We start from the raw sequence: 144179 nt of genomic DNA, 5'->3' as shown, positions 1-144179 counted from the left end.
TATTATATATATCTTTGGAGGTAATGGTGCTCTCTAACGATTTACAGAATAACATTTCTTCAACAAAATTACCTTTATCAATATATCTTACATAAGTTATCAGTACGGCTTCACTGTCTCTCAAAGTTGAGTCATCCATTTGCACTGAGAATTTTCTTGTTTTCAGCTTTCCAACAAGTTGTATTTCAATATCTTCACTCATTTCATCTATTCTTCCGCTAACAGTATTGTTATTGAGTGGCTTAGCTTTCACGTCTTTGTCATCTTTTTCCAGAACTGTTTTAAGAAATGCTGATATTGATGGTTTGATTAAATTCCCTCCTATAGTATGATTTTTCCCAGATTTAGCAATGAGTAAAGAAATTTCATAACTAGCCTCAAGAGTACGATTGACAGTTGCAGTATGAGCAATAAACAGGGACTTTACCAACAATTCTTCTTTTGTACAAGTTAAGTCATAGTAGGCGGTTGTTTTAAACTCTAGACGAGCAATTTTTGAATTGCCCCCCTGAACAATCAAATTTCCCCCATGTGGGGCGTGGGACCCACGTTGGGAAACACCGGTCTAGACTCTGCAATAAACAAACTAAACTTTTCTGAGACGAAAAACTAAAATGATGATCTTTAATAATAAAATGGATTATAACAGACCTCCTAAACTTCATATCAACAATGTCCAAATTCCTTATGTTTCTCAAAATATATATCTTGGTCTCTTAACTGATGATAAATTTTCTTTTATCTCCCACGTAAAGAACTTAGCTGAAAAGATTAAGAAGTTTACTGCCAATGCGATTAGGCTCTCATGAGCTGAATGGGGTATAAAGCACAAAATTTTGGCATTATATTATAAGACTATATTTTTGCCAATTGTGGTATATGCGGCTGCCATATGGTTTCCTAAGGTAACTCATGTCACAGTGAAGGCCAAACTTTTATCATTGCAGAGAAAGATGATATTGGCAACACACAGATGCTGCAGAACAATATCAACCAATGCATTACAAGTGTTTGTTTGTTTATTTCAGGATTTATTGGGCTCATCGGCAACTATGACCATAGTGCGCCATACGTATGATAATTATGCATGCCATTTCTTCTCAAATAGAGAAAATGGAAAAAAGGAACCAGAAAGTAATTTTTTTTTTTTTTTTTTAGCTAACTAAAGGAGGTGATATACTTTAATCATCTTGAGAAAGTTATAAATGCTTGAGACATTTGTTTCATTGTTTAAAAGTGAGGTAAGTGTAGGATCTTTTGTTGTGGCCGAAGTGCAAAGATTCTGGCGTTCTCTTGTATATTTTGTGCATTCAACCAGAATGTGTTTCACTGAGAGCATTGTATTACAGTGAACAAGTGATCTCAGGTTGTACTCCGATTGACCTTTATGTAGCGTACCGATGATTTTCAACTTAAAGAAAGGTTTGGCAACTCAAATCCTCAACATTGTAAGTAATCCGGCCACAGACATTCGGCAAGAGAAAATTAATATTTGGACAAAATTCACTGAGAAGTGGAAATACAGATGGCAATCCAGTGAAACAGGACTCACTACCAGGGAGTTCATTGAAGATGCAACATTTGCTGTAAATAAAAATGTTATGGGATGGTTTTATCCTTCAATAACAACGTCGTATTTAATTACTGGACATGGTTCACTGCGAAATAAATTGTATAAATTTGGACTTGAACCTGACCCTTTGTGTTTTTGTGGTGCAGTAGAAGATTGGAGGCATGTTTTGCTTTATTGCCCGGCTTATGATGACGTCAGACAGAACTATTTAACAGCAGTCAACCCATTAGGACTGACGACCTCAATATTTTAATTCAAGATGCCAAGAACTTTGCGACATTCCAATCTTTTTCTAACAAGGTGTTTAAAAGAAGACGCACCTTGTTTACTAATTCTAGAAGGGGACAGTAGACTGATGTATTCATGAAGTTATATTTCTACCTTACTAGGTCAAACAGCTGTTAACTTAGAAACTAAATATTGTTTCTTATTGTTTCTGTAAATTAACTAAATCTTGTTTTCTTAAATTAGTAATAATATTGAATGTATATAATGGTATTAACTATACATAGAATATATATATATATATATATATATATATATATATATATATATATATTTAGTTTCTTTTATTTATTTATTATTTTTCCCCCTCGGGTTGGGCAGCCCGGGGCTCCTTTCCTTTGGTATTGCACTCCTTTCACGACAAATTGGTGCAGCAGCACTAGATAACAGAACCAGGCACAACTCCTCATTGCTTAGAAATGGGCAATGATTAAGAAAGTTATAAATGCTTGATCGCTGTAGTGTAGACGGAGTTACTTTCTCACCACAGATTTTGACTAAACGTCTAGGCGCCACCCAAAACAAGTACATACGCATACATACATACATAGTATATCTTTTATTACTTGAAAGTGAAGCTGTATAATTAAAATAGTTCCTTACACAAAATGCGATTATTGTAAATAGAAAGTGTTTGTATCTATGTATATTTGTAGATATTTAATAAACATGTATGTAAAAAAAAAAAAAAAAGTGTAGACGCTGTCTCTCTTGGGGATGCTCTTCACTTTTCCAATTGATTTCTTACTCCTATGGCCCCGTTGGTATCGGGTCAATTGGCTATCTCGATTCTTAATTCTTCTATCTTCTTTCCCGTCTTTGTGGGGTCCATTCCTTCGAATTCTGTGAGGGCCTTCTTCCACTCGTCCTCTATTCTGGATATCATGACCTCGTCTGTTGACACTTCAGCTGCTGTGGGTTGTATTTCTTCTTTCTCTTCCTCCTCTGGTTCGGTGGTGGTATGTTCTTCCTCCTCTGGTTCCATATTCTTTATCCTTTGTAGTTGATTGCTCACATTCTTGATTTTTTTCGAGATTGCAAGAGCTATCAGGTTCTTCGTGACGATGGTCCTTCTCTGGTCCGCTATTCGCTATTCGGTGACTTGAATATTTGGGAATCGTTCCAGCCACTTGGCATGTAGTCTCGCCCTGTAAGTTATCATATCGGTCTCAAGCTTCGTTATTTCGTAGTATGCTTGCATGATTGTTCCCATGTAACACCATGGAACACTTCAACACCTTCTCCATTGATCCGATAAAGTTTGAAGTCAACAAAACCTACAGAAGCCAAATTATAGACCAAATCTGGAATAAATCACCAGGATTGCTGTGAAAATTGAGCAGTTTTTATTAGAAATTTGATGATGTGACCAAATAAAATGCAATAATGTAATGAATAAATAAATCTGTTATGTTATATAAAGAAGTCAACCTATGTATTTAACTCTTCACTTATCAAGATTATGATATTTCAAAGTGAATACAATTAAGCAAATGTATATATCTATTTAATAGTTTTTATTATACAATAATTATATTGTAAAGAGCTGAAAATTTGTACAAAAGTGTATAATGTATATTTTATAATTTCCGTATACCCTTCTAGCCCACTTGCTGTACAGGGGGTGAACCTTGTGTTAATAAACTGATAGTAAATAAATAAATAAAAAAAAATGTACGTATTCATTTCGATTCCCCACTTAATGCGTTGGCGTTTTCTCCCTTCCTGGGTTGGGCAGGAAGCACTTCCATTTGGTGGGGCTGGATTGTTTTGCCCTTCTCTTGTGATAGCCATACGGGCGTCAGCGCCACTCACTCCACTGTGACACTGTGATCGCCAGATTCATTTGTGAAAATCCTCGTTCACATTCACTCGATGAAATTGATATCGTACTCAGAGCGTCCATCAAATGCTTCAATTCTTCCTCGGGAGACCGTCTCTGATTTTTCAAACCGACCCCTCTGCCTAAGACCTGAACGCCAGTGACTTTATCCTGCGCCACTCGACGAAGTATGATTAATATTTCTCTGCGACATCATCCATCTATGGAGGTGGACCTGTTTAGCTTCGGCTTATGTCCAGTGGTAGTTCTCGCGAGTGATGCCAGATGGCGCCACAATATGCCTTAGCCGCCACTCCGACCTTGGGATAGGTAGGTCCCTTGGAGCAACTTTCACGATGTTTATTTTATTAACTTTTATTACTATTAATTTATTTATTATTCTAATTTATTCTCCCAGCGTGATGGAGCCGCGTTCGCTTCCGCCAAGGAGGTGCTCGAACCCGGGTCCACCAGGCTGGTAGGCCAGTGTCGTAACCACTGGGCCATCGCGTCCACCATCATCATCATCATCATCATCATCATCATCATCATCATTATTATTATTATAATTATTTTTTTTTTTATTTTTTATTTTTTTTTTAATATGGTGCAAGGAAGCCTAAGGCTTATGCTGCACCTGCCAAAAAAAAAAAAAAATTCCCGAGTTACCCTGAGAGAAAGACAGAGAGAGTTAAAAACGCCGAAAGGAATCACCAAGAAAGAGAAGAGTGATGATTTTCAACTCAGGATTCTGGGTGTGCCAAGCCCATACTTACCAAATGTGAACCCCTGAGCTTTAATTAAGTGCACATATTCTCACACTCCTATTCTCACATTCCTACTTGTGCGCATATTCTCACACTCGTGTTCACTTATTTATTTTATTTACAGATTTCTCACACACGGGACGCACAGACCCTAAATAACGGTGAGAACACTGAGAGTTACAGAATCGATACAAAACAGAGTAAGGAGTATGTATACAACTTATATTTATAAGTTATATGCATAAGATAATTATAGCGGATAGATAACATATATTTTTATTGTTAGATATATAAAATGATTATGGACACATAAGTTACATGTTTATGTCTGGAAAGTATTACAAAAGAAAAATGTTATAAACCATTCTCATACAAGCTCTCAACCGTGTCCGACAAATTGGACGCAATTGAGAGCTACAAACTAGCATAGACTGGATCCATAGCTCTTACGGACGTGACAGAGAGCTCCAAAAAGCATAGACTACCATCATTCACATGATTACTCAAGAATCTGACATAATTCAAGAATGAAACACTCAGGCAAGAGCTTTCCATCACATCAGGAAAGCCTGATGTGATGGAAAGTATACAAAAAGGACAGAGAAAACTGGATGGGGAAGGGATCAGGTGCTTAGTTAAGAAGCTTATTAAATATAAGGCAATACAACAATCAAAATGGGTGGCTAATGCAATGTTGAGTCATTTTGCAATAACATAAACACAGAAAAAATGACAATGAGAGAAGAATTAATTTTATTTCTCTGCATAATTGTTTTTATACTCATCATAGTTATTAGGCTATAAGCCTAATAACTGTGATGAGTATAAAAACAATTATGCAGAGAAATAAAATGAACCAGTAAATCAGAATGTCTTGTAAATGAATTTCAACTTTAGAAGAAAAGGTTAGAATTTATAGACTGGTCACACACACACACACTGCGTTCCTAAGTGTGACTACAGTGACTTCAGACAGTTCTTAAATCCTGTGCAGTTCCTACTGCACAGGATTTAAATATACTTGATAATTTATATGCATCTAGGAGCATATAAATTATGTGATACAGAAGCCTATGGTACATATCAAGTGGCTGGAACGATTCCCAGATATTCAGGTCACCAAACAGCGAATAGCGGAACAGAGAAAGACAATCATCAAGAAGAACCTGATATAGCTCCTGCCATCTTGGAAAAAATCAAGCAGGACGTAAGCGATCAACTACAAAGAATAAGGAATACGGAACCAGAGGAGGAGGAGGAAGAACATACCACCACCGAACCAGAGGAGGAAGACAAGAAGAAATACAACCCACAGCAGCTGAAGTGGAAACAGACAAGGTCATGATATTCAGAATAGAGGACGAATGGAAGAAAGCCCTAACAGAATTCGAATGAATGGACCCCGCAAAGACTCACGTGATACCGAGGCACAGTCGAATAGAACTTTGTGGAGAGCCGCAGACCACCTGAACCGGCACATAATACCGCAGTACCTCGACAGCAATGGTACAACACTGGAGGTCATCCACACAGCCGGGTATTGTGTTGCTGTAGCATCGACCAGGATTAATGGAAGAGAAGCGAGAGGCTAACAGCAAAAGAACCGAAAACAGAAAGAACCACCAACTTGGGAAAGAAGCCTTCAGCAGAAGATAGAAGAATTGAGTCAAGATAGGCCAATTGACTTAGTAACAACAGGGCAATAGGAGTTAGAAATTAAGTGGAAAAGTGAAGAGCATCCTGAAGAGAGACAGCGTCCACCCACAGCAAACATGAGAAAAAAATCAGAGAATAGGAGAGTACTTGGACACATTGAAGCAGAACCACCTTGCACTCAACAAGAGACTACGACGATACAAACAGAGCTCTCAGAGGAAAATATACAACCGAATCTTCGATGAAGACCGAACAGGCTTCTACAGTAATCTCGGGGACAACAGGAAACAAGGGAACGGACCACCCGAGAAGAAGGCGATTGAGAAGTTCTGGGGAAACTAATGGAGCAGGGAAGTAAGACATAACAGCCGAGCCACCTGGATAGAACTAGAGCGTAAGAAAACCAAGGACGTACAAGAAATGAGAAGGTGGGAGATTCGGGAAGAAGAAGTAAAATAGACGATCAAGAACTCTCACAACTGGTGAACTCAAGGAATAGATAACGTCCACAACTACTGGTACAAAAAGCTGATGCACACACAAGCACTTGGCAGAGCAGTTCAGCCGAATGATAAGGCACACACAGAGACAGTCCCGAAGCTTCTCACTCGAGGAATCACATATCTGAAGCCTAAAGAAGAAGATACAAGAAACCCGGCGAATTACAGGCCAATCACCTGCCTCCCAACAATGTACAAGATCCTGACCACATGCATAATCAGGAAGATATCAGACCACTTGGAGAGCCAGAGCATATAGCCGAACAGCAGAAAGGATGCAAGCGGCTGAGAAAAGTATGCAAGGAGCAATTAACTATAGATGCCGCGGTTATGGAGCAAGCTTACAAGAAGCACCGTCACATATACACAGCCTACATTGATTACGGCAAGGCCTTCGACTCCGTGCCTCATAGCTGGCTAATAGAGGCGCTGAACATCTACAAAGTCAATCCGATGGTGACAAGCTTCCTAGGAGAAACGATGGCGAAATGGAGTATTACCATTAAGGTTGAAAACAATACAACTAGGCCAATCCCCATCAAGAGAGGAATCTTTCAGGGAGATGCCCTGAGCCCATTTTGTTTCTGTCTAGCACTTAACCCGCTATCTACCATGCTCAACAGTAGCAAGTACGGATATAACTTCAAAGAAAAAAGGAAGGACCTGTATACCCTCACCCACCTGATGTACGTGGATGACACCAAGCTCGGCGCTGGCAGAGAAGCACCTCTGAGATGCACCTTCAGCTAATACTCCAGATCACCGAAGAATTCAGCAATGATTTTAAGATGAAATTTGGTGTAGACAAATGCAAGACACATGGATTACGTCAGGGAAAATTATTAAACCGAAGCTACCAGCTGCAGAGTGGTAAAGAGATTGAAGCCATGGCAGCATCCCCAAATACTTGGGGATGCTGCAGGCTGAGCAGCTACAGCACAATGGAATTAAGGCCTACCTGACCGAAAAATACCATCAGAGACTCAGAAGTCTGCTGAAAGCAAAGCCGAACGGAGGGAACACAGTTAAAGCCATAAACACCTATGCTGTCCCAGTGCTAACATACTTCTTCGCGGTCATAGATTGGACTAACACCGAGCTGGAGGATATCATGAGAAAGACAAGGACAATGATGACCAAGAGCCGCCAACACCACCCGAAAGCTTCCGTGGAGAGACTGACAATTACCCGGGAAGAAGGAGGAAGGGGCCTGACAGACCTCATTGAGCAACAGAAGAGAGCGATAGTTAACCTGAAGGATTACTTCCAGAAACACACATCAGCACTCCACCAGTCCATAAGGAAGATAGACAAGTGGTATACCCCATTCAACCTAAGCGTGGAGCCCCCCCCCCAACCAGGCGGTAACGAAGATAGAAAGATGGGCAGAGAAGGCACTCCATGGCAGACACAATGATCTCTATCAAGATCACATAGATAAAATTGCTTCCAATGTTTGGCTCACGAGAGGGACGCTCTTCCTCGAGACTGAGGATTCATGGTCGTCATCCAAGACCAGGTAATCAACACTAGGAACTACAGAAAATAAAACGCTAAGGAACCCGGAGTGTCCGATGACAATGTCGACGATGCCACCTGGCCTCAGAAACGATCCAATACATCACTGCGGGATGCAAGGTGATCACCCAGATTGAGTACACTCATAAACATGACCAGGTAGCCGAGATAATACATCAGAAGCTAGCAAGGAAATACCAGTTTGGTAGAAGAAAGTGTATCGTACTACAAGTACGAACCCCAGGCAGTACTAGAGACCTCAGCCCACAAGCTGTATTGGGACTGCGCCATAATAACGGATAGGACAATCCTGCACAACAGACCGAACATAACCCTTGTAGACAAGAAGGAAAAGACCACCTAAGTACACGAATCTAAGACAGCAGATCAAAGAGATGTGGCATATGCAACAAGTAACGACCATCTCGATCATCGTGTCCACAACAGGTATGGTGCCAAAAACCCTTCATAACAGCCTTGCAGCGATAGGTCTCCCAGCCAACACCTACAAGGAACTCCAGCAAGTAGCAATCCTGAACACCTGTAGGATAGTCAGAGGGTTCCTCAACCAACAGTAACACCAGATACAAAAACAACCACCCTGTGTACTTGGTAGCAATACCAGTCACGAGGTGGAATCCCCTCCATCAGAGAGAAATAATAATAATAATAATAATAATAATAATAATAATAATAATAATAATAATAATAATATTAATAATAATAATAAAGAATCTAACACTAAATTAAAATAATGTAATGTAGAGTTAAGCCTCCGTAGCCGAGTGGGCAGGAGCGGTAGTGCAGTAGCACACGCTATTTGAGTAGACCGGGATTCAAGCCCCTGACTGCTGAATATGGTCGATCTGTCAACCCGCACTGGACCAGCGTGGCAGATTATGGTCCATTTCCCTCAGCATGAATTGTTGAGGAGGCTTTCATCCTGCAGTGGGCAATAATTGGAAGAAATACTACCTTATAGTAAAGTACTATTGCTTTCTACCTTAATCCCCACTCAGTTCTAGTTATCAGTAAAATTGATAAGGAAAAAATTTTAACCTTCTCACCAAGATACTCCAAATGTTGCAAAAAATTAAGCTTATTATCAATAATGACACCCAGATGTTTTGTAGTATCCACCATGGGAATTAACTTACCCTCAACAAATACGCTAGGAAGTCTCTCCTAGGGTATTTCCACTTCTAGCTTCTCCTTGAATAACATCATGATTGTTTTCTTTCCTAATATTTCCAATTTATGTTCATGAGCCCATGAAAGTAAATCATCCATAATTAAAGATGCACGGTCTTGCATTTCCCGTCTAGACTTACCTGGGAAACATAAAACTAAATCATCAGTGTACCCGATCTTGTGACACTGTATATTTGTCTTTTGTAATCACAAGTTCAAAAGAAGATTCCAAAACATTGGCCCCAGGACAGAGTCCTGAGGACAACCACGCATAACAATATTCGAATGATTAGAACGGGGTTCGAGATCGTCACAACCAAATACGGAGGATGCGGAAAGGTCAGGGAATGACCACCGAATATTCCCGGAGCAATATGGCCTTAGTTGCTAAAGCTCCTAAAAACCAAATAACAAACAAACAAACATTCTTAGAATAAACCATTTGTTCTGAGCGTATTATAAATTTCCTATTCTTTAAGGAGCTGGCAATTAGATCTCTTAAAGGACTGAGTATACTTTCATGCCAAACGTTATCAAATTCTCCTTCAAAGTCAATATAAATGACAAGAACGTATTTACTTGTAGAGTTGGTAACATAATCCACTAGATTTTTAAGTGCGTCTTCAGCAGAATGTTTCTGTTTAAAACCATATTGAAAATGCAATTGAACATTAGATTACGCCAGCAAATTAGTCAGTGTCAACAATATTAAACGATCAAAATTTTGGCCAAATTCAGGAGCAACGAAATAGGCCTATAGACCAGGGGATCAGTAAGCTATTTATTAGGTTTCGAAATTAATTTCACGAAAGTCGCCTTCCAGAACCCTGGAAAAGTGCCTGAGGTATAACACTTATTAAAATTATTCAGCATCAAATGTGGAGAGATACAACCATTTCCAAAATTACGTTGTTCTGAAGTAAGTCTATACCAGGAGTTTAGTTAATATTAAAACGTGAACAAACCTGTCTCAACACATCAAGTGTAAATACAGAATTATCATTTGGGCCTACATATTATTAACCTTTTATTAACTTTTATTATTATTATTATTATTATTAACTTATTATTATTAACTATATATATTAACCTCCATGCACAAGTACATGGTGAGTGACCACCCAGGTGGGAACCAACTTAAGCAGAGGTCGAGGTGTGGAGCCCACACCATATGGAAGAACGCCACACCTCTATGTTACCAGGCAGTACTAGGTGGTAGATGACTCTCATCAACCGGGGCAATACCATCATTTTGCTTATTGGAGGCTTGAAGTGGTGGAACCCATGAACTCTCTAGAGTTAAGTTCCGGTCAACCCTTCCCTATCTCTTCAATTATGCAGTATGAATGATGACTTTTCAGGTTATGATGAACATCGTGGCGAGATCCAATATTCCTTACATTTCCAGTTTACAGCACTAAAACGGTGTTCGCAGGTCGGCCGCTAGTTAGTACACCGGACCTAACCTATTGGTAACTCTTTGGAGGTTTCCAGATCAGCTAGTGTATAATCTTGCTACATCTACTCTGCCAGATAGTGACTGGAGGGAGTCCGAGTAGTGTGTATGCAGGGAGCATTTTCGAAGCCACGTTATGCCAAGGAACTGGGTATATTCTTAACATGTGTACGCCATATCCAAAAATTTCATTACTTCATACAGCAGGTCCCACTCATTTTTCCTTACTATTGAATACACCATGAATTGTCAAACTAATAGAGCAAGCTTATCTGCGAAAAGATCTAAACTTCCCAAGCACTTCCTAATTCATTTCACAAATATACGTGGTCTTAATTCTAATCTGAACGATATCCATTTCCACTTGCAGTCTGCCAAACCCCATGTAATTTTTCTGACAGAATCTCAGTTATCGGTTGATTCAACTACTGCTCATCGCAGATGCCCAAATTATTCGCTGTATGATTCCTTTCGCCTCAAAGATGGTACTTGTACATATGACTGTTTTGATATTCCCTGTCAGAGACTTGGCAATTTGGAATCTCCTACCTTTGATCTTCTCTGGCTTAAAATCTCTCTACCTCAATGTGTCAAATTCCTCTGTTGTCTCTACCGTTCTCCCAACGCCACTAATCACTTGGAGTTCTTTGACTTCCTCTCTTTGCAACTTGACTTTCTCCAGTCCAACTTTCCTAACAGTGAGGTAATTTTCCTTGTTGATTTTAATGTTCACAACTAGAGCTGCCTTCCGTTTTTATGACAGACCGACCTAGCTGGTCGAGATGTTGAGGCATTGCAATTACTAATGACCTTGCACAGATTGTTCATTTACCTACAATAATACCAGACAATCATAACCATACAGCCAACATTCTTGATCTTTTTCTCACAAAAAACCCTTCTAAGTACACGATGGAAGTGAGTGGTCCTTTAGGTACCTCAGATCACAACTTGGTGATTGTCTCTTCTCCAGTGGAGCCTTTATCTCATGACTATTCACAAGCTCCTATTGTTTGGCATTACAAGAATGCAAAATGGGATGACCCGCGATATTTCTTTTCTTCTTTTCCTTGGTCGGATTATTGTTTCAAAACTTCTGATATCAACGTTTGCTCAGATCGTGTCAGTGAAATCATTCTTGCAGGATCTTCTGGAACATGGTTCTCGACGGTTTTCTAAATCTAGACCTAGGTCGTGTGGCAACTCAGGCATACGCGGACGACCTGACCCTGGTACTGCGAGAGGACAGCAGAGCCAGGCTAGAAACTTCTGCTACTCGCGCCATTGACATCCTACAGAAGTGGACCGACGAAAACAATCTCCGCATATCCTCAACCAAGACCAGCTCAATACTGTTAAAAGGTAACCTGGACATCAGGAGACCACCACAAATCCGCATCCAAGGAACTACAATTAAGCTGACAAAGGAACTAAAACACCTCGGGGTTGTCCTAGATAATAACCTCTCATTCACCCCTCATCTGACCTACATTCAGAAAAAGATCAGAAGATACTCTGCTCTGTTCATGAGGGTCTCCCGCAAGGATTGGGGCCTGCGGAGGAGAACCCTCAAGCTATTCTATAAAGCCGTATTCCTGCCTGCCATAACGTATGCCGCTGGAGTGTGGTACCGGAAGGCTACCACGGCCGTCAACAGAAGAAAACTGGACACCACGCAACGGTATATATTACTTATAATAACAAGAGCCTGCAATACTGTAAGCACACACGCCCTCCAGGCCCTGACAGGGACTCATCCCCTAGACCTTGAAATAGTCTTCCGCGGCCTAATATATCAACTCTCCAAGGGACGCGAGGCTAACCATCTGAACTTCACTTTGGACCCTGAAACTGACCACAAATTGGAACGCAAACGTCTCCTCACACATCTCAACCAGAGCTGGCAAACCCGCTGGCAGACATCAACCAAAGGTGAAATAACTAAAAAATTTATTCCTGATCTACAACTGGTGTACCCAAACTATCCACCTTGGCTTTCTCCTGGACTACTCGCCACCTACCTGTTGACCGGCCATGGCGCCATAAGAGAAAAACTCCATGGATTCGGACTGAGTGACACCCCTCTATGCCACTGCGGACTTCGCGAGACATGGGGGCACTTGATGTACGACTGCCCACTGTACGAGGATCTCCGCTGCCGATTTATAACCACCACCCAAATAACGCTAAGAGACCAGGAATATCTGATACTAACTGAAAAAGATACTTATAGTGCCTTCACTCAATATGCGCAAGACCTCTTCACAAGAAGGCGGACTCTCCCGCATCCACCACCACAACAACAACCATGAAATGATATGTGGACCTCCTTCGGACAGGACACAGCCTCACGAGTGACTTTCTATTCAGCTGAATTCCAACCAGCCCAATGAGACCGCTCTGCATATGCCAGCCATAATGGCAATCGGTGCCGGCGCTCTTGCTGGACCCATCTTTCTTTCCCCCTCCCTCGGCGGTAGGGGAGGAGACAGGATTTTTTTTTTTTTTTTCCCTCCTGCCTTCTCCCCTACTCGCCAACCCAGATTTCCTCCTGGTGGGGCATGGGCATGCCCTACTGACTTATAATGGGGTCGCCTCCTCTATCGACCCCATTTCTTCTGTCTTTCTCCCCCCAGTCTTCAGTCTCCTCTCCCTCTCTACCTGCTCGCCAGCGTATATCCCACAGGTCAAAATTTAATAGCTCCAAATTAAATTCGCTCACATTTCGGTCTTTCAATCTAGCGATCAACCCACGCAAACGTTTTTTTTTTTTTTTTTTTAAGGTCCTTGCCACTGAAATCTCAGGAAACTAGGTGGCAGGGCCTGCCAGAGTAAATAACTGTAATACTAGTGTACCTGGTCTGCCTCCACGGGGCGAAGTGTGGGCAACGTCGGGCCTCAGCTGGGGTCCGGCGGCTAAATGGCCAGAAGAACAACGGTACACAACATCACACACCTCAAGATCCATATACTTTTAAATCTCTGGCCTTTACAGTGAACTGTTTCACACCACAATGTAAACTACGCGGAGATGGGGGAAACCCCTGGTGCCGTTTGACCCTAAACACACTTTACACTTCACTTTACACAATTCTTGCAGGAATGGAATCCTTTATCCCACACTCCACTTTAAAATCTCGTCCTTTATCTAAATCTTGGTTTTCCAATAAATGTGCTAAGGCTGTTCAAGAGAAGAATGTTGCATATTGTAATTGGCTTGTTTCTAATTCTCCAGTTTCATTTTCTGCCTACACCAAAGCTCGCAACAATTGTAAAGCAGTTATTAAGCAGTCAAAACTAGAGTTTGAACGGGGTAAGAGTAGAAAACTTGCTTCTTGCCCTAACGGTAGCCGAGCATTCCGGTCTCTTGCCAAAGCTATTGGCCGCAACTTTTCCCCATCTCTGCTCCAACCTCTGTGCAAACCAGATGGTTCTGTTGTCACTTCAGCCAAGGATAAAACTGACCTGCTAGCATCCCATTTTTCTTCCAACTCATGTATTAATGATCTTGGTAAAACACCTCCCACCATTCCCAACACGCTCCATTCAATGCCTCCTATGGTCTTCCGTCAAAAGGATGTCAGAAGGATTTTGACGAATCTTGATGCTAAGAAAGCTCCAGGTCCTGATGGTATTTCTCCACTTGTTCTCAAAACCTGTGCTCCTGAACTTACTCCTATTTTTGCCGCCTTTTTTTCACTTTCTTATTCCAAAGGTGTTTTTCCTTCTGCTTGGAAATTTGCTCATATCCAGCCAGTTCCTAAAAACGATGACAAATCCCTCCCATTCAATTATTGTCTCATTGCAATTACTTTTATCCTTTCTAAGGTAATGCAGAAATCAATTAACCGTCAACTCTTAAACTACCTAGAAACCGTCCGTCTGATCAACGATCGCCATTACGAATTCCGTCAGTGTCGATCCACTGGTGATATTCTGGCTTATGTTATCCATTTATGGACTAATTCAATGGAAAGGTTCAGTGAAACACAAGTAGTTACTCTTGATATCTCAAAGACTTTCGATCGTGTTTGGCATAAAGGTCTTCTAAACAAGCTTCCATCTTATGGTTTGCCAACTGTTTTTAGTAATTGGTTATCCAGTTTTCTCTCTGATCGCTCACTGAGGGTGATGGTAGATGGCTCTCTGTCTTCTAACTTCTCCACTAATACCGGTGTCTCCCAAGGCTCAGTTCTTTCCCCCACTCTTTTCCTCTTGTATATTAATGACCTCTTCCATTGACTGGAAATGCAATCCATAGTTTTGCCGATGATAGCACATTGCATTCCACTTTCCATTTTGAGAAACCTCGTCCTGCTCAATCAGCTTCAACTTCTCGTAAATCTGCTACCAATCCCTTAAATGCCGATCTTCAGGTAATTCTGCAGTGGGGCAAAGACAACTTAGTTGATTTCAACTCTTCTAAAACTCAGTCTTGTCTTATATCTCGTAAAAAGGATTCGTCTACTCCTATGCTTATCTTTAGTGACACTCCGATTTCTAAGCAAAATGATATATCTCTTTTGGGGATTACCTTGACTTATAATCTCTCTTGGCACAAGCACATTGCAAATATGGCTTCCTCTGCATCTAAAAAACTTGGTTTTCTCTTTCACTCTATGCGTTAACAGCTGCTCACTCTGTATAAATCGCGAATCCGCCCTGCCATGGAATATTTTTCCCACATCTGGGGTGGTTCCTCCCAAAACCTCTCTCAGGCTTCTTGATTCCATTCAGAAGAGGGCAATTAGGTTAATTAATGATTCATCTCTAACAGTCTCTCCACTCGCTGTCTCATAGACGTACTGTTTCTGCTGCATGCCTCTTCTACAGTTACTTCCATGGGCACTGTTCTTCTGAATTGGCTTCTATAATTCCCGCTCTCTCTTTCAAAACAGTCCGAACACGTGCCGCTAGCAGCCAACATCCATTTACTGTCCAACTTCAAATTCATTCATCTGCCGTTTTCTGGAACAGCCTTCCTTCATACCTATTTCCTGAAAATTACAGTCTGCAGAAGTTCAAGTCCAATGTCAACAAATATCTTCTTTCGTCTTCTCAACCTCCAACCCAAGCACGGTACTAAGTACTATAGGTTCTAATACCTCTCGTGTTTAGGGTTTACATAAAAAAAATAATAATAAAAAAAAAAATTGTAGGTTTAACTGTCTTAACCTCAATTGATATTCAGTGTCAGTACTAGAAGAATCATCAGGAAAAAAGACTATCCATTATATGGGAAATTGTTGTAAGCCAATCCCTAAATTCCTTGTTTTCATACTGAATAGTAGACATTAAACGGTTAGACTGTATCTTATTAATTACCAATTTATACACAAGTTCCCAGGGATTTGAATTCCCTGTTCCTGAGACCTAGGTTTGTCAGGATACTATTTTAGTCTTCATTAAAGCTTTATGATATACTGCCTTTTTTTTATTTTTGTAAAGTTCTTGATAATATCTTGCCTCCAGCAAATCCCAAGATCTATACCTCTGAAAACATCGCCTGGCATGAAACACTTCCCTATGCAATTCCGACAATTCAACATTCCGCCAGGGAACAATTTTCGTTAACTTTCTACGTCTCTTAGATGATTAAAGAAGAGATCTGTATAGAATATTTTGTATAAAAAATGCATATTTATCTGCATTCAGATGAGAGATGCATAACAGACTCAGAGGCAACATCTCGGTTTACTGATTCCAAGAACTTGTTGCAATTGATGTTCTTGTATCCAAATCTGATAACTTCAGTTGGTGGACTGAGACTTACCCCCTCAATATCAAATATAATTTTGAAGATAATAGATCTGCGATCACTTGTAGTGTAATCAGATTTCATTCCCAAATTAACAACCTTGTAAGACAAACCAAATGTGGATAGAGTCAAATCAATATTGTATTGGCCATGAATATTGTCAAAAGTGTACAATTCTCCAGGGACATTTAACACATTCAAAACGTTCCGGGCTTTTGCGTTTTAAGGGTGATTACAGTGGCTTCAGACAGTTCCTAAATCCTGTGCAGTTCCTACAGCACAGGATTTAGGAACTGTCTTGATAATTATCAAGACAAGTATACTTTGAGTATATTTGATAATTTATATGCACCTAGGAGTATATAAATTAACAGGTAATACAGAAGCCTATGGGATATATAAATTAGTCTGTAATCAAGTCACAAAGGAGATTAGGCAAGTGAAAGCAGATTTCGAGAAATCTTTGGCAAAGGATACAAAGAAAAACAGCAAATACTTCTTTATTTATATACACCGATGAGTCAAAACATTATGACTACCTACCTAATAAAATGTTGGCCCTCCACGTGCAACCAAAACAGCTCATACCCAGCGAGGCATGGACGCTACAAGATTTCTTAATGTGCCTTGTTGTATTTGGTACCGACATGTAACCAGCAGATCCTTTAACTCCTGTAGGGTCCGTGGTTGAGACACCGCAGATCGGAGTTGCTCTTCCATCACAAACCACAGATGCTCGATGGGATTAATCTCTGGGTAATTTGGAGGCCAGGGCAATACCTGGAAGTCTTCCTCGCGTTCCTCGCATTATCCCGCTGAAAGACGCCACCGCCAGAGAGGAAGATCGTTGCCACGAAAGGGTGTACTTGGTCAGCAATGATGTGTGTGTGTGTGTGTGTGTGTGTGTGTGTGTGTGTGTGTGTGTGTGTGTGTGTGTGTGTGTGTGTGTGTGTGTCGGGTTGCCTGTGGGAGCCAGGAGAGTCCCCCATTAGCCAAAATTATGTTTAGGTAGGTGGCAGACACAAGAGTATCTGGCACATGGATGACTGGACCCAGGGTATCCCAGCAGAACATCGCCCAAAGCATAACACCACTTCCACCACCGGCTTGTTTTCGTTAACTTCCTACTAATCGATTACTTCCCCAGGTAATCGATGCACACGTACCCGTCTGTCCACATGATGCAACAGGAAACGTGATTAATCAGACCAGATGACCTTTTCCAATCACTCAACATCCAGTTTCCGATGCTCGCGTGCCCATATGGGCGCTATTGCCAGTGATCCATGGTTACCATGGGCACTGGGAGCGGCCTGCAGCTACACAGCCCCATTTTCAGCAGGTTCGATGTACTGTGTGTTGTGATACATTACTCCCGTCATCAGCATTCCAATTACCGGCGAGTTGCGTCACAGTCGCCCTTCTGTTGCCACGTACTATCCGGGAGAGCTTTCACCCACCGCGAGCATCGATGAGCCGTGGTCGTCGAACACCTCGCCCGCGGTTCGTGGGTTCCCCCTCCTCGGACCACTTTCGATAGGTACTAACCACGGCTGACTGTGAACATCCAACCAACCGTGCCGTTTCGGATATGCTCTAACCCAGTCGTCTGGCCATTACAATTTGGCTTTTGTCAAACTCGCTTAAGTCTGCTGTCTTTCCCATCTGAAGAACAAGAGTAACGATGATTAACGGAACTCAATATCAGGTTTTTTTTTTTATGTCCCGACCCGAGCTCGTTCCGTAGTTAACCTGCAGTTCCTTGGATTTGCATAACGACTCGCTGGTCATAATGTTTTGGCTCATGGGTGTAAGTACTATAAGGAAAGAAATTAATCAAATTGGTCACTTGATATCGATGGTTCGGCTGTTCATAATCCTCCTGAGGTTGATGACAAATGAAATGAGTAGTAGTAGTAGTAGTAGTAGTAGTAGTAGTGGCACTTGATGCAAGAAAGCAAGTGTAGGAGCTTATGCAGCATCAGCCAAAAAAAAAAAAAAAAAAATCACACCATACCCTCCAATTGCCTGTCCAGTTCCTCCTTAAATTTATTTAACCTATCAACTTCCACAACGACAGATGGAAGTTTGTTCCAGCAATTAACCACCCGCTGGCTAAAGGCAAATTTCCGCACATCTATTCTACATCTATCCTTTCTTAATTTGAACTTATGTCCCCGTAGGTTCGTATTCTGAACAAGTGGGAGGATCCCATCAGAATTCAGCGTGCTCAACCCATTCAAGGCCTTATAGACCTCAATCAGATCACCGCGCAGGTGCCTAGTCTCCAGCCACTGCAATTTGCAGAACTTAAGCCTCTCTTGGTAAGAGGATCCCTTCATTCCCCTCACCAATCGTGTTGCTCTTCTCTGTACACGCTCAAGCAAATCTACATCCTTCCTAAAATGAGGCCTCCAGACCTGTACTCATTTTAGGAAGGATGTAGATTTGCTTGAGTATTTAGCATCAACATTCACACTAGAAATTCTTTATGGAAGTGGAGGATAGATGTTGTTTTTGTTTAGAGTATGGTTTCAGCAGCATTAGCAACTGAGGCCATATTGCTGTGCTTATTATCTGGAAACTGTTCTGAGGCCCCTTTTCTGTTTGCTGGACGAAAAACCCGAGTTTCCGGGAGCAAAAAAAAAACATGCTACCATCGCCTGAGACCGAATAACTCAGCCACGTTGGGAAAAAGGTCCATAAAAATTCATCCCGTCATGAACGGGACTGGAACTTAAGTCTTTTCCACCCAGTGTGGGGAGGGTGGTGATCCTATCAACTCTGCCACCCACGCGGGCTGGACATCAGAAGTTTATCAAACTCTAACACAGAGCTAAATGATTTTGTAATAACTGATAGGAAAGTGGAAGAGAAGTTATTGAACCTAAACATAAAAAGGGAGCCTGCAATGGATGGTACTATCCAATTATATTAACAGAAGCAGCAAAGGAGATAAGCAATCCCTTTACCATAATTATTAGAGAATTTTGGATTAAGGGGTGGTGCCTATTGACTGGAGATATGTGAATGTATCTCCTATTCACGAAGGGGGATCAAAGGGTGACATGAGCAATTACAGACCTATATGCTTAATTCTGTTCTAAAGCAATTTTGAAGACTAACTACTCAAGGCATAATACGATGTGCCGTCACACTACGTATGTAGTTAAACTTATGATGTATTTTCACTGATATTATATAGTTCTAAAGCAATGAATGGAGTCACTGGTTAAAGAAGTAATGTAGGACCCTCGAGACAGGAATACAAACATCCTGCACTCACAGCACGGATTTTTTAAGGGGCGATCTCGTCTGACCAATCTGATTGGATACTATGACATAGCAACAAAGGAACTGCATGCAAAATTAATTTTGATATCATATACTCTAATTTCAGGAAAGGTTTTGATATTGTTGCACATAAAAGACTGGTCTGTACAAATTGGAGCAGTGTGACATTAAGGCAAGGGACTGCTATGGATAAAGGGATGGTTGATTGGGAGAAGGCAGAGAACGGTTATTATTTGATAAATACTGCACTTCGTGGACTAATGGTATTAGTGGAGTCCCCCGGGTTCAGCGCTAGGATCAATATTGCTTACTATATTTACTAATGATATTGGTGACTATATATTAGGCTTAATAAATGTCATAATAAAAGATGGCTTAATAAACTGTTAATATGAACGGATGCCTTGGTCAGCAACGATGTTTAAGTACGATGTGGCATTCAGACGTGAATCTATGGATATCAATAGACCCAACGTGTGCCAAGAAAACATTCTTCACACCATAACACTGCCCCCACCACCTTGCACAGTAGTCGTCAGAGTCCATGGATTCATGTTGTTTTCGCCAAATTCTGAGCCTTCCATCAACATGATGCACCAGGAACTTCGACTCGTCAGACCAAGCAACTATTTTCCAATCTTCAATAGTCCAGTGCTGGTGTTGCTGTGCCCACAGGAGGCTTTCTCTCTTGTTCTTCATTGATAACAAAGGTAGGCGATGTGGCCGTCGGCTGTTGTAGCTCATTCGCGACAAAGTGTGACTAGTGGTCCGTTGCGATATTTTGTTCTGAGTACCAAGGTTGTATTCTGACGTGATGTGCGATATTGTGGCCCGTCTGTTTGCTTGCACAATTCTAACCATCCACCACTGACCTCCCTCATCAACAAGCGAATTTCTTCCACAGGAGTGCCGTTGAGAGGACGTTTTCTGTTCGTTGCACTATTCTCGACACCCTTGAAATTTTGGTGCGTGAAAAGTTCAGGAGAACTGCCGTTTCAGAGATGCTTTGTCCAGCACGTCTTGCACCTACTACCATGCCACATTCGAAGTCCGTTAGATTACTCCTTTTCCCCAAAGATGACTCGCGAAAAAAGCACCATCAGCAGTTATAAATTTGATCCATCCTCAGATTTTGTGAGACTCGCATTTAAAGTTCACTGCTATTCTACCTTTTAAACATACTACTTGAACGCTGGTTAGAATTTTGCCCCAACCTTTCAAAATATTCAACATACTGAGAACCTGGTTCAAGCAGATAAAAATCACTCCCAGCTTGTATTTCTGAAACCCTGCTTAAGCACTTTTGCATGCCCTTGATTAACTGTATGTGTATAGATTACTTACAATTCGTGCAAGGGTCATTCCTACTCATCCCATTTCATAACAATTGTTTCCTCTTGTGCACTTTAGCTTACCCGTATTAACAGGCCCTAAACCTTCTGTACGAGTGTTACTCCCCCGACCCAACACCATTCCCCTAAGTACAGATTTATGATTTGTTATTAGTGTACTACCTATCACAGGATATTAATAGTTATGAATAACTATATCCACTGTATGTAGTTCCAATTCCCAACCAATATGTATCCAACTTGTCAAATGTAATGTGCTAATCATTACTGTTCATAAACTGCAGTGTCCTAAAAATAATCATACAATTCTTCTATACTAATTTCAGATTATATACCAGAGGGCACCTAATCTTTATTGAGACCTGACCAAACAAGCTAAGGGTTGTATATGCACTTAATTATAATCCAGGTAGAAGCACTGAAATTATCCTACAATATTCAAGAAGAAAACACCAAAATAGTTGGTCAACCCTGAACTACTCCATGCCCTACTCTTTTAAGTAGGCACAGCAATTACTTGCAAAATAGCAGCCAAATGTTATCCTATGAGCAATTTTAAGACACTATAACTATGCCCTAGACATACAAAAGAAATACTGCAATGCCAGGTTGGATTCTCTCACCTTCCTTAAAGTGACCACAGCCACCTCTATCTATATAAGCACTTTGATGCAATCTAGAGTACACTAATCTTAAGACATGACCTTTTCTCTCTAAATCCAAACTTTGTTCTGCACTAGTCATGAATGGAGGTAATTGATTTTCTTGTAATTGGAGATGTATTAAAACTTAATATTAATCTGTTTTTTGCCAATACTAACATGCACTGGTGATACAACTGTAGCCAGTTTGAAATGAAGAGTAACCAATATGGTTGCCTCTACAGAACAGCAATGATTTTGAAAATCAAGATAAATTTATACACATCAAATTAACATCTAAGGTTAAAAGTTGCATTCTGAAAGTTCTTGCTCAGACCGTTTAAAGGTATTACTCAGGAAGCACAAAATCTTAGTCTACTAAAATCTTAAGAAAGAACTTTAACCTTGAATTTTCCAATATATTAAACCAGTTTATGTGCTCACTACACTATGCCATTGGAGCTTTAGCAACAGGATACCTGATATCAACAGAAGTACAGTACTAAAATCTTGAAATCAATGTAACCCCTACATAATGGCGTAACTAGGGTTAGGCACGTGCCCTGGGTGCCAAATTTGGAGGATGCCTCTTTATGGTTAAAAAATGCAAAAAATTCCAAAAGAACAGGTTTCAAGGGTTGCCATCAACACTAGTTACGCCACTACACCTATGTCCCAAAATTTAACACTAGACTCGTTAGCAATTTATCTCTCCTTCCTATAACTTCTTTTCTAATAACTTTGCCTTAAAACCACTTTATTTATAGAATTCTGAGGAACATAACATTCACTAACAGCATGCTCAGTAGCCATCTATAGTGGTATAGACAGGATAGGAGGGAAGTGGGGAGGTTATGCTCTTAGTTAAGAAACACATCAAATCTAAAGCAGCGCATCCAGCTGACATGGGTGGCCAGTGCAACGTTGAGTCTGTTTGGTGTGACAAGCACTGGGAAAGCAAAAATGAGAGTAAGAGTGTGTTAAAGGTCTAATGCCTCTGTGGATACAACGAGCAACCGTACAGAGAAAGAGTGGACCAGTAATCACAATGTCTTATAATGGGAGATTTTAACTTTCGAGATATTGACTGAAAATTATGGGTTGATCACTCACACACTAGCAAGACTTGTGGATTTATTGGATGACTTTTCTATAGCAGCCTAGCAACCGGAGGGAGAAATACTCTTGATCTGATTATCAGCAGTGATTATTCATGCATTAAGATTTTACAGATGAAAAAAACCACTAGGTGGCAGTGAGAACAGTCTATTGATGTGGGATTTACTTAGATGTGGGATATACGATCAAGGATAAAGGGAAGAGTTTTTGCTTTCATAAAGGTGACTACAGTGGTCTCACACAGTTTTTTAATTTTACAGAGTATGACCAACTGACGATGATACCATCAGCAAATTCTAAATGGGAAGCATTCAAGGAATTAATCATAGAAGCTACTAGGCTTTTCATACAACTATTCAAGATTAGCTACATTACTGGAGAAACGGAAAACCATGTGAATATCAGTAGTGCCTTACTGATATTCACAAAAGAATATCAGTAAGGCACTACTCGCTGGATGCCAACTTTCACAATTTCACTGCTTGCAAAAAATAAGCAAACTGGGTATTCTTCTGTGACCTTACAGTTGCTTGTTGTGGCTTCATGATATATGAATTCTCTAAGTTATTTGTAACCCCTTGCTAGAAGGAATGATTATACTAGTGATGGAAAACTTTTTCTGCCCTGTGTGCCAAAAATAAGCTGGAACAAAATTTATCAATAGTGTTGCTTGCCATAAAAAAAAACTAATTGAAATTAGTAAGTAACATTTATTGTCATTAAATAAAAAAATAACAATACATGAAATCTCAACACAATTACACTCAGTTTTCACTTCCAGATATGGTTAAAAGACTTAACAAATTCATCTTCAAATGAAAAAAATACTTTCATCATATAAATTATTTACGTTGCTTTGTGCCCCTATATTTTTGATGTTTGTCACTCATGGTGTGCCAATGGTTTGCCATTCCTAGATAATACTATCAACAATAGTGTTCATTTTATTAATATCCAGAAACTAATTAAAAATTGGGATATGGTTTCATTTGGTGAACTCCCTGTTTACTTTTGTTCCACTGCAACATACTGTTTCTTATAATAGACAATTTACTGGACAGACGGCATCCGTAGCTGAGTAGTCAGGACCAGGAGTGCAGTAGCACACGCTCTTTGGGTAGACCGGGGTTCAAGCCCCTGACTGCTGAATACGGTCGATCTGCCAACCCGCAATGGACCAGCGTGGCAGATTATGGTCCATTTCCCTCAGCATGAATTGTCAAGGAGGCTTCCATTCTGCAGTGGGTTGATAATGGCTGTACTTTACCTTTTTTTACTGGACAGAGATTACACACTAAATGGAAATACACAAAAAAATATTTCAATGGAATCAGTGTTCTGCACTGATTGTAAATGGTCAGAAAAATGGCAGCTATGCTTTAATCCAACAAAGTGTAAGGTATTACACCTGGGAAACAGTAATCCCAAAAAAACTTATTCACTTGGTGGAGTTCAACTAAACCCAGTACTGGAGGAAAGGGACTTGGGTGTTACGATACGGTCAGACATGAAATTCTTTGAGCATTGTAAACAGGTTGCAAGGTTGCATGGTGTCCTATCGATGATCTATCGAACTTTTGCAAGTAGAGATAGGGAAGTGATAATCCCATTATATAAGGCTTATGTTAGACCACACTTGGAATACTGTGTTCAAGTATGGAGACCGCACCTAAAGAAAGACATCGAGCGTCTTGAAAGGGTGCAAAGAAGGGTAACTCGCCTGGTGAGATCGGCAAAAGGGCGTCCTTATGAAGAAAGACTTCGAATATGTGGGTTGCAGAGTTTGGAAACTAGACACCTTAGAGGAGATTTGATTGAGGTGTTTAAGGCTCTGAGAGGCATCAGTAAAATGAATGAGGACAAAATTTTCAAGATTATAAATGATGCTAGAACTAGGGGACATAAATTCAAGTTACGGGGGGAAATGTTTAGATTGGACTGCAGGAAGTTTTATTTTAGCCAGCGAGTGATAAATTACTGGAATAGGTTGCCTTCATGGTTGCCTTAGAGGCCGACAGTTTGGGGAAATTCAAAGGTCATCTGGATAGTACTTTCGGGTAAGGGAAGCGCACTGGATGATAGGTTTAATTTCCTTTATTATTATTATTATTATTTAGTTATTTATTTAATTATTTGTTTTTATCATTGTTTTGTTCGGATTTTTTTTTTTTTTTTTTTTTTTTTTTGGCTGGTGCAGCATAAGCCATAGGCTTTCTTGCACCATGCGGCCGTTACTAGTACTAAGTTACCAAGTCCTTGTCCACCCTTACTTATAAGGGCTGTGTTCCATGGAACTTTGCGTTTACGTAAGTCGGAATTTCCCTAAAGGCTTATGCAGCACTCGCAGCTATGCTTGATGAATTTGATTGGAGCAAAAAAAGAAATGTTCAACGAACATGTAAATAGAATTATTTATTATTTTTTTTTTACCTCATGTGTAGGAAAAATGACAAAAGTGTGCAACTGCAAAAATTTCAAAATTACAAAAAGAAGGGAGGGGACAGGCATAACGTCAGCAAGTTTTACCTTTCGAGCATCGTTGTCGGAATCAACGTCTCCAGCTAAAAAGTACGCCGCTGCAGAGGGTAAGGGTTGTGGAAATTTAGAAGTTTTTTTTTCCCAGCACATCACAAAATTTCTCTACTGCTGCAGAACCGGCACTGGCTACTTCACTGCATACTTTAACGTTGTGGAAACCAGCACGCAGCTTGAACCTATTAAATCATTCGTTGCTTGCCATGAACATGGCTTGGAGTTCGCCATGCTTATCTTTAATATCTTCATAAATTTTTCTTGAAAAATACTTCTTACTTTTGCTTGAATGGACATGAGACTCAGGGGCACTCGCTTCTAAATCTGATTTTCCATCCATATTATTATCTTTTCCATCTTCGATATAGCCCCTGAATGCTGCTTTGTGATCACTGTTGATTTTAAATGTGTTGCTCCTTTAAAATGTTCTTTTATACATGCACTGTCCTTTGAAATAGCATTCAGGGTTGAAGCAGCTTAATTCCCATGCAATAGATGACAAACTTTGCCCTGCTTCTTAATCCTTTTCATCATATCCAAATCAATATTGTTTGGTTTCCTAGCACTGCCACCACTTGCACTTTCCATCGCTTTCCCTTCATCATTGTAATAAGTAAATAGAAATGAAGAGAAGATTCTGAAAATTTGTTTTTTATATGATTGAAGATTTCAGTGAAGGGGAACACATTTCACCATAATTATGTAAAAACGCACAAAATATTCGTTATTGGGATTATCATCGCAAATGCAATAAGATCGAGTTTACTACCTGTTAATTGCATTAAGATGCATTAACAGAAAAGTCCAATAAACTGAAAAGTGTAAATTATTTTTATGGTTTTATGCTCCATATCTCCAGAAATGTGTGTTAGAAAAATATCAACAAACTGTCCAAAATTGATTCTTATAATTGAACATATGATAACGATGAAAGGGTAGCGCTCCATTAAAAAAAAATGACCTTTTAAAGAGATAACTACCCCCTGGTTTAGTGCCATGAAGGATTTGTAAAGTCTGGGTACCTGCGTGTACTTTTGTACCTTACAATAAAGATCATATTTACAAATAGCTTAGTTATATAGCAAAAATTTAAACTTCTGAGGTCTTGGGAACGTATTACAAAAAAACAATGTGTTATTGGGTTCACATTGCGATGTTTTCACAATACTTCCATTTATTCCTATAGGATGCAAAATGCGTTTCCACGATTTTTTTAAGTTTACACCAGCCAGCAAAAACTTACATAAGTTGGGGAGTGCCTGTATAAGGAGGCGACCAGCCAGCGATTTACCTCTGATGATACTAATATAATATTAGCACAATTAGTGAATATAGTATTTACTTAATTAACAAACTACTTACCTCACTCATTTTTGTTTACCAAAGCAATTTTTTGCTGTTAATATACTGTTGTTGTGTTGGGATTTAATGACACATAGGCTAATAGGGCCATATTGTGTCTTTCTAATGGTTAATAGAAAATACTAACTTTATTGTAATACCTGTTATATTTTATGATGTATTCCTATGTTATTTAGGAAGGTAAACAGTTCTTTCTTATTAGGATCATCTCCAAGAATGCCAGTGATGACTGTGCATTAGCACATGGTTTAAAACTGTTTGAGAGGATATTGAGGTGAGGACAGTCCACTAATATTTGACGAATAGTCAGTTGCACATGACAAGATGTGCATTGAGGAGTGCTGTCATTTGTTAATATATAGAGGTGTGTAAGGCAAGTATGCCCAATTCTTAGCCTTCCTAGAATTACTTCTTCTCATCTGCTTTTCCTAAAGCTGGAGGGACACAGCTTTGGATCTGGTTTTATTCGGTAAAGTTTGTTTCCTGGATACCTCTCCAGATTATTGACCAGCTATTGTAAAGTGCTTTACGGATGATGGATTTGGAATCGGTATATGGAACTTGACAAGTCTGTAAAACAAAAGTCTGGTTGTCTGGCTGCAAGATCTGCTTTTTTATTTCCTGCTATACCAGAATGCCCTGGGATTCAGCAGAATGTAAAGGCTTGGTTTCAGTCATTACAAGCAAGTAATTTAGAATGGATTTGTTTTATTAGAGGGTGAGAGGAGTTAGTATTACTATTTATAGCATTGACAGCACTGAGTCAATGTATATTAAAACAGACGGAATTAGATGTTCAATAATGTGATCCAGAGCTAAGTTTGTAGCATAAAGCTCAGAAGTGAAGATAACGCATTCTACTGGTAATGAGACAGAAGTGGTGAATGACGGGAATATTACTCCAGCAACTACTTGGGTCTGTTTTCAATCCACCTGTATAGATTTCAGACCTGTGAATGAGAAAGAATAAGCTGCATGTAACTGTGCAATACTGGGGGGGGGAAGATAAGGTGTTTTCTCTCCCCACTGTTGAAAACAGTCATTATAGTAGTAGTAGTAGTGGCACATGATGCAAGAAAGCAAGTGTAGGAGCTTATGCAGCATCAGCCAAAAAAAAAAAAAAAAATCATCACACCATTCTCTCCAAATGCCTGTCCAGTTCCTCCTTAAATTTATTTAACCTATCAACTTCCACAACGACAGATGGAAGTTTGTTCCAGCAATTAACCACCCGCTGGCTAAAGGCAAATTTCCGCACATCTATTCTACATCTGTCCTTTCTTAATTTGAACTTATGTCCCCGTAGGTTCGTAATCTGAACAAGTGGAAGGATCCCATCAGAATTCAGCGTGCTCAACCCATTCAAGGCCTTATAGACCTCAATCAGATCACCGCGCAGGTGCCTAGTCTCCAGCCACTGCAATTTGCAGAACTTAAGCCTCTCTTGGTAAGAGAATCCCTTCATTCCCCTCACCAATCGTGTTGCTCTTCTCTGTACACGCTCAAGCAAATCTACATCCTTCCTAAAATGAGGCCTCCAGACCTGTACGCAGTACTCAAGGCGTGGCCTGACCATTGCCTTATACAGAGGGACAATCACCTCCTTTTCCCTGCTAGCAAAATTCCTATATATCACTGACAAAACCCCATGACCTGCCCTAGCAGCCTGTCTGCATTGCTCAGAAAACTTCATATCTGACTGCACAATTACTCCCAGGTCTTTTTCATTTTCTACCACCTTAAGTGTAGTACCACACAGTTGGTACGTTTCTCTGGGGTTACTTCTACCCATATGCAGTACTTTGCATTTGTCAAGGTTGAACTTCAGTTGCCACTTCTTAGCCCATCTGCCCAAATTATCTAGATCCTGTTGCAGTAGCACACTGCCATTACTGTCATTAACAACCCTGCCAACCTTTGTGTCATCTGCAAACTTCGACATTAAGCCTGATATACCTTCATCAATATCATTGATAAATACACAAAACAACAGTGGACCCAACACCGAACCCTGTGGGACTCCACTAATAACATTAGTCCATGAAGAGCAGCACCCATTGATTACCACCCTCTGTCTTCTCCCACTTAACCATCCTTTTATCCATTGTAGCAACTTACCCTTAATACCATTCTGCTCCAATTTGTACAGTAGTCTTCCATGCGCAACAGTGTCAAAAGCATTCCTGAAATCCAAGTATATGATATCAAAATTATTTTTCGCATCCAGTTCCTTTGTGACCACATCATAATAACCAATCAAATTTGTCAGACAAGACTTGCCCTTAACAAACCCATGCTGTGTTTGAATTATTGCTGCAGTCTTGTCTAGATGATCCTGCAATGCATCTTTAACCAGTGACTCCATTATTTTACCCGGAACAGAAGTTAAACTAACTGGTCTGTAATTACTCGTGTCACCCTTCGATCCACCTTTGTGAATTGGGGACACATTTGCACATCTCCAGTCCGTGGGAACCTCCCCTGAGTCCAAGGATGCTCTCATAATTATGGCTAAGGGTTTGCTTAGTTGCTTTGCCGCCTCCTTTAAAATAACTGGATAGATCCCATCCACCCCAGGTGCCTTTCTTATGTTTAACTTCAACAATTTCTCCTCCTCTTTGCTCTCAGTTATTACAAAATCATTAAGCACACTGCTACAATATGATAACCTTCTTCCATTTTCAAACTGTAATAATTCCTCACGTGTGAATGTAGATGCAAAATACTCATTCAGTTTGTTTGCTATCTGAGCAGGATCATCAACAGTCGAACCATCGATGTCAAGTGGACCAATCATATTCATCCCCTTCCTTTTAGAGTTTATATAAGTAAAGAAATCCTTGCTGTTTTTCTTAGCATCCTTTGCCAAAAAAAAAAATTTCTCGTAATCCGCCTTCGCCTGCCGAACCTCCTTTGTGACCTGATTACAGACTAGCTTATATCTGCCACAGGCTTCTGCGTCACCTGATAATTTATATGCATCCCATGCATTTTTCTTCTCTGTCACGAGTCTCATTAGTTCATTTGATAACCATTTAGGCCTAAACCTTGAACGATATTTCTTAATCGGTATATAAAGTCTAGTAGCTTCCACGATTAATTCCTTGAATGCTTCCCACTTAGAATTTACTGTTGGTAACACATATATCTGTGCAATATATACTATTGGTATATATTGCACAGATATTTGTCCAGGGTGGATTTGGTGGTGTCATGTCCTGAAATATATTACTGATTTCTATATTCCATGATTGAATCAGTTCCTTAAATCTAAGTGGAGCAGGTCAGTTTTCATTTGGTTCACTACTATAAAATGACTCCCATTGTTTTGTGTAGACATCTCCAACTAGGGTGAGAGGGAAGACTGGATTTTTGTGCCATACAGCAGAAGTTTTTCTGCAAAGATGTAAGGGAGGTTCATGGGCTTCGCTGTAGACTCTAAACTGGGAGGTTCTGAAAGCCCCTAGAGCAACTCTCAGAGCATTGTGCTAGATGGTGTATAATCGCTCTAAAGTACTTTTTCTTGCAGAGTCATACACTGGAGAACCATAGTCCAAGCGAAACCTAATTAGAGCTCTATAAAGATGGATCAAGGTATGTCAATCAGTGTCCCACGACAACGATGACACACGCCGGAAGACATTCAACTTCTTCAAACAGATAGTTCTAAGATAAGCCACATGTGCTTGAAAGTTCAGTTTCCTATCTAGAGTCTGGCCAAGAAACCAGACAGTGTGAGCAAGAGGAACTGGCACATTATTTATCTTTAGCTCTGGATCAGGATGAAGTGACATTGAAATGAGTGGTAGTGGATTTCTGTTCAGCAAGATGATATCCATTGCATAAGGTCCAGGATTGAATTCTGGTTAGAGTAATCTATAGCTGTCTTTCAATAGTATTTATACTTTGCGATTGGCAGGATGTGGTGAGGTTGTCAGCATACCTGTATACTTCAATCGTTTTTGGAAAATATTCCAATATATTGTTGACCCTAATTGCAAATAGGGTTGGACTAATTATAGAACCCTGTGGGACACCTTCTTCTTCTTGAATGAGATGCTGACAGCATGTTTTGATATCGGACTTGAAATGTGCATAATTTTAAAATTCTGAATTATTAAAGGGAGGTAGCCTCTCATTCCTAATTGATACATATCTTTAATACCATATGCCATGTAGTGTCAAATGTTTTATGAATATCCAGGTTGATCATAGCTAGATGTTATCTTCTGATGAAGGTATTACGAATGTTGGATTCAATTTTTTACAAGTAAATAGAGGGTGGACCTGTTTTTACAGAAGCCATATTGGTGATTAGAAAGTAGATTTTGGGAGTCTAGAATCCTGGTGAGCCTCTTATGCACCATTCTTTCAAATATTTTGCCCAAACAGTTTGTAAATGATATTGGTGTATAAGTCTGAATTTGAGAAGGATCTTTGCCGGTTTTGCTATAGCGCAAATATAGGAATGATGCTAAGAGAGAGGGTATGTATTTTCTGAAAAGATCTGGTTGTAAAAGAGCAATAATATGGATAGATCGGGTTTACATAGATGCTTCAGCACACTGTAGTGAATGCCCCCTGGTCCTGCTGCACTAGATGGAGATATGCTCAGGGATTCTTTCAGCTCAGTGAGAGTAAAGGGCTGGTCATAAGGAAGTGATCAACTAGCTGAAAAATTCAATTTAATACATTCTTCATTAGTTTTAATGTGTTGAAAGGAGGTCACATAAGAGGAAGAGGTAGAAATATTAATGATTCTGCTAAAGCAGTTGCAGTATCAGTAGGAGAGGATAAGTTATGCCCATTCCATTGGAGACTTCACTGGTAGAAATTTCCCATTGAGTGCTTGTATTTTTTTCCAGATAATCCAAGCATCAGCATTTTTGTTAATAGTGGAGGTAAAGTTAATCCAGGAGTCAGGTTTTGCTTTTTTTCTAATTTGTCTTGCTCTAGCTCTGAGTTTTTTGAAAACAATTAGGTTGGTGGTAGTTGGGAATTTGCAAAATTGGCTCTAAGCATGGTTTTTTTTTCTTTTTACTTTGGAACAATCTTCATTCCACCACTGGTTTTGATGTAACCATTTGTGCTGGCTGGATTTTGGAATGGAAATTTTGGTTACCGATAATATATGGCTGGTAATGTGATTGGTTGCAACATCAATATGTTGTTGCTGTCCATACTGTTTGTTGAGTAGGACACAAGTGGAATAGTTCTTCCAGTCTGCTTTGTGGAAATTCCAAGAAGTACGGGCTTTAGGGCATGACACGATCTGTGTTTGAATTGAACTTAAAATAGGAAAATGGTCACTGTGGAATGGATCATTCAGCACTAACCATTCCATGCTTGGAAAAAGAGATGCTGAACAGCTGGATAAGTCTATGGCAGATGCTGTACCTGTAGGTAGTTGAACATGAGTTGGAGAGCTAGTGTTTAATAGTCAGATTATGGTTATCTAGGAATGTATCAATTAATTGACCTCTCCTATCCATGGTGGAAGATCCCCACAATGGATGGTAACCGTTGAAATTACCGAGTAAACAGACAGGAGGTGGCAGTTGTGTTAAAAGGTTGTCAGTCTGGGAACAAGGATAATGAGGAGATATATAAACAGATGCAATGGTTAATGATATTCCCATTGCTATCCAAACTGCTACATCTTCTAAGGAGGTTTCTAGTTGGAGATGTCTTGACAGTATGGTAGTTTTGACAATAGCTACTCCTCCACCAGAAGAGTCAGAATCCCTGTCTCACCTAAACAGTTTTTTAAATTTGAGAGAAACTTTTAACAATAAAAATTTTTCTTGTAAGCACATGCCTACTGCATTAATTTCTATGAGGAAATCATTCAAGTCATCTATATTATTGCATAATCCTCTGCAGTTCTCCACTGTAGGAATTTATTCACTGGTTGGGTTTATTTGAAGAAGATTGCTCTGACTGTTATTTCTGAGAAGGTTTCTGTCTATCTGCTTAGTTTTAATTTTTCATTTCTGGGAAAGGTTGGGCATCCTGCATCCATGGTATCATTGGCATGTAATTCTAGTACTGTCACCATCTTCTGACTGAACCTCCATTCCATGTTCCTGTAGTGTGGTCACTTTCTTCTGGTTTTCAACACTAACAGATTTTGTTTTGGGCAAGGTTGAGATAGCATCAGTTAGGATACTGATTGGTGTGTTTCTGGTTTCATTGACTGCAGATTTCTTATTGCATGTTAGCACAGTTTTGGCCCAGGTGGCAAAGGAAATGTTTGGTTCTACGAAAACATCAGTTTGAGTTTCAGCTTACTGGCTGTTTTTAGCGACCAATGCGTATGATTGGCTAGGCATGATTAACAGTATTTGCTTCCTTGCTTCAGGATATGCGATTTTATCCACTTTATATTTCTGGATTTTTTTGCCTGTTTTCCAAAGGTCACATGCTTTAGAAAATGCAGAATGGCTTCCTTTACAGTTTAGGCAAGTAGGAGAGGAAGCTGTACAGCCTCCTTGGGAATCCTCCTTAGAGCCACAAATAGGACAAACGGCATTGCCTTGGCATACCATCTGAGAATGGCCATACTTCTGGCACTTAAAGCAGCGAATGGGATTTGTGATGTAGGGCTAAATCTTGCAGTTAAATAACCTTCTTTAACAGAAGATGGAAGAATCAGAGTACTAAATATCAAAATGATGGACCTGGTTGGTAGTAGTATGTTGCCATCTTTTTTGGTCATTATTCTCAATGCATGAGTCACTTTTTGTTCCCTGAGCTCTTGTATTATCTCTTCTTCAGAGACGGAAAGTAAGTCCCATTCGCTGATAACGCCTTTTGAGGTGTTCAGAGTGTTATGGGGCATAACTGACACTGGAATACTGTTAAATGATGCTATTTTAACAGCTTCTCTGAATGAGTTACCATAGATGTTTCATTTGGGTCTCCAGATTGGAGACATTTAACCATTTTAGAAGATCCATAAACTGATTCTAAATATTTCTGTATTAGAAAAGGCGATAGTTTGCCAATAGGTTGTGTGGATAACGAGTGCATTACAAGAAATGCTGGCACGGCTTTATTCTGATTTTCCATCCGTAGTTGCTTCAGACGATTGGAGTCATGGTTGATGTCAGGAATTTCTGATCTTGAGCTCGAGGGCTCTAAAGTTGGATAATTGCTTATATCCATAAAGGCTCCTTTTGGCCCTGGGGGTTTGTTTTTAACACACACAAGTTACCGGCCCTGATGCGGGAAGGCAGGAGCAGTGCCTAGTGTAATCAAGCGTAAAGTTGTAGGCATTAGTAATAGAACTATCAGAAAAAGAAAGGTGGCTTTCCTTTCTTGCCCTGTACAAGTACTTTTGTAACAAGAGCTATTATTAAATGAATATATTGTTTAATGAGAGGAATGTAAAAGACTATAGATGGCTTTCAGAAAACCACACTTAAAGTACAGAGAAATTGCTTAGTCACCTGGGGCCTGTTAATATCCTGTAAACATTCTTTTTCAGTTTATGCCCACTGACATGTCTGAGAAAGAATAAGGATGCCATTGGCATTTAGTTTATTCAATCCATTTTTGGCCTTAATTACTTTGAGTACTCTCTCCCTGTTTACTTCTGAACAAAGAAGTAAACAGGGAAATAAACAAAGTGCTTGTGCTACACCAGACTTACTCAATATTACAATAGCAACCCATGTCTACTACCTATACAATTTTAAATATGTGCTTCTAAAAAAAGCATATTATGATGAACATTTTACTACATAGTAGTCTACTTATTCTTGTTGATTATTTTTATATTTTACCATTAAAAACTCCAAGGACAGTGTTTAAAAATTAAAACAGCAATAGTTCTATAACCGTTCAGAATTGGACACATTTATATAAACTTTTTTCACATTGTTGTCAGGCCCTACACTCATCCTGATAGTAAAGTCTACATCATGAAACATCCATATATGTTTAATTCTAGAAAGTATCTAGAAAGTACCATAAAGTAAATAAGAGTTAAAAATAATTTAAGGTAACTTAATCATTATAGTATGGTATTGAAGTTATTTCAAAATTAAAATAACATATTAATCCTAGGACGATTCATCACATAAACAGCAAAACTAATACATGTTGTTAGTAGATGTGGATAATGAGGACAAGTTGCTTATTCTGCGTAATAAAAAAAAGTGTGAATGTTGGCTTAATCAGACTGAAGAGCACTTATCCGTTTTTGCCTTCTGCAGTGAGAAGTTTACAAATTTTGCACTTTTAGGCACTTAGATTTTACATTCATCCTTTAATCAAATAACACCCATTTTGCATTAAATTTATAATATACACTTTCATTTTAATTTTCCATTAATATACAAATTTAATTAAATCGCAATTAAAAAGTTTAGTTAAAATCCAGGGAAGAAATTAAATATTGGATTATTGACCTTTCATTTAAAAATTATTTGTGATTTATGTTTAATCCTTTCAAGACTGTGTTTCTGGGAACAAGCGTTGTTTTCCTGTAATGAGTTTTTGATAGGAGTGAACAATGTAGAGTGAGGTTCTTTACAAAATTATGAAGTTCTGCAATAATGAAAGTAAGCAAGAAAGCAAGCAAGCTAATATAGTGTCAGCCAAAAAAAACTTCCATATCACCCCTCTAACAATTTATCTAGTTTTTCCTTGAATTTATTCAAACTACCCACCTCTACCACATCAGATGGAAGTTTGTTCCACCAATCAACTACCAGCTGGCTGAATGCAAGTTTCCACACATCTATCCTGCAACCATCCTTCTTCAATTTCATTTGCCCCCCCCATGTGTGTGTGTAATCTCAAAAAGAAAAAGGATTTCACTGACATTGAGCTTACTCAATTCACTGAAAAGCCCCAAATACCTCAATCACATCTCCTTGCAGGTACCTAGTTTCCAGGTGCTTCAATTTGCAAAAATGAAGCCTTTCCTCGTAAGAGTTCCCTTATCATGAGGCCTCCAGACCTGTATGTACTACTCAAGGTGTGGCCTAAACCATTGCCTTATAAAAGAGGATAATCACTACCTTATCCATGCTGAAAAAATTCCTGTATATCACGGAGAAAGCCCCATAAGTTATCCTGGCAGTCTGTCTGCACTGCTCAGAAAACTTCATTTCTAACTACACATTTATCCCCAGGTCTTCTTCATTCTCCACTACTACCCCAAGTGTGATACCACACAAGTGGTAAGTTAATTTAGAAATACTGCTAACCATAAAGCCATATGTAGCACCTTGCATTTGTCAATGTTAAAACTTTTTGTTTAAGAAAATTAAGCATAAGTACTATATTTGTCAATGTTGGTGCATCTACCTGATTTTTTTAGATCTTTTTGCAGTAGCGTACCCTGATTATTGTCATTAACCATTCTGGCAAACTATGGTACCATCTGCAAACTTAGACATTAACCTGATATGCCTTCATCAACATCACTGATAAATGGTGAACACAACAACAAGTTCAGTTCTGAACTCTAGGGGACTTCACTAATAGTCAAAGAAGGGCAATAGATAACCACTCTCCATCTTCTCCTATTCAACCATTCCTTATTTAACAAAAACTTGCTCTTAATGACACAGCACCCAATCTGTATAGCAGTCTTTTACACTCAACGATCATTGTGGCATAGTTCATTACAGATCAATGATCTGTAATGAACTATGCTGTAGGCATACTATAGCATAAGCCACTATAGCATAAGGCATAAAAAGCCAAACAGCTTTGCATACTAGAGCAGTTTTAATTTACATCTGGTCATAGAAGTCAAAATAATAATGCAGCAGTTATGGGGCATAGTAAAGATATCACAGAGTTTGGGCATTTCTTGTGCATTGGGTGCTTCATTTCAGAAAATGTACGTCTTGTTGGTTGCTTGCAGCCCATTGTGGTTAAGATGTACCAAGAATGTCAAATGGGTCAAACCACCTCCTGCTGATAGAACTGTAAAAGATTATACAAAGGTGGGTTTTTTTCAGAAAATGTACGTCTTGGTGGTTGCTTGCAGCCCATTGTGGTTAAGATGTACAAAGAATGGTGTCAAATGGGTCAAACCACCTCCTGCTGATAGAACTGTAAAAGATTATGCAAAGGTGGATGTTTGTGGTGAGCAAAGGGTGCAGGGCATTGTATGGGCCCAATGACAGGTCACTGTGCCACAGCCGACATCAACATTGTTGTATGGGGAATGCAAGAACAACATACTAAATGACGATGATGTGCCACACACACACTCAGACGTATGGAGTTCCACAGAGGAAGACCCAAGAGGTGCTCTTTCCCCATTGCTGATCACTGTCAACAACAAATGCTGTGGCGTCAACATGCTGGTTGGACACTGGAGGACTGGAAATGAGTGTGGTGGTAGTCAGATGGGTCCAAATACCTGGTGCAACATGTCTTCATGTGTGGCACAAACAACATGAGTTCACGGACCCATCATGCATAGTACCCACTATCCAGGTTGTGGTGGTTGCTTAATATAGGGCAAGTTTTGCTGGCAAGAACTAGAGGACATATGAGCATACAGAGGACCCCTGCTGTATATGGGCCAACATTTCACTGGTGAGGTCTACCGGTAACTCTTAGGAGACCATGTGAACCCTGCCATGTTGCATTTTTTTTCCAGACAGAAATGGGATCTTTCATGACAATAACGCACCATGTCATTGGTCATGCACATGTGGTTCAAAGAACACAGCGATGATATCACCCACCATCTTAATTGGCTTCCAAATTTGCCTGACATCAATCCAATTGAACACCTGTGGGATGTTTTGGAATGGGAATTGAGATATATGGACAGGCAACTATCTATTCCAACACTCCTGACAGCCTTGCAGCCAGCATGGCTGCAGATCCCTACAGACATCTAGAGTCAATGCCTAGGAGAATAGCAGCTGTTATGAATGCGAATGGTGGGCCAAAACGGTATTAGGTAGGTGGTCATAATTCAACGATCACTAAGTGCACATGCAACATTATCAAAAGCTTTTCTGAAATCGAAGTATATGATGATAAAATTAATTTTTTGCATCCAGTTCCTTTGTTACTGTATCATAGTAACCAAACAGATTGGTCAGACAAAACTGACTCTTAACAAATCCATGCTGTGACTGCCATATGCTGTATTCCTGTCTAGATGGTCCTGCTTTACTCCTTCAACCAGGAACTCCATTATTCTCAAAGTAAAAAGTCAAGCTAACAGGTCTGTAATTACTCATGCTACCCATTTATTCTCCTTTGTGAATCAGGGATACATTCACTTATCTCCAGTTCAGAGGAACCTATTCTGAATTTAAGGATGCTCTCATAATCATGGCAAAAGTTTTTCTTGTCTCCTTTGCTTCCTCTCTTAATATTATTGGATAGATATCATTATCCCCAGGCCTTTTTTTTTTTTTTTTTTTTAATGTTTAGCTTCAACTATTTCTCCTTCTTTTTCCTCTCAGTTACCACAAAATTATTCAGCTCCCTTTTAAAATGATACACTTCTGGCATCCTGATCCTAAAAAATGCCTTATGTGTGAACGCAGATGCAAAATATCTGTTCTGTTCGTAAGCAACCTCAGCAGGATTATCACCAATTAAACCATTCATATCTGGTGGTGGATCATTGTGATTTATCCCCCTTCCTTCCTTCCTTCTAGTATTTACATAAATATGAAGTCTTTTCTGCTTATCTTTACATTATTTGCTATAGGCTTCTCATAATCTGACTTAGCTTGACAACCTCCTTTGTGAATTAACCATAGACTAGTTTATATCTACTCTAAGCTTTGGTATCACTTGATAATTTATATGCATTCCACTTCGTTACAAGTTTCATCAGCACATCTGACATCCATTTACTGGAGGATAATGCTCCTTTACATCCCAATTGTGAGTATTTCAAAGAAAGAGATATAAAAAAACATATTTTAACAGTGGTTAAAATATGGTTTTTTATATCTCTTTCTTTGATAATGCTCCTTTACATCCCAGTTGTGAGTATTTCAAAGAAAGAGATATAAAAAACCATATAAAAAAACATTTTAACCACTGTTAAAATATGTTTTTTTATATCTCTTTCTTTGAAATACTCACAACTGGGATGTAAAGGAGCATTATCAAAGAAAGAGACTAGTCATTTTAGGTAAGTTTATTTTCTTCAAGCATTTCTTTACAGAAGGCACAAATTCATGCAAAAAAAGCATTCCCACTGTTAATAATGCAGAGTTCAACCATGCTGATTTTTGTGAGTGGTAGTAAACTGGTAAAGATAAATAATTTATATTTTTTAAAAGTTTTCAGATTAGTTGATTTATCACCAACAAAGTGGCAATCTGTGAGTTCCAGTTGTGAGAGGCCCTGCTTTTTTGTCAGTTTTGATAGTAACATCTTATAATTTAGATCTGTTCCATTCATATTGTGAAATCGTACTCCAGTTAATTTTTCTCTACTAAATACTCAGTACATTAATATATATCATGACATTTTTTGTAACAATGAAATCATCTGTCACTTACTATAAAAGTTTCTGCAAGATCAATCTTTTGATGTAAAATCAAGGTCTTGTCTTTGATGCTGCTCTGCAGATTGGAGTTCTGTGTCACCTATTCTTATATAAACCACCATAATGCATTGTCTACTATCTCCGATTTTGTTTTTTTTTTGAAGTGGAGCAAGAACTTAATGACCCGTGTGAAACAAACTGAGTGCAAAATCCTGGATCTTTTTCTGATTTTTTAGTTGTCCTGACCATGCCTAATTCAATATTTTTTTTCAGAAGCTCACTTTTATTGAGTCTCTCCACAGCACCCAACTTAGTTTTCATATAAATATCAACTCTTATTTCTTTTCTCACCTATATTTTAGTAATTTACACATTTAATTATGCATTTTAATAAAAATAATTTTACTGGTGCAAACAAGGGTTGGAACAAACAAAAAAACCACTTCTTAGGACACATACAACTGAAAAGGTGGCCATGGTGCCATAGCCACAAGCATAATGGGCCAGATTCCACTGCACTTTGCAGTAGGCATTAGACAGTGTGTTTTAAAGAGGGAAGGTGGAGTATGTTGGTTCAGTTAAGAGGGTATCCACTGTACTTTAAAAATTAAATAAAAAAAATAATATTTTCTGGTTGGTGTTCGCCAGGAATTATATTATGTTTTTATTTCTGTGCACTGTAATAAGGAATTTTTTGGCCCCCTGTTTTAAACTACAGCATTAAGTCCTAAACTGGAAATTTAAAATCTCTACTGGTTAATATTTAAAGTTAAAGATTTTTAAAAGGTGGAAACTATGATTTATACTCCTTAGGACCCACACAAGAAAAATGCATATACTGTATACATATATACTCTAGAAAAGAGTTTAGGTGCTATTTTCTCTTAATATCCATTTCAACTGTCAATACACTCTGGAAATCATTAATGATAGTTTACCTTGCTTGGGATGAATGGCTGCATTACTTTTGTCTTGCATTACATACATGTGTCCCACAGTTGAATTTGAGTATTCCACTCATTCTGCTATTTGGAACCTACTGTTTCACCTCTCATGAAAAGGTGAGATAGAAGGTTGCCACATTGGTTTTCTCATCCCATTCATCTATCTGTCACTATCTACTTGTCATGGGATTTCTGTAATTAATCATTATTTCTCCAAGGGTGTTTCAATACATGCTGGAAGATAGTATATATTTATATAGAAAATCTATAATATCCTGTTATATACACAGAACAAACATGTATAAGCTGTTTTATTTCATTTAAAGGATCTAGCCTCTGGAAAATACAATCTGGGTAAAACTATGTACATTTTTTTTCTGTTCTAGGACTGTACATTAACATAGTATTTTAGTTCCTAAAATGGAAATATAGTTATGTTTTTTCTGAATCAGAGGACTGCTTCTTGATTCTTTCTTGAATTTTTAACTCCTCTTCCAGTCTCTCCTTTGCTCGGACAACCTAAGAAAAATAAAAGGTGCTTTCTGGATAACGAATTTTCTGATGTTTCTCATCCCACATCAAGTACTTTTTTCTTTCCTTTTTTTATAAATAAAATTAAGATAATACCACAAGGAATTCCAGGTTTGGGATAAATACAAAAAGTTTGACACATGCATATATGGTAAGTTCTATATGGTAACTCCTCCCCCAAATCCAAACTATCATAGAGTTGCATATGTAGCTGACCATTTGAAGCTTATTACATGGATTAAAAATGATATGAAGATCTTAACTACCTCTTCTCATGGCAAAATACTATCCAGGAAAGAATGTAGTTTTTAAATTTTTTTCTGTTTAACAGCAGTGAAATTCAAATTATGGCCATTTATGAGTAAAACCCACTGTTTGTGATAATTACTTCAAAACTTAACAATAACCATGTACTTATAAATTAAAAACTATTCTCTTAAAAATTGGTACAGCAAACAAAGATTCCCTTTATGTACAATTCTGTTTTATTTAAAAAAAAAAAAAGCCATGCAGAAATACAAAAGGTGATTAATAGATGTGATTTAAGTATTGAAAAAGTAATCTCCTAAGCCCTATTATTAGGGTTAAGCATTTTGTTAGAGCAAAGCACTGGGTAAAAATCATAGCTACCATCATAATAGGCAATATACAAAAATAAACATTTAAATATATAAATTACAGCATTGTATAAATTTTAAAACCCGAGTATGAATATTATAGCATATCTATTTTGAAACAGTACTTTATATATTTTAATAAATTTTCATCCTCAATATTACTTTGCAATTGTCTGTTCATTTCATCATGTGATAGTGCTTGCAAGCAGACAAATGGGTGTTGGCACCAAAGGTTCAAGAAAAATTTATAGAAGAAAAACTTAAATTTAGAAAATTCTATCCATCTAGCTAACAACTTTTTTTCTACATAATGGTAAGGTATAAAAACCCACCATTATTAGATTTCAGTCTGAACATCTGTCTTGCAAACCACCAATAAATCCAAAACTGACTGTCCAAAATCTGGACATTAAGAGTGAGTGAGGAGGTGTATGTGTGTAATTCAATTATATTAAAGTCAAACAATGCATAAAATTTTTGCAAACTCACTGGTAGTTTCCTATCTATGCATTTATTTATGATGACCAGTAGTAGTGGTCCCAGGATTTTCTAAAGGGCTAAACTAAAGCAGTGTTCTGGGAAATAATTGATCTTTAATCATCATGTAAAAAATATCCACATAATTTGGAACTATGGCCCTGCCGACTAGCACTTTCAAGTGCTGTAACTAAATATGCTATGATCTTATTCATGATAGAAAGTCTGCTGGCTGCCAAATAAATTTACCAAATTTATTTATTTATTATTTATTTTTTTTGTAAAACTGCACAAAAATGGGCTTGCCTTCACTGTATGCAAAAAGACAGGGATAAACATGCTATGATCAGTTCATCATCTATCACCCTATGTAACATTTATGACATATTTCTGTACTTGTCGCCCATTGATTATTAATAATTAGTGATGACGGAGAAGGTAGACTTTACTAATTTTTAACAAGGATGTTTTGGCACACATTTCTGAACTTCAACACTATAGACGACACAAGAGTTGACATTACATGCATTTATTTGCACTGAAAATTTCTTTATATTAGTTAAATTGTTACTGCTTTTTAAAGTGAGGGAGCATATTTCTGGGCTGTATTGTTTGTGTTACAGTGGAATTAAAAAACCTGCAGAACAAAATTTGCATGGCAGATCATGGCAAGTTTTCCATTTCTTATGGCCGTATTCAACACCTTACACACCAAAAGATTATTATCCAGATTCTGCATTCTGAATGTGTATGTGGTTTGGGATCTAAAAGCCTTTACTTTTGTTCCTAAAAGGTACAAGGGCTGTTCAATAAAGAATGATCTTAATTTTTTTTTTTCACAACATACGTACATTAATCATCCGTATTTGTGATGGTCTTTTGCAAAGTAGTCCCCATTTGATGAAAATGCACTTACTCCAACGTTTCTGCCATTCTTCAAAAACGTGGTGGAAGCCATTTTTTGACATGCATTTGAGAATGGCCTCTGATGTATTTACAACTTCTGATAACAAAGTGTTTTCTTTGCAGCTCCTTTAATTTAGGGGAAAAAAATTGCAGGCTGCAAGATCAGGGCTGTACAGCAGATGAGGGACACATTTGACATTAATGTTCACTAAGGACTCAATGACAATATGAGCAATGTGAGGTCTCGTGTTGTCGTGATCCAGCATCCACCCACTCACCTGCATGGAGTTGTGGTCAATTTTGTGAAGAATGTGATCCCAAAAAGTGTGAAGTACAGTTCTGTAATAAGGTCCTGTAACAACTGTATGATGTGACAACATGCTAGTAAATCATTCCTTGAATATATATATTAAAAAAATAAAAAAACCAAACTTTCCCACAGATGCCACAACTTTCACTGTTTTTCATTGCTGGCGATGGCAAACTTCAGACTTCCACACAGAATTTTAGAGGTCTAGATTATTGCCAGCACCGAAAACAGCAAAAATGGGTCAAAATGATGGAGCCACGTCTCATTTGCTGTTATCACCTTGTGCAATATCTCACCATTTTCAATAACCATCTGTTGCAGCTCATGACAAACCTTCATGCAAACTTGGTGTTGCTCAGGTGTGTGCAACAGCAAGTATAGTCTTGGAACCCAGCATGCACAAACTTGAGTCACGTGCAAATGATCATGGAGAATACTATGCGTGCTTCCTATTGATATTTTCAACATCTCTGCCAGTGTTTTACTGTTATACGACGATTATATTTCGTGACTATGGAAGCAGTATTTATGGTTTCTGTGATGACAGCAGTGGTTGGAGTCTGGGACACACAGGTTTTTGTGATTGAATCATGTCCATCTTTAAACATTCCAAATCATATGCAAGCTGTTTTTGGAAGCATAGGTTCACCGTAAGTCTCGTTTAACATTTCATATGCTTCAGCTGACGTTTTTTTGAGATGGAAGCAAAATGTGAGAGCAGCATACTGTTCCACCATCACATCCATTGTTACATAGGCAAAACATAGGCACAAACTTGACAGCCGACTGGCAAGGTCACATTGTGCGCTCGAGTCAACTGCGCAGTTACTACATGATGCAGTTTGGTCTGGTCTTAAATTCCACTGCTCAGCTAGAGATAGCAAGCAGTACTGTTATTCATGAAAAATTATTGAACAGCTCTTGTAGGTAGGTTCACTAAGTTTTTACCCAAATGGCAGTAACAACAGCTATTGTCATTTAGTAAAAGTTCAGTAAAGTTAAGAATTTAAATTTTGCACAGATTATTAGGTACCTATGATAAGTACCATGGAGTTGCCTTCTATAGTATTTCAGTCATGAAATACTGCAACAAATTCTGCATATCAATATGAGGAGAAAGTTATGGAAAGTAAGATATAACCACTGTATATAAGATTTACTTACTTAAAAAAGGTTTAAAGCAAAATAAAAGTATGATTAACTACATAAAAGCCTATGATCAACACAAAACTGTAATAAATCATTCCAGGACTGGCACAAATATGCCATGTTTTTACTTTATCTAACTTATAAATTAAGCAGGAGACACTTGTTTCATGGATGCTGATCAAAAGAATTTTAGATTTCCTACAATAAATGAACAATGACTTAAAATTCTCCTTTTAAAAATATAAAGAATATGACTTTCTCATTTCAGCTTTAAAACAGTGAGAAGCACTGATTAATATGCTATCACTTAACAACTATGAAGTTAAAAAAAAATTGCATTAAAAATTCTTTTGATTAGATAAGCTTTTGGTGTAAAAGTTTATGGCAATAAATTTGAGGAAGTAAACATCTTAATATGAAGTGTAATATTATGGCTGTAATGCCCCAGATACGATACTCTCCTCCTAAGAAAGCAGGAAGTGTAAATCCAGTTCGATACTGGGTTGAAAACCAATTCTGAGGATCACACAGAGATTCTAAAGTCCTGGTAAAGACTGTTTCTACTTCCTCAGGATTGATCGACAGCTTATCAGGATTTATATTACCAATATAACCAAGAACTGGAGTAATTAAAACATCTCCTCTACGTGATAGCACTGGTGCCATGTGTGTCCAAACTTGTACTTGTCTGCTAAGAATGCCAATTTCTTCCTGGGTTTCTCGCAGAGCAGTTTGCACTGCATCTACATCACTAGAATCATACATCCCACCTGGAAAACTAACATCACCTCGATTTCTACCTAATTTGGTGGATCGCAGTGTGAAGAGTACTGATGGTACTCCAGAAACTGTACATAATGGAACAAGGACAGCTGCTTTTAACACAGATTTACAAGACTGGGGAGACCTAAGCGAAGCAGGATTAATCTTCTCCAAGAGTGTAATGCATTTTTTTCTATTCTCTTCTGAAAAAACTTTATCAAAAACAGCATGTGAATAGCAGCAGTGCTGTGGGATTACGGCTACACAAGGGTTGTAAGAAGACAGGATCTTGGCTGGCCAATGGAATTTCTAGGAACAAACCAGGAAAGGAATACTTCTACTTAATGAGAAATTTATCTATAGTTAAGCTTTATAAAATAAGAAATAAAACCAAATAAAAACAATATACACAATGAAATCGATACATTCCACATTTACCATAATGAATTCAAGAGACAATTTAACATTAATCTTTTTAAAGTAACTACAGTATAGAGTACAATTGAAAGTGACTACTTGTACATAAATAACAATTCCTGATCTGATCTATCTATTATATTCATAACATACTATGAATATAATAGTAATTATAGATCTGGATGCTTTTGGATTTAAAAAAAAAAAAATACTAACTGGGGTTGCAAATGTAGAGGAAGTAGTTTAGACTGGAACAGAAAGGATTACCAAAATAAAGTTTTTAATACATGTATGATACCTAAATATGTTTTTATCAGAATAGGCTAATTGATGAAAAGTCTAAATAATAAATTCTATAACAAAGTTATATATAAATATGGCCAATATTTATTAATAATAATAATGACAACTTTAAAAGCTAGCAACTGGGATAAAGTGGATAAAATTTACTCTGCTATAATTAGTATTATCACAGTTTAATACAAGAACTTTCATAGCAATAGTTCTTGTATTAAATGTTAACAATTAATCTTGTAACAAAAGTTACTTGATTCCAATTTTAATTTTGAAGACAATTTTTTGCATTTGTTGAATGTCATTTGGGGAAAAAAAAAAAAAAAAAAAAAAAAAACTTTCCCATGAACATTCATAAACAGTTCCACATGCAATAATTTCACAGAATATAAACTAGCTAACAAATTTTGCTGAATTTTTACATACTATTACCACTTGAGAACACATCCACCCCTGCATTTAATCTTGGAGCGACTGAAATTGAAAAACATTCCTGTCATATATATATATATATATTAATTCTGATTTTATACCTGAAGAATTGTTTAATGTTATTCTGACTGATGACATTCTCAAGATATACTGAACAAAATTTTGTTCAGTAAAATTGTTGAAGCCCTTTTAATAGCCAGCTCAAAGAATCATAGTAACAAAATAAATGTTTTTTTTTTTATGTAAACCCCAAACGAGAGGTATTAGAACCGATAGTACTTAGTACCGTGCTTGGATTGGAGGTTGAGAAGATGAAAGAAGATATTTGTTGACATTGGACTTGAACTCCTGTAGACTGTAATTTTCAGGAAATATGTATGAAGGAAGGTTGTTCCAGAAAACAGCAATTTAATGAATAAATGAGGAAGATGAAAAGTCGGTTCTGTGAGTTTGAAGTTGGACAGTAAATGGAAGTTGGCTGGTGGCGGCACGTGTTCAGACTGTTTTGAAAAAGAGAGTGGGAATTATAGAAGCCAATTCAGAAGAACAGTGCCCATGGAAGCATCTGTAGAAGAGGCATGCAGCAGAAACAGTACGTCTATGAAACAGCGAGTGGAGAGACTCTGTTAGAGATGAATCATTAATTAATCTAACTGCCCTCTTCTGAATGGAATCAAGAAGACTGAGAGAGGTTTTGGGGGCACCACCCCAGATGTATGAACAATATTCCATGGCAAGGCAGATTCGCGATTTATACAGAGTGAGCAGCTGTTTGGAAGAAAAGTAATGCATAGAGTGAAAGAGAAAACCAAGTTTTTTAGATGCAGAGGAAGCAATATTTGTAATGTGCTTGTGCCAAGAGAGATTAGAAGTCAGGGTAATCCCCAAAAGAGATATATCATTTTGCCTAGAAATCGGAGTGTCACTAAAGATAAGCATAGGAGCAGAATCCTTTCTGCGAGATATAAGACGACTGAGTTTTAGAAGGGTTGAAATCAACTAAGTTGTCTTTGCCCCACTGGAGAATTACCTGAAGATTGGCACCTCCGTAGCCAGGTGGGCAGGAGCAGCAGTGCGTAGCACACGCTTGATTAGGCCGGGGTTCGAGCCCGTGACCACCAAATATGGAGGATGCGGAAAGGTCAAGGAATGACTACTGCATATCCCCCAGAGCAATATGGCCTTAATGCTCCTAAAAAAAAAAAAAAAAAAAACGAAGATTGGCATTTAAGGAATTGGTAGCAGATTTTCGAGCAGTTGAAGCTGATTGAGGAGGGCAAGGTTTCTCAAAATGGAAAGTAGAATGCAATGTGCTATCATCGGCAAAACTATGGATAGGATTTTCAGTGAATGGAAGGTCATTAATATACAAGAGGAAAAGAGTAGGGGGAAAGAACTGAACCTTGGGGGACACTGGAATTAGTGGAGAAGTTAGAAGACAGAGAGCCATCTACCATCAACCTCAGTGAACGATCAGAAAGAAAACTGGATAACCAATTACAGTGGTGCCTTGCAATACGACTATAATCCGTCGCTGAATTAGAGTCCAACTGCGGGTCAATGTTTTCCATATAAGTTTATGGCAAATTGATTAATTCGTTGTCGGACAGAAATACACAATATTATTGACTTTACTATATTCTACCATATAACAAATGAAATTACAAAATACATAATGAGTACATACATTTCATTGAGCCTTAGATGTATTTATCTTGTTCTACCCCCTTCTCTTTTCCTCTTGGCTTGAATGGGGATGAGGAATTGATCAAGGGTGGACTGTCTCTCCCTCTTTTTCAAGATAGCCTTGAAGTGATACATAAGTAGTGTTGTTAAACAAGTCTGTCATTCTAGTTACAACAGCAGTGTTGGGGTGCTATTTTAAACAAGCAGACTGCACCTTCTCCCAATGGAATAAAATTTCTTTAATGGCAGCTGTTAGCATCGGCCCTTTTCCCCTGTCTTCTTCTTCTTCACATGAAATTTCCTTTTTTCTCTCTTTTGTTTCCTGTTTGCTGAGTGTTCTGAGTTCTTCCACAGTTCGTTCGTCATCGTGATCCTCCACAAGCTCTTCCACATCAGCCTCATCAACTTCTCCTATGGCCGCAGCTGCTTCTGATTCTTCAGCGGCTTGGACAGCACTGTTGTCATCGCGAAAAAAGGAAGGAACGAGTTTCTTCCATGATGCACAAAGGGTCCTCTGTGTCACTCCCTCCCAGGCAGTTTTAATAAAGGAAATGGCGTGAAGAATATTAAACTCAGTCTTCCAGAACTCCTTCAATGTCTTATCAGAAGAATAAGTCACGTCGAAAAGCTGTGAAAACAAAGCCTTGGTGTAAAGTTTTTTAAAACAGGCAAGTACTTCTTGATCCATGGGTTGGATTAGTGATATGGTGTTTGGAGGCAAAAACTGGACTTTGATGAAATCAAAGTCAATTTCAAGAATGTTCGTCAAGTCTTGGGGGTGGGCACTAGCATTGTCAAGAATCAGCAGTGCTTTCAAAGGTAAATTGTTGTCAATGAGGAATTTTTTTACGCTCGGGGCAAACTCCTCAAAAATCCAATCTTTGAAGACTTTCTGGTCTACCCAGGCTTTTGCATTGGATCTCCACATCACTGGCAGGTTGGACTTGATTTTTTTCCCAAAGCACCGAGGATTTTTAAAGTGGTAAACGAGAAGTGGCTTTACTTTAAAGTCTCCGCTTGCATTTGCTGCCAATAACAAGGTAAGCCTATCTTTCATAGGCTTATGTCCTGGGAGCTTCACTTCTTGCGTGATGTACGTTCGATTTGGTAAGCACTTCCAAAATAACCCAGTTTCATCCCCGTTAAAAATTTGCTGCAGCAAGTAGCCTTCCTTCATGATTAAATCTTCAAATTTTTTCACAAACTCTTCTGCAGCCTTTTTTATCTGCACCAACTTCTTCCCCATGTCTGAGAACACTATGGATACCTACTTGCCTTGAATTCATCAGTTTGGTCTGAGATACATCCTGGAATTTTCTTCTGCAATTCTTCAAAAATTAACCTAGCCTTCTCACAGATCATTGCCTGAGTTACTGGATCTCCTTTCATCTGTCTTTCTCTAATCCAGATAAGAAGCAGCTTTTCCATTTCTTCATTGATTAAAGATCTGTTTCTGTCAGAAATTTTCATTGCTCCAGCAAACACCCTAGCATCTATAATCTTGTCTCTTTGTTGCCAAAAAGTTGCCACGGTTGACCAAGGGACGGCATACTCTTGAGCTACATCTGTGATTGTTCTACCTTTCTGCACTTTATCTATAATTTCTTTCTTTCTTATTTTCTATGCTCAACCAAGTGTGTTTCTTTCCTGAATTATTCCGCTATTCTCTTCTCTTTGGACCCATTATCAGATTTCACTCAAAAAATAAGTAACTGCCAAAGCATAAAATTTTTTACTTTATGAGAAATGCAGAATTATAAATTAGCACAAACAACTCGAGCAAACATGAATTCAGACTATGATTATTAACAAGATAATGTTGTCTCATAACTGAGGAAGAACTGACGGCATACCTGCAGCTATCTATGAGGGCAGACAACGTAGCTGAACAATTGTAGAATGTATTCCTGCTTTATCTATCATTGGTTAAATGTTACTCCCACTCTTTAATACCATTGGTTAAAATGTATGAAGCAACCGTCACTATTTAGCACTATTTAGTAAAGTTAAACGCAGCTACGTAGTCCAGCAAAGCATTCTATTGTGCAATATCATGTAGCGTTTGCGCTGGTCTGCGAAATCCGACTGTCGAATTGCGAGGCAACACTGTACTAAAAACAGTTGGCAAACCATAAGATAGAAGCTTGTTTAGAAGACCTTTATGATATGCCAAATACAATCGAAAGCCTTAGATGTCAATAGCAACTACTTGTGTTTCATCGAACCTTTCCATTGAATTAGTCCATAAATGGGTAAAATAAGCCAGACAATCACCAGTGGATCGATAATGATGGAATCCATACTGGCGATCGTTGATCAGACGGAAGGTTTCTAGGTAGTTTAAGAGTCAGTGGTTAATTGATTTCTCCATTACTTTAGAAAGACTAGAAGTAATTGCAATGGGACAATAATTGGACGGGAGGGATTTGTCACCCTTTTTAGGAACTGGCTGGATATGAGCAAATTTCCAAGCAGAAGGAAAAACACCTTTGGAATAAGGAAGTGAAAAAAGGCGGCAAAGAATAGGAGTAATTTCAGAAGCACAGGTTTTGAGAACAAGTGGAAAATACCATCAGGACCTGGCGCTTTCTTAGCATTAAGATTCATCAAAATCCTTCTGACATCCTTTTGACGGAAGACCAAAGGAGGCATTTGAATGGAGCATGTTGGGAATGGTGGGAGGTGTTTTACCAAGATTATTAATACATGAGCTGGAAGAAAAATGGGATGCTAGCAGGTCAGTTTTATCCTTGGCTGAAGTGACAACAGAACCATCTGGTTTGCACAGAGGTTGGAGCAGAGATGGGGAAAAGTTGCGGCCAATAGCTTTGGCAAGAGACCAGAATGCTCGGCTACCGTTAGGGCAAGAAGCAAGTTTTCTACTCTTAGCCTGTTCAAACTCTAGCTTGGACTGATTAATAACTGCTTTACAATTGTTGCGAGCTTTGGTGTAGGCAGAAAATAAAACTGAAGAATTGGAAATAAGGCAATTACGATATGCAACATTCTTCTCTTGAACAGCCTTAGCACATTCATTGGAAAACCAAGGATTAGATAAAGGACGAGATTTTAAAGTGGAATGTGGGATAGAGGATTCCATTTCTGCAAAAATAATTGCACTGACACAATCTGAGCAAACATTGACATCAGAAGTTTTGAAACAGTAATCCGACCAATGAAAAGAAGAAAAGAAATCTCGCAGGTCATCCCATTTTGCATTACTGTAATGCCAAACAACACGAGGTTGGGAATAGCCATGAGATAAAGGCTCCACTGGAGAAGAGACAATCACCAAGTTGTGATCTGAAGTGCCTAAAGGACCTCTCACTTTGACCGTGTACTTAGAAGAGTTTTTTGTGAGAAAAAGATCAAGCGTGTTGGCTGTTTGATTAGGACTGTCCGGTATTATTGTAGGTAATTGAACAATCTGTGTAAGGTCATTAGTAATTGCAAAAGCCTCAGCATCTCGACCAGCTGGGTCAGTGTGACTAGAAAATGGAAGCCAGCTGGAGTTGTGAACATTAAAATCACCTCACTACTCGGACTCCCTTCAGTCACTACCTGGCAGAGCAGAGGTAGCAAGATTATACACTAGCTGATCCAGAGGCCTCCTAGAGAGTTACCAATAGGTTCAGTCTGGTGTACTAACTAGCGGCCGGACAATCTGTTCAGTGTTACCTCCTAATTGATCATTTCAAGTCTACTTTCTAAAAATTGGAAAGGCCTGAGAGGGGTGTGTGTGTGTGTGTGTGCGCACACGCACAAACTTGTAAGTACTAATAACTTGTGATAACAAAATGATCCACAACAAATTCTGAGTGCAAAAAAAAAAAGGGGCAGTCAAAGATAATTTGAAGGAGAATTTTTATTTTAATCTACCATCTTGAAATACAATGATTGCCACTCAAATAAATACCACCTGTTAGAAAGCACAAGCTTATTCAATGCAAATAATGCAAATTGGATTTACAGTACTTGTGATGGCACTAGGATATTCTTATGGAAATATTTTGTTTAAATTTTATCCATTACCTTGAAAAAAAGATCATATCCAGTTAAATCAAGGGCAATACCAATTTATACAGTCGCGTTTATAATCTGAATCAAATGAAAACAATAGTTTATAGACCTAATAAAAAACCTCTCTATATGAGCAGAACAAATCGTTCTTTCTGATGGAGGTATTTTTAATTTGACCAGCACTCTCGAAAAGTTCTATGACAATACAGTGTTGTTGTTGTTGTGGTGGTTGTTGTAGTGTTTTTTTTTTTTTTTTTTTTTTTTTATGACAACCCCAAACACGAGAGGTATTATAACCTATATTACTTAGTATCGTGCATGGGGTGGAAAGACAAGATATTTGTTGACATTAGATTTGAACTTCTGTAGACTGTAATTTTCAGGAAATACTATGAAGGAAGGTTGTTCCAGAAAACGGCAGATGAATGAATAAACAAGTTAGATGAAAACTTAGTTCAGTGAGTTTGAAGTTGGACAGTAAATGGATATTGGCTGGTGGCAGCACGTGTTCGTACTGTTTTGAAAGAGGGAGCGGGAATTATAGAAGCCAATTCAGAAGAACAGTGCCCATGGAAGTATCCGTAAAAAAGGCATGCAGCAGAAACAGAACATCTATGAGACAGGGAATGGAGAGAATCTGGGTAGCTAAGAATAGAAACAGGTGCATGTATACACCGATGCTAGGAGCTTGATAAATAAATTTGATGAATTTGAGGTGTTGGTCAAAACATCAAAGGCAGATATTGTTGGGATATCAGAGACGTGGTGTCACGCAGATATAAGGAATGCAGAACTGGAATTTGGGTAGTACAATGTGCACAGTATAGGAAGGGAAGAAGAGTTATGCTATTAGCTAAGAAACATAAAATCCAAAGAAGTGCAGCCAGTTGATATCACTGGACAGTGCAGTGTTGTCAGTTTGGCATGACATAACTGGGTGATCAAAATTGAGAGTACAAGTGTTTTATAAGCCTAATGACTCTGATGAATATAATAAGAAACTGTACAGGGAAATAGAGTGGGCCAGTAAATCAGAGAGTCTTATAATGGAGGATTTTAATTTCCCGGATATTGACTGGAATTTGTGGGTTGGTCACTCACACACTAGCTTGGTTTACATCAGCATGTTCGGGAGGCAACTAGATGGAGTAATACTCTTGATCTGATTATCAGTAGTGATTCATCATGCATTAAGAATCTGCAGATAAAGGAACCACTAGGTGGCAGTGATCACAGTGTGCTCAAGTGGGATTTACTGAGGTAACTACCATCAGGGGTAAAGGGAAGGGTTTTTGCTTTCGTAAAGGCGACTACAAAGGTCTTAGGCTGTTGTTGTTGTTATTTGGTTTTTAGGAGCATTAGCAACTAAAGCCATATTGCTCTGGGAATATGCGGTGATCATTCCGTGACCTTTCCGCATCCTCCGTATTTGGTGGTGACGGGCTCGAACCCCGGTGTAATCAAGAAGCATGTGCTATGCACTGCTGCTCCTTCCCACCTGGCTACGGAGGCACCGGGGGTCTTAGACAGTATTTATATTCCATACGATGGAACCAACTGATGGTCTACCAACAGCAAATTCAAAATGGGAGGTATTAAAAGAATTAATCTTGAAAGCTACTAGGCTTTACATACCAACTAAGAAATATTGTTCAAGATTTAGGCCTAAATGGATGTCAGATGAACTAATGAGACATATGGCAGAGAAGAAAAATGAATGAGATACATATAAATTAATGGGTGACATGGAAGCTTATGATAGATATAAGTTGGTCTGTAACCAAGTCACAAAGGAGGTTAGGCAGGCAAAGGCAGATTATGAGAAATCTTTGGCAAAGGATGCAAAGAAAAACAGCAGAGTTCTTTACCTATGTAAACTCTAGAAGGAAAGGGATGAATCAGATTGGTCCACTGGATATTGATTGTTCAACTGATGACGATCCTGCTCAGGTAGATAACAAACTAAATGAATATTTTGCATCAACGTTCACACATGAGGAGTTAATCAGGGAGGGAAATGCCAGAGGTGCATTCAACTCTGGCAGTAAGGTAGATAATCTTGTAATAACTGAGAGTAAAGTGGAGGAGAAATTGTTGAAGATAAACACAAGAAAGGCACCTGGTGTGGATGGAATCTATCCAGTTATATTAAAGGAGGAGGCAAAGGAAGTAAGCAAATGCTTAGCCATAATTATGAGAGCTTCCTTGGACTCAGGGAAGCTACCCATGGACTGCATATGTGCAAATGTGATCCCAATTCATAAAGGAGGATCAAAGGCCACACAAGTAATTTTAGACCTGTTAGTTTAACTTCTGTTACAGGGAATTTAATGGAGGCACTGGTTAAACAAGCACTTCAGGATCATCTAGACAAGACTTCAGTTATAGCTCGGACACAGCATGGTTTTGTTAAGGGGAAGTCTTGTCTGACCAATTTGATTGGATACTATGATGAGGTCACAAAGGATGTTGTTATTTGGTTTTTAGGAGCATTAGCAACTAAGGCCATATTGCTCCGGGATATGCGGTGGTCATTCCCTGACCTTTCCGCATCCTCCGTATTTGGTGGTGACGGGCTTGAACCCCGGTCTAATCAAGAAGCGTGTGCTACGCACTGCTGCTCCTTCCCACCTGGCTACAGAGACGCCGCCGTGGTCACAAAGGAAATGGAGGCAGAGAATAACTTTGATATCATATATTTGGATCTTAAAAAGGCTTTTGATACTGTTGCACATGAAGACTGCTGCACAAATTGGAGCAGTGTTGCATTGGAGGAAAATTGCTGCTATGGATAAAGGGATTGTTGAGTGGGAGAAGACAGAGTGGTAATCAATGGACACTGCTCTTCGTGGACTAATGTTATTAGTCCACGAAGTCCAACAATGGACCCAACACTGAACTCTGAGTTCCTCAGAGTTCAGTGTTGGGTCTATTGTTTTATGATGGTATTCAAGGCTTAATGTCCAAGTTTGTAGACGATACGAAGGGTGGTAGGGTTGTTAAGGACATTAATGACAGTATGCTGCTGGAATAGGATCTAGAAAAGTTGAGCAGATGGGTGGAGAGGTAGCAAATCAAGTTTAACATTGACAAATGTAAAGTAATACATATGGGAAGTAACCCCAGAGTAACGTATAACTCTGTGGTACTACACTGATAGCGGTAGATTGTTTGTTTGTTTGTTATTTGGTTTTTAGGAGCATTAGCAACTAAGGCCATATTGCTCCGGGAATATGCGGTGGTCATTCCCTGACCTTTCCGCATCCTCCGTATTTGGTGGTGACGGGCTCAAACCCCGGTCTAATCAAGAAGCGTGTGTTACGCACTGCTGCTCCTTCCCACCTGGCTACGGAGGCGCCGATAGCGGTAGAGAATGAAAAGGACCTGGGGGTAATTGTGCAGCAGATATGAAATTTTCTGAGCAGTGCAGATGGTCTACAAAGTACCTGATGGTGTCTTGTCAATGATACAGAGGAAATGTTTCTAGCAGGGATAAGGAGGTGATTATCCTCTTGTATAAGGCAATACAAGTGGATAATCACAGTCAGGCCACACCTTGAGTACTGTATACAGGTCTGAAGGCCTCATTTTAATAAGAATGTAGAGCTGTTCGAACGAGTACAGAGAAGGGCAACAAGATTAGTGAATGGAACAAAGGGTTGCTCTTACGAAGAAAGGCTTAAGATTTGCAGATTACAGTGATCTGTTTGAGTGATCTTGTTTCAATGTGATCTGATTGTATAAAGCCTTGAATGGTTTCAGCATGCTCAATGCTGATGGGATTCTTCCTCTTGCTCAGAATGATCACCTGAGAGGGCATAAATTCAAATTGAGGAAAGACAGCTGCAGGATAGATGTGCGGAAGTTTGCCTTTAGCCAGTGGGTAGTTGATTGGTGGAACAGACTTGCATCTTTTGTTGTGGAAGTTGATAGCCTAAATAAATTTAAGACTGAGCTGGACAGGTATCTGGAATGAATGGAGGGGTGAAATGGGAGTGTTTTTTTTTGGCTGATGCTGCATAAGCTTGCTTTCTTGCATCATATGCCAATACTAATCTGTTAGAGATGAGTCATTAATTAACCTAACTATCCTCTACTGAATGGTTTGTTGTTTGTTTGTTTGTTATTTGGTTTTTAGGAGCATTAGCAACTAAGGCCATATTGCTCCGGGATATGCGGTGGTCATTCCCTGACCTTTCCGCATCCTCCGTATTTGGTGGTGACAGGCTCGAACCCCGGTCTAATCAAGAAGCGTGTACTATGCACCGCTGCTCCTTCCCACCTGGCTACGGAGACGCCCTACTGAATGGAATCCAAAAGCCTGAGAGAGATTTTGGGGGCACCTCCCGAAATGTGGGAATAATATTCCATGGTAGCCTTAGCACATGGTAGGGTGGATTTGCGATTTGTACAGGGTGAACAGCTGTTTGGAAGAAAAGTAATGCCAAGAGTGAAAGATAAAACCAAGTTTTTCAGATGCAGAGGAAGCAATATTTGTAATGTGCTTGTGCCAAGAGATATTAGAAGTCAGGGAAATCCCCGAAAACGATATATCATCTTGCCTAGAAATCAGTGTCACCAAAAATAAGCATGGGTGCAGAAGAATTCTTTTTGCGAGATATAAGACAGGACTGAGTTTTAGAAGGATTAAAATCAAATAAGTTGTCTTTGCCCCACTGGAGAATTACCGGAAGATCGGCATTTAAGAAATTGATAGCAGATTTTCGAAAAGTTGAAGCTGATTGAGCAGGACAAGGTTTCTCAAAATGGAAAGTGGAGTGCAACGTGCTATCATCGGCAAAACTATGGATATGATTTCCAGTCAATGGAAGAAGGTTATTAATATACAAGAGGAAAAGGGTGGGGGAAAGAACTGAGCCTTGGAGGACACCAGCATTAGTGGAGAAATTAGAAGATAGAGAGCCATCTACCATCACCCTCATGAGCGATCAGAGAGAAAATTGGATAACCAGTTACAAAAACCGTTGGCAAACCATAAGATGGAAGCTTGTTTAAAAGACCTTTATGCCAAACACGATCGAAAACCTTTGAGATGTCAAGAGCAACTGCTTGTGTTTCACCAAACTTTTCCATTGAAACTGTTCATAAATGGGTAACATAAGCCAGAATATCACCAGTGGATTGACACTGACGGAATTCATACTGGTGATCGTTGATCAGATAGGTTTCTAGGTAGTTTAAGAGTTGGTGGTTAATTGATTTCTCCATTACCTTAGAAAGGATAAAAGTAATTGCAATGGGACAATAATTGAATGGGAGGGATTTGTCATCGTTTTTAGGAACTGGCTGGATATAAGCAAATTTCCAAGCAGAAAGAAAAACACCTTCAGAATAAGAAAGTGACAAAAGGCAGCAAAGAGCAGGAGCAAGTTCAGAAGCACAGGTTTTGAGAACAAGTGGAGAAATACCACAAGGACCTCTAGTCTTCTTAGCATCAAGATTCATCAAAATTCTTCTGACAGAAGACCACAGGAGGCATTGAACGGAGTTTGCTTGGAATGGTGGGAGGTGTTACACCAAGATCATTAATACACAAGTTGGAAGAAAAGTGCGATGCTAGCAGGTTGGCTTTATCCTTGGCTGATGTGACAATAGAACCATCTGGTTTTGACAGAGGTGGGGGCAGAGATGTGCAAATGTTGCTGCCAATAGCTTTGGCAAGAGACCAGAATGCTCAGCTACCATTATGGCAAGAAGCAAGTTTGCTACTCTTAGACTGTTCAGAATCTAGTTTGGACTGATTATTTACTGCTTTACAATTGTTGCGAGCTTTGGTGTAGGCAGAAAATGAAACTGAAGAATTGGAAACAAGCCAATTATGATATTCAACATTCTTCTCTTGAACAGCCTTAGCACATTTATTGGAAAACCAAAGTTTAGAGAAAGGACGAAATTTTAAGGTGGAGTGTGGAATAAATGATTCCAGTCCTACAAGAATTATTTCATTGACACGATCTGAGCTAACGTTGACATCGGAACTTTTGAAACAGTAATCCGACCAAGGAAAAGAAATCTCGCAGGTCATCCCATTTTTCATTCTTGTAATGCCAAACAACAGGAGCTTGCGAACAGCCATGAGATAAAGGCTTCATTGGAGAACAAACAACCACCAAGTTGTGATCAGAGGTGCCTAAAGGACCACTCACTTCGACCGTGTATTAGAAGGGTTGTTTGTGAGAAAAAAATCAAGCATGTTAGCTGTATGGTTAGGATTATCCGGTATTCTGGTGGGTAAATGAATAATCTGTGCAAGGCGATTAGTAACTGCAAAAGCCTCGGCATCTCGACCAGTTGTGTCTATGTGACTAGAAAACGGAAGCCAGCTGGAGTTGTGAACATTAAAATCACCAAGAAAAATTACCTCACTGTTAGGAAAGTTGGACTGGAGAAAGTCAAGTTGCAAAGAGAGGAAGTCAAAGAGTTCTTAGTGATTAATGTTTTTGAGCGATGATGGCTGTCTTTTCAACATATGCTAGAATCCCAATGAGTTAGGATTCAGCTTGAAAGTATAGTAAGCACCGGTTATAATGATTATGTTTGCAACTTGAATTTTGATTCTAATGAATGGTAATTCTAATAAGTGAAAATCGACAAATATTATCCACAAGCTATAAAAATAAAGATATAAAACACAAATTTACACTTTATTACCAAATTTTTTTTACCAATTAAATGATACATGATGCATGAAAATCAGAAGAATATCATCCACAGGTTAGCAAAATAAAACTAAATTTATACTTCCATACACAGTTCAATTTAATTTTTATATACATATTTATTAAGCACAACACTTTGTAATATGATTATTATTTAAAATAGTCACTTATTTTAGATTGCTTTAAATTATCACTACAAAGTCTATTTATAGATTTTTCTATATCGTACAGCAGTCTACAGTGTTCTCCCCAGGACCTATCAAATGGGTGCACCGCCTGGTGAATTTAACTGACTGCCCAGATAAAATTTAAGCAATTCTTTCAGTACCATATGGCACCGCTCATTGATCTCAATATTAATTTGAACATATTAATGCTTCCCCACCCAGTTACTTCATGTCACCTGGCTGGAAAAATTTTCTGAGGAGAACACTGGTCTATATTCAAGATCACTTACATCAGTTTCTTGCAATACTCTCTTCAGGATGGCTATAGCCTCAGGAGTTTGCCGTTTTGTAACTGGAAAAATCATTCAGGTTCATCTCCATTTACCTCCTCCTTGACAAAATTATCAGTAACAGACTGGACAATTTCTTCTGTTAAAGCTGTAGTAGCTACCCACTTATAACAGATTGTACAAACAAAAAGGCCCAATATACAGAAAACTGAAAATTGTTTTAAGGTTGTGACCTCTAGAAATGTGACCTCCAGAAATGGTCTTTAGAAAAATATCACAGAGGTGTTCAAAATTGATTCTTATATCCAAAGATGTAATTCTAATAAACGATGAAAGTGTAGTGCATTTTAATGATTTGAATCGGTGCTTTGAAATTTGAATCTCCAAAGCTGCTGATTCTAATAACCAGTGATCACTATAACCGGTACTTACTATATTTTCACCTACATTCATGAATGAAAAAGTCATCAAGAATGGACATTGCAGAAGTACATCAATTTATAACTAGAAACTAAATTACTTTGTGATAACCGAGATGAAAGTGAAAGAGCACTTGAGGCTAAAAGTACAGTCAAGGTTCTATAAAATGACTCCCCAAGGGAATGAGAAAACAGTCGTTATATCGGAAGTACGTTATATTGATTATTCATAAAATAGAATTAGGTTAAATGAGAAATTGGCCGGGACCAGTCACACAGGAACGTTATAACATGTGGGACGTTAAAAAGAGGGTTGCTATAAACAGTTTCAACTGTAAATAAGGCACCTGAAGCTGATGGATCTTTCCAATTATGTTGAAACAGTAGCAGCAAAGGAAGCAAGTAAACCTTTAGCCATAATTTAGAGACCATCCTTGGATTCAGGGACCCCTATATGGATTGGAGATGTGCAAATGCCTTGTGTATTCATAAAGGGAAATCAAAGGAGAAAGTGAGTAACTATAGATGTGTAACTTGACTTGTGCTCTAGGGAAAAACATGAAATTGGTGATCAAAGGAGTAATACAGGATCATATTAACAGGAACACAGTTGAAAGATTTAATTTGTTAATAGATTTGTTAAAGGAAGGTCATATCTGGCCATTCTGACTGACTGGCTACTATAATACAATAATAAAGGAATTGGATTCAAAAAATGATTTTGACATTGTATACTTAATTTTCAGCAAGTTTTTAATATTGTTCTACACTAAAGACACTGCTAGAAAAGGTGGCAGAAGACAGAGAGTGGTTATTATGGGATGCTTGTTGTTTGTTATTTGGTTTTTAGGAGCATTAGCAACTAAGGCCATATTGCTCCGGGGATATGTGGTGGTTATTTCCTGACCTTTCCGCATCCTCCGTATTTGGTGGGCATGGGCTTGAACCCCAGTCTAATCAAGAAGCGTGTGCTATGCACTGCTGCTCCTGCCCACCTGGCTACGGAGGCACCCCATTATGGGATGCTGCTCATCTTGGCCTAATGTTATTAGTCCAAGAAGACTATCAGGGTTCAATGCTGGAACTTTTATTATTTCAATATTTATGATAACAATGTCAAATCTGCAGAAATGAAGGATGTTGGGGGCAAATGACAAAAATCAGGTTGTATTGCTGCAACAAGACCTACATAAATTTGTCAGATGAGCTGAGAAGTGGAAACCATGCTTTAACAATTGAAAATTCAAGTTATTGTATATGTTGCTATGATTTCATGATATAAGGGCAAATATGGCTTAGACATGTCATTCACATATTATTTAAAAGTGAGATAATGTATATAGAAAGAAGTAATCTCAGAATAAGACATCAGGTGGTAACACACTCAAAGCAGTGGAAAAGAGAAAAAGAACTGGGGGTAACTGTATAGTCTAACATGAAATTCTGTCAATGATATAGAGGAATTTTGCCAGCAGAGACAAGGCAATGGGTAGGCAACATCGTGTGTTCTGCATATAGAGAAGACCAACAAGATTAGTCAGGGACAAAAAAAAAGTATCATTACCAATTACAAAGAAAGACTTCAGTTCTGCAAATCTAAATTAGGCACCTGCAAGAAATGATTGTGGTGTTCAAGGCCTGAAACGGACTGAGTAAATTAAATGTTGAAGGCATTCTGATTCTTGCTTGGAGACACATGTAAAGGGACATAAACTTAACCTGAAAAAGAATAGTCACAGGATAGTATTAGTATTGGTCATATAGTGCAAGGAAGACAGGGTTTTGCTGGACTGGCCAAAAAAAAAAAAAATAAAAAAAAAATAAAATAAAATAAAAAAATACAAAACAAATTATGTACTTCCCTCTTCACACAAGTAACTATCCTATTAACCTTTGAAAACTTCCTACAATCTAGTCTAAGCCTCCTGCCTTGTAAATTGACTTTATGGCCCAAGAACAGATCTTTGGGGGACCTTACTTCTGATGTTACACCAATCTGAATGAATATCCATTAATCACAACTCTTGGCCTTGTACCACCCTGCAATCCACCTTAGAATCTTTCCAGTAATCCCCATCACGTTCCAGCTTATACAGTAAGCTCTCATGAGGGACTGTGTTAAATGCCTTGCTGAAATCCAAATAAACTATGTCAAAATAGCTTACCAGGTTAGTTAAACATGATTTTCTCTTAAAACCATGTTGTGTGTCAATGAGCAGTTGATTTAAAAAGCACAAAGCAATCTCTCTGCCCTACAAGTTGATGAAGCCAATGATGTACAAAAGTATGAACATTTAATAGCATACTTATGTTTCACTGACAGCAATCAATAAGTTGAGTGAAGACTTATTATTTTCTAGCCTATCACTGAACTAGTTAAGATGAAGCTAATTTTAATATTACTGATCCCTTCATCTAAGTGTTTAGGAATAGGATGAAAATGGAAATTTTCAAGATTACGTAATAGAAGAAACATGAATTATATTGTAAATTTGTATAAATAAGAAGTTTTACTTTTATAGCTATGTTATGTTCCTGTATTTATTGATTTACAAAGATTGTTTTAACATTTTAAAAGCTGTTTAGTCCTTTACAAGTGATTTTCTGAATGGGTGTGGGACCTTGCAAGTAAGTTTCTTTGTGTAATTTTTAAATTTTTAAGAAATGGAAACTGTGTGTGTAAATTGAATTTAAATATTAAATGCCTTTAAATATTAATTTGTTTTTATTATGACTTGATTGCTGAATATTATGGAATGGTATTTTTTACATCTACATATATCCCTTAAGCCCAAATTGTTAAAAATTAAGGCTAATGAGGGTATGATCTCCACCACTAATTTTCAAAGCAATTTTTGTGTAGCTATCTATTAAATCTGTGTCTATATTAGTTAGAATACAAATAAGAGATAACAGCACTGGAAAAATTTGAAGAGAGTTTAACAGTGATGAATCCATTGTTTGAAACAGCTTTCCAACTAGATCTTTGTACATACTGCAGGGTGCCCACGAGAAACATAGTAGTAGTAGTAGTGGCATGTGACGCAAGAAAGCAAATGTATGAGCTTATGCAGCATCAGACAAAAAAAAAAAAAAAAAATCACACCATTCCCTCCAAATGCCTGTCCAGTTCCTCCTTAAATTTATTCAACCTATCAACTTCCACAACGACAGATGGAAGTTTGTTCCAGCAATTAACCACCCGCTGGCTAAAGGCAAATTTTCACGCATCTATTCTACATCTGTCCTTTCTTAATTTGAATTTATGCCCCCTTAGGTTCGTAATCTGAACAAGTGGAAGGATCCCATCAGAATTCAGCGTGCTCAACCCATTCAAGGCCTTATATAACTCAATCAGATCACCGTGCAGGTGCCTAGTCTCCAGCCACTGCAATTTGCAGAACTTAAGCCTCTCTTGGTAAGAGGATCCCTTCATTCCCCTCACCAATCTTGTTACCCTTCCCTGTACACGCTCAAGTAAATCTACATCCTTCCTAAAATGAGGCCTCCAGACCTGTACGCAGTACTCAAGGCGTGGCCTGACCTTGATTAAATAAGCATCCATAGTATCTGTCTCTGTGAGGTATAATTCATTTAAATAACTGTATGATTAGTGGTTACAATTATTATTTAAAATTATCAATATTTTAAACTTTTTTTATCTGTCCTGTGGTATGTTGTTTATATCTATTTTTGTGATTTTGATGAAATAATATGTGCACTTATAAAGTGGTTGTGCTTAAAAAGTAAAATAATCTTTAAATATATTAAAGGCAGGAAAAATACACAAGTAAACTTATAAACACTGTGCTACACAGGGTAATCTCTCCTTCTCCCCTCTTTGGCCATTACTTTTTTTCTGCTCCAGGAATTATTCAGTTGTCATGCAATGTGCCAGTCTCTTCTGTTTATATATCCTATAGTCTTCTTACACTTCTTTGCAGTTATGTGGTATATTTCTTAAATTTTTTCTTGGGCATAATTTTCAGAAAATACATATTTCATAAACTTATATGTTCATTTCTCCTCCCCACCATTTTGCTTCTGCTCAGACAGTTGATTTATTTTTCTGTTCCAGGAATGTACTTAGCATAGGGACAATAGTTGTATGAAGTAAGATTTATTTTGGTTAAAATAGTCCTCAAAATGCTATGAGCTCAGTGTTCACCAAAATATTTTGGATTTCTCCTGGAAAGATGAGATACTAATTCAAACCGAGGAAAGACAGTTGTAGAATAGATGTGCAGAAATTTGCCTTTAGCCAGTGGGTGGTTAATTGCTGGAACGTACTTCCATCTGCCGTTGTTGATAGCTTAAATAAATTCAAGGAGGAGCTGGACAAACTTTTAGAGGGAATCGTTGTGTGAAATTGTTTTTTTTTATGTGGCTGATGCTACATAAGCTCATATGCTTGCTTTCTTGCATCACATGCCTCTATTACCACTACTACTACTATTACTATTATTATTATAAAAGACAACTAGTTGCTCTAATCAAACTGCATAGGAATATGCACCCACTGAGCACAAACACACACCCAATGTCTAATTGCGATTGGGCATTGGGGGGGAGGGGTAATGGAAGCTAAAACCAAAGAAGTATTAGCATCAGATATTGAGTTATACCCACATTAAAAACTATGAAATGATTAATTTAATCAAACCCTACTGAAATCCACACTTTTTAAAAGATCTCTGAAGAAATAGGATCAGAACATAAAACACCTCCCTCCTTGGAAAGATTGCGAATTGAAAACTTTTAATAAAGATGTAGCTTTAGAAAAAAATGTTCTGGAAAAAGCCATGCATTCCAATACTATCTGAATGTTATTTCCAGACTTTTCTTTCAAATTAATGGAACTAATTAATGCATGTCATGATGGCAGCAGGTAAATCACAAAAACTGCCATGAAATGCAATAAACTATTTTAAAGTTCTGTGCTTCATTTATTTTTTTTAATATTTTAATTTTATTTATTATTATTTTTTTCCCATTCTCTTTAATCACATAGGAGAAGTGTAGTCTGAAACCTGGAAACTTGGGGACTTGACAAAATATAATCAGAGCACTAAAAGACAGAGAATGCATCAGCAGCTTACTTTTTTGGTATTTACAATACTGTATATGATTTACTTATTTTAATGACAATTTTATTCTTATTTATTCTTTTACCTCTATAACTACAGTATTGGTAAAAATACTGAAGTAATAGAAACAGTTATCTATATAATTTCTTGGTGTATGATATAGATGTCACATAATTTATAATGCAAGTTAAGGATATGAACAAACCAGTCTTCTATTATTCTGAACAGTACATATACACCAGTTCATGTAATACTATATATCCACTAACGTTTGCTCACAGGCAACTGTGATAAAACATTGCTGGGAAAGAGGATTCTGTAATGAAATTCGCCTCAGCTGTGTTCAGACAGCTTTAATGCAGTAGAGGTTTGTCTGTTTTACTTTCTAAAACATTGAACCGAAACAGCTATATAGTATGTAATTAAAAATCAAACGTAACGAATACGGCCATAGAAAAATACACCTGAAAAAAATTTGCCATAATCATTCAGCTTGCCATCAACCAACCTGTTCTGCAGGTTTTTCATTTTAGAGCAATGCCCACAATATGGCCAGGGATTGAAATGTAAAATTTTATGAAACAAAAACTAATTAAAAAATACATTTTTAAATTTAAAACTGAATAAAAATATGTTGATAAATATTTATTTCCCAATTAAATAAATGTATCTTATGGCAACCAGTTTAACTCACATTTCTGATAGCCAGACACAAGACAACATATCACTCTTTCTTGTTAAATAAATTAATAAAGGCTGCTTTTTCTATCAATCACAGCAATAAGAAAAATACAGGGCACAGCACAAATGTTACGCAAGTTGAGGGATAATGAATTGAACAGAACAAAAATTGGCTGCTTTGGGACAGGGGGGAAGCAATTGCATTAGGTGCACAAGGTAATTATGTACTAATCTGATTGAATGAAATGAAAGAATTAAATTCGGTAAAATGCAAACTTAGTTTGGTAGCAGAAGGGTCCTCAAAAGGCTTACCAAGACCCACAATGGTTGATCAGACCTTATTACAAGATTTCAGCTAGATTTTGGCTCTCTATGTGAGACCGATGTAGAATGGGTACACCACTAAAGGCATAGGAAATGGTTCACTGAAGAGTCAGCTTTGCTGGGGCACCTGTTCCACATATTGTTGTACTGTCAAACGTGTTGTCATGGAAGCATTCCACGAGAGTTTCTCATTGAATGCTAACTTCAGTGAGGACAGTGCAACACAAGATGAAATGAGTTTCATTCTTGTTCTGTTCGAATATTGACAAGTCAGGTACCAGTGGTGAAGGAGCTTCCTGACCAATATTATGGTTCCTTTGTACAAAAAAAAGCACTTGTTAGTACCGTATTTTCCGGCTTATAAGACGCACCCTAGTTTTGGCCTCATATTTTGGAAAAAAATAATAACCCTTCTATTATCCTTCGTTACCATTTACGGTGAAACTAAGAAGTGATCTTTTACAGACTGATGTAAATAAAAATTTATAAAAAAATTTTTGATAAAGAAAATAATAATAATAAAATTAAATACGGTAATATATTTTTCTAAAAATAATGGTATACGCTTGGGTAAATGTTCAACCAATAATGAAATGTTTGATTCTAAAAAAAGCTGACAGAAGTAACGTAACAGAAATTCTTACTCACTAAGACAATACGGGCGTCACTTTCTCTTTGTAAAAGACGGTTCGAATTGAAAAATCACGATCCAGTCTAATTAGCCCGCCATACCATAAAAGCGCAAGATCATAGAGGAATACCATAAAAGCACGAGATCATATTATAGAGGAAGCAAACACATGGGAAAATGAAACAAGTTTTTACTAACGTCTGATTGTGAGATTCATATCATGCAGATTTCAACAAATTTTCCATGAAAAAAAGATTACTGGTATATATTGTTGCCATAGATTGTAACCACTGATAATTGTTAAAAATATATTTCAACAGATAAATCTTAAGTAAAATTGGTGTGAATTTCAAAGGGAAGTTTTCAGAACGTTTACCGGCACTGCGTCATCGAAGATGCATTGCCAGTAGTCATTAGGCCTAATCTGACATTGACCATGTAAGACGCAGGGTGATTTTCTGGGTATTTCTTCGTGAAAAAAACCGCGTCTTATAAGCAGAAAATACGGTATATTCCAATATGTGTTGACTACATCTTCTGTAAAATACGATTAGATTTTAAAGAACACTGTAGAGCAGTTCGTCTGTATTATAATTTATCTCTTCAGCTCACAAGTTTTATCAATATACTGATTCTGATTGCACCTGTTCACTTTCACTTCATTAAGGCAGTTGAGAGGCAGTTGAAAAGTCCATGGGCTGACTATGAAAGGTTTATTTCAGGAGTCTGACAACATTTGGTCCTTGAGGTTGTCAGACATTCTCTCAGATATGCCAGACAAGCTGTACTTGATATTTGGGAGTCTAACACGGTTATGGAACTGATATTCGGGTGACACTCAAGTCAAGTGGGCCCAATTTCAGCGAAGTCCGGACAGTCTGTGACAGCCAAATCCTCTGCTTGCGGCTTCACGAAGGTGGGACTGTTAGCAATGCTGGGTATAACCCCATGCACAAGCACACTTTAGGTGACCACCCAGGTGTGAAAAAAACATAAGCAGGGGTTATTCGGGTGACACTCAATCAAGTGGGCCCAATTTCAGCAAAGTCCGGACAGTCTGTGACAGCCAAATCCTCTGCTTGCAGCTTCACGAAGGCGGGACTGTTAGCAATGCTGGGTATAACCCCATGCACAAGCACACTTTAGGTGACCACCCAGGTGTGAAAAAAACATAAGCAGGGGTTATGTTTTTTTATGGAGGAAGGCCACCCTTCTGTGTTACCAGGCAATACTAGATGGTAGATGGCTCTCATCAACCGGTGCAATACCACCACTTTCCTTATTGGAGGACTGAAGTGGTGGAACCCATGTTTAGTCTGCAGCGCTAAGTTCAAGTCAACCCTTCCCCATCTCTTTCATCATGCAGTATCACTGATGACTTTTGAGGTTATGATGGACATAATGGTGAGATCCAATCTTCCTTACATTTCGAGAGTAAAGCTCTAAAATGGTCTTCGCAGACCAGCCGCTAGTTAGTACACTGGACCAAACCTATCAGTAACTCTTTAGGAGGCTTCCGGATCAGCTAGTGTATAATCTTGCTACCTGTACTCTGCTAGATAGTGACTGGAGGGAGTCCAAGTAGTGTATATGTGGGGGGGCATTGTGAAGGCCATGTTATGTCAATGATCTAGGTATATTCTTACCATGTGTACGCCTCCAAAAAAAATTACATTACTTCATACAGCATGTCCCCCACCCACTTTTTCTTACTATCGAATACACCATGAATTGTCAAACTAATAGAGTCAACTTGTCTGCGAAAAGATCTAAATCTCCCAAACACTTCCTAGTTCATTTTACAAATATACTCAAATTCTAATCTCAACGATGTCCATTTCCTTGCAGTCTGCCAAATCCCATGTACTTTTCTGACAGAATCTCAGTTATCAGTTGATTCAACTATTGCTCATCTCATTGGCCAAATTATTTGCGTTATGATTCCTTCTGCCTCAAAGGTGGTACTTGTGAATACGACCATTCCAATATTCCCTGTCAGAGACTTAGTAATTTGGAATCTCCTCTTTTCAATCTTCTCTGGCTTAAAATCTCTCTACCTCATTCTGTCAAATTCATCTATTGTCTCTATCATTCTCCGAACTCCACTAATCACTTTGAGCTCTTTGACTTCCTCTCTTTGCAACTTACCTTTCTCCAGTCCAACTTTCCTAACAGTGAGGTAATTTTCCTTGTTGATTTTAATGTTCACAACTCCAGCTGGCTTCCGTTTTCTAGACAGATCGACCTAGCTGGTCGAGATGTTTAGGCATTGCAATTACTAATGACCTTGCACAGATTGTTCATTTACCTACAAGAATACCAGACAATCCTAACCATACAGCCAACATGCTTGATCTTTTTCTCACAAACAACCCTTCTAAGTACACGGTGGAAGTGAGTGGTCCTTTAGGTACCTCAGATCACAACCTGGTGATTGTCTCTTCTCCAACGGAGCCTTTATCACATTCACAAGCTCCTATTGTTTGGCATTACAAGAATGCAAAATGTGATGACCCGCGAGATTTCTTTTCCTTGGTCGGATTACTGTTTCAAAACTTCTGATGTTAACATTTGCTCAGATCATGTCAGTGAAATTATTCTTGTTGGAATGGAATCTTTTATCCCACACTCCACTTTAAAATCTTGTCCTTTATGTAAACCTTGGTTTTCCAATAAATGTGCTAAGGCTGTTCAAGAGAAGAATGTTGCATATTGTAATTGGCTTGTTTCCAATTCTTCAGGTTTCATTTTCTGCCTACACCAAACTTTGCAACAATTATAAAGCAGCTATTAATCAGTCCAATCTAGATTTCAAACAGGCTAAGATGTAGAAAACTTGCTTCTTGCCCCCCCCCCTTTTTTTTTATGAAAATCCCAAACACGAGAGGTATTAGAATGTATAGTACTTTGTACCGTGCTTGGATTGTAGGGTCAGAAGAGGAAAGAAGGTATTTGTTGACATTAGATTTGAACTTCTGTAGACTGTACTTTTCAGGAAATATGTATGAAGGAAGGCTGTTCCAGAAAACGGCAGTTGAATGAATAAATGAGGAAGATGAAAAGTTAGTTCTGTGAGTTTCAAGTTGGACCGTAAATGGATGTTGGCACGTGGCGGCACGTGTTCTTACTGTTTTGAAAGAGAGAGCCAGAATTAAAGAAGCCAATTCAGAAGAACAGTGCCCAAGGAAGTAAAAGGCATGCAGTAGAAACAGTACGTCAATGAGACAGAGAGTGGAGATACTCTGTTAGAAAGGAGTCATTAATTAACCTAACTGCTCTCTTCTGAATGGAATCTAGAAGCCTGAGAGAAGTTTTGAGGACACTGCCCCAGATGTGGGACCAATATTCCATGGTAGGGTGGATTGGTGATTTGTACAGAGTGAACAGCTGTTTTGAAGAAAAGTAATGCCAAGAGCAAAAGAGAAAACCAAGTTGTTTAGTATAGAGGAAGCAATATTTGTAATGTACTTGTGCCAAGAGAGATTAGAAGTCAGGGTAATCCCCAAAAGAGAGATATCATTTTGCCTAGAAATCGGAGTGTCACCAAAGCTAAGCATAGCAGCAGAAGAATCCTTTTAGCAAGATATAAGATAAGATTGAGTTTTAAAACGATTGAAATCAAATAAGTTGTCTTTACCCACTGGAAAATTACCTGGAGATCGGCATTTAAGGAATTAGTAGTGGATATTCGAAAAGTTGGAGCTGATTGAGCAGTGCAAGGTTTTTCAAAATGGAAAGTGGAATGCAATGTGCTATCATTGAAAAAACTAAGGATAGGATTTCCAGTCAATAGATGAAGCTCATTAATATATAAGAGGAAAAGAGTGGGGGAAAGAACTGAACCTTGGGGGACACCAGCATTAGTGGAGAAGTTAGAAGACAGAGAGCCATCTACCATCACCCTCAGTGAGCAATCAGAGAGAAAACTGGATAACCAATTGCAAAAAACAGTTGGTAATCCATAAGATGGAAGTTTGTTTAGAAGACCTTTATGCCAAACATGATCGAAAGCCTTTGAGATGTCTAGGGCAACTGCTTGTGTTTCACCAAACTTTTCCATTGAATTAGTCCATAAATGGGTAACATAAGCTAAAATATCACCAGTGAATAGACACTGACAGAATCCATACTGGCGATCGTTGATCAGACGGAAGTATTCTAGGTAGTTTAAGAGTTGGCGGTTAATTGATTTCTCCATTACTTTAGAAAGAGTATAAGTAATTGCAATGGGATGATAATTGGATGGGAGGGACTTGTCACCCTTTTTTGGGAACTGGCTGGATGTGAGCAAATTTCCAAGCAGAAGGAAAAACACCTTTGGAATAAGAAAGTGAAAAAAGGCAGCAAAGAACAGGAGTAAGTTGAGGAGCACAGGTTTTGAGAACAAGTGGAGAAATATCATCAGGGCCAGGAACTTTCTTAGCATTGAGATTTGTCAAAATCCTTGTGACATCCTTTTGATGGAAGACCACAGGAGGCATTGAATGGAGCGTGTTGGGAATGGTGGGTGGTGTTTTACCAAGGTCATTAATACATGATTTTGAAGAAAAATGGGATGCTAGCAGGTCAGCTTTATCCTTGGCTGGAGTGACAACAGAATCATCTGGTTTTGACAGAGGTGGGAGCACAGATGAGCAAAAGTTGCAGCCAATAGCTTTGGCAAGAGACCAGAATGATCGGCTACCATTACGGCAAGAAGCAAGTTTTCTACTCTTGGCCTGTTCAAAATCTAGTTTGGACTGATTAAGGACTGTTTTACAATTGTTATGAGCTATGGTATAGGCAGAAAATGAAACTGAAGAATTGAAAACAAGCCAATTACGATATCAACATTCTTCTCTTGAACAGCCTTAGCACATTTAATGGAAAACCAAGGTTTAGATAAAGGACGAGATTTTAAAGTGGAGTGTGGAATAAAGGATTCCAAGCATTCTGGTCAGAACTTTTGCCCATGTCTGCTACCACCTTTGTCAAAACCAGATGGTTCTGTTGTCACTTCAGCCAAGGATAAAGCTGTCCTGCTAGCATCCCATTTTTCTTCCAACTCCTGTATTAATGATCTTGGTAAAACCCTTCCCACCATTCTCAACACGCTCCATTCAATGCCTCCTGTGGTCTTCCATCAAAAGGATGTCAGAAAGATTTTGACGAATCTTGATGCTAAGAAAGTTCCAGGTCCTGATGGTATTTCTCCACTTGTGCTCCTCAACTTACTCCTGTTCCTTGCCACCTTTTTCACTTTCTTATTCCAAAGGTGTTTTTTCTTCTGCTTGGAAATTTGCTAATATCCAGCCACAAATCCACCCCATCCAATTATCGTACCATTGCAATTACTTATTGCAATGAAATTAACTGCCATCTCTGAAACTAGCTAGAAACCTTCTGTCTGATCAACGATCACCAGTATGGATTCCATTAGTGTCGATCCATTGGTGATATTCTGGCTTATGTTACCCATTTTTCGACAAATTAAATGGAAAAGTTTGGTGAAACAAGCAGTTGCTCTTGACATCTCAAAGGCTTTCGATTGTGTTTGGCATAAAGGTCTTCTAAGCAAGCTTCCACCTTATGGTTTGTCAACTGATTTTTGCAATTGGTTATCCAGTTTTCTCTCTGATTGCTCACTGAGGGTGATGGTAGATGGCTCTCTGTCTTCTAACTTCTCCACTAATGCTGGTATCCCCCAAGACTCAGTTCTTTCCCCTACTCTTTTCCGCATGTATATTAATGACCCAATTCCACTTGACTGGAAATCCTATCCATAGTTTTGCTGATGATAGCACATTGCATTCCACTTTCTATGTTGAGAAACCCTGCCCTGCTCAATTAGCTTCAACTTCTCGAATATCTGCTACCAATTCCTTAAATGCTGATCTCCAGGTAATTTTCCAGTGGGGTGAAGACAACTTAGCTGATTTCAATCCTTCTAAAACTCAGTCTTGTCTTATATCTCACAAAAAAGGATTCTTCTGCTACTATGCTTATCTTTAGTGACACTCCAATGTCTTGCAAGTTGGTATATCTCTTTTTGGGATTACCCTGACTTGTAATCTCTCTCTTGGCAAAAGCACCTTACAAATATTGCTTCCTCTGCATCTAAAAAAACTTGGTTTTCTCTTTCCCTCTCGGCGTTACTTTTCTTCCAAACAGCTGTTCACTCTGTACAAATCACAAATCCGCCCTACCATAGAATATTGTTCCCACATCTGGGGTAGAGCTCCCAAAACCTATCTGAGGCTTCAAGATTCCATTCAGAAGAGAGCAGTTAGGTTAATTAATGACTCATCTCTAACAGTGTCTTTCCACTCGCTGTCCCATAGACTTACTGTTTCTGCTGCATGCCTTTTCTATAGATACTTCCATGGGCACTGTTTTTCTGAATTGGCTTCTATAATTCGCTCTCTCTCTCTCTCTCTCTCTCTCTTGCAAAACAGTCTGAACACGTGCCACCACCCACCAACATCCATTTACTGTCTAACTTCAAACTCACAGATCCAACTTTCCATCTTCTCTCGTCTTCTCAACCTCCAACCTAAGCATGGTACTAAGTACTATAGGTTCTAATACCTCTTGCGTTTGGGGTTTTCATTAAAAAAAATATATATATATACATATATATTACTTTTAATGTAATCCCCTTTGGAGTCAATACACTTTTGCCACTGATTCAGCAATGCACTGCAATTATTGCAGCTGCAAATGAAGTTTTCTCTTGGACCTCCAGGAATGTATCCAGTGTAGCAATGCTGTCAATCAGAAAATGGATGCCAGCCAGGTATTTTTTCCAAATTTGGAAATAGATGAAAGCCCAATGGTGCTAGATCTGATGAATACGGATGGTAGTCCAGGATTTCAAAGAAACACTTCATGCAGTGCAGTGCAGCCATGGCAATGACTGATTAGTGAGCAGGCACGTTGTCCTGATGGAACAAGACTCCTTTGCTGAGTTTTCTCTCAGCATTTGTCTGATATTTTCATGTAAATGCCTCACACAAGGTCTGAATAATATTATCTGCCTGGCCTTTCTGAACATTAGTCACTAGCAACACTCCATCATCATACTAAAAACTGATGTCAACCCCTTGCCAGCAGAATCACTTTCTTTTAAGGGTAGAAGAGCTGTGTTTCATTGTTTGGAGTACTCCTTTGTCTCTGGCTGAAATTGATGAACCCTTGTCTCACACCATGTCACAAACCACACAAGGAACTGGTATCTGCTTGAAAACGATGCAAACATTCACCGACTTCACAATTCTTGGGTGTTTTTGATGTGCTGTCAAAACTTTAGGACCCATTGTGCTGACACCTTTTTCATAGAAGAAGCTCTGTTATTGTACACATGTTCAGATGAGATGCCCAACATGCTGGCAATGTACTCAATCACTCATTACCAGATCATGCACACTGTCAACAACTTCTGGAATGACAGGCATTGCAGGTCTTCCACAGTGTGGGCCATCTTCCAGGCTCTCCCTATCTCTCTTGTTTAAATTCTGCTGCCCACATCTTAATCATGGAATAGAAAGGGGCATCCTTCCCCAATGTTGTAACTATTTTTTCTCAAATACTGGATGACTATATGTTGACTGATTTTGTCCATCTCTCCTCATTCACACAGTTCTGTTGACTTCATGACCTGATTAAAAAAAAGACATTATTGAAACTGCATGAACCTTGTTGGATTACTATTTGAAGCGTTATACATTCTATACAGACATTTTTAACACTGTGCTACCCTTTCATACTCGGGCCACAAACTTTTGAAATGCCTCTTGTATGTTATCATGCACAATAAATTGATTGAATTTCTCCACAATACAATTGTTATCTTTCTTATACAGTAAACTCTTTAAATTGAAGTAGTATTCATCCTTTAATGTTTTTGCAGCCAGCATGATTTAAACTGTATAGGTATTGCAATGGTTTTAATTCTTACTAGCTAAACAAACTTGCCTTTGCAACAATTTGCCCCGGTATTACACTAATTTCAAACAGATGGTCTCTACAAAAGGTCAATTGGCCATGACAAATTTGTGAGCAGGCACGAATTGGTTAAAGGGTGAGGCTGCTATGATAGCCTGTTTAAGATCTAACTGGTCCCTCACCAGATAGCAGGTGGTCACATGCAGACAAAACAGTTGAAGAAATTGTTCAACATGATCTGTCATGCTGTAGACAAAATCAGAGTTTTCAAAGTTGTAATATAGTTAATGCTATATACAAAGTAGTATACAGCAATACTACTTTCAAAATTGAAAGTAGTATTGCTGGGTTGCCGGGCAGGTACTTTATCCACTCGGCTAGCCCGGTCGGCCTTCTATTGAATACTGACATTTTTATCTTGTAAGCATACTTTGAACTACTTCAAATTGAAAGACACACTTTTGTTCCCTTAACTTCGAATTAACATGGTATTACTGTACAATAATTATTCATGGAACTGTATTAAAATTTTTACTGAAATATGTATATGATGTCAAGATTATTCTTTGCACCCAGTTCCTCTGTGACAATATCACAGCAGCAGCTAATAAGATTAGGTCAAACAATCCCTCTTTAACAAATCCATGCTGTCACTGCCGTACAGCTACATTCCTATTCACATAACATCATATATGTTCTTTACATGTTCAAAGAGTCACAGTAATACTACTATCCTTAGTTGGTGAACAACTACCTATCCCTTCACAACATTTAACTAACTCTGGTTGGATGCGACATGAAATCAGAAATTATTAAAATTAATTTAAATCTTCAACATTAATTCATTTTATAATTTGGGCATAAAAATTAGAAACTTGACAGAAATGCTAATTAATAATTAAAAAAAGTTACTGCCTGTTACCTCAAGAATTAAAAAAATTAGGAATAAGACATTTTAATATATTTTCTTTCTTATCCACCACATTACTATTTAGAAAGATTCAAAGTTACCTTTGATTGAATGTAGAAGGATCCCCCTTTAGATTTTTCATTTACAGAGAAGAGATGATTATAACTTTTCTCTAACTTTTCACGGTCTAATTTTTCTAGGTTTAAAATTCTTAAGCCTTCCTGAAAAAAAAAAAAAAAAAAAAAGCACAAAAATAGCTCATTTTAAGCTAACTGTCTCCACTTCAGATTTATTTTCCTAATCACTACATGTTGCCTTAAGTAGTCATTATTCATAATATACATTTCTATAAATAAAATTTATAGAAAAAAATATTTATTTATATAAATAAATATTTTTATAGACAGGATAGGAAGGAAGGTAGGATTATGCTGTTAATTAAGAAAAACATAAAATCTAAGGAAGTGCATCCAGTTGACATAAATGGACAATGCCATGTTGAGACAGTTAGTTTGGTGTGACATAGGCACTGGGAAACCAAAAATGAGAGTAGGAATGTGTTACAGGCCCAATGACTCTAATGAGTACAACGAACAACTGTACAGAGAAATAGAATGGGCCAGTAAATCAGATTGTATTATAATGGGGAATTTTAACTTCCAAGATATTGACTGGAACTTGGTGGGTTGGTCACTGGTGTGCGAGGTGCAGAGGGTGTCAAGAAATTAGACGCCAATCTCAGCATTCCGATGGATGCTTATGAGAGTTTGAAGAGTCAATAGATGCCTTTGAATGTATTAAAATGGGGGTCCCATCAAGCTCCCAGCTGTCCAACCAGTGCCAGAGCTCACTGTTGTGCATCACACAAAACAGCAGCAATCTCCAAGGCAAAATGCTCTGGTCCGACAGGAGTTATTGTTGGTGCCTCTTTTATCAAGGAGACGGGTAATATGTGTAAAAAGGATAGGTGCAATAGGACCAGGGTATGTCTGCAGGGGCAAAAGTTGATGATGTTGTAGAACATATCTTTTAAGGGCACAAACAGTGATATTGTTGTGCACATTGGCACTAATGACATTAAGAGTAGAAGATCTGCAGATTTACTTAAAAGTACAGGTTAATGCTGGAAAAAAGTCGTGAGTTAGGTTTAAATTTGAAAGTGTCTGCAATTCTGCACAGACACTATAGGAGGAGTATATGATGAGAGCCTTGTCAATCAATTAGGCCCTGGAGGGATTGTGCAAAGCTCTTGTGTAGAATTTTTCTCAGTGTGGTCTGTTGGTTGGTTGGGGATTTATTTGGATTTGGTTTGGTTTTTTTTTTTTAGGAGCATTAGCAACTAAGGCCATATTGCTCCGGGATATGCGGTGGTCATTCCTTGACCTTTCCGCATCCTCCGTATTTGGTGGTGACGGGCTCGAACCCCGGTCTAATCAAGAAGCGTGCGCTACGCACTGCTGCTCCTTCCCACCTGGCTACGGAGGCGCCTCGATTTATTTGGAACATCAGCATCTATGACCATAATGTGCCAAGCATGGTCTGTACTTGTTAACAGGAGAGACTGCAACTACAGGGATGGAATACACTTAAATAGAAAGGGTGCAAGAGTGTTTGCTGCTGCTATCGAGGCAGTGTTAGGAGGGTTCGAAAACTGCTAGCTTGGGGGTATTCACAGACTAAAAAGTTAATAGTAGCAGCAGGCAGAGGTGAAAGTGATTCTTGCACTGTTTCTATTAGAATAAGCAGAGGCCTGGAAGGTGGGGGGAGGGGCAATGGGGAGTTTAAGGACTAGTGGGAATCATCATGAAACAAATAAAAAAATAGACTGTGTTAGGGTGATTAAGAATAGGTGCATGTATACTTGCATCTACACCAATGCTAGAAGTATAGTAAATAAATTTGATGAATTTGAAGTGCGGATCAAGACATCAAAGGCAGATACTGCTGGGATATCAGAGACATGGTGTCACACAGATATAAACAGTGCAGAATTAGAATTTGGCGAGTACAACATGTACAGAAAGGAGGAGGGGTTATGCTGTTAATTAAGAAAAATATAAAATCTAAGGAAGTGCATCCAGTTGACATATATGGACAGTGTAATGTTGAGTCAGTTTGGTGTGACATAGGAAAGCAAAGATGAGAGTAGGAGTGTGTTATAGGCCTAATAACTCTAATAGTACAACGAACAATTGTGCAGAAAAATAGAATGGGCCAGTAAATCAGACTGTGTTATAACGGGGGATTTTAACTTTCCAGATACTGAATGGAACTTGTGGTTGTGATTCGGAAAATAGAGACTTTCTGCAGTAGCATATTAGAGAGGCAACCAGAGAGTGTAATACCCTTGATCTGGTAATCGGTAATTATTATTCATGTGTTAAGAATTTGCAGATAAAGGAACCACTAGGTGGCAGTGATCAGAGCATACCGATGTGAGATTTACTTAAAGATAAAATTACCATCAGGAGTAAAGGGAAGCATTCAAGGAACTAATCATGGACGCTACTAGGCTTTTCATAACGATTAAGAAATATTGTTCAAGGTTTATGCCCAAATGGATGTCAGATGAACTAATGATTTGTGGCAGAGAAGAAAAATGAAGGGGATGAATATAAATTATCAGGAGACACAGAAGCCTAAGCTAGTATGTAATCAAGTCACAAAGGAGGCTAGGCAAGCAAAGACAGATTACAAGAAATCTTTGGGAAAAGATACTAAGAAAAACAGTAAGGACTTCATTACTTATATAAACTCCAGAAGGAAGGGGATGAATCAAATTGGTCCACTTGATATCGATGGTTCGGCTGTTGCTGATCCTGCTCTCTATCGTTATACTTGGCAAGTAACACCTTGCCATTTAAAATAAATAATAAAAGTAACAGCAAGTATCTTTTAACCAACATATTACAAATTTTTATAAATTGTTTTCAATTTTATTTTCTTAATTGGGGGTTTAATTTTGACAATAATTTAACTCAAGTGCTAGGAAATCAACTGAAAATAAGAAATTAATATTTAAAAAGCATTTTAAAAATGCAAAGCACATTTAAAGAGTACAAAGTTTTAATTTTTTCAAAAACTTACATTTCATAAAGAAACTGAGAGCCCACTACTCAAAAACTGACTATAAGGAATCCATAACCTGCAATAACTCAACAAACTCCTATCTATTACAGACTGAATAGCCAAAAAAGTAAACAGTACAATAACATTGGTATGAAAAGGCAGGGGGGAAGAGATAATCTGAAACTAACTAACGTTAGAGGCATGATAAAAGTTAGTAAAAAAGTTAGTAGGGGCTTCAGAGGCTTTTAGATTCCATTCAGAAGGGGGCAGTTGGTTAATTAATTACTCATCTGTAACAGAGTCTCTTCACTCGCTTTCTCATAGACATACTGTTTCTGCTACATGCCTTTTCCAAAAATACTTCCTTGGGCACTGTTCTTCTGAATTGGCTTCTATAATTCCCGCTCTCGCTTTCAAAACAGTCCGAACACGTGCTGCCACCAGCCGACATCCATTTACTGTCCAACTTCAAACTCACAGAACCAAATTTTCATCTTCCTCAGGTGCCTCTGTAGCCAGGTGGGAAGGAGCGGCAGTGTGTAGCACAAGCTTCTTGATTAGACCGGGGTTCGAGCCCATCACCACCAAATACGGAGGATGCGGAAAGGTCAGGGAACGACCACCGCATATCCCGGAGCAATATGGTCTTAGTTGCTAATGCTACTAAAAACCAAATAACAAACAAACAAACATCTTCCTCGTTTATTCATTCAACTGCAGTTTTCTGGAACAACCTTCCTTCATATGTCTTTCCTGAGAATTACAATCTACTGAAGTTCAAGTCTAATGTCAACAAATATCTTTTTCAACCTCCAATCCAAGCACGGTAGTAAGTACTATAGGTTCTAATACCTCTCGTATTTCGGATTTTCATAAAAAAAAAAAAAAAGTAATCATGGAGAGGAACAGTATGAAAAGGAAGATAATTTTGATTATGAATCAGGGATGCTGCATTAGCAAAACGTACCCTACAGCCATAGTGTGTGTATGTGTGTAGTAAGTAGAAAGTGTGAAGATTTTTGTTTAATCCAATTGAATCTACGGTATACACCAAAAGTGAATTCGATTAAATGGATAAGGAATGTAGCGATATATGGTAGGATGAGATGACAGGTAAGATATGAAAAAGAGAGAAAATTAGTTCGCAAGAAATTAAAATAAGAAATGAAAAGGCAACCAATATAAGTTGCATTTTCATTTCTTATATTATACATTGCAGTGTTTTTCACAATTTCAGTGTCTTCATCAGACGCCATCCATCGAAATTATGAGAAAGATGGCAATGTTCTTCCTTCTGTTTCCAATATGTTCTGCATCCTATTGTGTACGTGTGTTGTAGACACGTGTTAAGAAAAAAATTTGAAATTTTGCGCTAAGAATAAGGTCTAATAAATTGGGCCAATAAATGTAATTATATTATTTAGGGCATACAGATTATGGATGCCCTTACAGAAGCAAGTAAAAAGAATTGAAAAAACTGGAATAATGATATTGGAATGTGGGAATAGGCAAGAAGAAAGGAACTTACCGTTACCTTGTAAGACTGAAAACAACCAAATGACCAAGATGGCGGCGTGCCAATATATTTATGTATAGGTACATTAGCGGTTCCTAGTGTTAGAAAATGGTGTCCATAGGCTAGTTGGATGTATAAATTTAAATGCAATATGTGGTAATGATGTTAAATACATGGTGCCCAAACTGCACAGGATAGTTAAGAAATATAATAGTTTACAAAGTAGCGGTGAAAAGCAGCTAAACTTTGTTAAGACAAAAAATAGACTGGGTAAAGTAAGAAGATAGTATTCCACATATTGCATTCGATAAACTAATGGCTCACGGGACATAAGAAGTAGGGACAAGTAAAGCAGAAAGATGAATGATGTAGAAGTAAGTAGTTGGGCTCGAGTAGTTCGGGGGTTGCAAACCCCGTTCCTATAGTTAGGACCCCGAACGAAGGTCTGGGAGTGAGTACATCATGTATTTAAAAACAGTTGTGTGAGTAAGAAAAAAATATGACAAATAATGAAATGAAAATTAAATTATATGCATGGTTAATACACTGCATTAGGCCAATTGGTGGGTACAAGTTTTCTAAGCTGTAAGACACCACAGAGGCCTAGTGTATTGTTTATACACTATTTACAAACTTTGTGTATATGGGTTTTTGTCATCAATTATTGCTGATTATGTTGTCTATATTGAGGGCTTTACAAAAGCGGTAGCGAAGATATGCTGTAGGAAAAAGGTTGTTTGTCAGTTTTTTGTATAGCATCTTGATGTTATTAATGGCTATTTCCTTATTGGCACAAATGGTTGCTATTCTGATGCTTTACACTAGTATAACATTGGCATGCACTCCTCTAGATATATTGGAATGCCACTGTATGAGGTTGACTATATTAAAATTAAATTTATCAACGTTTGTTGTATAGGTTGATGGTAGCTTTGTTGTTTATCACTATAATTTCAAGGTCCAGGAAATAGGCTGCAGTATCATTGTTGTTTGTTTTTTCAGTTTGAGTTCATTGGAGTATGTGTCCATATTCCTTGATGAAGTTTGGGCAGCTAATAACTATGAGGTCATCTATATATCTGTAGAAGTTAAGTTCCTGTGGAAATGAGTTTTCAGACCAATATAGATATAGGTTTGCTAGTATGCATGAAGCAGGACTTCCCATAATAGGCATTCCGTTAGTTTGTAGTTATACTGTCTTGCCACTGTATACAAAGTTATTGGAGATAGGTTCACTAGGTTGTTCCAGCAGTTGGTATTGCAGGTTATATTCTCTCTATATTTTTTATATATATCTTTGAGTACTGTTTTTAGCTTGGTTTGGTTAATACTTGTAAATAAGCTCTTGAAGTCAAAAGTTTGTATACTGGAAATGTTATTATTCTGTAAGGATTTTAATACTGGTAGGTTGTCGCCTATAATTCTGCTATTTGGTATGATGTTCAACAAGGGTTGTAGTAACCATTCATGAGTTTTGCCCAGTTTGTGTACATAACTATTCTTGCATGATGTTATTAGCATTAGCATTAGTAGAGGCATTTGATGCAAGAAAGCAAGCTTATGCAGCATCAGCCAAAAAAAAAAACCCACTTCCACTTCACCCCTCTGTTCGTTCAAAATACCTGTCCGGCTGAGCCTTAAACTTATTTAGGCTATCAACCTCCACGACAAGGGATGGAAGTCTGTTCCACCAACCAACCACCCGCTGGCTAAAGGCAAATTTCCGCACGTCTATCCTACATCTGTCTTTCCTCAATTTGAATTTATGCCCTCTCAGGTGATTATTCTGAGCTAGAGGAAGAATCCCATCAGCATTGAACATGCTCAAACTATTCAAGGCTTTATACACCCCTATCAGATCACCTCGCTGGTGCCTAGTCTCCAGACACTGTAATTTGCAAAACTTAAGCCTTTCTTCGTAAGAGCACCCCTTTGTTCCATTCACTAATCTTGTTGCCCTTCTCTGTACTCGTTCCAGCAGCTCTACATCCTCCTTGAAATGAGGCCTTCAGACCGTATACAGTACTCTAGGTGTGGCCTGACCATTGCCTTATACAAGGGAATAATCGCCTCCTTATCCCTGCTGGAAAAATTGCTGTATATCGACAATACTCCATGAGCTACTCTTGCAGGCCGTCTGCACTGCTCAGAGAACTTCATATCTGCCTGCACAACCACCCCCAAGTCCCTTTCATTCTCTACCACTGTCAGTGTAGTACCACAGAGTTGATATGTTGCTCTGGGGTTGCTGTTTCCCATGTGTAGTACTTTACATTTGTCAATGTTAATAAATCTGAATAATATGGGTTTTTTTTATGGAATTTTGGAATGAAGTATATGTATGGCAGACTGTAATTGCTGATGTTCAGTTTTAATTTTTTGTTAAAGGTTATAAGTTTTTTGTAATAATATTGCAGAAACTAGATATAGGTTTGTATGTGTTGCTGGAGTTGAGTTCAGTTCTCAAAGTGTGTGTGCGTAAAATTTTTTGCAAATAAAGGCATAGTTATTTGATGCTTTATCTACTGGTGTAATGATGAAGTCTTTATGTATCTATAGGAGTTTCTGTTTTAGTTTAGCTAAGTTATAGTCGCTGAATTTGTACTGGCTATATCTATTTGAACTTGGTGATGTAAATTTATGTTTTAATAGAGTGAATGTATTGCTAATCCATATATTGTATACCTCTACATTCACTTTATTAAATTCACTAGCAAAGTCCTTATTTGCAAAACATTTTACGCACATCCAGGAAACGTTATTGAGAACTGAACTTAACTCCAGCAACACATACAAACCTATATCCACTTCTACAGATATATAGATGACCTCATAGTTATTAACTGCCCAAACTTCATCAAGGAATATGGACACATACCCCAATGAACTCAAACTGGAAAAAACAAGCAACAATGATACTGCATCCTGTTTCCTGAATCATGAAATTACAGTGATAAACAACAAAGCTACCATCAACCTATACAACAAACGTGATGCATTTAATTTTAATAGAGTCAACCTCACATAGTGGCATTCCAATATATCTAGGAGTGCATGCCAATGTTATACTAACGCAAAGCATCAGAATAGTAACCATTTGCAGCAATAAAGAAATAACCATTAATAACATCAAGATGCTATACAAAAAACTGACAAACCTTTTTTCTACAGCATATCTTTGCTACCACTTCTGTAAAGCCCTCAATATCATCAAACATATAAAACTAAGTGATCAATATAGACAACATAATCAGCAATAATTGATGACAAAAACCGATATATACCAAGTTTGTAAATAGTGTATATACAATACACTAGGCCTCTGTGGTGTCTTACAGCTTAGAAAACCTGTACCCACCAATTGGCTTAACACAGTGTATTAACCATGTATATAATTTAATTTAATTTTCATTTTATTATCTATCATATTTTTTCTTACTCCCACAACTGACCTTAAATACATGATGTACTCCCTCCCAGACCTTCGTTCAGGGTCCTAACTACAGGAAGGGTTTGCAACCCCGAACTATCCGAGCTCAACTAATTACTTCTACTTCATTCATCTTTCTGTTTTACTTGTCCCTACTTCTTATGTCCTGTGAGCCATTAGTTTATCGAACACAAGATGCGGGATATTACCTTCTTACTTTACCCAATCTATTTTTTGTCTTAAAGTTCCTTTCTTCTTGCCTATTTTCCGATATCATTACTCCATAGGTCCTAGCCACTGAAATCTAAGAAAATCAAGTGGCAGGACCTGCCAGAGTAAACATCTAAATACTAGTGTACCTGGTCTGCCTCCACGAGGCATAGTGTGGACAACGTTGGGCCCCAGCAGGGGTCTAGGGGCTAAATGGCCAGAAGAACAACAATACACAACACTACACTTACAAAATCCATACACTTTTAAATCGCTGGCCTTTACAGTGAACTGTCACACCCACAATGAAAGCAATGCGTGGATGGGTGAAACCCCTGATGCTGTTAGACACGAACACACTATACACTATCATTACTCCAGTTTTTTTTTTTTCAATTCTTTTTACTTGTTCATGTAAGGTCATCCACGATCTGTATGCCCTAAATAATATAATTACATTTATTGGCACAATTTATTAGACCTTATTTTTAACACAAAATTTCAAATTCCGTTCTTAACACGTGTCTACAGCACAGGTGCACCACAGCATACAGAATATGTCGGAAACAGAAGCAAGAACATTGCTGTCTTTCTCATAATTTCAGTGGATGGCCTCTGATGAAGACACTGAAATTGTGAAAAACACTGCAATGTAGTCTTATTTTGGTTGCCTTTTCATAAAATCTTATTTTAATTTCTTGCCAAATAATTGTCTCTCTCTTTTTCATATCTTACCCTGTCACCTCATCCTACCGTCCTTATCGCTACATTCCTTATCCATTTAATTGAATTCACTTCTGGTGTGTACCGTAGATCCAATAGGATTAAACAAAAATATTCTTCACACTTTCTACATACTACACATATATATATATATATATATATATATATATATATTTAATCTATTATGAAATAATGGAATAAATGTAAAAGGGATATCAGATTAATACCATCAATTATAGATTAAACCTTACATCAGTCTATAATCTAATTACTACTGTATGAGTGTAATTACTGCCATTCTTCATTTTATAATAGGTAACAAGCACCTAAAATTCATTCTTTTATGCTTAGTATATACAGGAATAGGGTGGTAATCTGTAAATTCCTATTTATTCTTTTGTTTTAATTGGTTACTTTTAATTAAATAATTCAGTAATGATGGTTTGCAATTTATTATTATATCAGATAGATTGAATTATTTTAATTATTATAAAATTCTTACAAATGCTAATTTTTATTTAAATATTCTTACATTTGGTAATTTTCATTTCTTTTATTTCCTATAAATAATCTACCATTTGTTATTCTATATTTCTTTATCATAATCCAGTTTTGTCCATTACATACCATCCTTTAACTCCTTGCAGTTATACCAGGATTCCCTTCTAAAGGGTCAGGCAGTTACGCTCCCGGTACATCCTAAGTACCATTATTAGAAGCTATTTTCTTTGCTTTTCACTTTTTACTTTCTAACTCTAAATTTTTATACCTCAAGTTCTATTAGAGTAATTTGAGGTACTATTACTTTACTCTTACCTTCTTTCTCCTTATATCAGCATAAGCTTTCTTTTGCACATGTATAAATTTAAATAAAAACATCACAACTCAAGTGAAAATTATGGTTGGCACTCGTTTTCTGTATTATTTGTTTCAAAGCTATCTGTCGGGTTAGCTGCTATCTTGCCTGTTTGCTGTTAAATTTAAGTACAGTTTATTAATGTTTATTAGGACTAGTTAAAACAGGCAGATAACAATCAGAAACAGACAGGCTTTCTAATTATTGATGGGATATATTGAATGGTGTTAGCCCTTGAACAAGTGCCATTCAATGTATCCAATTATCAATAATTAGCCACATAATCATTATTTTATTTTATTCTATTTTACAGCTAATTATATGTTTATTTCTAGTGTATAATGAAGTAAACCAGCACAGGCTATCTTAATCTTCACAGATTTTTTTGGCCTAATGGCCTGCCTAGTACTTTTATGCTTAAGTTTTAACATACTTTGAGTACCTATATGGTATTAATTTCACTCTTACAACAGTAATTATATGTATGCATATATATATAGGGGTCTACAAACTTTTTTTGATTTTGGAAGGGATCATAATTTTTTTTTTTTTTTTGAAGGGGTTCATAGATCTCAGTAGTTTGGGAACCACTGAGCTAGGATATAAGATACAGTGACTTCTTACTTTTCGCATGTTTCAATTATGCAAATTTAAAATAACATGCAGTAACCATATTTATGGAAAGCACCACGAGAGGAGGAGTACATACCCAAACAGATATTCAACCTTGACAAAACAGGTTTATATTTGGAAAAAAAAAAAAAAGCCTGATCGCTCTTATATTTCCATTGCTGAAAAGACTGTGTCTGGCTTTAAGGCAGCAAAAGATTGTATTCAAAGTTCATGGCATAAGTTATGCCCAGATCATAGCAACTCCATCAAAGGCACTGACACCAATGAAGATTACTAAAGACATATATGTGAAACTCACTAAAAAGATAGGGTCCATTAAAGTGGAGCCGACTGATGTCGATGATTTCACTGTTCGCATCATCAAGAATTGTCAAATGAAAATCTATTTGCACTGCAGCAGCATCTTATTCAAGAGGAGGAAGCAGCAGCAAGCGAAAGCCCAGAAGTTAAAGAAGAATGGAGCCTGACAGTGAAAGGAATATTGAAAGCATTAAATCTTATAGATGAAGACCCGAACCTTGAATGAAGCTCTAAAGTGCAACGTAACGTTATGCTAGAACTTAGTTGCTACTATGAGCTGTTGCGTGAGAAGAGGCAATGTCCAAATGCAACTAACTCTGGATTCCTTTTTCAAGTGCTCAAAGGAGAAGTCAAATAAACCCTCCACCTCCTGGGTTAGAGTAACACCCCCACGATTCCTCTCATCAATCTGCTTAAGCCGCTCTCCACCCCAATCTCTTCTCTCTCTCAATTGTTTTTTTGTGTTGTATGCTAGTTATAGTGAACATACTTTTTCTTACTGTTCAAAAAGTAAATCAATAAAGATGAATGAATCTCTTTTATTGCTCATCATTTTTTTTAGAATAGAATGACCAGTCTTCTACTTAGCTAAATATGAGACTTACTCTCATAGGCCTATTATTGCATTTTTTGGTGATTATTTACCGTATGCATGAATTTAAATTGCATGAGACGTTCTGGAACGTAACCCTTGTGCAAATTAAAAAGTCCTGCATAAGGTCCAGAGTATACGCCAAAGAGGAGAAGAGAAATAAATAATAAACTAACTTACATTAAAGTTATTTCAAGAAATTCTAAAATAATGCATTAAAATCCACAAATGGTTCGGTCAAGAAGTTAAGATTAAATTTAACTTACTTCAACTGTCATACCCAAACGAGTATTGGCTGTAGCCCTCTCAGCTCCAGCTCTTCCACCTCCGGCCCTCTGTGACGCTACCCGGCTCGCTATGATAAAAAAAATAAGTATGAATTTAAGTCCTGGCCATTCTGCCAGACTATTTTTTACATACACACATGCAGTACTAAAAATATCAGATTATCATTTTTAATCCTGTAGCAATGGTGCCAGGTCTGACAGACCCCTTACCAAAACATCTATTTTATGCTAATCACTTGTTCAAGATTACTGGCTGGCTCACTCATGCACATGCTCGCTCGCTCTCTCTCTCTCTCTCCTTCCTAAATATACAAACACTTTTACTGAAGTAGTTTTGGAAGTCAAGGGTTATTCTTTAAGTAGAATTATCTCAAATATGCTATGGATGAGCCACCACCACCACCACCACTACCATCATCACCGTTTGAATTACGACTTTTGCCTTCCATTTTGTCTTGCTACTCTTAGTTCAAGGATAACGAAAATAAGGTTTACATTCCAACAAAACCAGATTTCTCACCCACCTTCCATTACTGCTACAGGAGTTAGGTACTCTATTTCATGTTTAATGATTATATAAAATGATTCCTTATTTTGATTATTATTTATTTACATATTTCCAACAAAAACATACACTAGCAAGCATAATCTTGGGTGGAAAATGTGACTAATAGTTTCATGTTTATTTATATATATATATATATATATATACAAGGTGTCTCAAAAATATTGGTACAAACGTTTAGGGGAGGTAGGTAACATCTAAAGGAATGTGAATCGCATAGGAACCCATAACCGGAAACGTCACGGGGAAAGTAGTAGCAGAGGCACAAGAAGCAGAAATGACACAAGACAGTAATTCGAGGCAAACATTTATTTGACATAATATTAACAATGGAGTACGAGAAGGATGCGTTTCATGATGTTACAACAGATGCTTGAAGGTTCCACCACGAGATGTGATGCATGCATGACACCGACGCAGCATGGATTGGTGGACACGGTCGAACACACCTGGAATTTCTTTGACAGCAGCAGCAGCGCAGACGAGTCTTGCCACGAGATCCATTTCCGTCTCCACAGACGATTCATACACGATAGATTTGAGGGCCCACCACGGCCAATCCATCGATCCCCAAAACACCTGTTCAAATGGTCACGAACACACCTTCCATAATGAGCAGGTGCCCCGTCATGTTGAAACCAAATGTTGCGTCTCACATTTGCTGGAACATCATCAAGTAACCCTGGTAGAACTTGTTCAAGAAAGATCCGATATTTAGCGGAGTTCATGCAGGAAGGTATGGGCCAACTAAGCAGTCGCCGACCATACCTGCCCACACATTTATTGCGAAGCGATGTTGTGCTGCATGGGGTGCACAACGTGTGGGTTGTCATGAGCCCACACACGAGCATTGTGCTGATTGAATAAGCCTTCCCAAGTGAAATAAGCCTCATCCGTGACCAAAACATAGGCTGGAAAATTTGTCTTGAACACTTTATTGGAGAAACCACTGCGCAAAAGCCACATGTGCAGGATGATCTTGGGGGAGCAGTAACTGAACCCTTTGGAGATGAAAGGGCTGTAAGGAATCATCATACCAGACACGCTGTACACTGCAACGAGACACTCCTAAGGCAGAGGCAACGGCACGTGTGCTGGTAGTAGGATTATTCTGGATGGCATTCAACACACTTTCTTCCATGGCGGGATTTTGTGTTGAACGCGCCGCACTACTCCTGTTACCTCTAAATGACCCATAATCACACAAATTTTGATGCACACGTGCAAACAAACGGTGGTCTGGTACATGTCTGTCTGGGAAGCGTTCTCCATAATTTCTTGAGTGGCTCATCCATTGCCCTCTGCTAATCCATACACTAGGTGCTTGTCTGCCAGCTCACAGTTCGTATATCGATGCATGCTCTTTGTGCGGCGACTACTGCTTGAATGAGTAAACCAGAAATTTTTCCTCTCGCGAACTGATGAACAGCGCCGTGTACCGACTTACGGTGACGTTTCCGGACTTTAGACGTTACCTACCTCCTCTAAACGTTTGTACCAATATTTTTGAGACACCCTGTATATATATATAGACAAAAAGGTAATTATCAATATATTTGTGTATTTGGTAGAGGAGTTGAGCTCTCAGGTGTAATAACCAAGGAAGAATTGAGAGAACCTGTATACTAAAAAACAACTTACCTGAAATAAAATGCAGTTAATATAATTATTGTAAGTACCTAAAGCTGTTGTAAGTTCCTAGGACTTCTCTGTTACTGTTATGATGTACATGTAAAAGGTATACATATACATCATAGCCAATCCAACAGAGACCAGAAGGAAGAAGAAGAAAAAAACAAATTAATAATCTTTATAAGAAATAAAAAAAATAATAATAAATAAGTTCATGCCAATGGAATCCTGTGGAAAAAGAAGAATGAAATAAAAAAAATCAAAGAAATTTAAGAGATGGGGCAAAACAAGAAAACTTTCTGTCTGGATGGACTGGAAGACGTTGAAAGTCAATGGTCCTTCAGTCATCACTGACTTTCAACGTCTTCCGGTCCATACACACAGCATGAAATATAAAAACAAGTTTTCTTGTTTTTATATTTCATTCTTCTTTTTCCACAGGATTCCACTGTCATGAACTTGTTTTTATTTATTATTATTATTTTTTTACTTTTTAAAGTTTATTTATTCTTTTATTCTTCCTTCTGGTCTTTGTCGGGTTGGCTATGACGTATAGCTCTAACGTGTACATCATAACAGTAACAGAGACCTGGCTTATTGCAGTGGCTCCTACGATTTTACAATAATTATTTATAAATATGTACTTACAATAATTATATTAACTGCATTTTATTTCAGGTAATTTGTGTTTTAGCATACAGGTTCTCTCAATTCTTCCATGGTTATTACACCTGATAGCTCAACTCCCCTACCAAATACACAAATATACCGGTAATTACCTTTTTGTCTAGTTTTCATTATGGTTGCTGGTTTTTTCTACGTTTACCGTAGAACCCAGGATCCATAACCCAGTCTTATGTATATTTTTTACAAAATTTTTTAAATTTTAATTTCTCATTCCTGTTTACTAAGACTTTCAGTAATTTCATTGCATCTTTATCATTTATTATATATATATATATATATATATTTTTTTTTTTTTTTACAAGCAAAAGTAATAAAAGCTGTTTCATTGGAAATAATGTGTTCAAAATAACATTTTTAGATTTTTCACTGAAACACATTTAAAAATAAACAATGCAACTTAAAACAAATTTAATTCAGTTTTAAACCTTGATGATATTCTCTCCAAAGCCACTCTTTCGAAACAGTTGATTATTACACTTGATCCGATACTATCTCAAGCAATAAAAATAGACTTTAGATAGCACTGAAGACATTCCACTTTGGCTGTAAATTGTTACCTCCTTCCATGTTGTGGATCAAGCACCTTATCAGGTGGGCTCCATATGCTCTCTTGAGGTTATAAACAATGCCTTGATCATAAAACTGGTGTTACTGGGAGGTAAAAATAACAGCTGTATATTAACTTAAGTGCCTCAGCAGAATGATTTGTGCAACGATCTAGAATAATGAAAATGTTCCTTTTTTCTGAAGCCGTTCTTCTGTAAACTCTCAATATCCAAAAGTGAAAAATGTTTACTATAAGCGAAGCACTTGCCTCATAACTGAACAGAAGCTGGTTAACTTCTTTAAAACATTGTTGCTCGGAAAATTTACAAACCACATGAGGGCACAACTTTGTACTGCCATCTGCACTGCAGCATAACAGAATAGTGATTCTTTGATTATTTAATTTTCCACTACTGCAAAACTCTCCTCAAACAGCAAGTGTTTTGTTTGGCAGCAAATTATAAAATATACCTGTCTTGAAAAGATTAAAAATATCCTTTGCCTCATATTTTTCCATTTAAAATACCAATTTATTAACCACTACCTAGATTGAAATCTATCCATGGATATTTCATAAATTTTATTAGGCAACAGGAGAAGTTATAAGAACTAGAATATGTAATTAAAATAAAATAAAATAATATAAATTAAAATTAAAAAAAACCTAACATTAAATAAAATAGAGGATGAGTGTCAGTTAACTCCAACTAAAGGAAATGTGACATATGATAAAAGAAGCCCACATACATCTCAGTGAGCTGAGTTACCATGCCAGCCACTGGGAGGTTTGTAAATTTTGGAAACATAATCATGAAAATGAGAAAATAGTCTTTTATCAGTAAAAAGGATCCATAAACTATCCAACTGATCTTTCTGAATAAGATCAAGTCAACATAACTGTTGTATTCAAACATAATATAAGCACAATTCTCAACTTCATCACAAGTACATAGGTCACTTAAGGATAACCTAGCTGGCATAATCTTTGAGGAAGCCCATGTCCAGTAATGAGGAATGTGACACTCAAATATTTACAAACGAAAGCCAAAAATCAAAAGCAGATTTACAATACAAGCAGCTTTACGAGTTCCTGGGTTAATCTCCATCACCTGCCCTGGCAGCCCCTCTGCACTGCTCAACGAACTTCATATTTGGGTGCACAATAATTTTGAACTCAAAGACCCCCCAGGTCTTTTTCACTTTCCACTTCCCTGAGTGTAGTACCACATAATTGGTATGTTCCTCTTTGGTTATTGCTACACATATGCAGTACACTTTGCATTTTTTATGTTAAACTTCAGTTGCCACTTTCAGCCCATTTGCCCAACTTATCTAGATCCAGTTGGAGCAGCATATTGTCTTTACTGTCGTTAACAACCCTGCCAACCTTTGTATCATCTGCAAACTTGGACATTAAACCTGATATACCTTCAAAAACATCATTGATAAATATACAAAACAATGGGCCCAAAACTGAACCCTGGGGAACACCACTAATAATAGTCCACAAAGAGCAATGTCCATTGATTAACACTCTGTCGTCTCCCACTCAACAATCACTTTATTCATTGTAGCAAATTACCCTTAATGCCATACCTTTCCAATTTGTACAGCAGTCTTCCATGTGCAACAGTATCAAAAGCTTTCTGAAATCCAAGTATATATCAAAATTATTTTTGGCATTCAGTTCCTTTGTGACCACATCATAGTATCCAATCAAATTTGTCAGACAAAACTTTCCCTAAACAAACCCATGCTGTATCTGAATTATTACTGCAGTCTTGTCTAGATGATCCTGCAATGCATCTTTAACCAGTGACTCCATTATTTTTCCCAGAACAGAAGTTTAACTAATTGGTCTGTAATTAATCATGTCACCCTTAGAATCCCCTTTTGTGAATTGGGGATACATTTGCACATCTTCAGTCTGTTGGGATTTCCCTGAGTCCAAGGATGCTCTCATAATTATGGCTAAGGGTTTGCTTACTTCCTTTGCAACCTCCTTTAATATAACTGGATAGATCCCATCCACCCCAGGTGCCTTTTTTATGTTTAACTTCGACAATTTCTCCTCCACTTTGCTGTCATTATTACAAAATCATTAAGCACCCTGTTAGAGTAGGATAAACTTCTGGCATTTTCTTTCCCTAATAACTCCACATGTGTGAATGTAGATATAAAATACTCATTCAGATTATCAGCTCTCTGAGCAGGATCAGCAACAGCCGAACCATCAATATCAACTGGACCAATTTGATTCATCCCCTTTCTTCTGGAGTTTATATAAGTAATGATGTCCTTGCTGTTTTTCTTAGTATCTTTTCCCAAAGATTTCTTGTAATCTGCCTTTGCTTGCCTATCCTCCTTTGTGACTTGATTATAGACTAGCTTACATCTACCATAGGCTTCTCTGTCTCCTGATTATTTATATGCATCCCATACATTTTTCTTCCCTGCCACAAACTTCATTAGTTCATCTGACATCCATTTAGGCCTAAACCTTGAAGAGTATTTCTTAGTTGGAATGAAAAGCCTAGTAGCCTCCAAAATTAAGTCCCTGAAAGCTTCCCATTTAGAATTCAACGTTGGCAGCATCATCAGTTGATCCCACTGTACAGAATTTAAAAACTGTTTGAGACCCCTGTAGTCACCTTTACGAAAGTAAATGTCCCTCCCTTTAGCCCTGATGGTAGTTACATCTTTAAGTAATTCCCACATCAGTATATTGTGATCACTGTCACCCAGTGATTCCTTTATCTGCAAATTTTTAATGCATTAATAATCACTACTGATAATTAGATCAAGAGTAGTACTCTCTCTGGTTGCCTCTCGAACATGTTTCTGTAGAAAACAGTCATCCAATAAATCCACAAAAGTCTTGCTAGTGTTGGAGTGACCAATCCACAAGTTCCAGTCAATATCTGGAAAGTTAAAATCCCACATTATAAGACATTCTGATTTGCTGGCCCACTCTATTTCTCTGCTCAGTTGCTCACTATACTCATCAGATTCATTAGGCCTATAACACACACCTACTCTCATTTTTCCTTTACCAGTGCTTATGTCACACCAAACAGACTCAACATTGCATTGTCCACCAACATCAATTGGATGCACTTCCTTAGATTTTATGTGTTTCTTAAATAACAGCATAACCCCTCATCCCTTCCTATCCTGTTTTTTTTTTTTTTTACACCTTTCTGTACACATTGTCTCCCCAAATTCCAATTCTGCACTGCTTATGTCTGTGTGACACCACGTCTCTGATATCCCAACAATATCTGCCTTTGATGTCTTGACTAGCACTTCAAGCTCATCAAAAATGTATTAACTATATTCCTAGCACTGGTGTACATGAAAGTAGACATGCACCCATTTGTACTTTTTGTTACCCTAACACAACCCATGTATTTATTCATCCTGATATACTGCCCAGCAGTCTTGGAAATCTCCATTGCCTTGCTTTCCAGGTTGCTGTTCATTATAATAGAAGCAGTGCAAGAACACTTTTGCCTCTGCCTGCAGCCACTGTTAACCTTTTACTCTATGTATCCCTCCCCCCCTCCAAGCTAGCAGTTTTCCGACCTAACGCTGTCTCGATAGCATCAGAAAATATTCTTGCACCCTTTCTATTTAAGTGTACCCCATCTCTGTAGAAGCAGTCTCTCCTGTCAACAAGCACAGACCAGGCTGAAAAAAATTCTACCCTTTGAGACTAGCACAATCTCTCCAGGGCCGAATTGATCGACAAGGCTCTCATCATATACTCCCTCCTATCGTGTCTGGGCATTGTTGCAGACACTTTTCATATTCTGGAAACCCTAATTGGCAACTTTTTTCCAACATTCACCTGTACTTGTTGAGTAAACCTGCAGATCTCTTAATGTCATTAGTTCCAACATGCACAATAATATCACCTTTTGTGCCCTTAAAAGATCATATCTGCTCTACAACATCATCAACTTTTGCCCCTGGCAGACAACCCTAGTCCTGTTCCACCTATCCTTCTTGCATAGTATATTCCACCTCTCCCTGACAATAGAGTCATCAACAATAACTAGTTCCTTTGGGACCAGTGCATTCTGCCTTGGAGATTGCCTCTGTGTTGCCTGATGCACAGGAGTGAGCTCTGCTGTTGAGCTGGGCAGCTGAGAGCTTAATGGGCACCCTCATATTAATTTCTTCGAGGGCATTTACCCTACACCTCTAGCTCTCATAGACGCTCATTAGAACACTGAGTTAGCACCTAATTTCTTGACATTCTAGGCATCTAGCACACATAAAGACATCCTTCTTGCCTAGATCATGTCCCATTTTAGAAAGTTCAGCAAACATTTCGCATTTCGCAGATTTTTTGAAACTGTGATGCGTTGGAGAATTGCCCCCTTCATTTCTCACCCAAATCTCAGCACCCTCGCTAGTCTGTGATCTTTTCTTCGCAGCTCCAGTCTGAGTCATGATTTCTGTTTAAATACAATTTAATTAACAACAAAATTTAATATGATTAATATTTTTGATTAATCGATAATACTATTATAAGCTAACAGATTCCTAACAGTGCTTCGTATTACGTTATCTAGTTTTATTTTATACCTTACACTATCAGTTCGAGATATATATATATATACACGTTTTGCTATTTCTTAGTGCCTACAATGTCGCGGCTAGTTCAGCAATATTGGCACCAACACTGAGTTGTAACTTCCAAAAACTGCTAATTATATTCAAATTAAGAAGCTAACAAATGCTGCTAAACCTATTTAATATCTCTGTAAAACGCAATATAGTATGTTAATTAATGAAGAATATGGTAAAAATTAAAAATACTTATCCCTTTACAGCACACAAAAATCCATCGACTGTTCTCGTCCGCGATTAGAGCACCCTCTAATATATACATATATTAGAGGGTGCAATTATTTATTTATATATATTATCTAAATATATTAGAGAATATATATATAAATAAATAAAAAAGACAATGAATGTAAGCAAATAAAATATATACAATAATAATCAATAAATAAAATAATAATAAAAGATAAAAGAAATAATAATAATAAAAAAAAAACAATGAATATAGCCAAATAAAAAAAATAAAAAAAAAAAAAAACGCCAAGAATAATGAATTGAGCAGTGGTCACATAGCTTACTGATGGCATGGCAATCAGCAGTAGTAGACTCATTAGAGAAATCAGTATCAGAAATCAAATTCCTTGTTTCAAAATAAAATTTAAGGTAGGGCAGAACACTCAGCCAGGGTGACACAGGCAGGGCAGAACACTCAGTGGAATTGATGCCAGAAATGTATGAAGAGATGAAAAATATATATACAGTCAATGATGGTGGGTGAAATCACAATTCAGTTATAAGGCAGATATCCTGATAGTAGGGAAACTGGTTAGCTGGTGCCATCTGTTAAAAATTTCTTTTGCAAATTCTTGGAAGATTTCAAGAGTTTCTTTATTTGTAATTAAATCATGTTCATTTCCATGAACAAGGTGATGAGATGTAGTTGAGATCTGTTGCCGAAGGTCTTGGTAAATTGGGCAAGAGTAAATTATATGTTGCCAGTCCTCAATGCCACTGCACAAGAAAAAATCTGTAGTGGTCAGATTAAACTGTAAGAGTTTTGCAATCAATGATCAATGACCCGTTATTAAGTATGATGTGCAGAGACTGGGGAAGAACCATTTCTGTACAGTGGTGGAAGAGGTAAATGAGATGTCAAGTATAAACAACTTGGTTACAATACCTTTAGTAGACAAGGACCACCAGGATTGCGAACAGTTGCTGTTGGCAATCCAGGTGGTCCTCAAAATTACAGTCAGATCGACAGTAATATTGAGGAGGGTAATAGGTATTCCTTTCCTAATATAATAGCAGAGACCTTTAAAAATAACATGAAGGTCAGCGGGTAAAGTGCCTGCAATAGCTTGTAGCGCCGGTGTAGAGACTGTACAGCATGTTCGAAGCAGTGCCAAGAGAAAAGACCTTTGTATAGCATCCAGTTGAAATTTTACAGTAAGAAGGCTGGCCCTTTGAAACCAAATACAGGAGGCATATGATAGAATTGGGATAAAGACGGTACGATACATGATATGGAGAGTATGTTTTCAGTCCCTATTCTTTCCTAGAAATTCTGAATAGCATTGATGTAAAGTTCTTAATCTTTTTAGAGAGAGAGAGAGAGAGATGCTGTAAATGTGATGAGAAGGCTAAACGGTCATCTAGGAGAACACTAAGGTGTTTGTGTGGACACTAGAGAAAGTGTGAATTTCCTTGATATTTTATTACTGGAGGCCTACCATAATTTAGTCTTCCCTTAAAGATCATTATTTTTATTTTGAGTTGCCCAGTCAGATAGTCTGGAGAGAATATTATTTGCAGAAGTTTCTAGATCCCTTCTGGAATTTCCGTGGACAAGAATGAATAACTAATATAAATACAATAGTCAGGTCATCATTTAGAACTAAGTTTCACACTAGGGGGTCCAAGAATAGCCCCTTGGGGGCAGCCACGAGTAATATGTCTGGGATATAGACTGGTGTTTAGTTTGTATCAAGACAGAGCGATACTAAAATAGTCCTTTATGAGAAGGTATAATATCTGAGGGCAATTTGCAACTCTAAGACAATGAAGGACACCTCCCCCACCATAGTGTATCAAAAGCACATTTGAAGTCTATAATAAAATTGGAGTATATTTAAATTTGGATTCATCTACGAGCTTTTTCATTTGAAACAGTGTATCTTCACAGCCCTGGCCTGGTGTAAAGCCATATTGAAGGGATGAATTAAGTTAAGTTGGCCTCCGCAAGCATGAATTAATTCTAAGACTGATTAAACGTTCAAGTAGTTTTCCTAAGTGGGAAAGCAAGGCAATTGGCCTGTAAAATTTTTGGTTGTGCTGAGGTTTTCCTGGTTTTGGCAAAATTTTCAATAAAGCTGACTTCCAGATAACAGGAAATGTACTAAATTCTAAGCATTTGCTAGAGAGGAAAAGCATGTGATTTGGTCGTAGCTCGTAGAAGCATTTAAGAAAAACACATTCCAGTAGATCTAGTCCAAGACATTTGTCCTTTTTCATTGAATTAACTGCAGATTTTAATTCATCCAATGAGAAAGGCAACCTTGAAGGGTATGGGGGGGGGGAATATGATTCATTTAAATTTATGATTTCAGCCTGCACAGGGTAGGATTGTCCTGTGGGAAGAGCCTGTATAGTATTTTATTGGCAGTATTGGTACAGTTAAGGAGTCTTCAGTATTTGTTATAACTGTATTAAGGTTATCTCCTGGATTTATTTTGTTTCTGCAGATTTTGTTAATCAAACCCCATGGGTCCTCGTTACCAGCAGTTTTTACCAAATTTTGCCAGAATTCCAACTTTTTTTTTTTTTTTTTTTTATGGTTTTGACATATAGTTTCTTAATATTTTTAAATTCTTGGTGTAGTCTTGAGAGTTCTGATGGTAAGATATTGTTGTTTCTTCGGGCTTTTTGAAAGGTTTTTCTAGCTCGATGAACTTTACATCTTAGTATCGTGAGTTCCTGTGACCACCAAGGAGTGGTTTTGGTGGTCAAGAACTTCTTCCTTGTTGATCTGGAAGTGGCTTTAAGCTGTCTTTTGAATGAGAAGTGCTAATTCTTCAGGATTATAGTCAGAAATAGCTTTAATATCATCTGAAGGAAAATCCTGGATTATTGATTTTTCAAAGTTGCTCCAATGAATATTAAGAAGAGAATATCTCACTAGATCCCTTGGAAGTTGCCTTGAAACCTTAGCTGTTTTTTTCTAATAGGAAAGAGATGACCCTATGATCCTATGTAGTCAGATCATTCTTTACCTCCCAGTTATGAATAAATGAGAGTAGGCTGTTAGTTACCAATGTAATGTCTATATTTGATTGTCCTAAGGAGTTGGAAAAGGTATAAGGCTGGTCTAGAAGGTTAATGACATTCAGTTGATGAGATAAAATAAGGACCTCTGAAAGGCATCCTCTTGTATCTGTGGATTTGCTGTGCCACAGAAGATTTAGAATTTGCATCCATTAAAACTAGCAGAGGCTCTGGGTTAATAGCGTAAAGCATCAAGTCTAAGTAATGAAGACGAAGAGCAATATCTGTAGATGGTGGGCAATACAGAGAAATAATATGAAATGAAAGTGTTGCTGTAGTATCATTAATGGACATTGCAAATTGTGTATAAAGACTGGAAACTCTGACTATATCAAGGTTTTTATTGAAGATAATTATTGCAGACTTCGGTTCCTCACGATTGGGTTGAATTATTCTTGAGGTAATGGGGTACCCCATAACTTTACCACGGGAATGAAATGGCTCCTATAGGCAAATCAGATCAAAAGATAATAGTGAATGATTCATGTGCGTACAGTTTCTAAAGCTCGTAAGTATTCGGGGCAAGGAGTATTGTGAAAAGGAATGCTTGTGATCCTTATTTTTTCGTTTGCAATTTGAGCAGACAGGTGGTTCTTCCTTGTGAGGACATTCATTAAATATATGTCCTTGACGAGCACAGTGCCTGCACGTAGGCACATTCTGTTTGCATGTGTTTGATGTGCGACCGAACATTAGACAGCAAAAACGCTTTGTTGCGACAGTGAAATTTTTAACACTATGGGCTGACATTCCGATGTAGATTCGATCTAGTGAGGTAACAATGGAATGAATCCGAGGAGATACTTCCAGCACCCAGTCTGATGAATTTTTTGATCTAGCTTTTGTCTTAAAACAAAAGCTAATTTCTTTTCCTATTTCGTCTCTCATGATAGTAGTCTTTTAGATTTTTTTTTTTTTTTTTTTTGAAGTTGTTGGCACATAGGCTTCTGTGGCCATAATGCATCTCCCAATGTTTTTGCAGTACTTTGATCCAAGCCCGAGGCGGGAATCGAACCTGCGACCTTTCGGTTGCCAGGCAGGCACTTTACCCACCCGGCTAGCCCAGTCGGCCTAGATTTTTATGAAAGATGTCATCCAGAATTTCTACTTTACTTAAATCATCTATATCAAAAATTAGAATTGTAGAATGTAGTTCTTTTGGAGGCTGAGCTCTTAGCCCAGCCTCAGAGAGGGATTTTAAGGAAGCAGTGGAATTTAAATCATCTTTTGAGCTTGTTTCAATGATAACTCCATTGTTTTTAATCATACGAAGTGCTTTTACTTTTACCTCCTTTAGGTAATTTTTCAGTGTACTTCTCAACATTTTTCAGTGTACAGCTCAACTAGCAGGGAAAGTAAAAGACAGTTTAAGGAATAACTGGACAAACATTTAGAGAGAATTGTTTTGTAATTTTTTTTTTTTTTTTTTTTTTTAATGGCAGATGCTGCATAAGCTCATACACTTGCTTTCTTGCATCTCATGCCACTACTACTACTAAAAGCAGAAAAATATCATCAGGACCTGGTGCTCTCTTGGCATAAAGGCTGTTTTGCAATTCTTTTGATATTCTTTTGACAGAAGACCACAGGCAACATTGAATGGAGTGTACTGGGAATGGTGGGAGGTGGTTTACCAAGATCATCAATACAAGAGGTTGAAGAAAAACAGGATGCTAGCTGATCAGTTTTATGTTTAGCTAAGGTGACAATAAAACCATAGGGTTTTACATGAATTACAAGGAAAGTAGGATGCTAGCAGGAGAGCTTTATCTTTAGTTGAGGAGGCAATAGAACCATCCAGTTTAGACAAGTGGGAAGAGACAGGACTTGTGGCCAACAGCTTTAGCAAGAGACCAGAATGATCAACTACTGTTTGGACAAGGAAGTTTTCTACTCTTAGCCTGTTAAAAATCTAGTTTTGAGTGATTAATAACTGCTTTATTGTTGTGAGCTGTTGTGTAGGCATAAAATTAACCTGGAGATTTGGATGCAAGCCAATTGTGATATACAACATTCTTATCTTGAACAGCACACTTAGCACATTTCTTGGAACACCAAGGTTTAGATAAAGAATAAGATTTTAAGGTGGAGTGTAGAATGAAGGATTTCATCCCTACAGGAATATTTCACTGACATGATCTGAGCAAATTTTGACACCAGAGGATCTGAAACAGTAATCCGACCAAGGAAAAGAAAAGAAATTCTGCAGGTCATCCCATTTTGCAAACATGAGGTCGAGAATGCCACATGAAAAATGCTCCATCAGAGGTGAGACAATCACTAAATTGTGATCTGAACTGTACAGAGAACTACTCACCTAGATCATATACAGTAGAATATCGATTATTCAAACTAAATGGGAGCAGAGTTGGTTCAGTTAATCAAATAGTTCAGATAATCAAACATACATGGGAATATCCAGTTTATAAGAAAGAAAGTGTAATTAGGCCTACAATTAAATTATTGCACACAAGGTTATTACCACTGTATTTTGAAATATGAAGTATTATAAAAAATAATTGATTTAGGAAATGGTTCGTAAATAATAACCAAAAGGTTCTGAAGAAACAATGAACATTATATTTATTTTGAACTTACCTAACTGTTTTACATGGTTTCAACTATAAATCATACTTTTTTTTTACATAAACAGAAATAAACAAACTCAATTAACTGCAAACAAATAAGAGTATAATGTACCTTGGGAAGGTTTATTTTTTAAAATATGTAATCTTGAATTTTTCTTTGAACCATGCGAGATTGTCTTTTTTCGCAGCAAGATCTCTCATCCTCTCTAATAGCAGTGTCTCCATAGAACTGCATTCAGACTGTTGCTCACACCATGCCACTGCAGTTTCTAGACAGTGAAGGCCTCCACTTGAGTGGGCCCACTCCCTCTTTGTCATCAAAACCACCTTGGTTAAAGTCAGCATGTTCTTCATCCTGGACTAATGCAACAATTCCTTCTTTGGTTAAAATATGATAACCAGGATCATCAGCATTGTTGTTTAACCATGCCTTTGCATCATCTTGCCCACACTCGGAAAATAAAGTTACAATCTCACCTACATCTTCATTCAAATCTTGCACATATTTGACTGTCTCTTCGGCAGCACCCCACAGTTAATCCATGCCTTTTTTTTAGATTTCCCTCCAACAACATGTTTGAGGCATCTGCTAACATATAGCAAAAATCCTTAATGTTGAGCTTCTTTGAAAACTCAACCACGCTCTTTTCTGGTAGCAGCAAGCTATGCAAGACCTGTTTTTTTTTTTTTTTTTTCGTTTTTATATAACACCTTGATCCATTTGCTGTAGCATTTGGCCGTAAAAACCTGACAACGAAGTTCTCATCAATTGAATTCAGTTTTTCAAGGAGGGTGGGATGGTGCATTATCGATAATAAGCAAAACTTTACCAGCTTTACCTTAATTTTCTCAATGGTTCTTTACACTTGGAATAAAATCTTGGCTAAACCAATTCAAAAAAATGTTGGAATTCATCCAAGCATTTTTCTGTGCTTTGTATCATACTGGTAGGCGTGTTACACCTTTTAAAGAACGTTACACCAACAATGATAAAACATGCTGTCCACTTGCATTTGTACACACCATAACTATAACACACTGTTTATTAGCTTTGAAACGAAGAGCAGCCATTTCACGTCGCAATGCAAGTGATTTACGAGGGAATGACTTCCAATTAAGACCAGTTTCATCTGTATTGTGAACATCATTCTTGGAAAAACTTTCTTCCTCTGCCATTTTCAGAAACTCATTAAAATCTTCTACTCTCAGGAAATCACCTGATTAAGCTTCTCCTTCAATTTCAAGCTTCCTTATACCATAGCAAGATTCGAAAATTTTCAGCCTTCTGTACTGGATTTAAATTCAAATTCAAATTTTGATTCAATTGTAATGCTTTTTTGCATAACAGAGGTACAGAAATAGGTTTGCCTTGACTTCTCTTTTGTAGAAATCATAATAAACAGCCTTCTAATTTCTCATTACTAGCTTTTTTTCACAGTTTTCCTTTTTTTTTTAGAGCCATCTTTGTTGTCTAACTTTGAAGTAAACTTCAAAATTTCATTTTTTCTGCTCTTTATGTAAGATATGGTTGCTTTACCAACATTAAAAATCATAGCAAGAGATACACTGGCTTCGCCCTACTCCAGTCTATTAATAATTGTTATCTTGTCTTCTATTAACAACACGATGCAGTTTCTTTTGCCTGTAGACACCATTATTAAGACAAAGGGGCGGCAGTTTAAAATTAAAAAGCAAAAGGACATAATATTTCACTTTGAAATAGCCACAAACAAAAACTCGAACATTGAGTGAGTAGAAACAAAACACCTGCAATAACTGCACACTACAGTGGCTCTCAGCAGACTAAGTTAAAAGCTAACTGCCCCCCACCCAGACCATACTCCTGTACTCACAATGGATGACGGTACAACAGACAATAATGCATCGTCACTGGAGACTATTCTGGGTGCACATGCTAAATCCAACAGGAGTTGGATTTAGAGTGTTAAAAATTACAGGAGTTAAAAATCAAATGCTAAAGCCAACATTTGATTTTTAACTCCTGTAATGACAAATTAAGACTACTGTATTTCCATGCTATACTGCATATATCTTTGAATAAATAATTGAAAACGAATGCATTAAGTGGCAGGAGTAAAATTTCACCATAACAACCAGTGCACTAAAAGTAGACAATGTAATTTTGGGGGGGGGGGTGAGAAAAGTGATGGTTTGGATAATTGACGGTTCAGATAACCAACGTTCTACTATATTTAGAAGAGTTGTTTGTGAGAAAAAGATCAAGAACATTAGCTGTGTGGTTAGGATTGTTTAGTAATATGATAGGTAAATGAACAGTCTCTGTGAGATCACTTGTAATTGCAAAAGCCTCACTATCTTGACAAAGTGGGTTCGTGTGACTGGATAAAGGAAGCAAGCAGGAGTTGTGAACATTAAAATCACTAAGGAAAATTATCTCATCGTTAGGAAAGCTTGATGCGTATGATCCCTTTCCAATGTAAATTTGAGTCTAGAATGAATATTATTAAACGAATGTAAAATGTCTTGAAATTACACAAGACTGGATTTCCTATTCGACCTATTGTTTCCTACAGGAACTTGGCATTTTCAGCCTTAGCCACACATGTATATAACATTATAAAACCTTTTAGACAGGTTATACAATTTGGGATTAAGAATTACGATACATTATTTAATAATCTTAAAGACTGTAGACTCGGCGACAATGACAATTTATTCTCACTAGATGTTACCTCATTATATACGAATGTAAACATTGAATACACATTAGATATTATTTGGGATATGTTAAATAAAAACTCGACACCGATTAATTATACGAAGCTGCCTATTAAGGAAATTTTTCACTTAATTAAACTGTTAGTTGAGGCTAACTACATCACCTTTCGAGACAAGGTGTACAAACAAATTTTTGGATTACCAATGGGTTTGAGCCTGAGTGGCTTAATGTCAGAGATCTATCTCTCAACGATTGAGCAGATACATTTGACACCTTTTCGTCCCCGTATCACATACTATGGGAGGTATTTAGACGATGTTCTAGTTATTACCGATGGTAGTACTATCCAAGACATTTTACATTCATTTAATAATATTCATTCTAGACTCAAATTTACAATGGAAAGGGAAGATACGGATACAAAGTCATTAAACTTTCTAAATTTCACGCTTACCCAGGGCTCGAACAAAATACAATTTAGCATCTATCGAAAACCCACAAACACCAGTATGCTTCTACATTATAATAGCTATCACCCGTTCACCTACAAAAGATCGATTATCTTTAATCAATTTCTAAATGCCTATAAATATTCAACGACGGATTCAGCTTTGGACTCAGAAATACAAATATTAACTAGCAGATTCTTAAACAGGGGTTATCCCATTAACACAATAAATCGAATTAGGGTACAAGCTACTACACCAATCAACAATAGTAATATCAAAAAATACTTTATTTCTGTCCCATATGTTGAACAGTGGCACAAACAGCTTAACAGATTCTTTAAAGATACCAAATTTAAAATTATAGCTAGGCCTATACGGAAGTTACACACTATACTGAACAATCGCTCGGTTCTTTCCGCGTTCGCAATTCAAATTAATGATCTGGTATACAACATTTCTTGCGGTGATTGCGACTCGTCTTACCAAGGTTCGACGCGGTTTTCTCTTAATATCCGTGTAAATCAACACGAAGCCTCAGTTCGTGCTTCTCGTTCAGCAGCATCAGAATTAGCCTTTCATGCCATTAACGAAAAACATACTTTTTTATTTAACGAGGCCAAAATACTTAACGTTCAACGTAATTATACGCGACTATTAATTGCAGAAACCGTTGAAATTAAATTACACGAGAATTCTGTTAATGTTTGGCGGCCATATTTGATCTCCGATGCGTGGACCTTTACGCGCATGCGCGAAGACATATAATCACTATTTAAGTTGCAGGTTTAGCCTGATTCGGTAATTTTCATTCCTGTGATCACGACAGTCGGTCGAAAAGCATTGTCAGCTTCAGGAAGGAAAATTGTTTTGAATATTTTCGTTAGATTCTTTTAATTGCGTTAATTTGAATTTTAATTGTTTTAAATTGATTTTGAATTGTGTTAAATTGATTATTTAATTATTTATATTTTACTTTAATGTACCGGTAAGTTGTCGATTTTTTCGTTTTTTCCGTTTTAATTTCTGGAGGGTATCATACACTTTTTTTTTTTTTTTTTTTTACACTTTATTAATACACACAATTTACATACATTCATTTCATATATATACAAAACTTATATAGGTTTATACAATTATATATACATTTCCATCATCCAGGTGTATGTATGTATTTATGTAGGTTACTGGCGGTTTCCAGGGTTCCCCCTATGTCCGCCGTCTATTAAGCGGTAGTTATTGCCAGCAGAATTGTAATGATTCATCTAAAGTGAACGACTTGAATTTTGAATTTTGATACGACATCAGTGACTATTTTGAGTTTAATTTAGGTTTAGCCGCGTTTTGTTTTGGGATTACTATTTACACCCGCGCGTGCGAGGAGTTTAAGTTTAGCGTTAGTTTAGTATAGGGTGACATGAATGCACTAGGGAAGAATTAAGTTTATCGCTAGTTTAAGTTTTGGAAGTTTGGAAGGCGCGAGATAGAGTAGTATGGCGTATTAGACTAATTTAGTTTAGGATTCTTAATGCTGATAGCACTTAGATCTTTGATGTTCATTTTAGTGTGTGTGGAGTGTTGTATATGTTGTTGTGGCTGGCATCTGGCATTTAGCAGCAGGGGGCTGAAGGCAAGTAGAGCCTCAACCCCCGCTCCCGTCCCTAGCCGCGAGGAGGCAGCCAGGTTCTACTATCTTGTTTAGAATCAGTTATCAATAACACATTTTGTGTTAACTCAGCTTCAATCTATATAGTTGTGCACCCGGATCCGCAGGGCCCAATCCTGACCTAGATCACGGGACACACCCATAGTATTTTAAATTCAACATTGGCTCTACATGGTTTGGAGTGTGCCCAGTTCCCGCAGGGCCCAAACCTGTCCTGGAATGACCACACCCTTAAATTTTTGGGTTGGAATTACTGAAGTAACATGGTTTGGAGTGCGCCCAATTCCCGCAGGGCCCAATCCTGACCTGGAGTTGAAGCGCACTCAATCAATACGTTGATTTCGTTGATTTACATTGATTCCAATACAGTCTGTAGCAGTGTTTATTCTTGTGTTCCTAGTTTCCTGTGGCTTGTATTCTCTTTCTACGGGAGAATACCTTTTCCGCGAAGGTGGCCAGCGCTGAGAAGGACTCGGGGCTGTCGAGTAGCATTGGCAGGTCATTGGGGTTGTAAACGTTTGTTACAATTTGGAGTTGTGTTCTAAGGTCCACATAGTAATTGCAGTCAAAGATGATATGGGACACCGTCTCAAGCTCCCCGGCAAGCACAGTTGGGGGATTCAACCAGGTTGAAAGTGAAGAGCTTGGCATTTATGCTGCCATGTCCTGTTAGTAGAAACATTGTATAGAGTCCCGGGTTGATCCAGGGCTTGCTTGTTTTATTGATTTCTATAACTTCTGGCAAGTATGTAAATGTTATTCTGCCAAGGGGAGAATCGGTCCAGTCCCTTTGCCAGTCAGCTAAGTACAATTGTCTGAGCCGGTTGTTATCTTCTTTAGTTTGTAGGGCAGCATCTATGCTGTATTGTGCTATGCTCTTGGGAATGGGCTGTTTTCTTTGGTATTGCAGGAAGGTGTCAATCACATCGTATATTACTGGACGTTTCCCACAGATGACACTTAGGGCAGCGGTGGAGATGGTCCGGCAAGCCCTGGAGGTGGCCAGGAGGAAGAAGCGTTGGGCTCGCAGAAGTATTTTGCGGACTTGTCCTCTGCTCAGGCTCGGTGGCCAAGCTCCTGCAGCGTAGCAAACAGTGGGGAGGAAGAGGGTATTATAATATAGTCTTAGCGTTGATGGCTTTATCTTCCATGATTTCCTGGTTATTTTCATTAGGTTTCCTGTTAAGATTTTGGTTTTCCTTAGCAAGTACTTAGCATGAGGAATGAAACTGAGCTTGTTATCCAGCATTACCCCCAAGTATTTGTATGAATCAACCAGTTTGATTGTTGTGTTCCTAAGTTTGATCTTTGGTGGCCTACGTGGGTCAAGGTGGCCCTTTAAGAGCATCTGGCAAGTTTTCTCTGTTGAGATTGTTAGCTTATGGGTTATGCACCACTGGTCCAGATCTTCCAGGACATCCGTGGCTAGTGTTTCCAATTCCCGCCTGGAGTTTCCGTTTATAAGCAAGATTAGGTCGTCTGCAAAGGCTACCTTTGTGATTTGTGGTTGACGGGTGGCTCGCCACCCGTCAAGGACCAAGCTCCAGCAAAGGGGGCCAAGAACTGATCCCTGGGGGCAGCCTCGAGTGACCAGTCTGGTTACTGAGCAGGATCCGTTGTAGACCACGAGGCTACGGTCTGTGAAATAGTCGGACATTAATCGGTAGATTGGGGCGGAGACCCCGGCCCTCCGCAACCTCTCCAGGACACTTTGCCACCAAACGGTGTCAAAGGCCCCTTTGAAGTCCACGAAGAGACCGAGGACGTAGGTATGTTCCGAGGATGAGATAGACTCCAGGACATGGTTTATAGCATCAACCGCTGATTTGCCTGCAGTGAAGCCAAACTGGGAATTGGAATTGAGGCTCTTTGAGTTGTATAATGTGCGTATTCTAGCTGCAAGTAGTTTTTCTAGCACCTTTCCCAGGACGGGGAGAAGGGCTATTGGGCGGTATGATGACGCTTGGTTGGATGGATTGTCCGGTCCTTTCAGCAGTAATTTCAAGTTTGCCTGCTTCCACGCCTTGGGGAAGGAACCGTGGTTTAGACAAGAATTGAACAACTGTATCAGGGTGTTTGGGGAGATGGACCAAATTCGTTTGACTACTGTGACCTCCAGGAGATCCAGTCCAGGGCATTTTCCTGATTTTAGCGTGCTGACTGCATGGTCTATATCTATGTGGGAGAAGGGGTCCTCATAGCTTGTGGCCGAGTAGGTTAGATGGTCCAGCCGAAGCGTTGTTTGGGTGGTACCCTCCGCGGTGGGACAGTCTTGCTGTATGATTCCATCGAGCAGGTTGTTGATTGAATCTTCCCATGTAAGTGACTCCTGATTGTTTTGATTCAGGGTGGATTGAATGATCTCCCCTGGGTGGATCTTATCAAAAATGAGCCTGTAAACTAGGCCCCAAGGGTCTGTACTCATGGATTGTTCAACAAGTTTTCCCCACGCTTTGTGTTTTTCCTTGTAAATTCCATTAAAATAGAGCTTCCGTGCACTGCGGTAGTTTTCGTTTAGTCTGTCTATTTCAGCTGGCGATCTCTGGGTCCTTCTTGCACGGCTAAGTTGCTTCCGTGCCTTCCTCAGGGCTTTCCGAAGGTCCGTGAGTTCCATTGTCCACCAGGGCACGTAGTTTGGTTTGCGGGACTTCTTCCGAAAGGAGGAGTCGCAGATTGCGGTGCACTGTGTCATGAAGTCTGTCAAGAGTAGGTCAGGAGGTGGCAGGTTTGCCAGGTCTTTGTCATTGTTAAGGAATGCAGTTTTGGCCAGGTTGTCAAATTTTTCCCAGTCTGAGTTCCTTATTTTGTATCTGGGAAGATCATAGGATTTCCTCCTGAGTGCATGGTGTATGAGTGGGCAGAAGGAGAAGGCTATAACCGAGTGGTCACTCGACGTCCATGAGGGATGTAGCTTCCATTCTTTTATGCAGTCTGCTATGGATGAGGTTGACAGTGTTATGTCGATGTGAGAGGTTCCTGAGGCGGAGGAGAAAGTAGGTGGGTGGCCAGGTGTGTTACAGATGTTAAGATTTTTTGTGGCAATCAACTCCTCCAGGATTTCCCCTCTGGAGTCTGCCGTTGGGCTGTTCCACATTGGTGAAGATGCATTTGCATCAGTTAGAATAATTATGCTTTTCCCTACTAGTGTATTCATTGCGTTTTCGAGGTAGTTAACGAACGGCTCAATCTCCTGGGAGACTCTGGAGCATCTCATGTACAGGGAGATGACATACAGTTGCCCAAAACTACCCTCAACGCACGCAGCTGCTGCGTATTTTGTGCAGAGGCTATTGATTCGGCTCACTGTGAGGGAAGGGTTAGCCACGGCCAGTGCTGCCCAGACTCTTGAGGTTGCGTTCCTTCCAGATCCGTCAACTGCTGGGTCAGATTGGATGATTCTGAAGGAGTAGGGGAGGCCTTTGACCTTGCCCTTGTAGGAGTACAGCTCCTGGAGGCCGAGGATGTCAAAGCTTTTGTCCTGGGAGAGCTTGGCTAGGTCTGACAGGACTGATGCGGATCGCTGACAGTTAAGTTGGCAGAAGCGGACAGTACTGTGGGCGTTAGCTCTAGGATTGAATGTAATTTGTTCTTAGTTTGGTTAATTCCTGTGCTCTGGTGAACTCAGGGCATGATGGGTCTCGATAGGAGTGTGCAGCGTCACGCTTCCTGCGCAGGCAGTTGGAGCAGGAGGCAGGGTTTGATGTTGATGGGCATGAGGATTGTTGGTGGCCCTCCAATCCACAATGTCCACACGTTGGTTTTGGTTGTCTGCAGTATTTTTGTGAATGGCCGTATTGGAGACAGTTTGTGCAACGGGAGGCAATAAGGAAGTCCTTGACTGTATGAACTGACCAGCCGAGGTAGATACGATTACCCATATTCACTAAGTGTTTTCTTATTCTGGGAGTGAATTCAACAACCCAGTGTTTGCTATTTTTGTTTTTGGAAAACATTTTGAAGCGTATCTTCACTTCCTTTTTGAATTCCTCCATGGTTATTTTGGTGCTGCTTAGATTCTTGTCGTATAAGTCTTCCAGTATCTCCTCCTCTGGAGTTTCGTTTTGGATACCATAGATGACCATGGTGGGGTTTAGTTTTTTTGGTAAGTCCACGGTGAGATTCATTTCATTAAGTTTTGTACAGTTTTTAATTTTATCTAAATCCTGTTGGGTGGCGGTCTCTATTGCTACCCCCTTGTCTCTAACTTGTCTGATCGATTTGATTTTTATATTTTTTAACTCCGTTTTTAGGTTATTAGTGATGGCCTTATTGACCTCATCACTAGTCTGATGGACACATTGGGGGTTTGCCTTTATCAGTACCACATGTCTAGCCTGTGAGCCAGCTGGGGCCAGCTGTGCTTCTGTTTTCTTGTCGACTCTAAGTGAGGCGGCTTGCGCATAGGTATATACTGGGGTGGAGGACGACATTTGCTTGCAGTCAATGATCGTTCTTAATCTCTGATTTTCCAATGTTGTTTTCGTAACTATTTTCTCCAGGTCACCCCACAGATCAAGCAGATCCGCGACCAGTTGGGGGGTGATGACCCGTTGCACCTTGCAAGTGTTTAGAAAGTGTTTCCTACGGGTGCTCATGGCTTCTACATTATCTTCAACTAAGGAATCATTCAGATTGTCATTTTTGTTTATGATGTAGCTATGGCTATCCGTCACTATTTCATTTCCATTCTCATTAATTACCTTATCGATGGTATTGCTAGTTGTGTCTTGTTTGGCGCCTTTTGCAGGATCACCCTTCTTCAGGGCAACTAAGGCAACTACGGCTTCTTTCAGTCTTGCCACTGAGTTGTTCGTTGGGTTTGCAGAAGGTGCATACAGACCTTCGGGACTTAAGAAAGAGGGCACAACAAGCCAGGAAAACTTACCAACGTGCACGTGCTCATCTTCCCCCACATGAGGTTGAAGCTGCCCGGGAGGCATATCGGGTAGTTAGAAAATTGTACACCAAGGAAATTCGTAAGTGTAAGAAGGAATCATGGCACACCCTGGTCTCTACTATTGGCAATGAAGACCCATGGGGCATTGTGTTCCGCATCGTCACCAATAGGCTGCCTAGAGGTGAGGTTCTTAGTACAACTCTCAAACCGGATGGCTCTTCAACCTTTACCTGGTCTGACTCAATAAACAATACTCTTGATTCCATTTACCCTACTGAATTTACAGCGATGTCACTGGAGCAGCAGCAGTTCATCGACAGTAATCAAGCTTATCAGCCATAGGCTACGGAACCGCCCTTCACTATGTTAGAGATGAATATGGCTCTGGCTAAAATGAAAGATGGCAAAACGCCAGGTGCTGACTTACTCGAAGTCGACGTAGTCAAGAAATTCGCTGAAGTCTATCCCACCACACTCTTGAGCCTCCTCAACAGGTGCCTTGCTGAAGGAACTTTCCCTGTACCCTGGAAGACTGCTACTCTCAAGCTGATCCTGAAAAATCCAGATAAACCGCCCCAACTTCCTGCTTCCTACCGACCAATTGCTCTGCTCTCCGTTTTGGCCAAGCTTCTAGAACGACTTCTGCTGTATCGCCTTTCCATCTGCTATACCGATAAGCAACTCACCTCACCATGTCAGTTTGGATTCAAGACAGGCTCCAGCACTGAAGACGCTATACACAACTTGATTACCCAGGCCACACATACAACTTCAAAGTATACTCTAGCCATCATGGTGGACTTTGCTGGTGCCTTCGATCGACTGTGGTGGCCCAGTGTCCTTCGGAGGCTTCGGCAGGCAAACACGTCCAAAAACCTATACAATAGTCTAAAATCCTATCTCAGCAATAGAAAATTACAAGTTGTAAACAAATACCAGACTATGACAAGATGCGTTCACCGGGGTTGCCCCCAGGGCTCTGTCCTTGGGCCATTTCTCTGGTCCATTGTTCTGGACGAGTTCCTGGGGTTTGACCTGGGTGGAGCCAGACCCTTAGCCTTCGCTGATGATCTTGTTCTGGTGGTGCAAGGTGACACAAGAGCGGCACTGGAAGCAAAAGCAAATACAGCTCTGGAAAAGCTCCAAAACTGGGAAGCACTCCACAACCTCTCAATTTCTGGTGAGAAAACAAAATCGATTCTCCTCAAAGGAAAGCTACAAATACGCAGGCCTCCAACAATGAAGTTAAATAACATCCCTATACGTCTCTACACAGAAGTCAAATACCTGGGAATCTACATTGACACCGGTCTTACCTTTCACTCTCATCTGAAGTACTTATCCACAAAAATCCGAAAGTATACGGCTATGATAAGAAGAGTCAGCAGAGCGGACTGGGGTTTGAAGCATAAAGCTTTGTCACTCATCTATAAAGCGGCGTTTCTCCCAATTGTGTGTTATGGAGCCTCAGTTTGGTGTACAAAGGCTATCCTGGAAAAGAACAAGCGTAAACTTGACTCAATACAAAGATTCATGATGTTATCTATCTGCAGGGCATGTCGCACTGTCAGCACCCCTGCCCTACAGGCTATTACTGGATGCTTGCCACTCTATCTTGAGGTGATTAAAAGGGGACTTTACCATCGATTAAAGAAGGGAATTCCGACACAGTTGTTAAATCTTCAACTGCAACTTACCAATGACCTGAAACAAGAAAGAAAACGTATCTTCACACACCTTCAAGGAATTTGGCAGCATTCATGGGAAACCACGCCCAAAGGAGAAATTACCAGAAGATTCCTCCCATCCATTGACATGACTTTCCCGAAGTCTCCTTCCTGGTTTTCACCTGGTCTGCAAGTTACATTCCTGATCACAGGACATGGGCCCTTTCAACAAAAATTGACAGCAATGGGAATTGAAAGCAATCCATTCTGCCACTGTGGCGAAGAGGAGTCATGGGGGCATCTCATGTATGAGTGCCCTGCTTACGATGATTGTAGGCTCAAATTTTTAACTGAAATCCAGGAGAACCCTCGTAATCATGAAACATACCTGCTTCAGAATGAAATGACATACAAAGCCTTAACGAGTTACGCACAAGCTGTCTTTACCATCAGACGGGCAAAGTTTGCTGAACTTAGAGCTGCTCAGAACAACGACCTTCAAGTGCAAACACAAACTGGGGTCGGATAGCATTTTCCCAAACTGATAAAAGAGTAAGACTGAAGATTAAAATACTATGCTGGCATCATCATGGTTGGCACTCCTTGAAAAGCTGACTCCCAGAGAGTGCTTGGCCTTTGGCACTCGCACAGTGGCGCCTGCCCCTGTGACTTTTGATCCCTCTACCCATCCCCTATTTCTCCTTACTCGGGTGTACTGCCTTCTCTATCTGTCCACTTTAGCTTGTTCCTCACATTCAGATCCCTCTTCCTCTTGTTCCCCAGACCTTCTCTTCTCTTCTTCTCTTTTTTTTTTTTTTTTTTTTTAACTTGGTCTTCGTCCAGGACGCTCAGGCGACCCTGGCGGAGACTAGCCAGAGAATAATGGGCAGCCTGGCTACCTCCTAGCGGTGTGTGCGGGCAACGTGAGGTCCCACCAGGGGCCCTGCGGCCAAATGCCAGGACACACAACAGAACCTAACGCAATATGTCATATACAACAGACAACACTTTTCTGGCATTTACAGTAGTTCTGTATTTCTTCACAGCGTACATATGGCGCAGATGTGAGAAATCACAGGTGGCGCCTGACCCTAACACTATGCACACTATGCAGAAGGTGCTTCGTCTGAAGTGTCCATACTCCAGTTATCTAGCTTTGGTTCAGAGGACAATGAGGAGGTATCCGGCGTTGAATCCATTGTTGAAAGGACCACGCCCACGGATGCATTAGAGTCAATGTTCTGTGGATTCTAGGCAATTAGCCTTCAAGTCCTGTTGTATCCTCCGCTAGGGGGCGCAAGTGTGCCAAGTTGTTGGGGACCGCTGGTGGATGTTGGGTTTTATTTCTGAGCTTCCTCAGGCAATTTGGGAGGAAGTTATGTGGATTCTTGTGGATTCCAATCAATGGCTTCCTAGTCAAAATGGGTACTCCGCTGGAGGGCGCGACTGTGCCTAGTTCTTGTGGACCATTGGTGAGTGGTAGGTTTGAAGTTTGAGCTTCCTCAGTCAATTAGGGTGGAAGTTATGCCACCTAAAAGTTTCTGGGATGAAAACCCTTTCGCTTTTCATCCCGTTTAAGGCGATGTTATTGTCAGATATGGTTGAAAGTTGGTGTGCTGATGGGTGTTGATGACAAAATTCCGAGTACCAATTTTTGTGGGGGTCGGGCCACCCGTTCAAAAGTTATTATCGATCTCCCGATAGGGCCACCAGAGGGCGGTACAAGTCACAAGGGGATGAAGTAATTTTCCCCAGAATACATATTTCAATTTTCATAACTGTATGTTCAATAGGGGCCAAGATATAAGGTCTCAAAGTTGGTGGTCCTAAAATTATGCACCCTGTTATATGCAACTGCCTCAGTTGACACTGGTTGCCATGGCAACGTGTCTATGAACATGCATTAACTAGTGTAGCCCCAAAAACCCGGATGTCGGGTGACCAGCGGTCTTCCCGCCAATTCCTTTGTTAGCCTGTTGGTGAAGAAGGCAATATGGCTCCTGTTGTTCCAATGTATTATATTGTTGGCATGGTGGCCGAGATTTTTCTTCTATATCAGGCTGGCGATTGATGCTAATCGATGAAAACTATGTCCCCAGCATCACAATCAGCCTCCCAGTGTTCCAGAATGGTAAGGCTCTTAATCAACACAAGTGTGTGTGAATAAGGCCACCTCAATATATGTAAACTGCCAGCCAAAAAACTCTATGTTAACTGAATTCCATATTCAATGTTAAAGTACTGGAATTTTGCAAGATATTTAAACGATCGCAGCAGCGCGAGTTTTTGTCTGGCAGCTGTCAGTGAAGACTTGTTTTACTCACCGTCTTGAGCTCTATCTTCTACATATATTCTTTTCCATGATAAAACTTTTTTAACACATTTTTAATCCTTATTCTGGGAGCACTAAAAACACAACCGCACTGTGCGAGCATACGGAAGTGTTCTGCGTACTATATTGAGGTAAACTCCTCTTATTAATTTACTAGTAATAGTTGTTTCTTTATCAACATTACTGCACGCCAACACATTCTCTATGTTCAGTGCATTTTGGGCATCTTTTTTAGATGGCAGTGTGTGCATTTCTTCACTTTTGCTGTCACTGGTCAGAAAAACATCATTGTTTTGTTTGGTGCTGAGCAGCTCTTCTGGTGTTGGCACTGCAGTGGTAGCAACTTCATCATCCACCTTCACAAACCCTTCAAATTCGCCAACAAATTCCATATGCTTCTTCAAATTCCTCCAATCCTCAATGTTGCTATCACATTTGTCTGCTGGACCATTTTTTCGATGATATTCTCTCCAAACCCACTCTTTCTGAAGCAGTTGATTATTACACTTGATGCAATACTGTCACAAGCAATTACAAGATTACAGATAGCATCCAGGATTTTCCAGTTTGGCTGTGAATTGTTCCCTTCTATGTTGTGGATCAAGTACCTTATCAGGTAGGCTCTGTATGCTCTTGAAGTTATAAATAATGTATTGACCAGCAGTTGCATTAAACTGGTGGTATTGGGGAGGTAAAAACAACAGCTGTATATTTGTCAACTTAAGTGTCTTGGCATAATGTGCTGTACAACGATCTAGAATCATCAAAATGTTCCTTTTTTCTGAAGCCATTCTTCTGTCCACTTTTGATAACCAAGACTAAAATTTTGATCGTAAGCCAAGCACTTCTATTGGCCTCATAATCACAGGGAAGTTAATTAACCGCTTTAAAACATCTTGGCTTGAAAAACTTACCAATCACAAGTGGATGTAGTTTTGTACTGCCTTCTGAATTGCAGCATAACAGAAGAGCGAATCTTTGTTTACTAAATTTTCCACCTTGAAAAGACTATTCTCGAACAGAAAATATTTTGTTTGGCAGCAAATTATAAAAAAAACCTCTCTCTCTCATCAAGATTAAAAATATCCTTTGCCTCACATTTTTCAAGAATGAACCGTACAGAACACATGCCTTTTCTTTGTCGACTAATCCAGACTCACAGCAAACATTTTGCAAAACAAAGTTATTCCTGTCTTTAAATCTTTGGAGCTAGCCACTGCTGCATTTGAAGTCGCTAATTCGATGTTGCTGAGCTAGATAATTTCCCTTTTCTTACAAAATCAGACCTGATATTGGCAAATTAGACGCACGAATTTGTTGGTATCACTCAAAGTTTTGTTTCAAGCTCCTCATGGTTTGCACCATGAATTTGTTTCCTGTTTTTCGTCGCTGCTCCAGTGTCACACACTTCATGTTTTTTGCAGTTTTTCAGTATCGTAGATACAGTAGGTAAAGGGATGTTATATTCATTTGTGATGTCTGTTTTGCTTCTTTCCATCCTATCAGCCTCTTGTATAATTTTTAGTTTAATTTCCAGGCTTAATTCCATCCGTTTACGTTTTTTCGCCATAACACTTGTAGGTAGAAGGAATTTGTTTTGTAGAGATGGGATACACTTAAACAAAGGTGCTGCAAAAGTTTTTGCCAGTATTATTGAGGATACCTTAAAGGTTCAGGGAAACTGCTAGTTAGGGGGGTTGTGGGTAATACTGACACTCTTTTATCTGATAATATTAATCAAAGTAACTCTTGCACATACCTCAAGAGTTCTTATCTGTTACCCCAACTGGATATATTATCTAGATGCTCTGGGGGCAAAAACTTTCAAGTGAGCGTGTAGCTAATGCCAGGGAAGAGAGCCTAAAAAACTTCTAGGGTTGTGTTAGGGTTGTTAAATATACAAGAACAGTAAGTCTTAATTGTTTATATAGTAATGTTAGAAGTGTCGTCAATAAAATGTGCGAATTCGAACTGCTGATTAAAACAAGTAATGTGGACACAATAGAGCTTACGGAGACTTGGTGCCACCCGGATATTGGGGATGATGAGTTTCAGTACGGGCTTGTATAATGTATTTAGGAAGGATAGCATAGATAGAGGGTGTGGTGGGGTAATGCTTCTTATCAGAAGCAGCCGGAGTGCGATGATAGCTTTCCCGGATTCAGACGTTTCACATGCTAGTATAGAATCTGTATGGTGTGAGATAGTTGGAAACAAAGGTATAATGCGAGTAGGAGTAATCTACAGACCAGGTTGTGAAGATTATGACAAAAGCCTCTACATGCAAATGGAATGGGCAAGTCAGCATCAATGTCTTATTATGGGTGATTTCAATTTGCCTCTAATTGATTGGAGTAAATGGGAAGGAAACTCGACATGGGGAACAAAATTTTTAAATGAACTAGATGACTGTTATTTGTATCAGCATGTCAGGGAAAGTACTAGAGAAAAGAATATCCTAGACCTCATCATCACCCACGAATCAGATGACATAACAGGGCTGACAGTAGAGGAACCAGTAGCGGGAAGTGATCACGGAGTTCTTCGGTGGATGATGATGAGAGAGGTAGCAGTAGTAAAAGGCAAAGGAATGGGTTTTAATTTCAGAAAAGGAAATTACAATGCCTTAAGGTACTACATGGCCTCTATTAACTGGGTAGATATCGTGCAGAAAATGAATACAAATGAACTGTGGTATGCTTTTAAAACATTAATCACAGATGCTTTGAATGCTTATTTACCATTAAAAAAATACTCCACGAGGAGGGTTTCAAGCTGGATGAATAGTGAAGTTGCCACATTACTTGAGCAGAAAAAGTTGGCATGGAAAGGTTACAGAGCAATAAAAAGTACTGAAGCCTATAACAGCTACGATGATCTGTAATAGAGTCACAGAAAAGATTCGACAGGCAAAGGCAGTTTATGAGAAATCACTAGCAAACAGAGCAAAGAGGGGGGGGATAAAGAATTCTTCACATGTATAAATGCCAAGAAGAGCAGGACAAACCAGATTGGACCTTTATGTAAGGGAAAGGGGATAGTATTAAATACACCAGCTGCCGTTGCAGATGAAGTTAGCAGTTATTTTGCATCGATATTTACAAATGAAAAACCTTTTGTGGCAAAGGGAAATTGTGGGAGCGAAGTTGAAAAATATGTAATTAATGATATTGAAATTTCGCAAGATTATTTAATGAAAAAACTTTCAAGCCTACAGGCCAGTAAGGCTCCTGGAGTTGATGGAATATACCCTGTAATCTTAAGGGAGGAAGCAAGTGAGTGCATTGAACCATGGAGTCTAATTATGCGAGCATCACTAGACTCTGGGAAGATTCCCTTGGATTGGAAAAGTGCCAATGTATCTCCCATACATAAGGGTGGCTCTAAGAGTGAAGTGGGAAATTATCGACCTGTCAGTCTGACTTCAGTGGTAGAGAAAATCATGGAGGCAATGATCAAGGGTGGAATTCAGGATCATTTGGATCAAATTGAAATTCTCAAGGATACTCAGCATGGTTTTGTAAAGGGAAAATCATGTTTAACAAATCTGGTTTGCTATTTTGAAAGGGTCACTCATGAGCTGGATTTAGGAAATAATTTCGACATTATTTATTTAGATTTCAGCAAAGCTTTTGACTCAGTCCCACATGAGCAGTTGTTTTATAAGCTGGAACAGGTTGGAATCACTGGGAAAATCCTTAGATGGATAGCAGGATGGCTTCAGGGCAGGAGGCAGAGGGTTGTGGTAAATGGCTATTCCTCAGATTGGGTTGATGTAAGAAGTGGGGTTCCCCAAGGATCAGTATTAGGACCACTGTTGTTTTTAATTTTCATAAACGACATCAATGAAGGGATAGAGGGCATGATGTCTAAATTTGCAGATGATGTTAAAATTGGTAGAGTAGTTAATGATCACTGTCAAGCTGAGCTTCTTCAGAGAGACCTAGATAGCCTTCAGCAATGGTCAGAAAAATGGCAGCTACGCTTTAATCCAACAAAGTGTAAGGTATTACACCTGAGAAACAGTAATCCCCAAATAACTTATTCACTTGGTGGAGTTCAACTAAACCCGGTACTGGAGGAAAGGGACTTGGGTGTTACGATATGGTCAGACATGAAATTCTCTGAGCATTGTAAACAGGTTGCAAGGAAGGCCCATGGTGTCCTATCGATGATCTATCGAACTTTTGCAATTAGAAGGACGTGATAATCCCATTATATAAGGCTTTTGTTAGACCACACTTGTGTTCAAGTATGGAGACCGCACCTAAAGAAAGACATCGAGCTTCTTGAAAGGGTGCAAAGACGGGTGGAAGAAGGGTGCAATAACTCGCCTGGTGAGATCGGCAAAAGGGAGTCCTTGTGAAGAGACTTCGAATATGTGGGTTGCAGAGTTTGGAAACTAGACACCTTAGAGGAGATTTGATTGAGGTGTTTAAGGCTCTGAGAAGCATCAGTAAAATGAATGAGGACGAAATTTTCAAGATTATAAATGATGCCAGAACTAGGGGACATAAATTCAAGTTATGGGGGGAAATGTTTAGATTGGACTGCAGGAAGTTTTATTTTAACCAGCGAGCTATAAATTACTGGAATAAGTTGCCTACATGGGTGGTTGTTGTTGTTTGGTTTTTAGGAGCATTAGCAACTAAGGCCATATTGCTCCAGGATATGCAGTGGTCATTCCCTGACCTTTCCGTATCCTCCGTATTTGGTGGTGACAGGCTTGAACCCCGGTCTAATCAAGCTCCTTCCCACCTGGCTATGGAGGCGCCCTACATGGGTGGTAGAGGCTGACAGTTTGGGGTAATTCAAAGGTCATCTGGATAGTACCTTCGGGTCAGGGTAGTGCACAAGGTTTAATTTCCTTTTCTTTTATTAATTATTATTATTAGATCGTATGTATAGCTTAGCTTAATTTTCAGCACTCACCTCATAGTAATCCGCTTAGCTGGTGGAGGGTTTTATCACATACATAGTGGTTATAGGATTCTAATACTTTACAGGGATTATGGGTTTTAAAATTAAGTTATGGGCTGTAGAAAAATTTTTAAGAAAGGAAAGTGCACCTTCCATGGTTGCCTAATTAAATTAAATTAAGAGAAAAAAAAAAAAAGGAAATATATAAGCTAATAATCGCACACGAGCGACTTTCGAGTTTCCTCGTCTTCAGTTAGCTATCGTGGAGGGGGGGAAGAGAGCGTGCTTGTCTTATATACGGGTTGGGTTCCCGAAATGCATTTCAGTGCACGTGGAAACTTGATACGTGCTAAATTCCAAATGGGGGAGAAATTGGCGGGAATCTTTTTGTTTAACACGTTGAGTGATGTATGGCGCTTAAACCATTCAATAACGAGGGCTTCGTTTTCAAGGATTTTGTAGCTAGAATTTAATTTAATTACTGTGATGGCTGAATCGACGAGTGGGTTGTGATTTTGAGATTGGGCGTGTTGTGTTAGTTCTGTACTTGCTGAGTTAGTTTTGAAGCTATTAAAGTGGTAGTATGCACGCGTGTTCGCGATTTTTGATGTCCCGAATTTTGCTGTTGTACTACCTATGTAACATGCTTGGCAATCTGATTGGCATCTGATCAAATATATAATGTTGTTGTAATCTTGTGTCTCGTACTCGTGTGTTGTCTTGTATGAATTGAATTTGGAACTTAATTTGTTATACGATGTGAATATTAATTTTATATCTGTATTTTTAAAAATCTGTTGAAGTCTTCTAGCGTATTGTTGATGATATGGGAGCGCGATAAGGGGTTTTTGTGTCTTGTTCACGTGGTTAATAATTTTGTTTGGGTTATTAGTGTTATTATGAACTTTGGTGATGGTTTCTTTTATTAGTTGTGGTGGGTATTTTCTGTCGATGAATTTTTTGGTGAGGTATTGTAATTCTATAGATAGGTCTGTTTGTGTGTGGCTATATTTTACAGCGTTGTATATCTGGTTGTATATAACTGCTTTTTTGATGTATAGAGGGTGGTGTGAGTGGTAATGTAAGAATTTACCTGTATGTGTGTTTTTTCTGTATATTTTGGTGCCTAAAGATGTGTTTATTTTGTATACAGTGAGGTTTAGAAAATTAATTTTAGAAAATTAATTTTCATTTTATTTTTTATATTTCTTTTTTTTTTCTCTTAATTTAATTTAATTAGGCAACCATGGAAGGTGCACTTTCCTTTCTTAAAAATTTTTCTACAGCCCATAACTTAATTTTAAAACCCATAATCCCTGTAAAGTATTAGAATCCTATAACCACTATGTATGTGATAAAACCCTCCACCAGCTAAGCAGATTACTATGAGGTGAGTGCTGAAAATTAAGCTAAGCTATACATACGATCTAGTTATTACATTACAGCACATAAGGACTCCTTAAAATATCAAGAGTTAATTATTATTATTTATTTATATATATATTTTTATCATTGTTTTTATTCGTTTTTTTTTTTTTTTTTTTTTGGCTGGTGCAGCACATACACCATAGGCTTTCTTGCACCATGTGGCCATTACTAATACTAATACTAACACTACTAGATAAGATTTAATATAAAGAAATTTTAAATTAATTTAAAGACAAGTTCCAAAAAAGACATCAGCTCATATAAAATGGCACAAAAAAGTAGGTTGCTATATATGGCAGCAAAAGACTCTTTGAACTGGGGTAACAATTGCAGCTGACCTTATTCCTGTGGAGAGCAAGGGAGTGCATGTAAACAACTTAGAAAAACTTCTTATTCTTTTATTAATTTAACAACTCCTCCTTCAGAAAGATGTTTTTCAGACTGCACTTGACGTTATAGCTACCATAAACTATTTTTGTTTACACAAAACTAATTTCTAACAAGTCAGTGGCATCCTTCAGGAAGTAGGGATGCTGGGTGGTAAGAGGCAATAATAAGGGCAATAATCTGACAGCTCTGCCAAGATTTGTATTAAACATACAGAATGACAATATTTATTTCTCACCGGGTGAAAAAGAACTTTGTAATACATATTTGTAATAAACAAATATATTTAAATAGAAAAGCCTATCCTTTCAGGGGAATGGTATGTGCTTCATATAAACGAGTACTTTTATAAAACAAGTTTGTATTAACGAGATTTTACTGTAGTTGGAATAGAAAAAAGAACCAACAGTTGACAGTTTTAATTTCAATTATAATTATTTTTCTTTACAGTGAATTATATTGAAACATTCTAGATACAAAGTAGGCTGATTTTCACAATCTTGACAAAATGTTTTAACTTTTTTTGCCTTCCAGTCAGCTTTCTTTCCTTCTTTTTCAGAAATTTTCTTGTAACACTCCCTGCAACATTTTCTAACTTTCCTTGCTTGACCTTCCATTTTACAAAAAGTATGAATCCTGCCAGGTGCCTTTGTTACTTTTGTAGTAGTCTCGCTATTCAATAAACCGTATATTATACTTTCTCCAGAATTGAAGGATGGATAGACAATTATTAGTCCCAAATTTACTCTGTAAATTTGGGACCAAAGATGATCTCCATTGCAGTGTTTTTATACCATTTTATGGTTTTACTGATAATAACATTGTGTTTCTCGATTTTTTATCCCTTTCTATTGTTCTTTCCTGTCTCAATAATTTTACACTGATGAGTTTTGCATGTTGTTAGCATCATTACTTTTATCGATCCATTTCGTGATTTTCACTCCTTTGTTATTCTCAGGAGCGATTATGTCTCAGCGTTTCATTTTTTTCCGCTGTAATATTCCTTGGTATTCCTTCTTAGAGTCCCACAGAGAAAGGTTTTCTTTTCTAATAACTCTTGCGCTAGAGGGAAACTGGTGTAAAAATTATCCGAATAAAGAACACATCCTTCATTGAGCAAATTAGCCATCAGTTTCATTGAGACGGCATGGGAATGTCCTTTACCTTCCACTGAATCACCCTTTCCGGCATAAATAGAGATTTCATGAGTATATCCCTCGGGCAAACAATTTATAAAATTTGATCCCATATTTATGAGATCTGTTATGAATATACTGGCAAAAGAGTAGCCTTCCACGCCAAGGAATCAAACTTTTATCAATGACCAAGTTTTTTTCTGGCTTTAACACGCTTTAAAAATTCCTATTGCCTTTATCTAATAAAATTCTGATTTGTTGAGATGGTCTTGTCCGTTGGCAGTTTCATTGTCAGAGAAATACCAATATTTCAGCAGATCTAGGAAATGATCTCTACTCATAGATTTCCTAATGAGATTATTCGAGTATAAATCTTTTTTTGACCACTATAATCTTATATCTTGGACATGAATAATTCTCAATTACTGATAATATTCCAAGAAAATTTCCATTTCTGGTTCAGTGGTTGGTCTAGAATCAGTTTTCTTCTTTTTGGGTGTTCGTATATTACTAGCTGCTGATGACAAATAGTACTGTGCATATCTGTTGGTTTCGGTCACCATCATCTGAAGGATAGCATCGTTTAGAAACAGTTTGTATATGTGGTAAGGTTGGTTCAAATCAACATCAACAAGGATTTCAGCATCTTTATTATATTCATAAATTTAAATTTTAGTTTTTCCTACCTCTTGCCAAATAACATTTTCAGATTTAGACGCATCGGAGATTACTTGAGAATTTGGGTTATTATTTTCACCACTGATTTTATGATATTCATCTGAGGTTTGGATCTTACCATCACCATCACTATAATTGGAATGCATGTCTAAATCATCTAATTCATTCTGACCAGTTGTCGGATTCATCACTAAAGAAATATTGTGGCTTCTCTTTTGTCCGCAAGGCCAATTCTGTTCTTGATGTCCCTGGACAATTTTCATCATGTTTTTGAGCATCTTTTTCTTTCAAAAGAGGTACATCTGAATCATCACTATCACTTATATTCATCAAGCATTCGTCTTTAGCTCGTTTTCCATAAAAAGAGGAGGGGTTTATTTAAAAAATTTTTAGAAATAGGTATCTATAAATACAATAAACGAAAATACAAAATATCTAATGAGTTTACCTCAATCTCTAGATTATAATGATAAAAGAAATGTTCTCCACACGTGCACGTATTTGAAATGAAGTCAATAACTATTGTCAGTCTCACAGAGTACGAACAAATTGGAAAACAATGCTCGTGGTGGTACCAGGAAATAATTCTAGAGTGCGCATTGGCGACTCACTGGCACTTATCCCCGTTCATTGACAATAATTAGCGCCACAGGGCAGAGAGAACTACCGGTGGGTCACTATCATATTTTCACGAAAAACAAATGACAACCCGTTTTTCTTGCGCATACTGTGTTATTTGTCACGTAAATGAACCAAATTAAGAAAAAAACAGTCGTCATTTGAGAAATAAAAATCGTGAGTCTATCTGTAAGAAAGGCTTTGTCTTGTGTTAAGCTCCCCATAGTTCAAGCAAAACTTGTTTATAGTAAGGAGATAAACAACAAGTGGATCAAGGCCATTCATTAGACCTTCCAACTCCATACACTGTGGAGTGAGAAGATGAAGCCTAGTAAGTGATCTTGATCCACTATTATTTTTCTTTATATTATGATGAGTGCCAAAGGTAGTGTCCTAAAATGTAAGTATACTTAAGTCCGTGTGTGGGCACACATGCGCACACAATAACAATTTTGTTATAAATAAAAGAAACAGAGGTATTGGTGGTTTGATCTGGCTTGTCTTTTTTTACACATTTTAGAAATAGGTCATTAGCATACAAAAATACTGAAATACGAATTTCACAGATTGCTACAAACTGGATTTCTTATACAGTATACTGGGTTTAACTTGTGCCTGTTTGACTTTCTCAGGCAGCTAGTTCCAGTGGCTGCTACTATTCTTAGCATCCATTTTTATTTTATATACATACAGGCACTCCTCTACTTATGTACAAACAACATGTACAACTCACAGATACGTACACAAACATACTGTTGTGTTCGGTTATAAGAATCAATTTTGAACACCTTCGTGATATTTTTCTAAAGCAGATTTCTGGAGGTCACCACAATAAAACAATAGCAGTTTCCGGTTTATTGGGCTTTTCTGTTAGTGCAATCTATTAAAAATGGGTAGTAAACTCGATCTTTTTTGCATTTGCGATGATACCAATAGCTGGAATTCTGTGGAATTTTAAGTTATTATGGTGAAATGTGCTTCCCCTTCACTGAAATCTTCAATCATATAAAAAACATAAATAAATTTTCAGAATCTTCTCTTCATTCCTATTTTTTGAGCTTCGTAAAGTTATTCCGTATCTCACTTGCATGTATCGTGTTAGTTGCAATTGATTCTTATCTTTTTTACTGTTTTAAATTTTAAACCCCCCCCCAAATGTGAGTGAACAGAAACATCAACTAGTTAGTACGTACATATTACAGTACATACTAATTAAGCTATGCACGTAAGCGTAAATTTATTTTTATTTTGCTAACCTGTGGGAAATATTCTTCCGATTTTAATGCATCATTTAATTTTGTTAAGTTGGAGAAAGTAAAGTGTAAATTTGTGCGCTAAATATTTACTTTTATAGCCTGTGGATAATATTTCTCCTATTTTCACTTATTAGAATAGCCGTTTAATACAATTAAAATTCAGTTCGCAAACGTGTTCACAATGACCAGCGTTTATTACATATCATATACAGCAGTGAACAGTATTTTATTTTGGAGAGTCCATTGTAAAGTGATTTGATCATAGATTAAATTAAATTACGTATTGTATTTAGATTGTAACAAATCATAAAATGCTGTACATGATGAAGTTTGTTGGGGGTTCTAATCTCAGTGCATTGTACTGTACTGTATATGTATTTTGTATCAACAAGAGCGAAGTTGGACTTTAAAAAATACTGATTAAATACACAAGTCGAGGAGTGCCTGTATAAAAAAAGAAAGTAGTGAAAATGAGAGTGTAAATTTAAAAAAAAAATGAGATTTAAAAATATATATCTTTTTTTAGAGATTTAAAAAAAAAAGACTAAGACATTGATAATAAAAAAAATAAAAAAACACCCAACAACCACGATAACAGAAACCAGAAAAATAGAAGACTACTAAAGAAAATCAGACAAGCAATAATGATTTGGAGAAAAATTAGTTAAAGATAAAAGTAATAGAAAGAAGACATAAAAGAAAATAAATGAGTAAAAAAAAAAAAAAAAAATATATATATATATATATATATATGTGTATGTGTGTGTGTGTGTGTATAAGAAATAATAATAATAATACAAGATGTGATACTAAGGAAAAGGATAATGCTGCATGCATTACAAACAACCACAGTATTATGTAGCTCCTCATTCCATTACTTTAAATTTTGTTCTTCTTTATTATTTTCTACTTTTCTTCAATCTTTTATTTTTCTCTAAATAATATCTAAAACTACATACAGCAGGTGCGTCAAACTCATTTCTGTCGTGGGCCACATATAAATTTTCTTAAATATTATATATTGATTCAGGATTCAGTAGCATAATCAGGATAATTAAAACTCATATGTAATTAACATTTAAATTTTTATTCAGATCTACAGAATACAAGTAATTTAGAATTTAGTATGTATAGTGAAGAAATGGGAGTAAAGTGGCTGTTGATGAACTGGTAACCAAAGGAGCGCAAGGCAGCCAAAGTAACACACCTCTATTAGTTAGAATTTACAAAGACTGAAGATGGATTTTGTAACAATAACAATTTCCGAAACGTTTCCTAATAAATTGTAACTAAGAGCGGTGTGTTACTTTGGCTGCCTTGCGCTCCTTTAGTTTTAGTATATATAATTGTTATATTTTTATTTAAAAATTAAATATATTTATGAAAATAATTAATTTGTTTTCCCAGAAACCTGCGAGTGTTTACCCCCTACTAGTTTTTCAACATCAGGAGTCAAAGATTGGGAACATACAATTTTCAGTACGTCGGAAAGATGTTTATCTGTCAGTCTCGATCTATACGCCGTTTTATTTAATTTCATACATGGAAATAATTGCTCGCATAAGTATGAAATTCCGAAAGTAGCACATAATTTGTGCAGCAAACTTTTTAATTTCCAGGTATTTTTCACCTAAGTAAGAATATATTTTTGAAATTCATAATTCTCGACATTTGTCTTTCAAAAATGAATCATTTTGGAAATCAATTAATTCCAGTTGAATCAAAGTGGGAGCTTTTTCGATTTCAAATGAAAAAGGTCCAACAAAAAGAGAAAACATATCTTCTAACTCTTTAAAATCATTAAAACGCTTATTGAATTTGATTTCATCAATTTTGTCACAATATTGTGAGAAGAGCAATTTTGATTTTGTGTTTTTAACTGCTCACAAGTAGGAAAATGGGTCAAAACGTCTTATTTTAAACGATTTTTAAAAACGTTAGTTTTTGTACAAAACTTGCTATTGCATTGTACATGTTCGTTATTAACTTATATTTACTTTGCAATGAAATGTTAAGATTATTGAGGTGGCTTGTAATATCAATTAAAAATTCCAAATCCTTAATCCACAAAGGATTTTTTTATAACTAATACATTTTCATTTTTCAAGAAAGTACATTTTCATTCTGTACTTTCAAGAAAAACTGTTATTTCCTCCAAAAACATATAAAATCTCTTTAAAATTTTGTGGCATGATAACCATCAAACGTCTGTATAATAAGGAAGATCATCAAACTCAGATTCTAAATCTTTAAGAAGAGTAGCCAATGGTTGAGTGCTCTCGCTCGAATAAAGTTGATTGTTTTTGTTACTGTTTTCAATACATCTTCCATTTTTAAACACAGAACTTGATGAATAAGGCAGTGGACAGCCATGGTTTTCGGTTTATATGGGTACTCAGCTTGTAATTTTCTAATCAATTTTGACACAAATCCTCGATTTTCACCTGTCATTGATTTAGCACCGTCGGTTGTTACAGACACATGTCTGTCAAGTGGAAGCTTACACTTTTCAAAAATGCTCCACACAGCAGCAAAAATATCTTCGTCAGTCGTAGTTCCAAGAAGAGGGATAACTTCCAACAATTCTTCGGTGATCCTCGTGTTATTATAGCAACCACAAAAAAATACAGCAACTTGAGCAACATCTCGTATATCTGTACTTTCATCAATCGCAATTGAAAAGAACAAGACTTCTGTAGATATATCCTGTAGTTGTGAACTGATGTTATCTGACATTTCGCTAATTCTCTCTACCACTGTATTTCTTGATAATGAAATATTGCGAAATGATTGCACTTTTTCAGGACAGACAATTTCGGCTGCTTTTATCATACATTCTTTAATTAACGAACCATTCATGAACGATTTTGAACGTTTTGCTAACAAATAGCTTATTTCGTAACTTGCTCTTTCTACTGATTCATTAGTTTTCATGAATTTTGTAAATACTTGTTGTTGACTATGAAGTGTTTTCTTCATTGTTTTTAATTTTTCTTCTCTTATTTTTCCTTCGAAGCCCGAATATTGTTCCTTATGATTAGAGTTATAATGCCGCTTAATGTTGTATTCTTTAGCAACACTAATATTTTCCTTACAAATTAAGCATGTAATTTTACTGTTCACTTCCATACAAAAATAGTTCAGCTCCCACTTTTCTTGGAATTTTCTTCCTTCATTATCAATTTTTCTTTTCTTGACCGGTGCTGAAAGCGACATTTTCTATATAAATTCTATAGTTGAAATTAAAATTATAAAATTAAAAAAACAATTACTTAGGTATTTGTTAAATTATAGATAGCAAACACAAACAGATCCCGACAAAGAAACTAGTACGAATGAAGTATCTTTTCGATAAAATTATAAAAAAACGCTGAATTTGCAATATTAGTTTAAATGTAAAAGAAATTTAGATTAAGATTTCTCCATTTAAAAATATTTAAAAAAATAAAATGTAATTCTTTTATTTTTAAAGAAATAAACTAAAAAGTTACAATGTTATTTAAAGATAATTTCAATTTTCATTCATTTGAAATTCCTATTTATATTTTTAGTTCTTTCTAATCAAGGCTCCATTGATCCAGTCTTTTTTTTAAAATTATTATCAATTAAAATGATTATTTTTATATTTATTACAGAGGTTTTTTAATCCTTATATTCTAGAATTATAAATAGGTACTTTTTAATTGTTTACTTTAACATTTTATTTTTGGGCACCGCGGGTCACAAAAATTTTGTCGTGGGCCGCATCCCCATAGAAAAATTGATATACAATATGTGCATGTGTACATATATATATATTACTTATTCTTTATAAATGCACCAACTCACCTGTAAATTCTTGCTGCAGTGCTCGAACAAAAGCTCGTCCAACAACCTGAGCTCCCATAACGATAATTTGTGCAAGATACTTTGCCTAAAACAAAAACTATTTTACTTAAAGGTTAAAAAACTACATTACAAATCTACATACTGCAATTTAAAATAAATATTTTTTTAAATATTAGAAATTGTAGGCAATAAAATTATGAATGAAAAGCAGACCAATTAATCAAAGTTAAAAAGTGGTTTAGGGCTAAAAGTCTCAGACTACAAGAAACTTACTAGATGAACAAGTTAATGCAAAGCATTATTTTAGTCCGTATTAAGTCAACAAAGTAGGTCAAATAACATTGTGTTTGTTACATTATCATTTATGAGCGAGATTCCCTGATACTGCACTATCCTGAATAAGCAACACATCACCAGTAGATAAGACTAATGTTATTGATGCTCGACGGATACCGCCACCCACACTGCACCATTTCGCAACTTGCTGGTCTCTCATCAGTGGGTGGGTAGATACCCTGGTGTTACAATGAGTGACAACCCAGTTATGAATATAACATCACAATATGAACTTGTGAAGGTGTTCACAATATGACATGTATGAATTTACTGAGTACCTTGACCAGTGTAGTCACGTGAATAGTGATATTTGTTGACATTGGACTTGAACTTCTGCAGATTGTAATTTTCAGGAAATACGTATGAAGGAAGGTTGTTCCAGAAAACGGCAGTTGAATGAATAAATGAGGAAGATGAAAAGTTGGTTCTGTGGGTTTGAAGTTGGACAGTAATTGGACGTTGGCTGGTGGCAGCACATGTTCGGACTGTTTTGAAAGAGAGAGAGTGGGAATTATAGAAGCCAATTCAGAAGAACAGTGCCCATGGAAGTATCTGTAGAAGAGGCATGCAGCAGAAACATACGTTTATGATGAGAAAGCGAGTGAAGAGACTCTGTTAGAGAAGAATCATTAATTAACCTAACTGCCCTCTTCTGAATGGAATCAAGAAGTCTGAGAGGTTTTGGGGGCACCACCCCAGTTGTGGGAACAATATTCCATGGCAGGGCGGGTTTGCGATTTATACAGAGTGAGCAGCTGTTTGAAAGAAAAGTAACACCGAGAGCAAAAGAGAAAACCAAGTTTTTTAGATGCAGAGGAAGCAATATTTGTAATGTGCTTGTGCCAAGAGAGATTAGAAGTCAGGTTAATCCCCAAAAGAGATATATCATTTTGCCTATAAATCGGAGTGTCACTAAAGATAAGCATAGGAGCAGAAGAATCCTTTTTGCGAGATATAAGACAAGACTGAATTTTAGAAGGGTTGAAATCAACTAAGTTGTCTTTGCCCCACTGGAGAATTCCCTGAAGATCGGCATTTAAGGAATTGGTAGCACATTTTCGAGAAGTTTAAGCTGATTGAGGACAACAAAGTTTCTCAAAATGGAAAGTGCAATGCAATGTGCTATGATCGGCAAAACTATGGATAGGATTTCCAGTGAATGGAAGAAGGTCATTAATATACAAGAGGAAAAGAGTGGGGGAAAGAACTGAACCTTGGGGGACACCGGTATTAGTGGAGAAGTTAAAAGACAGAGAGCAATCTACCATCACCCTCAGTGAGCGATCAGAGAGAAAACTGGATAACCAATTACTAAAAACAATTGGCAAACCATAAGATGGAAGCTTGTTTAGAAGACCTTTATGCCAAACACGATCAAAAGCCTTTGAGATGTCAAGAGCAACTACTTGTATTTCACTGAAACTTTCCATTGAATTAGTCCATAAATGGGTAACATAAGCCAGAATATCACCAGTGGATCGACACTGACGGAATCCATACTGGTGATCGTCGATCAGATGGAAGGTTTCTAGGTAGTTTAAGAGATGGCGGTTAATTGATTTCTCCATTACTTTAGAAAGAGTAGAAGTAATTGCAATGGGATGATAATTGGATGGGAGGGATTTGTCACCCTTTTTTAGGAACTGGCTGGATATGAGCAAATTTCCAAGCAGAAGGAAAAGTACCTTTGGAATAAGAAAGTGAAAAAAGGCGGCAAAGAATAGGAGTAAGTTCAGAAGCACAGGTTTTGAGAACAAGTGGAGAAATATCATCAGGACCTGGAGCTTTCTTAACATCAAGATTCATCAAAATCCTTCTGATGTCCTTTTGACGGAAGACCACAGGAGGAATTGAATGGAATGTGTTGGGAATGGTGGGAGGTGTTTTACCAAGATCATTAATACATGAGCTGGAAGAAAAATGGGATGCTAGCAGGTCAGCTTTATCCTTGGCTGAAGTGACAACAGAACCATCTGGTTTGGACAGAGGTGGGAGCAGAGATGGGCAAATGTTGCGGCCAATAGCTTTGGCAAGAGACCAGAATGCTCAGCTACCATTAGGGCAAGAAGCAAGTTTTCTACTCTTAGACTGATAAAACTCTAGTTTTGACTGATTAATAACTGCTTTACAATTGTTGTGAGCTTTGGTGTAGGCAGAAAATGACACTGAAGAATTAGAAACAAGCCAATTACGATATGCAACATTCTTCTCTTGAACAGCCTTAGCATATTTATTGGAAAACCAAGGTTTAGATAAAGGACGAGATTTTAAAGTGGAGTGTAGGATAAAGGATTCCATTCCTGCAAGAATAATTTCACTGACACGATCTGAGCAAACGTTGACATCAGAAGTTTTGAAACAGTAATCCGACCAAGGAAAAGAAGAAAAGAAGTCTCGCAGGTCATCCCATTTTGCATTCTTGTATTGCCAAACAACACGAAGTTGGGAATAGCCATGAGATAAAGGTTCCATTGGAGAAGAGACAATCACCAAGTTGTGATCTGAAGTGCCAAAAGGAGCTCTCACTTCGACCGTGTACTTAGAAGGGTTGTTTGTGAGAAAAAGATCAAGCGTATTGGCTGTATGATTAGGATTGTCTGGTATTCGTGTAGGTAAATGAACAATCTGTGCTAGGTCATTAGTAATTGCAAAAGCTTCAGCATCTCGACCTGCTGGGTCGGTGTGACTAGAAAATGGAAGCCAGCTGGAGTTGTGAACATTAAAATCACCAAGGAAAATTATCTCACTGTTAGGAAAGTTGGACTGGAGAAAGTCAAGTTGCAAAGAGAGGAAGTCAAAGAGCTCCAAGTGATTAGTGGAGATGGGAGAACGGTAGAGACAACAGATGAATTTGACACAATGAGGTAGAGAGATTTTAAGCCAGAGAAGATCAAAGGGAGGAGATTCCAAATTGCCAAGTCTCTGACAGGGAATATCAGAACGGACATATGCACAAGTACCACCTTTGAGGCGAAAGGAATAATACAGCGAATAATTTCGGCATTTTAGATGAGCAGTAGTTGAATCAACCGATAACTGAGATTCTGTCAGAAAAAGTACATGGAGTTTGGCAGACTGCAAGTGAAAATGGACATCATTGAGATTAGAATTGAGACCACGTATATTTGTGAAATGAATTAGGAAGTGCTTGGGAGGTTTAGATCTTTCCGCAGATAAACTTGCTCTATTAGTTTGACAATTCATAGTGTATTCAATGGTAAGAAAAAGCGGGTGGGACATGCTGTATGAAGTAATGAAATTTTTGGATATGGCGTACACGTGGTAAGAATATACCCCGATCCTTGACATAACGTGGCCTCGACAATGCTCCCCGCATAAACACTACTCGGACTCCCTCCAGTCTCTATCTGGCAGAGTAGAGGTAGCAAGATTATACACTAGCTGATCCAGAAGCCTCCTAGAGAGTTACCAATAGGTTCGGTCCGGTGTACTAACTAGCGGCCGGCCTGCGAACACCATTTTAGAGCTGTACCCTCGAAATGTAAGGAATATTGGATCTCGCCACGACGTTCATCATAACCTCAAAAGTCATCAATCATACTGCATAATGGAAGAGATAGGGAAGGGTTGAATAGATACTTAGCTCTACAGACTAAACGTGGGTTCCACCACTTCAAGTCTCCAATAAGCAAAGTTGTGGTATTTCACCGGTTGATGAGAGTCATCTACCACCTAGTACTGCCTGGTAACATAGACGGTCGGCATTCCTCCATGTGGTGTGGGTGCCACACCTCGACCTCTGCTTACGTTGGTTCACACCTGGGTGGTCACCCACCATGTACTCGTGCATGGAGGTTATACCCAGGATTACTAACAGTCCCACCATCTTGAAGGGGCAAGCAGAGGATTTGGCTGTCACAGAACATCCGGACTTCGCCGAAATTGGGTCCACTTGACTTGAGTGTCACCCGAATATCCGTTCCATCAGTGTTTTAGACTCCCAGGTAGCAAGTGCAGCTTGTCTGGGATATCTGAGAGAATGTCTGTGACAACCTCAAGGACCATTGTCTGCATACAACATACATTGTATAACAATACACACCGCTGGGGGATTTGATATTACGTAGATGGATAGGCCGAAGACTGGGTGAAGATTATTTTGAGTGTTGTTAAATTTAGTGTGTGGAGCATTTGCGTTGTATATAGATAGAGTAGGAGGGGAGACAGAAGACTGGAGGATAAAAATAGAAGTATGGGAGCGATAGAGGAGGTGCCCCCAGTTAGTGAGGCATACCCATGCCTCACCAGAGAGGAAAGGGGTTTGGGCAAGGGGGAAAAAAGGTGTCTCTTCTCCACCTTGGTAGGTTTGGAAAGGAATCTAGTCAGGTGTTCGATTCTGATCTCCAACAAGGCTTGATGGCAGCAAAGCTGCATGGTTCAGATCCGTGTGGCCTTTTTGCAGATTCAGGGTTCAGTCAGTCACAGAGTTGTAGACCATGTCTTTTTATTCTCCTTGGAGGTTCAGAATTTGTTGTGGGAATAGTAGCTTGTCCCATTTTATATTGTCGTTATGTTGCTTGTTCCATTTTTAGTTGCCTTTTGTTACTTGTTCCTCCTCTGCCATTTTGGTCTGCGGGTCTTTCTGCGTTTGTCATCCATTTAGTTTCCAGTTGTGTTGTTATTTGCTTGTTGGGCCAGTGTGGCTCAGCATCTGTCAAACAGTTTCTGTGCAAATTCAGTGAATGCCATATATGGTTTTTTATCATCCAGGATGAACTGCTCCTGCTGGGTGAATGTTGTAGTCTTGTCACTAGCTGGCAGTGGATGTCATCATATTGGTGGCAGTCAAACATTAGGTGTTGCCAAGTTTCTGGATCGCCACAAGTACAATTTGGATTTTCAGTTATTCCCAGAGTTGTTAGTTTGGTGTTTAAGGCACCATGTCCTGTGAGCAGGTATGTCACAAACAGACCAGGTGCGTACCAGGTTGGTAATTTAGGTTGGACTCTATCTACAATTGGAAAGAACTTTGTTATCTGACCTTTGATGGAGACATCTCATCGTGCCTGCCACATTTGCAGCAAGTGGGTCTGGAGTCTTCTTTTTTCCGTAATGCGGTTATTTCCTGAATAACCGCATTACGGTTATTTCCTGAATCTCTGTTGAAGTCAAGGTGTGAACAAGCATTGCCTTTAGCGAGCTCATGGAGGATGCCTCTCCTCACCACCTCTAGGTCTAAAGGGAGGGTTCCAGCTATGACGTGCATAGCATATGTGTGCTCACTGTGCCGCAGGTGCGAGCGCAGTGAGTAGCATGATTCTATGTATGGAATCAAGTATTCTTAGGTATGCAGCTGTACTTGCTTTTTGTACCAGGCACATTACTCAAGGTGTGGCCTGACCATTGCCTTATACAAGGGAATAATCACCTCCCTATCCCTGCTAGAAAAATTCCTGTATATCATTGATAAGACACCATGACCTACTCTTGCAGCCAGTCTGCACAGCTCAGAGAACATCATATCTGCCTGCACAATTACCCCCAGGTCCTTTTCATTCTCTACCACTGTCAGTGTAGTACCACAAAGTTGATACATTGCTCTGGGGTTGCTGTTTCCCATATGTAGTATTTTACATTTGTCAATGTTAAACTTCATTTGCCACCTCTCAGCCCATCTGCTCAACCTTTCCAGATCCTGTTGCAGCAGCACAGCGTCAGTAGGTTCCTTAAAAACCCTGCCAACCTTTGTATTGTCTGCAAACTTGGACATTAAGCTTCATATACCATCATCAATATTATTTATAAATACAGAAAACAACAATGGACCCAACACTGAACCCTGAGGGACTCCACTAATAACATTAGTCCACGATGAGCAGTGTCCATTAATTACCACTCTGTCTTCTGCCACTCAACCATCCCTTTATCCATAGCAATAATTTGCCACCAATGCCACACTACTCCAATTTGTGCAGCAGTCTTCCATGTGCAACAGTATCAAAAGCCTTTCTAAGATCCAAATATATAATATCAAAGTTATTCCCTGCATCCAATTCTTTTGTGACTACATCATAGTATCATAGTATCCAATTCTTATTATACTCACCAGAGTCATTAGGCCTATAGCACACTCCTCTCAATTTTGATCTCCCAATGCTTATGTCACACCAAACTGACTTGACACTGCACTGTCCAGCGATGTCAACTGGCTTCACTTCCTTGGATTTCATGTGTTTCTTAACTAATAGCATAACCCCTCCTCCCTTCCTATCCTGTCTATCCTTTCTGTAGACATACTCCCCAAATTACAGTTCGCCTTACTTATATCTGTGTGACACCACGTCTCTGATATCCCAACAATATCCACCTTTGATGCTTTGAGCAATACCTCAAATTCATCAAATTTATTTACCAAACTCCTAGCATTGGGGTACACGCAAGTATACATGCACCTGTTCTTTTTCTTAGCTACCCTAACACAACCCATGTGTTTACTTGTACCCCAATGACTCCCAGCAGTCTCTGAAATATCCTGCATCTTATTTTCCAAGCTGCTGCTCATTCCAATAGAAGCAGTGCAAGAATCACTTTCACCTCTGCCAGTGGCTACTGTTAATCTGTTAGTCCTTGTATCCCCCCCCAATCTAGCAGCTTTCCGACCCACCTAACACTGCCCCGATAGCATCAGCAAACATTCTTGCACCCTTTCTATTTAAGTGTATCCCAAGCAGTCTCTCCTGTTAACAAGTACAGACTGGGCTGAAATAAATTCTACCCCTTGAGCCTTGCACAATCTTTTCAGGGCCAAATTGATCGACAGGGCCCTCATCATATACTCCCTCCTATCGTGTCTGGGCAGAATTGCAGACACTTTCAAATTCAACCCTAATTCACAGTTTTTTTTTCAAAAGTGACCTGTACGATGAGTTATAAAATTCAAACCTATATCATGGAACTGTTTTGATGAGAGCCTAAGAGATCTACATTTGGCAGAGATTCAGAAACGGGTACCCCTTCTAGGCTGCTAGCGATACAGCCGTGATTGACGGGTGTTGACTCCGCCTATCGTCACGTGATCTCCTTAAGAGACGGATGCAGCCGGCATGGGAGAACATGCACTGCGTGCCACGTACCTAACGGCACTGGAAACACGAGGCACCTTGTGCCGCACTTGTTACTTGTGGTGTTTTGATATCACGTGGTTGCGAGGTTTTTCTGGGTTACAAAACCCAATACGAAACCGAAAAATTAAAAAAAATGATCTATCGTTTATTGGTATTGTTCTCAGCTGAATAATTCTGGGGTGTGGGGGCTGGAGCCCCCCACATAGACGGGGGTCTGGGTGCGGTAGCCCCCAGAAAAAAAAGTAAAAAAATAATAAAAATTAATTTTTTTTTAAAAAATAAAGTAACTTAACTCTGTGATTGGCTGATTACGATTGCGTAATCACATTTTGGTCAGTTCTTGATTTGTGCGAGTGCCTGTTGCTTGCTGCTGTGAAATCTCCTTTGTCACAGCAAAGTAAATGATCAGTTCAACTCCTACCTCGAAGAGTATATGTGGCGAAGGAAACATTCCGGCAACAGCAATTTAACTATGGAATTTTTAAAAGCTGTGAGCTTAGTGTATTCAATCCTCGTTCAAACCGAGGATTGAACGAGGACACCCGACCGATGAGGTGAGTGGTTTTTCTTTGTCTCAGTTCAATCTGATTGTTTTTCATAGAAATAGCATAGAAAAACATGCATTTTTGTTTGCTTCGTAAAATTTCCCCTAAAAGCACCTTTTATTTTTCAGCCTTTCTCATTGTTAATGCTCGTAAAATAGCATAGAAAAACGTGCATTTATGTTTGTAAAATTTCCCCTCAAATTATGTTTTATTTTTCTTGTTTTCAGTCTTTCTCATTGTTAAGGCTCGTAAAGTAGCCTAGAAAAACGTGCAATTATGTTTTTTTCTAATGTTGATTTGGCATTGCTTTTCTTCGTTCTATTTACCCTAAAATTACCTTTTCAGCCTTTCTCATTGTTAATGCACGTAAAATAGAATAGAAAAACGTGCATTTCTGTTTTGTAAAATTTCTGGGTTACGAAACCCAATACTAAACCGAAAAATTAAAAAAATGAACTATTGTTTATTGGTATTGTTCTCAGCTGAATAATTCTGGGGGTCTGGGGGCTGGAGCCCCCACATAGACGGGGGTCTGGGGCAGTAGCCCACAGAAATAAAAGTAAAAAAATAATAAAAATTAATTTTTTTTAAAAAAATAAAGTAACTTAACTCTGTGATTGGCTGATTACGCAATCGTAATCAGCGAAAAAAAGAAGCATTTATGTGTTCACTGGCATCAAAAATTATCGTTGTTAACGCTCGCAAAATAGTCTAGTTATGTACGGGCGAGAAGAATCAGTGATTGCATTTCGTGTAAATTTTTGTTTCTTGGTTTTTTAAAAATTGCTTTTTCTTCATTTGTTTTCAGCCGTCATATTTGTTGCTGTGCCAAGTGCCGTCCGCGTGTCATTTTAAATCCACTGGGCGAGGAGAGGAGAGGGAACGCAGTGAGTGGGCGGAGTCACAACCCGTCAATCCTCTCCTCGCCGCCATTTTGAAAGGGGTACCCGTTTCTGAATCTCTACCGTACATTTTTATCAAGAAAACTGAATTTTGTAATAAATGAAAAAAAAAAAAAAACCCCAGGTGGTTTTTTTTTTTTTTTTCTTCAAATAACTAAAACCAGTACTTTAGATGAACCTCATCTCCAACCAAACTGCACAGAAGAGGTGGCTCTCCCCACCTTTTCAGAAACTTATCAGACCTTAAACCCCATTTTTCCAACTGTAAAAACCTTTGCATGGAACCAGATATTGTTTGTTTCAAGTTTCAGAGGATACCACCACCCAGACGATCCCCTAAAGGTCCCAAACCTTTTCTGTTTTCAAAGCTTCTACACATGATATTTTGCCTCTGTAATTAAAAATATTACTTGCAAGTAAATTATCTCCTCTAGTGTTAACTGTCTTATCCTCAAAAATCTACAAATTCTCTTCCAAACTTCCTGCGCGAATCAACAGTAATAAAATAAATGGTATACTGTTTCAATTTCAGTACAAAATTGGCATAATCTGTTGCCTGTCTGACTAAATCTATAAGTGATATCATTTACTGGTATGTTTCTGGAACCAATCCTCCACGAAAAGTCAATACGCTATGGGTAGTTTCCACCAATTTTTAGATTTTTAAAAAACAACTATGCATTATGGTTTCCTAAATTTGGCTTTTCTGGATTTTCTGAGTTAAACAGCGTCTGGCAAAGTCGTTTTAAACCACCCTTAAAAGGATCTATATCTTTCTCCCTTAACTGTGTGCACATATACCGAATTTTTTTGAATATATAGGAATTGTCTCTGCTTTTGGCCCTAGATAATTGCCGCCTTTAATTAAGGCTGTATTAAATCCCATAAAATATTTTATCAGTACCACTACTAAATGGTTAGATTGCACCATATTAGCCATGTCCAGCAATCTCTTACAGCTACACCGCAAATTAATTTTTGGTATACTTCTTCCCCAATCTTCCCACGGTAAAAATAAAAATTTCTGCACTATCTCTTGCTGTTTTCCTCCCTATAGAAACTGAAATGTTGGAACGTCTCATTGTCCTAGCTGTGATTCCCGTTATAAACACCGTGTATAAGATTATAGGAAGAATTACGGTTCTAACAATGATGGATTTGTTCTCAAAAGAAAGTTGTCCTACTTCCCACTCTTTTAAACTTTCCCGTATTTTAGTGGTGAGCCCTCCTACAGGTAGCATGGGACTCTCTAAACGGAATTCCCAATATTTGAATCGATTTATCCGACTCCATTTCTCGTTGTGGTAAAGGTCAATGTACCCATTCCCCTAACAATTTGATTCTAGTTTTATCTTCGTTTATGTTTCACCCCAACTTCTTTATTTGACTATTTGGTTTGTTTTTTTTTTAGGAGCATTAGCAACTAAGGCCTCATTTTAGGAAGGATGTAGATTTGCCTGAGCGTGTACAGAGAAGGGCAACAAGATTGGTGAGGGGAATGAAGGGATCCTCTTATCAAGAGAGGCTTAAGTTCTGCAAATTCAAGCAGCTGGAGACTACACACCTGCGAGGTGATCTGATGGAAGTGTATAAGGCCTTGAATGGGTTGAGCACACTGAATTCCGATGGGATTCTCCCACTTGTTCAGATTATAAACCTAAGGGGGCATAAATTCAAATTGAGGAAAGACAGATGTAGAATAGATGTGCAGAAATTTGCCTTTAGCAAGCGGGTGGTTAATTGTTGGAACAAACTTCCATCTGTCATTGTGGAAGTTGATAGGTTAAATAAATTTGAGGAACTGAGCAAACATTTAGATGGAAAGTTTTGTAAATATTTTTTTTTGGCTGATGCTGCATAAGCTCATACACTTGCTTTCTTGCATCACATGCCACTATTACTACTATTGCTACCAACAGAAGCGCATGCCCGGTATGTTAAAAGACATACAGCTGGCCACTGATGAGAGAATCCTGATTATTACATAACAAAAAAAAAAAAAAAAACTTGACAATATTTTATGCCATATATTAATGTTGTTAAATTTTCATTAAAATTTTTCACTATGCAACCCTCTCTAAATCTGTGGTTTCCAGGCAATTGGGTACCTGACTTCAAATTTGTATTCAATTGATCAAAATCGTGAGGCGTACCACATCTTGGTAAGTAAACAAAAGAAGTTCAATATGCTGTAAAGTGTAATTATTCCATTCAATCTGAAGCAAAATATTAACTTACCATGTTCAGGGAACTGAAATGCTAAATCGCATAATATAACTTTCAAGATAATAACGAACGCCCGTTTCGCTTCAGTATGTACTCATATTCTATTCATATAATTATTTTACACAAATGATGCATACCACCACAAATTTCGCTGTATTATTTTGTCTAGAAACATACAAACTATCACACATTTCCTTCTATCAGTACGAATCGCATGGATGTAGTAGCGCCATACCGAAACGCGCATTTCGCCACCACAACAAAAATTAATAAACCGGAGAAAAGAAAACAAAAAAAAAAAAAAAAAAAAAATATATATATATATATATATATATTGGTTGAATGAAGATAATTTGAACGTCCAAGCGAGAGACAAGAGAATTTAAATTCTGGCCGAAAATTAATAAATCCGAACATGACATCCGAAATTCGAAATCAAAAACATAATCATTAGTTTGCAGTTCATTTGCAGTAGAATACACAGTTTGCTGCATTCTTCTTTAATTAAAATTCATACTATCTTATGTGCGTTGTCTGAGTGTCAGGATACTATAAACGTTTCGTTTAATCAAACCGTTTAAAGGCTTAAAAATCTCAACCATAGTTTCTTGCAGGGGGTAGTTTCCAGATTTGGCAGAACTAAAGTCTTTCTTGGTAGGTGTAACCGTTTCTTCTCATCACCAATATCGTTCGCTCTTCTCTGGAACTGTTCCAACTCATCCACATCCTTCCTAAACTGAGGCTACCAGACATGTTATTACATTAGAGTTTCAGCAACATCAGCGACTAGACATGTATTGCTCCGTCTAGACATTTATGCGATGATCAAAATATGGTCTTATCGTTCCCTTACACAGCAGAATCAGCTGTTTCTCGCATAGCAAATTTCTCTACGACACCGACTGGAAGCGATTACCTGTCCTTCCAAGCCATCAGAATTAACAGGAGCACTTCATGTAAGCAAAGTCTTTTTTTGAGTGTCGTATCGCATCCTCAGTATATTACTTTGGAACTACTCCTACCATTATTCAGTACCTTGAATTTGTCAACGTGAGGAATACCACTTCTCACTCCATTTGCCTAATTTTTATAATTTTCTTCAAGTAAAACAACTGAATTACTGTCATTAACCATCCTTCGCATCATTTGTAAATTAAGACATTACATCTGATGTATCTTCATCATTATCATTAACAGTAATACAACACTCAACAAAGGGACCTTCCACTGATAACTTTAGTAGTAATAGCAGTAGTGGCATGTGACGCAAGAAAGCAAGTGTATGAGCTTATGCAGCATCAGCCAAAAAAAAAAAAAAAAATCACACCATTCCCTCCAAATGTTTGTCCAGTTCCTACTTAAATTTATTAAACCTATCAACTTCCTCAACGACAGATGGAAGTTTGTTCTAGCTACTAACCACCAGCTGGCTAAAGGCAAATTTTCGCACATCTATTCTACATCTGTCTTTTCTTAATTTGAATTTAGGCCCCCCCTAGGTTCGTCACTTGAAAACGTGGAAGAATCCCATCAGAATTCAGCGAACTCAACCCATTCAAGGCCTTATACACCTCTATCAGATCACCGCTCAGGTGCCTAGTCTCCAGCCGTTACAATTTGCACAACTTCAGCCTCTCTTGGTAAGAGCATCCCCTCACTAATCTTGTTGCCCTTCTCTGTACAAGCTAAAGCAAATCTACATCCTTCCTAAAATGAGGCCTCCAGACCTGTACACAGTACTGAAGGCGTGACCTGACCATTCCCTTATACAGAGAGACAATCACCTCCTTTTCCCAGCTAGCAAAATTCCTATTTATCATTGTCAAAACTCCATGACCTGCCCTGGCACCGTGTCTGCATTGCTCAGAAAACTTCATATCTGACTGCACAATTACCCCTTCTTTTTCATTTCTACCTCCTTAAGTGTGTAGTAACACACAGTTGGTACGTTCCTCTGGGGTTATTTAAACCCCTGAGGAACGTATATGCAGTGCTTTGCATTTGTCAAGGTTAAACTTCAGTTGTCATTTCTCAGCCCATCTGCCCAAATTTTCTAGATGCTGTTGCAATAGCACACTGCCATTACTGTCATTAACAACCCTGCCAACCTCTGTATCATCTGCAAACTTCGACACTAAGCCTGATATACCTTCATCAATATCATTAATAAATATACAAAACAAACAGTGGGAGTTCACTAATAACATTATTCCACGAAGAACGTCGTCCATTGATTACCACTCTGTCTTCTCCCACTCAACCACCCTTTTATCCATTGTATCAACTTACTCTTAATACCATTCTGCTCCAATTTGTACAGTAATCCAAGAAGACCAGTAAACATTGATAGTTACTCTCTTTTTCCGCTCAACCATCCCTTTATATGTGGCAGTTGTTGCAGTTTTTAGGATTTAGAGGCATCGGTGAATAAGGTCATGTTGCTCGGTGCATATTGTTTGTAGATAGCATGTGATCTGAGGTCGATTTTCTGTTTTTCTGACGAAAAACCCGTGTATGCGGGAGAAAAAATCCTGCTGCCCTCGTCTGAGATTAATTAACTCAGTCAAGTTGTGAAAAATATCCATAAAAATTCGTCCCGAGATCGAGGAATTCGAATGCAGGTTTTTTTCCACCGGGTGTGGGGTATATGTGGCAATAAGCTGTTTCTAAAGTCGCATTGTTTCAATTTGTTCTAATTCAGAAAAACTGCTGTTTTTCTGAGCAAGAGTATGAAAACATTTTCTGAGATTTAAGTGTATGATCTCAAAATATTTTTAGTGTCCACTTCCTAAGTTACTGTGTAACAGTATACAACCAGATTAGTCAGATAAGCCCACACTTTAAAAAATCCAAGTTGTGACTGCAGTATAACTCCATTTTTGTATGTGAACAGCACTGTTATCGTCACTGACCTCACCACCTGGATGGAAAAGGCCAGGGTTCGAATCCCGTCGATGACGCGAGGAATATTAATGGGCTTTATTCATTCCGTGGCTGAGTTAGTCGGTCTCAGGCATAGATGCAAGTTTCCCCCATCCCCCAGACTCTGGTTTTTTCTTCCAGCAAAACAGGCAAATCGACCAGAGAACATCTTCAATTTACAGACATAATATATAAATGGGTATATGTAATAAATTATGGGTGGTCCTTATATAATAATTTGAATGCAATTTGAAGTATAACCCCATTTAACAGACAAGACAAACAGCACGTCAGATAATTTAATTATTCGGGTTGTCGAAAAAATAATAGTTTAGTTTTTTAGTATAACGCCATTATCGCTTCTCGGCATTTTGGCTAAGATCAAAATGTAGTATAATTCCATTCCTGTCTGGATGATCCTACATGACTTCTTTAACAAGTAACCTCATTATTTTTCTGTAACAGTAGTCAAGCTTTCAGATTTGCAATTACTACACAGTTTCATCCCACCCTTTTGTGCACTGAGTAAACGTCGATATGGAAGCATGCTCTCGTAATCCCGGAAAAAGGTTTATTGGCTTCACAATTATGGCTAAGAGTTTCCTTACGTCATTTTATTACATTCTTTAATTTAACTGTATGGATCCAATCCGCCCCACGTCCATCTCTTACGTTTAACTTCAACAATTTCTCCTCTATTTTGCTCTCAGTAATGAATAAATCATTTAGCTCCCTGTTAGAGTTTGATAAACGTCTAAGCACTTAACCATATTTAACTTACTGTGTTTGTAAAATTTTTTAAAAAATGTATAATTGAACAAATTTTTTTCAAAGCCTCTTTTAAAAAAAAAAAAAAAAAAAAACGCTACGAGAACCTTTTTTTCCTTTGGAACGAGACCCCCAGAGGAAACTGACCTACTGTTGCCAACATCAGATGTATTTAAAGATTCGATTTAGGAGAGTACGAGAGCTATTCGTACTGGCCCACCTTCGCGTGGTGTGGAAAGGTATCAAGAATCATCTCACCAGATGATTGATGTTTCTGGGTAGCCAAGTGTGGTATGCAACAACAACGGAATGCCCAGATAATACACCCTACCCTACATTATTCACATATCTCGCCCGTTTGCAGTGGTATTATCCTTAATAGAGATACGAGGCGGAGTTGAACTGACGTTCTATGAGCCGCCCTTTACAAAGACGCATGTCGATAGGTTCAAATTCTGACCTGCACTTCTTCACAGAATTCCGCATATGTGAACGTAGATGAAAAATGCTTATTGAGTTTGTCAGATACATGAGCAGGATCATCAAGAGTCGAATCATCAATATTATGAGGACAATTCTGATTCATCCCCTTCATTCTTCAGATTACATAAGTACGGAAGTGTTTGCTGTTAGTATCCTTTACCAAAGATTTCAGTAATCTGCCTTCGCTTGCATAACTTCATTTGTTACTTGATTACAGACTAACGTATATCTAATATAAGCTCCTGTGAACCTTATATTTTATAACCATCCATTGCATTTTTCTTCTGTGCCAGGAATCTCATTAGTTCATCTGATATCTATTTAGGCCTAAACCTTGAACAATATTTTTTAGTTGGTTTCAAAATTCTAGTAGCTTCCAGCATAAATTGATAATCTCGATTAAAAAAAACGGTAATGATGCTTTTAAAGGAAAAACTCGA

General features: G+C 38.2%; 1 protein-coding gene across 1 annotated transcript; it reads right to left on the bottom strand.

The window, feature by feature from the left end:
* Window positions 1–44610: 44610 nt before the first annotated feature.
* LOC150085542 (mitochondrial coenzyme A diphosphatase NUDT8-like) lies at window positions 44611–139795 on the bottom strand. Its single transcript, XM_090374595.1, has 5 exons — window positions 139579–139795; window positions 128473–128557; window positions 86575–86663; window positions 75081–75200; window positions 44611–45327 (listed from the first exon to the last, which is right to left on the bottom strand). The coding sequence occupies exons 1-5, from the start codon at window positions 139579–139581 to the stop codon at window positions 44611–44613; spliced, it is 1014 nt and encodes a 337-aa protein (XP_090230721.1). The 5' UTR covers window positions 139582–139795.
* Between the last annotated feature and the right edge of the window lie 4384 nt (window positions 139796–144179).

This window comes from Mastigoproctus giganteus, chromosome 5 (genome assembly GCF_048544385.1).
Source record: "Mastigoproctus giganteus isolate SK-2022 chromosome 5, ASM4854438v1, whole genome shotgun sequence".
Taxonomy (NCBI): domain Eukaryota; kingdom Metazoa; phylum Arthropoda; class Arachnida; order Uropygi; family Thelyphonidae; genus Mastigoproctus; species Mastigoproctus giganteus.
This window is presented reverse-complemented; position numbering and strand designations above follow the sequence as displayed.

What these genes read in the sequence shown, in the direction of transcription:
- LOC150085542 (XM_090374595.1), bottom strand. An exon ending in ACTGCAGCAAGAATTTACAG is followed by an intron (nt 86,664 to 128,472) that starts GTGAGTTGGTGC and finishes TTTTTATCATAG; the next exon opens with CGAGCCGGGTAGCGTCACAG. An exon ending in GTTTGGGTATGACAGTTGAA is followed by an intron (nt 75,201 to 86,574) that starts GTAAGTTAAATT and finishes TTTTTTTTTCAG; the next exon opens with GAAGGCTTAAGAATTTTAAA.